Source organism: Syzygium oleosum, unplaced genomic scaffold (assembly GCF_021117445.2).
Source record: "Syzygium oleosum isolate NSW1041296 unplaced genomic scaffold, Sole_v2.1 Sole_v2.17, whole genome shotgun sequence".
NCBI classification, from domain to species: Eukaryota; Viridiplantae; Streptophyta; class Magnoliopsida; order Myrtales; family Myrtaceae; genus Syzygium; species Syzygium oleosum.
Genome location: NW_026607501.1, coordinates 6,300,446 through 6,409,029, shown reverse-complemented (window position 1 = coordinate 6,409,029; position 108,584 = coordinate 6,300,446). Strand labels below are relative to the sequence as shown.

Here is a 108,584-nt window from a genome sequence, read left to right as displayed (position 1 = left end):
TTCGAAGGGTGCTTTCCAAGAAAATCATGGATTGACTGATATAGAATTGAACTTAATAGATGAAATGGAGTTCTATGGCTGCTTCAATTGGACAGCTTTACTTTTTCACATCTCTCTCTCATTTTGCTGGTGTACACAGTGGGACTCATGCTGGATCTTACCGTTAAACCTCCAACAAATTTACAAACAAAAATGCCACTAGCTCTTGAAATGATTTTGACAGGGGGAAGTTCTTGATTGATGATGGCAGGGAGAAGTTACGAGATAAAGATGGCACAATCAGTGGTTACGAACAAGGACGCCACAATCAGTATTGTGGTTTGGTCCATCAAAATTGGAACCGCGGCTTTTTCAAGCTGAGTGTTTTTCTCCTCGTCGCAACTTGCAAGTATGGATATGAGAAAGATGCATAAATTTTCTTTTTGGGCCCGTGAGAAGATGCATGAATTGGTATAATATAGTTTTTGCATGGCATTTGCAGTGCCAATGACAACGAAGTAACAGTCCTGTTTTGTGAAAGAGTTATGCGAAAAATCCACATATGTGACCATATTTATTATAATGAAATTAATTTATTTGAGAAAGATTCACTTTGATGTGATTTTTTATTTATAAATTTGTTAATATGTCTCTTTTAGATCACTCTCAACATGAAAATATAAAAGTTACAATCATTATATTAATTCTTAAATTTTAAAAAAAATTATAATTAAAAACTTAAAATGGTCACACCAAAGGGCTTTCCAAATATATATTTACCAAACAATATTTTCCAAAGTTGCTTTCTAAAGGCACTTTTCAATCACAGTTTACCGAACGAAATGTCCTATCGGAAGTGGGCCTTGGGCCCACCACTCGACGGACCAGATTTCATCGCCACCCCACCCCAAATCTCTATCCCTAATTAATCCAACGGCAACTAGTGACCCGATCGGTCCGAATGCCGACAAAACACACTCGCCGTCTTGTCTAGCTGGATCGTGACACCTCAGCATCCTGCAGTGACTTGCCCAACTTGCGCGGGCCCCGTGGGAGTTTTTGCATAATACTTCTTAAAAAAGCCTTCTTCCCGGGGGTGGGGGGCTGCTGGCGTGGGGCTCCAATTCGCACCTACCAAAAGCCCAATCAATTTTCGTGCGATGTCCTCGTTCAATTCTGTCGCCCCCTCCCCCCCCCCCCCCCCCCTCGTCCTTCCGTTAATGTTAGGAAAATAACACGAACAATCTCTGAACTTTAGCTTAATATATAATTTAATCTCTAAATTTTTAATTTGTTCAATGTAGTCTCTGAACTTTAACCGAATGTGCAATGTAGTCCCTGAACTTTTAATTTGTTCAATGTCATTCTTGAACTTTTGGTACATGTTCAATTTAGTTCCTGAACTATAAGAAAATGTTCAATTTAGTCCTTGCATTAATTCAAATTCAGGGACTACATTGAACATGTACCCAAAGTCCAAGGATCATATTGAACAAATTAAAAGTTGAGGGATCACATTGAATATTGGGCTAAAGTTCAGGGACTACATTGAACAAATTAAAAGTTCAGGGACCAAATTGCACATTGGACCAAAGTTTGGGGACTGTTTATGTCATTATCCCTTTAATGCTTGATGATACTGCGTTGTATCTCTAAGGACCACACACGTGTCGACCCCGTCCACGTAGAAGCGGCGGGGCCCGCCAGTAGCTCCCGCATTGGTCCGGAGGTGCCGCGGGGTGCGTGGAATCCGGGAAGGGTGGAGAACATGGCAGGTCGCTTGGCGAAGGAGTTGGACGAAATTCGACGCTGGGTCACCGTCTGTGTAGGTCGATGTTTCTGAGGATGAGGGAGGGCGGCCAATGATCCGAACCGGGGGGGGAAAAGATATGAACTTAATGAGATGGTGAAGCACCGCTAATTTAGCGGAATTGATGCCCACTACACCGAGGAGTGATTAAGAGCCACCATTATTTCATCGTACATCATGATATCGATGGGGCTCTAATTGGCAGAACTAATCGCGTGTTCATCGACAGGCGAAAAAATAATCTTCGTTGCTGTTTCGGTACGTCTCGGAATGGCGATGTATGAGTGATTCGAGGATCGACAAGCAGATTTCGAAGAAAGGCACGCGGGCTTGTCGTACTTGGGAACAGTAACCGGTTCAATCTTTCTCATCGATTGACTTTCAAACATCGCCATCTCTCGTCAAATCGATCGTGTTAGTATAGAAGAGGCAATTTTTAGAAACAAAACGCGGCAATATTCTACTCCTTACTCTTTCCATATACATGAATTGGACGACGGAGATTGACAGTCCAACCTCACTATTCTTGGTATTGTGTCATTAGATGGAAACATAGACGAAAATGTTGTATTTGGCATGGCCATATTGCGGGCCTAACGGTGTAGAGCGGGTCGCGTCAACATCAATTTTTGCCCAATGAATAAATCCGACTTAATCACCAGGGATTGCTCCAGTGGCCACCCTTCCCACTTGGGAAATGGGAAGAGGGAGGTGGGGAGTTTGATTCTCTACCTTCTCGAGAGGTCTAGAGATAAGGATGCGTGAGTGAAGGAGCAAAGTTTCAATAACTGCGCACAACATATAGCACACACAGTGGCTTGTTAAATAGAAACAGGATAGAACGAGACAAAAATAAATAAATCAAACTTTATATTTATGATTGTCTCTCCCTTGCGCTCGTGAAGAACTAGAAGGGGGAATTTACCGAAAATCTCATATCAATTCAATCCTAAATATTTTAATTGTGACAATTCAGTTATAAATTTTTTTACTATTTGTCAATTTAGTCCTAAACAATTTAACGATTTGCCATATTAAACATTTTGTCAATTTAGTCTTTTCGACTAATTTTGGCCTTAAAACGCTGACATAGCAGTCTAGTTAATGCTAGCCGTCCTTTGTGGTTTGAGATTGGCAAATCATCAAAATGTATAAAATAAATTAGCAAACCGACAAAATGCTTATAACTAAATTGGCACAATTGAAAGGTTTAGAACTAAATTTGTCAAATTGAAAGATTTAGGACTCAATTAGAATAAGTGCAATAGATTTAAGATTTCTTTTTGGGAAAATTTCAAATAAGGGCATGAAGGGCCCTTATTTTTTTCAAATAAAGGTACAAAGTGGATCTTATTTCAAATAAGAGCCTGAGTTGCCAAATCGTCACAAATAAGGACCTTTGGCCAGCCGGCCAATATGTGACTATTTCGACCGTTGAAAAAGGGCTAAAAATTATAAGTATATATTTTTTATTTTTTTTACTTTCCTTCTTTTTTTCCTTTTCTTTTTCTTTTATTTTTTCTTTTTTCTTTTTTCTTTTTCCCTCTTCCCTCCCTCAGTCATTGTCGTGCCTCATAGGTGAGGGCCGCCCTTGCCGGCGTCGGGCGAGAGCATTCCTCACCTAGGCAGGTGAGAGCCACCCTCGCTTGATCTGGCGAGAGCGTTCCTCACCAAATCCAGCAAGGGCAAGGGTTGTGCCAGTGAGGCCAAGCGAGTGTAACCCCCACCCTTATAGCTCAAGCTAACCTCGCCTAAGTCCAGCGACCTCCGCCAACCATCGATAAGGCTCGGCGATGGTCGGCGAAGGGAAGAGGGAAAAAGAAAACGAAAACAAAAGGAAAACAAAAAAAGAAAGAAAGAAGAAAAAAATTAAAAAGGTAAAGGATGAAAATGGCATTAAGGTGAGACCCTTCTTTGAAACTGATATGGCCACTTTATGCTATTATTTGAAACAAGGTCCACTTTAGGCCTTGTTTGAAAAAATAATAGCATTTCAAGTCCTTATTTGAAGTAAGATCCATTTTATGCCCTTATTTGAGAAAATGATGGCACTTCAGGCTCTTATTTAGGATTTTTCATTTTTTTTTAATAATTTTTCGTTACTCGAAGCTCATAGTGTCATCAATCCCAGGAGAGGATAGGTGTTAAGACAAATGTGTCGTCGCCATTGATAGATGAATGTAGACGAGTGCTTCCATTTTCAAAGTCTCCCTTTTATTTTTATGTTATCTTATTATATTTTTATTTTTTTGTATTTTTGCTGGACAAAAAGTTGAATAAAGACACACCCAATGTTTCTAATGCAGCATTCAACTTTTTGCTTCTTCTTTTTTGGGTTCATTTGGCAGCATACAAAGGAGATGAACGAGTCATGCTTTGGTGTAACTTAGAATGTGAATTTCTCCGTACAAAGATACAATAATGTCGTGTTCATACACAAAGACGCGTTCGAGTTTGTCTTGACGTTTGATATGTTACAACGGTTTGTTCATATCGGATCTTTTATGATAGAATTTGATTGCAATTCAATTTGTGATGGCCCACAGTATGAAATGCACGTGCCATCTCTATGAATGATGACCGGTGGAGAGAATGGCTAACCATATTTCATCTCTTCGACAAATTTAGCAATGAGAATATCGATTTCATTACCGTCTATTTTGATATAATTTTTTATAAAGAAATCTCTATTCCTTATAGGTATTGGGGGTTTTTTAGTTTATCGGACTCATAAAGTAGGTAGAGTCTTAAGGTGCATATGAAAAGGGTGTTAGGTGAATGAAGTCTCGCTTTAGAGATATTGCGTAATGTGAAGCAACTAATACAATTCATTGACTTAAACTTTTGGGCGAACATCGGTCAAATTGGATATGCTGACAAGTCCATATTTGGAATTCCATTGATGACCTCCCCTTCGTAGGTATGTGATTTTTGCCTCGTCGACCCAACAATATAAGCACCGTCTGTCAGGGAAACAACGTAACCCTAAGATAATGAATTCTACTTTGATTACATGTCTACAGCTCCAATTCCGTGTGCAATGACACAAAACCATTTACATAAAGGCAAAGCAAAATGGAGAGGTAGTATGTGTCGAATATCTGAATTCGATCCTATCAACGATGCAAGAAAGTAATAGAAATTCGCACAACACAAGAATTTACATGGATCAGCAAGGGAGATGTTCCGCCTACCTACGTCCACGGGGAGAAGAGATCCATTTCACTAATAACGTAGAAAAGTGTACAGCCACTATTTCTCACCTCCTGCCTATTTTTTATAGACCCGTTTCGCCCTAAATATATATAGCGAAACCCTACGTGGCACAAATTACAAAATTGCCCACATAACCTAAAATATTTAGCTTTCCCATATAAATCCTTATATGACTTAACATAAAACGCCTCTGGCGGCCAGGGGGCGCTGCCCCCGCGACCCCCGCCAGGGCGGTCCCCCCGGACCCCCGCCCGCTCACCGGGGAGCGGGACCCCCGTGCTGTCCAGTCGTCAAGGGGCTTTTCGGAACCGCCTCATAATCTCTCGGATAACAGAATACAAAACATCAACCTCAACAGTATGTAACACTCATCCCTACGCTATCCGATCTAGAACACTACCTTTGGCTTCGCAGAATTCTGTAGAATTCGTGCCTTATACATCATGGAAAGCAATTGTCTATTACTTTCATAGACGAATTGGGAATTTCTTTTGAAATTTGGCCCCAAAAAAATTGCAGATAAATCATATGCATCTCAACATTCTGATCAGTAATAAAACCCATTATTTATACAAATTTTTCCCTTTTGCTCTACATAGTTTACATATTTATTTGCGCAGTTTGCACCGCAGAATTTAATATTTTTCCTGTCTACTCTTCGTTTATTTGTTTTTCTTATTGTTATGCATCATTTCTAATAAATTGTGAAAATGAAAGTTAGGTTCTCGATCTTATGTTGTGTCGTCACAATCATTAATTAATGGGCCCAAGCCCAATAATACGGTTTTAATCAGTGACCCATTCTCTCTCTCTCTCTCCCTCCTGTCACCGTGCAACACGTAATTTACATTACTAAAAAACCCTAACTTCTTAGAAAAGATCCGATAGATAGCAGCCCCCTAGTCTTATTCTTACGATGCCATAGGACAGTAGTAGTTCCAGAAGTTAGAGAGGCATCCCACTCACTCATAAAGCCACAACTCAATCGCTATCTCCTCCAAGAAGATGTGGGACTAATTGCGCATTATAACCTTCCTAAATTCAACTGTTCATGCCCCGCGTGTGAAGTGGCCATTGAAAAAGACAATGTGAATCTAAAGCCAATGTGTGTGCTTAATTTCATATTGTGGTTTTTGTTTTCAAGAGAGAAGGTGTGAAACCCTATAGTTCGTGCCGGGTTTTCTTTCCGGAAAAACCTTCTCCCTAACGGTTGCTCGCTATAGCCTTCAAGTCTCGCCTAATAATCGGCTAACCCGGGATTTCAAACGGAACCTAATTGATTTGATTCAGTGTGAATACGACTACCTTGTCCAAGTACATACACGTCACACGTGTGACGTGCATGCATGTATGCGATGTGCATGCACATATAGCGACCCGCAATGTATTCACGCATTTAATAACATATAAATCCGGAATGCAATATATTTACATGCACCGATTGAGTTCGAACGAATCACGAGTCATTTGGCACATCAGAGCTGTATAAATGGTGACAATTTGATCCGGTGATGTGGTCGGAGTCGCCTACATCCACTCGGCAAAAATTAGTGGAGAAGATATTCCCCAAATTAGTATGTAAATAGCTGGGAGGGGTTAAAATTTATGAATTGGTGATTATTTCGATTTGCATACAAAAGGGAGGATGCTACCTTATATGGCATGCTCTATGAAACTCTCGTCGTTTATTGAGAGAAAGTACAAGGAATAGATATTGTTCTCTAAAGTGGTTTTGTTAGTATAAAAGGAGACAGACTTAAGTAATTAGCTCGGTTTGCTTAATTAATATATGAATCGCTTTCATATCAAATGTATGTGATTAGTCAAAAGTCGAACTATTCGTTTGCTCATCGTCCGCTTTCTCTAGTCGCGACATACCGTATGACGCATAATCTTTCCCAGCAACTTAATAATAGAGGATTTAACGAAGTGAGTACAGCAAAAATTTTGCAAATAATATGCAGAAAAAATACATATTTTCTTCCTCAAATGTTGCAGTCAATCTATAATCTCGAGATTTGAAAAAATGGGATGAGTTGGTTTGTATAAATGTCTTGATGGCCATTGTGGTCCTTGGCTGGAGAGGGAAGATTAAAGCGTGATTGTGATCGCATAACAACCTACGATATTTGGAAAAAAAAAATTAAAAACTATTTGGAATAAATCCCAAAAAGAGAACCTGTAAATATCAAGAAAATAACAATCAGCATTCAATGTATCCAATAAATTTCATCAATTTATTAAAAAATATTTTCAATCATCTATTATCGTTCTGGTGATTTTTATTTATTTTCACTTCTTTTATCTCTCTGACTAAAAAAAATATTACTATCTCAAAGCATATTTTTACATCTTACCAAAATATTGTCATAGCTTCTACACACCATCTCTTGCTTTATTATAATATCAATTTTTTTTTCTTATAGAGATGTTAAAGTATGAGGCCGCTAATATTTTATTGTTGTGGCATGAATGTTTATGTAACGTATCAAATATAGTAATAAAACTAAGAATTACAAACAAATAATCACGATACGACCAAATTATAATTTACTATGTTAGTAAAAATAATTAACTTCAAACATCAATAAATGGAAAATGTACTAAACAACTGTTGGCAACGAAATTTTCAAAAGAAAATGAAATAATAAATTAATATTCTTATTCTAAAAATATAAATAAAGGAAATCCTGGATATGCATTATTGATTAAAAAAATATTGCGAACTTCAAAAATTAGTAAGATGACCATGTGTTAATTCTCTTTGTGCCACATTATCATTGATCATGAGATATCCATCAACTCTAGCCGAAAGTCCCTGAACTTGATTTAATGGAATGACAACATTGAACATTTTCATACAGTGTAGGGATTGAATTGAACGTTTATCAAAAGTCCAGGACCACATTAACAAATCAAAAGTTTAGGGATGACATTGCACATTGAGCTCAACTTCAGGGACCACATTGAACAAATTTAAAGTTGAGGGACCATATTTGGCCAAAATTCAGAAATCATTTGTGAAATTATCCCAATTACAAAATGATACTGAAAAAATCACCTCTAACTCCCTATAAATTCATATGAGCAAATGGAAGATAGAAGAAACAATTTCAAAAATCTACACGAATGAAAGCTATGAAGAGAGGGTAATTTACATTCTTACTTATGTTTTCATGTTTCTTGCTATTCATATCATTTTATGGGATTGAAATTTTGCATGTAGAGTCCATGATATTGCAATTTTACATCTCATATTTTCTTTTAATCAAAGGACAAATTTACATAATGAGGTTCGGATCCACTATAAATAAAACTTCCCAGAAACTTTAGCGGAGAAGTTGATTGATGTGAAAATTTATTTTATTGTAATTTTCTGCATATTGTTTCTCTTGCTAAAATTCACATGAACACAAATATTTAAAGAAGTATAACAAATATAGTCTTAGACCCATGGAATGCACGAGCTCTTGTCAGGTAGTTAGTCAATAAGTTTTACCTGGGACTAGAATTAAACTCGAACTCGAGCTCAAATTCTAAAAGTACACGGCAATTGAAGAATTAACAAGTTTATCTATATCTTTATATTTGTAAATATGATTAAAAAATAACAAAAAAATATAACAACTAGCCTTCCGAGCTGCTCCAATAAAGTATTTTCAAGTTCGAGTTCCATTGAATTAACTACTCTAACTCGAAGTAAACTCGAAAAGAATCAAACAAAGTTCAAGTTTTTTGCGAGTTAAACTTTAGTAGATCACGAGTAGCTCGACTTGCTTGTATTCGTACTGATATGCGAACTTCTAAAATTGTGCGTTTTTTCAACTATTGGTTCCGTAGATAATGAGGGTTTGTTTCCCCATCAATTCACAATAGGTTCTTCTTAACAAGTGCTCCAATTATATCTAACAAGGATTTAATACACTGATTGTACATAATACGAAAAAAAAAATGATGCTTTGGAAATTAAAAACTTTTTTTATTTGAATATTTGACCAATGCCCTTGAGACACTCGTTAATAAATATTTTTCACGGTGCACCATTTTGCTACTTGATTTGACCCATAAAGATGTTGATTGACTAATATGACACGAGTTTGTGACACGCCATTAATCCAATTTTTCAGATTTCAAACTGCATTAACGAGGCCCTGACCCTCGACAAGAGACATTGTCGTAAACAAAGGCTGCTTGGAGTCTTCACATTGGAAGCATCATTAAACAATGAAAAGGACTAATCTTTCCCAAAAGGATATGCATTTTGCACTTGTCAATTGTTGATAAAATCTGATCCCTTACGTCATATCTCACTTCCACTAGTCACTACACTATCCGCTTCGACAATTTACGGTCTTGCTTTTAATTTGAAGGTAAGTATTCGAAGCAACATATATTATTTTGAGTAATCATGACCAGCCGTTGGAACTTGAAATTCTTTTGTATCTTCTGCTCTCTCTCGCTGCCTCATTCTTTTGTCTTAAATGACCGGGCAATTTGCATGAACGTAGCCATTTCTTCAAACCTATTTTCGCATAAGTGGCAGTAAATTATGAACAATTCGTTAATCATCGAGGAGCGAGTAGCCCACAAAAATTTAATGGTTCTTAAAGCCTAGAAGTTAATTAGCACAATTTTCTTGTTTTGCCTCTTCATGGATGATGCATTTTCAAGACTCACTAATGACTTAGGGCTATTCCATCTGTTGAACTTTTAAGGCCAAACAGTAAAATTATTGCACCACAGATCATCACGAGAAAGTCCAACTTTCAATGCGAGCGCTTTACGATGTAGGAATAAACCCTCCACATCCCCATCGATAAAAGAAAAATTGAATCAAATTGTCGGTAAACAAATATGCTGGCCAAAACACATTAGATTTGCCCAAAAAAGTATACCCGAAGTACAGAATAGTTGCAGTGCCATTTATGTTGTGTTTGCTAGTCCTAGACTTACATATATATAGTAATTACTATGAATCTTGAACATTGTATGTATGTTGTGACACAGAAAAACGTCATTTTTCTTTTCAGCACCGTCACCAAAAACATATAAAAATAAACACCAGTGACCGGTAGTTGACAAAGTTCCTAATGTGAATTCATGAATAATTCGCTGAGGGTCACTGCTTACTTCATGAAATACACCCATTTAAAAGAACAAATGTAAACAATGGTTCTTGTTTTTTTGTTCTTTCTTTTCATTCTAGGTGCCGCCACAGTGCCCTCATTCAATGCCACACGGCTTTGTGAGGCGCACAGAGAAAAAGAGAGAGAGTCTAAGCATAGCTGACTTTTTGCAAGCAAGGGAGTAAATGCTCATTGCTGTCCGTTTTGACTCCTTTGGAGTGTAATGTGTGTGTATATGTTTGTCATCCTTTTTTACCTCTTTCTGGGTCAGCGTCTAAATATATATGTGTGATAGCAGACAAAGAGCGACCCTTAACTTGGACGCTTGTCTCTCTCTGCACAATTTTCTTATAGAGCAATATAAGGTCGTCGTTCTTGCTCTAGAGAGATATATCCAAGAAGAAGAAGAAGAAGAAGAAGAAGAGAAGATTTGTGACCATTCCACTAGAAAGAAAGAAAGAAAATGGGAAGACCACCATGCTGTGACAAGATTGGAGTGAAGAAAGGTCCGTGGACACCAGAAGAAGACATCATCCTGGTCTCTTACATTCAAGAACATGGACCTGGGAATTGGAGATCTGTTCCCACTAATACAGGTACTATACAGATTATATGCATTTTTCTTTTGCAAATTCCTTCTTCACCATCATCTCTCCCTCTCCCTCTCCCTCTCTCGCTCTCTCTGTGGTTGTCAGATTTCCATTTCACAGTAGCACTCCACTTTGTTTCTTTGGGGGTCTCATCTTGATATTGATGATGCTCTCCTTTGGTTGGTTTGCTCATTAAATTCTTTGTTATTAATGGGCGTGCACTTGTAGCTCTCTCACTTGTGTCTGCATTTTTATCAAGTTAATAACATGTAAAGGGTTAAGATTCATTCTCTCTCTCTCTCTCTCTCTCTCTCTCTCTCTCTCTCTCTCTCTAGACTTATTTTTTCTTTGTTTTGTTTGGTGGTGTTTCAAAAGGCTTGCTTAGATGCAGCAAGAGCTGCAGGCTCAGATGGACTAATTACCTCAGGCCTGGCATCAAGCGTGGCAACTTCACTGATCATGAGGAAAAGATGATCATCCATCTTCAGGCCCTTCTTGGTAACAGGTAAAGAAAAAACTAAATACCCTAATTCAAAATTTCTAATTAACCCTATCTAACTTTGCAAATCCCAAAAAGGGATTGATACACTTCCAAACTAATTACCATATCCCCATAATTTAATTTATTCATCTTCTTATGTGTGGAAGGAATAATAAATCATGGTTTTGTTCTTCTAAATCTGTCTTTTTTCAGGTGGGCAGCTATAGCTTCTTATCTTCCTCAGAGGACTGACAATGACATCAAGAACTACTGGAACACCCACTTGAAGAAGAAGCTCAAGAAGCTCCAAACAGGCCTGGATGGCCATGGCCATGAAGAGATCAGATCCAACTCACACTCCATCTCAAAGGGTCAGTGGGAGAGGAGGCTCCAGACAGACATCCACATGGCCAAACAAGCTCTCTGCGAGGCTTTGTCTCTGGACAAATCATCAGCAAGCCCTTTGGCTGACTCAAAACCATCTGATCATGATGGCCACAACATTGATTCTGGCAACAACAGTACTAGACCACTATACCAGGCAACAGTATCATCCTGCACTTATGCATCAAGTACAGAGAACATAGCAAGATTGCTTGAAGGGTGGATGAAAAACTCCACCAAATCAGCCCAAGCCACAAAATCAGCCCCAGGGACTTATCACAACGCTGCTCAAGATGATTCCTTCAACAACAGTTTCATTCCAACTAGTGGTTCAAGCTCAAGTGAAGGTGCAACGACGCCGGATCACCATCAGGGCCTCGAGTACTCGCTGTTCAGCTTCAATTCTTCAGTCTCTGACGCCTCTCAATCGGTGGCCTCGGTGCCAGATGAGAAACCGAACTTGACGGCGGACCAAGGGTGTGTCTTCCAAGACGAGAACAAGCCACTGTTGGACCAGATCCACCACCACCAAGTGCCTCTCGCATTGCTGGAGAAATGGCTCTTTGATGATGGAGCACTAGTAGCTCCTCAGGTCCAGGAGGATCAGCTCATTGGCATGTCATTAGATGAGGATGCTGCTTTGTTTTGAGTTCAAATTTAGGTCAAACGAAACAAAGAAAACTGTTAGATGTTTTATTTTCTTTCTTCTTACTTTGTTTCTTTTCTTTTTCAAGGATTTAGGAATTGGAGTTGTGTAGGACTTGATATATCTTCCTACAAGTCTGAGCCAAGAATTATAACTAACAAGCCTGGCCTTCTGGAAGATCACACAGAAGTGTAAATTAAGCAAATCTATGTATGGATATGCTATATGTACTCAAACTATTACAAATAAATCTTTGAGTCACCACTTTTGTAATTTTTATCGCACCTCCTTCGTTCTGCGTGATCTACGATGAAGATTAGGATGTTTCTAACACAAGCGTACAAATTAGGTGGTGATTGAATCCTTGATTAAAATTCATATCAAACTCGGATCTATCCATGGCGATGAGAATTTGGACTTACACTGTACATCTGGTTGCCTGCACGTGGATGATTAACGAGCGAATAAAACAAAGAAGACTTAAGATACTGCAGATATTATCTTAGCCAAAACCAAACTAAAGATAAAGCTAGTGAGATACACATGGCAGGTTTTGCAGCTGAATTAATCCAAAATTAGGGTTTGACCGGCAGCTGACTGAATCTAAAGTACATCTCATTTCAGGCAAGCGTCTAATTTTTTCATTTTTTTTACCGAATTCTTCTCCCTTTAGGTAGATGCAGGGGGTTCTTCAACTTATCTTTAATGCTAGATGACCCTAGAAAGGACTTCTGGTTCAAATGGAGTTAATTTTGCCAGTAAATAAAACTGTTGATGCTTTTTAGGTTGCTTTTGCCGAATTTAATGTTTAGTCAATATCTCTACATAGTTAGTTCTCCTCGTTATATGCACAATCAATATTTTGAAAATCGAATATTTCTTCATTTAGTATTTTTAACAAGTACACATTTTTTAACATGACTCTTATTATACAAATCTAGGGCTAGTTTTTTTGTTTCTTGGTCATATAATCTAGGGGTAGTTAAGAGTCTTAGATTTGTGTGGGATATCAGATTTTAACTTGAAAGAAATAATGGCTTTATTTTTTAATTAGGAGGAACTCTAGTTTGATAAATACGTGTATAAATAAGTATGCATGTTGCATTTCTTTATCATCACGAATGGTACACCAATCTCTCTCTCTCTCTCTCTCTCTCTCTCTCTCTCTCTCTCTCTCTCTCTCTCTCTCTCTCTCTCTCTCTCTCAAATCAAGCTGAATACAGTAGGAGACTTGATCCAAGTCTCAACTTGAAATCAAGTCTCAACTTGAAATGTGCCCAAGTTAGGGTTATTATCAGCTCATTGCCTTTAGTAATTAATCATCAAATTAGCCATGCACGTATGTACCTAAATACTATAAGTTTATTACGTTCTTGGAGTAATGATGCATAGCCCATAGATCACTACCCTCCACCTAAACCTAGCTTGTAGTTATAGCTACTGTTTGTTCTGTGGAATCTGTCTCTCTCTCTCTCTCTCTCTCTGTGCAATTGTATTTGCGGACGAAGAACAAGCAAGGCGGAGAATCAAACCCAGAATTTGCCTTGGGAATATGCATAATGGGGGTCATAAATGTGAACATGTGAGGGTTTTTGACTTTTTGCCTTCTTTTTCATTTTCAACGGACTCTCTTGACCTACCGTCACGTTTATTGTAGCCCAATCTGTGAAAAACAGCCATTCCACAGTAACTCCACCCATAAGTTTCTCATGAACAGTGTCATCAATTTGCAAGGCAAAAACCCAAAAGGAGAGAACAGAAGGCCAGACACAAAGTGTCCATGAACAATGGTATGCGAGTTGTGGCCACAGTCCACAAAGCAATTTTCATTGTAATTGCTCATCATGTGATAAATAATGTAATAATTTTGAATGTTAATCTCTGCATGTGTACTTTGTATTCTTAACATCGATCATTCAGAAAGTAAAAAAGAAAAAGAACAATAGCAGCGCACAGATGAGGTACAGCTCTTGCTTTAATTCACCCTTTTGAATTGTCAAAACCCCACAAAAGTATTTATTAAGCCGTGTTCTTTTTCCAAGTTTCACAGACTGGTAGAACTCAACATAGACTTTAATTTTACCAGCTTGCACAGAAGAAAGTCACAGTTCCACCATGAAAAACTGAAAAATGGGAAAGAAGCACAGAACTTTCCTACTAATTTCCATGAGTATTTAAGAGGAAAGGCCTTTCCTTCCCAATTGGTTATTAAGGGCATGTTTGGTAACTAGCAAACAGTATCTGATTCTATTCTTTTGTTCCCTGGAACAAAAAAAGAACAGAAATCTGTTTGGTAAATTTATTATTCATGAGCACAAATTTGTTCCCAGAATCAGTTTGGAAACAGAATCAAGAATAAAAAAAAGTTGATTCTTAATTCCGGAAACAAAAATTAGAAATGGAAAAGAAATTTTTTTTTCTTCTTCTCTTTTCCTGGCCTGTGGCTGGCGAGGGTGAGGGCTGGACCCTCGCGGCCTGGGCGACGGTTGCCCTCGTCAGACCTAGGCCGCGAGCCGCCCTCGCCCAGGCCGTGAGCCGCCCTCGCCCAGGCCGTGAGGGTCCAGCCCTTGCCCTCGCCGGCCATGGCCAAAGAAAGGAGAAGCAAAAAAAATATATATATATATATTAAAATATTATTAATAAAAAGAAATTTTGTGCAGTTACCAAAGACATTTCTGTTCTTTTTCTATTTTAGGAATAGAAATTTTAGGCAATTACCAAATACTTTCAAATGCTCAGAAATTATTTCCGGAAATGGAATAAAAAAAATCATTTTTGAGCAGAAATTATTTCTAGGAACAGAATGGTTACCAAACGCACTCTAATTTTGCATATGGAAAATCCATGTGGAAGTGATGGGTTTCTACTTTCAAGCTGGCTTGAGTGCAGATATGGGATCATGAGAGCCCATGTTCATAAGAGAAATGAACATTATAGCTGACCTAGTTCATGCAGACAAAGTATTTCATTCATCTGTCACATGGTGTCACCTGGTGTACATCAATCAATCAAATCGCCTACACCATATATGCACGCACACCGACTAATTTTGCGTTTTGAATTTCAAGAAACTCTCAATACAATCGAATTGCTTCTTCGCGTGTTACCGTCGCGCGATGTATCCGATACACAAAATAGTTAGCTCCCTGTTCATATTATGGCTCTTTGTCCTGTTAGTAATATTGTCCAGAAACCTAGTATTTTTTCTCTAGATGGACAACACAGATTTGGGACTTGAGACTCTTTCCGTATCATGCATATCTCTACTTTGCCTGGCCTGTTGGACAGTACCATGTGCATGTTGTGGAGAGGCCAACTTTGTTATCTCACAGCAAAAGGTTGTGTATCTCGAAGGAATCATGTGAAAGAGAGAGAGCGAGAGAGAGAGAGATCAAATGCTACTCACACAAGACAAAGAAGATAGTCCATGGTCCCCATGTTGCGCGCACAGTATTCTTGCCTAAATACAAGTAGGGTCTCTCCTGATGGGAACCCCCCAGTTGCTTTCTCCACCGCATAAAACCAATGAGGAAGAAAAACTTTATACGTGTATCGATGGATATACAACATAGAAAAGAGTATATCGCTTCTTCTTTTCTTTTACATTTTTCCTTCTAAGGATATTGTCGTGGAAGAGCAGATCATAGAGACAACCAAAGTGAGTTATTCATTGCAACACATGCATGTCCATCCCCTGTTCACGTGGATTTTTTTTACATGCGTCCAAGTCAAAGATGATGTCCCCGAACTCATGTATGCGTCATCCGTGACCCAAGCACGAACATTAGCTAGCTTTTGAGCTTACTTCCATTTCGAGAATTTACGTCTCGTTTTCGATCCGCATGGCCGATCGAAAACACCATGGCTATTGAGCATGTTGGCCAAACTTGTGAGGAGAGGCACGAGGCCTTCATGTACCTCCTCGCGTTCGGTTCTTGCTCGGCTTTAATACTGTATGGGAAAACCTGTTGCCTTGTTGTAATACCAAGTCGGTAACAGAGCAAGAGGGATCGCCACTCGACCTCGTAAAACACTTTCAATTTCAAACATTTCGTCACATTTAAGGTTTCTATCAATCACGCCGTCATAGAATAAATATGCACGGGATCCTTCCCTCTTAGGGCTGATTAGGTCGCAACGATTTATTCTCACGAATTTTCCCACTAGCAACATATGTAAGCGATTACTTGACTCATTAGGTCGCGATTCCATCGATTCTAATTTTTTTTTTTAACTAAACGTAATGTTTCGGAGACTTGAAGCTCCCAATGTCTATGCCTATGAACGATTATCGAGAAAAGTACAAGCTTTCATTCATCAATTCGGAGTCGGTGCTCGATGGATACAGTTGTGCCCTAAAGATTGAAAAGTCAAGATTGGTCACATGGGATGGGGTTTGACCGCGTCAAAACTTCGGGCAACAATGACGTGGACTGCCCACATGACGACCGGGGCCCGGCCAAAATTGACCCCGGAACGAAACAAAAATCCATCGAAATCGACAATAAATTAGGAAGATCTATGAGCTAATTATAAAGAAACACCAACTTTACCTTGAGTAACAATTCAGATCCGATTTTTTTATCTAAATAAAAAGCACCAAACTTTACTCTAATGCTAAATTTATCCCCCTTGATGTGAAATTTTCAAATTGTTCGAACCAAATTCGGGATTTAAGTGAAAGTTGGTGATTTTTTATGAGACAAAAAAAAGTTCGAAGTAGAATTATCACTCAAGGTAAAGTTGATGTTTTTGTGGGATCAGTACATAGTTCTTCCTAATTTAAAATTGGTATTTTTTTAAAATTAGGCCGAAAAACTATACACGCAAGTGCGAATAATGCGTCATCTATAAAAGATATATTGGCATGTGCAGCTCCGCCACGTGTACTTATACATGTCCAGATGTTTAATTCTTGGATGGGAATTAATTTCTTGAAAACTTCGACCGCTTAATCAACTAAATTTTGTGGGGCCATCGATCTATAATGGACCCTTCACGTCGGGCCCACTCAAAGCTATTGGGCTCTGACTGGTTGGTCTTCGTCTATTGGGCTCACTCGAGCCCATTAGGCCCACCCGCCATTCACGATAAGGCCCGGCCCATTGTGGTCTCGCCGATTCGCTTTTATCACATTGGGTTCCCCTTTCTGGGAAGTAAGCAGCATTGGCCGACACCTTTTTTCTCTTGGATCCTTCCTTCTAAGGATTCCTTTTGCCTCTTCTTCTGTTTTAATAACGTAGAACATTTCTTTGGCAAGTGCCATGGTCCAGAGAAATGAATCGATCTCGAGGATCTCGAGGTTTCTGAATGAAGGACCGTGACTGATTCATGAAGAATGGGAGGATCTCGGGGATTCCAAGTCTTAGGGTTTTCTTGTATATTCTAGAATACTCCTTAGAACGGGCAATATTATAAATGTACACTTGTGTAATAAATGCGGATAATTGGTAAATGGGGAGATGCGATCTCCATCATTAGATTAAGGAGAGATCTACTGTTGTGGTTAGACAAATGAATATCCTCCTCCTCATTTGTATCATCTCATAAGTAATATGTATATATGTTTGTTATCCGGCCCATTGTGATCTCACTTATTACATAGGGTTATTTTTTTTTTTAGGAAGTACCTTTTTCTTTTGGATCCTTCCTGTAACTTTTTACTATAAGGATTCCTTTCTTTTACTTTTTCTTTCTGTTTTAATAACGTCAAAATCGTTTCTTTGGTGTGCCTCTTCAATTAGCGTCAAGGATGTCACTTGGTAAAGATAGATTAAGATTTTCAAAGATAAAAGATTGCGTAAATTTGATATCCGGGGCTTTGATACAAGCCCCTGATCTTAGGCCAAATGATTTCTTAGCACCATTAAATCCACACGCGTCAAATAGGGGTTAAATCTAACGGAGTTAAGGGATTAAAACATAGAAACTAAAGGTTAATTAACCCTCTTTATAAGCAAATTCAACATGCGTAAACAATCTTCAAGACTTAATGTTCTTTTAATGATAGCGATAAGGTGCATTAGTTAAACCGAATGGCATGACTAACCACTATATAACCCGAACCGACATTATTTCGGGGCCTTCCATTCGCTGACCAAAAAAAGAACAAACGGGTATCCTTGCTTTAGTAATGCTAACTTGTCTCTCTCTTCCTCGATGCGGATAAATAGGTGAAACAATCGGGCGTCAAGACAGTTCGATGCTGAAACACATTAAACCCTAAACCCTCTCAGCTCTCGTATCAACCCATCAATCGATCCTCTCTCTCCCTTCCACCGTAATAGAATTGCACCCCAAAAAATCTTTAGGGCTTTCTCTGTTCTAGCCACGGTCCCTCCCACTTCTCATTTCGGGTCTCCATTCCTGTTCGTCATTGCCGACGGTTATCATCAGAGAGTCTCGCTCGGTAGCAACCACGACGACAAAGACGAGATCCTGAGCGTGATTCCTCTAGGCGACCATGAAAATCCGCACGTCCCCTCCGGACCTCGCGAAGAGCGGCGAAGCCCATCTCCCCATCACATTTCGTCGCTTCTCATTATATGACCTTGATTCCCGGGTGTCCTAATATCGTAAGCTTTCCACAAACAAACAAAAAAATATCTCATTTGATAAATTAACAATTTAACTCGAAAATTAAAATTCCCTGAAGAACATCTTGCGTTATGATCCATGAATCTTATAAGCTCCTCCACACGAAGCTAACTATACAGTTTTTTTTTTTTTTGTCGTAAAGCTAACCATAGAGTTGACCATGCATTCAATTTGGTGCATTGAATTTGGTGAATTGTTTCCATTAATTCAGGGAATTCCATGCCAAGCAATCGAGCCTTTTTACAAACGAGTCGTCCTCTTGAATTTTTTTTTTTTGCCGAAACTTTTTTTTTTTTGGCTTTTTTTTTTTTTGCCGAATTTTTTTTTTTTGGCTTTTTTCTTTTGCCGACTTTTTTTTTGGCTTTTTTTTAAGATCTAGTCCTCAAAAGAACTCAAGAAGAAAACTTCTCTCTATAAAAAAATTATGTCTCTTCCTCTTAGAAATCTATAAGCAACCTTATATAGGGTGCTAACCCTAATCCTAATCCTACTAGGATTAAAATTACAAAAATAACCTTAATTGCTAAAATTCGTCCAAAAATGGAAAAAGGCCTAAAAGTTCATCTAAACGACTCCAAATCGCTAAAAAACATCATCAATCACTACTAAAGTAGTGAGTATTGATCAGCGGCCCGTTTCCAAGCGTCCATCCAAATTTGAAACACATTAAACCCTAAACCCTCTCAGCTCTCATATCAACCCATCAATCAACCCTCTCTCTCCCTTCCACCGTAATAGAATTGCACCCCAAAAAATCTTTAGGGCTTTCTCTGTTTTAGCCACGGTCCCTCTCATTTCTCATTCGGGTCTCCATTCCGGTTCGTCACTGCCGACGGTTATCATCAGAGAGTCTCGCTCAGTAGCAACCACGACGACAAAGACGAGATCCTGAGCATGATTCCTCTAGGCGACCATGAAAATCCGCACGTCCCCTCCGGACCTCGCGAAGAGCGGCGAAGCCCATCTCCCCATCACATTTCTTCGCTTCTCATTCTATATGACCTTGATTCCCGGGTGTCCTAATATCGTAAGCTTTCCACAAACAAACAAAAAAATATCTCGGATAAATTAACAATTTAACTCGAAAATTAAAATTCCCTGAAGAACATCTTGCGTTATGATCCATGAATCTTATAAGCTCCTCCACATGAAGCAAACTATAGAGTTTTTTTTCTTTTTTGTCGTAAAGCTAACCATAGAGTTGACCATGCATTGAATTTGGTGCATTGAATTTGGTGAATTGTTTCCATTAATTCAGGGAATTCCATGCCAAGCAATCGAGCCTTTTTCTGGGTCTTTTTCGGCCGTAAGCAACGGGGTGTACCTTTTCGAATCATCCAAAAGAATTCTAATGGGGGCAATTTAAACAAATACAAAGAAAGACAGGTGCTTACCAGCAAAATCGATTCTTTTCTTGTACAAGTCTGCTCGAGCATGTGGCTTTGTCAACAAAAAAAATCATCCAAAAAGTCGTCATCCTATTGCATATTTGCCAATTCGATCATAAACCTTTCAATTTTGCCAATTGAATCATAAACATTTTCACATTTTGCCAATTGAGTCAATTCGGTCAATTTTAATCGGAAATCCCTAACATGAACACCGATAGTGCCATGTAGGATAGATAGCATAATTTTTTAGAATTTTTTATTTTTTTTTCTTTTCATTTTACTTTTTTCTTTCTTTCTTTTCATTTTTTTCTATCAAAAAAAGAAAGAAATTAAAAATAATTGAAAATTCTAAAAAAATATTAAAATATTATTAAAAATTGTCCACGTCTGTGCCGGCCGTGCCATGTAAGACGGTCGGCGTCCACGTCAGTGATTTCCGGCTAAAATTGGCCATATGGACTCAATTGGCAAAACGTGAAAAAAGGTTTATGACTCAATTAGCAAAAAATTTCGGTTTAGAACTGAATTGACAAAAATATGATAAATTGATGACTTTTTGGACAATTTTCGCCCGTCTCAACCCAATTTGCGTGAACCAACCACACATCCACAGACTTCTTGGTTGATTAGGTGAACCTCCCATCTTCTAAACCCCAACCGAAAGTGATGATGTCTTACCATGAAATCAACCAATCACAGCCAGCTAATATCCCTCAATCCCCACCAAACCATCGGAGAATTCCTGGCTGCATCAAGAATTACCAAACGGATGATCATGACATGCCAACAAATGGGTATAATCAAATAGTGCAGAAAGCAAAATAATTTCCTTGAGAATTCATCTGTATTTTATATGAAAAATCGCGGGTCGGGAACATTTGTCGTTATTACTATTAGTTTAAGTTTTTGGGAGCTGGGAAAGGTGCCAAAGCGGGGTTGCTTCCGAAGGAAATTCGTGAGGATTTAATGGGTAAACGTACCATTTTCGGACTAGATTAGCACCAAAAGTGTCTCTCTGTCTCTCTCTTCTCTTTCTCTCTCTACCTCTGTGGGTGCGCCGCACCGTTGCATCAGCATGAACTGACAAAGGAAACAGAGGAGCATAATTAAGTTAAATAATGACAATTAAGTGCTGCAAGAAAGTTGAACAAGGGCTTTAAATCATTCAGCTTTTGATCAGAATAGCCGCCCTTTTCTTTTTCTTTTTTCTTCACAGGACGTGCAGTTTGCTGTACCCTCCGTGAAGGATCAGCCGCACTGTTCAGGTACCTCAATTCCTTCGTTTGTTTTGCAAGAACCGATTGACCCAGTTCAGATAATCGCGGTCCTTGAGGACCCAGTTGATGAAGTTTTGATTTTTCGAGCTTCTGTTGAAGGTTTCATAGCATTTCTGTGTGCTTTTTTGTTCTTGGCAGATACGGAGATGATCGGATGATCGTGTTTTGTCTTTTATCTGGGATGAAGATTTCGCGTTAATGTTCTTGCAATCTCAAGGAAGAATCTTGGAGTGAGAACATAAGCGACGGAAGATTCTGGTATTTGATTGATTCTGCAGAACCAACTCTCTTTTTTTTATATGCCCACTTTGGAGAAGGAAATATATGGTTTTTCTGGTTGTTGTGGACGGTTTGGTTTGCTAGTGAAGATGTTGTGAATCCGGCTGCTGTCGGAATCTCTCTCAAAACCCTTGAGGGTTTTAGGGATTGAGAGTGGGCTTCTATGTTGTAATGGAATTGGGGACTTCCGGGTTACGAGGAAGTCTGGATGTTCTCTTCAATGAACGGGAGTTGAAACATTGAGCAGGTGGTCACAGGTGGAGGTGATCATGCATAAGTTCCTGAAAGAGAATTGACGTTTTCCAGAAATTTTTAGCTTGTTGATTAGTAGGAAAGTGTCTTTTGATAGTTCTTGATGCAGTCAGATCAAACTTGAGAAGCATCAACTTTTTTCCTTTCGAATTCAGCATGTCGGAGAAAAGCGTGCTCCCTTCGAGGTTCCTTTTCTACATAATAACCACTTCCATGATCCTGTTGACCCTCTCTTCTCTATTCCTCCTAGAATTCAGTAATACTTCTATCATATCTAGCAAAGTCTTGAAGCTGATTCTTGTTAATAATACATCAGTTAATTTGAAACCCGGTGCCGAATATGAACAGGCTGAGGTTTCTTCCCTGTCATCCGTGACTTCACAAATCGAGCATAAAGTTCCTCTAGAAGGACAAGGAGAGGGTTTTAGTTTTACGGACGGTGGAGAAAATTTTATCTCTCAAGAGAAGCAAAGAAAAGTGGCCTGCGATCCCGATCAGGTTCTGTTGAAAGTTTTTATGTATGACTTGCCTCCTGATTTTCATTTTGGATTGCTGGGATGGAAGGGAAACCCTGGTGAAACTTGGCCAAATGTCAAAAATCCAGCTCAAATCCCAACTTATCCTGGTGGCCTAAATTTGCAGCATAGTATAGAGTATTGGCTCACTCTTGATCTTCTATCCTCGGAAATCCCGGATATCAATAGACCATGTACTGCTATCAGAGTGAATAATTCAAGTCTAGCAGACATAGTCTTTGTGCCATTCTTCTCATCTCTCAGTTACAATCGCCATTCTAAGCTTCACGGAAAGGATAAAATTAGTGTCAACAGGATGTTACAGAGCAAATTAGTGCAGTATCTAACTGGCCGGTATGAGTGGAAGCAGATGGGGGGGAAGGATCATATCATTGTAGCCCACCATCCAAATAGCATGTTGGATGCGAGAAAGAAATTGGGTTCTGCAATGTTTGTGCTTGCCGATTTTGGTAGATATCCAGCAGAAATAGCTAACCTTGAGAAAGATATAATTGCTCCATACAAGCATGTTGTGAGAACCATATGGGGCGATGCATCTGCTCCATTCAGTAAGCGCCCTATACTGGTATATTTTCAAGGAGCAGTTTACCGAAAAGATGTAAGTGCCTTTTGGCTTTTTATTTAATTGATAATGTTCTATTTTACCAGTTGACAAGGATTTATTGCATAAGCAGTTTGTGGAGATCATGATAGAGCTTATATCATTTCTGTCCAAATCTTGAACCTTCTTCGATGCTTCATGACGGCCATATTATTTTGACATGAGGTTGCTTCTTTCAGCTTTCCTCGTAAAAGAGGCCATTTTCCACTAAAATCAGTCATCTTTTGGTTTATTTCCTGTCGCATCCACATATTTTCAGCTTTAAATTGCCTATTACCTATGTCTTCATGCTTTTCATTTTACAGGGAGGTGTGATTCGTCAAGAATTGTATTACCTTCTCAAAGATGAGAAGGGCGTGCATTTTGCATTTGGAAGTGTTCAAGGGAATGGGATACACAAGGCGGGCCAAGGAATGGCTTCATCGAAATTCTGCTTGAATATTGCTGGTGACACCCCTTCCTCGAATCGCCTTTTCGATGCCATTGTGAATCATTGTGTCCCCGTGATAATCAGCGATGAGATTGAATTACCATTTGAAGATTTTTTGGACTACTCAGAGTTCTGCTTATTTGTCCGTGCCGCTGATGCTGTAAAGAAAGGTTACTTGCTAAATCTTCTCCGTGGAATAAAAGAGGACAAATGGACCAAGATGTGGGAGAGACTGAAAGAAGTTGCACAACATTTTGAATTCCAATATCCGTCCCAACCCGGTGACGCGGTAGATATGATCTGGCAAGCAGTCTCCAGGAAGATATCTTCGGGGCGGATCAAACTTCACAGAGAGAATAGATACCGCAGATCTCAACTGTCTAAGGGTAACTGACTTTAGACCAGCCACTTGAGCTTACACCACGTAAGATTGTGAATTATATAGATGAGGGGAAATTCTCTTCTTTTTGTTCCATTTTGATGGCTTTAGCTTCCACAATAATGGTTTTCTTTGTACATCCATTGATATCAAAGAAGACCATTTTAGATGAGTACTTGTTTTCGGTAAATATTAGATGGGTGGTTATTGTCAGAAAATTTACAAAACACGGAAACTGATTGTCGTTGTGTTCCCATTATCAGCATCTAAACCAGATGCAACAGTTGCCGGGATGAAATCGTCTCTGAGTGAAATAGTTCAGAAGCATTGTCTATCATTTGATCATAAGCATCGTCCAACATTTCATCTCTAAACATGTAGGAAAGAACCTTATATGCAAATAACATAGCTACTTTTGCAGTTGTGTGTAACTCGTGTGCTGTATGAGTGGGTGCTGATCTAAAAGAGAACTGCCTCTCTTCACCTTGACAAAAGACTCCTAGAAGTTATATGAAAATATACAAAAGATGTGCCAAAATGCATGTAATCCTCCAAACAAAATGTTCGACGCCATAACGGGGCACCCTTTCCTTCCCAAGATAATACCTGGTGAGCTCTCTGCTTTGTTTAGGCCATAGCTTAAGAATGTCCATATCTGTTGTGAATGGGATCGGATCCTCCTCGAACTCCTCTTTTATTTGCTTGGCTAGGGTCGAATGCCATTGAAGGCGCAGGTGCCACACTTTGCAACTGTAGGTGCTCAGCAATGGAAAGATTCCTAGTGAAATTAGGCAGGTTGTCATGGAACGTTGATTGCTTTCTCTCCAATCTAGGACGAGGACCCATACGTCTCGTGGCCGAAGCATTATGTGCCAAAAGGGCTAAAACTCCAAAACAGATGAGAGCTACTGCCACCTTGGAACTTCCAAGTCCCATGAAGAAAACTGGGCAAAACAGAAGGAAGATGGGATTATTGTTCTACTCACTGATATGTGGTACTACTGGAGTTATGACTGTCGTTTCTTCTGTAGCTCATGACTGAAGAGTAGGCCTATGTCCCACTATTTATTGCATGTATTTTGGGGGTAATTGAAAGCGTAAAGCAGAGAGTGGGGTCCTGAGAGAAATAAAGACAATTCAAGATCTACCCCAATGATAAGCCTGCCAAGGAAGCCAATAAGGCTGTCTAGGAAGACTCTGACACGTTTGAACAAAAAGTGAAACTTGGAGACCTGCCTACATTCTTGGGGAAGCCAAGTATCTTCCCCTTGTGCCGAGCATCTTGCATTCCTTAGGATCATCACAACAAAATCACGCCCAGAAAAAGGGAGAAGGGTCTTTGGGACTCGAGGCAAAAACGCCACTACATGCGGGCTGATGCTGACATGGTTGTCGTCACGGCAACTATTCGCCCTTTGTCGATCTGTCCCTCGTGGCAAGGGCAAAAAACAATCACGAAACGCCGAATGTCGCACGTAATCTATTAACTTTGATGCACCCGATCCAGATCCCATCCTTCTTTCCCTTTCATTTCCACTTCATTCCGGCGATTATATACCAAATTGGCCTAATTGGTCCTTTGTAGTTATTATCCAAGCGGTTGCAGCATCTCTGCTCAGAGGGTAACTAAGCTATCGAGCACCAAAAGAAGAATAAAGCAAAATCTAATATAGGGATGAGGTCGTGTGGAACAGATTATTCCAGAGAAAAAGAAAAGCATAAAATGAAAAGTGAAAAACCAAGGCTTGCTTCCCCCCCCTAACTTTGAATCCCTGCCATCCACTCAACCAAAAAAGTTGCAAGTCTTGGTTTTCAGGTTCTTGATGAATTCGCTTTGCGCTTTTGCTTTGTCTCCAGCTCGGATTAGACAGAATGCCACCCGAAAAGGGCATATGACTAGTTATAGCTGAAATTGTTCCCGGGTGACGATGCTAAGTTCTTTCGAAATTGAACAAGACACGATACCATCAGACTCATAACAAAGAATCAAATCATCCGTTTCCACAGGAAAAGTACCAATATAACCAAAGAAAAAGGAAAAGATTAAGCATTAAGCAATGCTTGGCAAGTACTATTATCTCATACATAAGAGTTTCGCAGATACAACAACCGCTCAGGTGACTTTCAGGATTCATAAACAGTGAAAATAAACTGCCCCCAGCGAGGTTCGGAAAATATGTACAAAGAGAAAACTTGCATATGAGAGAAAATCTTGACGTGACCTCAAGAGTATTTTCAGGTGCAGAACGAATACTTCACACTTCAAATAGATAGATTATATGTTCCCTGTTTCTCACTGTTAGAACCACAAGTAAAAGTACACTCTCTTCCGTAACGCAGATGTCTGGAAATTTGGCTGCTTATGATTGGACTGGCTCCTGATGAGGAATCACTGAAGGCCCTGGTTCTATTGTGATCTGCAAACCACGACGTTGTCCTGCCTGTAGCATGAATGCAACTTCACTTGCTGCAAGTGCCGCAGCTTCCTGATTCAAAGAATCGAAAAACATTTAGATTAACATCTTTACCAGCAGATGCTTTCTTAATCACCTAGTCATGAACCAACAAGGGTTTGGCCACCACTGAGCCAACCCCCGGTCTCTAGTGTGGATATCAGACCGAGAGTTCAACAAGAAAAATGCACAAGACTTCTAGCTGAGACAGATAAGAATTTTTCCATGGAGGGAGAGAGAGAGGACTACAAGAACCAAAACCACGTTAGACAACCTTCGCCAGCCAGATAGTGCACTTCCAAAGTTATCTCCTAACTCGAATTAATCTAGCAAATGATGACTTGATAGAAATGAGGATGCCAAGTTAGCTAACATGCTTCCCTTCACTAGCTAATTCATAAATACTCAAGCATAAAATTAAGCTAGTAACAAAATTATAAGATTTCGACCCAAAAAAAAAAAAACAAATTTATCAGACGGATGAAATTTCCTTCCAGAAAATTAGAAAAACTCAAAAATGAAAGTGTCACTCCAGACCTGTCTTTGTCTTCGACGCTGTAAGATACTTATTGCCCAAGCCATAATGTAGCAAGGAAGAAGAAAGCCAGCAGCTCGAAGCAAGAACAGCTGGAAAGAAATATCCAGTAAACTAATGTCAGAACAGATAACTGATAAAACCTCTACTAGGAAATAAGAAAATAGAACACTCACAGAGAAAAATGCAGATGCATCATCTTCATCATCACCATTGGTGAGGTATAGGGCATGCCTTAAGAGTAAAAGAGCCATCAGCTGCCATCGAAAGGGAAAAGCTTGTTAAAAAAGGAAAAGGAAAAAAAACAGTGCAAAAAAACAAGCACAGTTTTTGAACATTAGTGTGCTGAAAGAACAATATTGTGGGAAGCAAAGACATAAGTTCCCCCCCCCCCAAAAAAAAAAACAGAGCTACAGGTAGGGGAAAAGCAAAATGCTGTCAGTTTTCAATATTGGTTGCTCATAAATGGATCTTGATTTTGTTTGGAATTACAAGCAGGTGAAGTGTGCATGCATAAACTGAAATTTGTCCCAGGTATAAGAAAGGCATTGCCTCCTCAAGGCCCTATGAAAGGAGACATGATTTTGTCACAATGTAATGCATCTCCAAATCACATGACAAACAAGGCCATTATGACTCACAATAAGAGCCGCAGAGCGGCAAAATGCAGCTCCGCTTGCATTGGTGTCAGCGTATTCATCATACTCTGCCTCCAGAAAATGGCGTTCAGCTGCCATTGCCAAAATACGAGGATCACGCAAATCCAGAGGAGCACCAGACAGCGTCCAACCCTCACTGTAAATCAAACATGAAACAGGAGACATCAATATGATCAAATCTGACCTGGAACAACCAAGCTTCTTCAAAAACTTCATAATAAAATAAACACAATGAATGAAGGTTTTATTATACCATCAAGTTCTCTGCAAAATGTCTAAGAAAATAAATTCTTGACTATGCAATAGTTGAGAGGATAGTTATTCCAAATATACGACTTTGGCTAGAAACATATGACTGAGTATGCAATCATTTCTTTATTGATCGTCACCGAAAGTATATCCTAAACAATAGGGCAAGATATCCCAATTGTAGCAACAAAAAAGCCAAAAAGAACAAAAAAGAAAAAAGAAAAAGAGCCTTAGACGTGGTTAGGAAAAATAGATCATTGAGAAGAACAAATTAGAAGCCAACCCATGTCAAATTTTATAACATCAATCCTACACAACAAAATGATCCACACAGTAGTTTTCAATCTCCATAAATCATTACCACAAGCTAATATGAAGCTAACTAGCTAATTGTACAGGCAGGTTAAAGTAAACTCTTACCTTATGTCAATTGTGGCATCATCAGAGTTCGGGGGAGCTGGTGGGGCTGTATAGCCAGGCTCATAAACCTAAACATCAACAATGAAGTTTCCCTAGCGTCAGTAAATATGAAAAACTCTGCCTCTCAGAAAGAGTCCTTCCAAATCTTTAAATAGTTTCCATCTACTCAAAAACGGTAATAATCATCCAAAATTTAGAAAGAAAAACGATAGGGGAATAAAAATTCTTTTTCTTCAAATTATCCTAGCACAATTCAGCATACAACCTAGCAGCCACTGGAAAGACTATAACTATGCTACAACATAATTAGACTTGAAGAGGAAGGGAACAAAAAGATTAATGCTATTTCAAGAAGCAAATTTACTGAGCATTGTCGATGTCATATTTGATCCCCTATACACATCGAGCAACCAACAAATTGTGCAGTCATAAATGAAGTTTCAGGTGCTGAGAGGGGCTTACCTGATGGCATATCTCACAAATTACATCTCCTTTCTCATTACACCACCGCTGAACACATTTCCTGTGAGCATACTACACACAAAAGAAAACAAAGCTGTTGGACTAGGATTTCAGTGTATCTGATCATACGCTAATGATGCTTAAGTAAACATTCAGGTTTCTATTTTATAGAGGCAAAAAGATGGGATATTCTCGTTATAATTTTCCAAGCCTACCAGACCAGATTCACCGAGGTCGGGCTTGCATAAGAACAAGTAAACATTTCTGCACCTTCTACCCCATTGGATTAACCGAGCAAAGCTAAAGCACACAGAGCAGCAACACCCACAGATACAACTCTCAGAACTGATGTAATCAAGCATGCATACCACTACCATGATTGGAAGCATAAAAGTAGCCAACTGGATATGTGACATGGCAACCGGTATATTTTGAAGAAACAATCTGGCTGCTTTAAAACCACAAATAACGATATATTATATCTTAAAAAAATGAAATAGGAGAAGTGACCCCGAAAGGCACAAACCTTCAAACTACCGCTGCAAGCACAAGGAGTCTCCAAATTCTTAATGCTATCCTCCTCCTGGCAAATGCGACATTCAACGGTCTGAATGAGAGGTTCTTCTTCTTCGCATGTGCTAATGACTTGTATATCCTCGACTTCAACAGCAGAGGTTGCCGGATCAGCAGTGTGAGAAGATGAACCCTCTCCAGCAGGCTTTGCAGAATCAGCCTTTTCGAGAGATTGCGATCTCTCAGGTGTCGTGAAGTGATCCACGCAGAGGACAAGATGATCACTCATTCCGATTTTGAAGAAATTTCCTGATACATCAAAAGATTTAACAGAAACTTGGATCAATTCCCAAGTAAAACACGCCCCCAAACCAAACAACAGTCAAAATCACAGCTTAAGTCGTCTTGAAGGCACATAAGCATGATTTGAGCTACCACGTCCCCAATGGAAGGAGAACCACTTAATTGTCCTAAATCAACAAACTAATCAATTTTGATGGTCGAAAAAATTCAATGACTGTGATTATCTCGAGATACTCCGGGTCCAGGCGCTTAAATTCTTCATCCTCTCTTACTATTCGGCACTCGCACCGTTAAAATAGAATCAGAAATATAAGCTGCCGAGTTACATCTCTAGACAGTGACAAACAAGTTTAGCCAATAACTCGACAAGAAATCAAAGGACACCCGAAAAGACATCACTTTTTACGACAAAACCCCTATCCTTCGCCCGACAAAATTCATCATCATCCCACGCAAATGCATCCCCTACACTGAACAACGATCCGGCCCTTTTCATTTCACAACCCAAAAAATGCCATCTTGACTTCCCTCCCGGCTCTCGTAAACGGGTCGGAGAAATCAAAACGACGGACTTCACAAATGCCGGACGGACCGCGCAACGAGCCCGATCCTCGGCCTCGACAATCCCGAGGAGCTCCAAGACTTCCCCCGCGTTGACCCCCTCAGAAACACAAAAAAAACAAAAAAAAAATCAACTCATCCGCCGCGACCCACCAACAATCCGGCACACAGGCGGAGCCACGACGCAAAACCCACCCGAATTGGCGCTTCGGAACGCTAATTCTCCCCAAAAAACACGCAATAAAGACCTCAAACACTCGACAGCCCCACCCACAGCACCAGATCAAACGCCGCGAGAACCAACCCACCGCCGAGGGGACGGATCGTACCTGAAACGGGCTCGGAGGCGCGGGTCTCGGGTCGGGTCCGAGCTCGGTCTGGGGGTGGAATTCGCGAGCTTCAACGAAGGGGAGGAAGAGGAGGAGGAAGAAGACGAAGGAGGCGATGCACAAGCAGCGAGCCTTTTGTACGCGCGACGACGACGGAGCGGCCGGTGGGTGCTGGTTGGGGGGACGTTAACTCCTCGGCACGTCCGGTTAAAAACATCGAAAGTCCGCTTCGTGGAAATTGACGTTGTCTGTTTCCGTCTTGACCCCGCGCGTGCGGGTGGGGTGGTGGACTAACGGCCGTCAAGAATCGTCGTCGTCACCGTGTCTCGTTTTGTGGTGGCATTTCGAATTTCCACCGGCGTTTCCTAATTTATCAACCCTTGTCTAGGGTTAATTCCACGAAAAATCCTGAACTGACATACTCGTGATAATTTTATCTTAAATTAATTTTTTGATCACGAAAAACCCCAAACTGGTACGCCTGTGATAAATTTATCCCAAACTAATTTTTCGACCTCCAAAAATCCCGAACTAGTACATTTGTGACAAATTTACCCTCCGTTAGTTTTTATTAAATTGAATTAATACCACAAAAAATCATAAACTGGTACGCATGTAACAAACGGAGGGTAAAACATAAAATTGATACATCTGTCAATTATTGAGTGTCATTTAACAAAGTAATTTAACAGTAAAACTTAACGAAAATAAATTGAGGGAAAATTTGTCACAGATATACCAATTTAAGATTTTTGATAATCAAAAATTAATTTTAAATAAAATTATCATAAATATATTAATTTATGATTTTTCGTGGTATAAATCTTTTTCTAAACTGCTCCTCCTCATGTCTTATCCTTTACCTAACAAATAGGCATGGGGTAGTTCGTGTACTTTTCTGAACCGAGTTTTAGGAGCGCAAATTTCCACTTTATCGCATTAACTTGGGTAGATGGAAGTTTAATATGTTCGGCATTGTTCGTTATGCATTAGTTGGGTACTTGCCTTTTCTGATGGATTCCCGCACGATAAAAAATTACTTAATAAATCTATCAAAATAAATCATAAATTCATTTTTTCAACTCGTATATAATAGGCTGATAGGCTGAGTTATTAAATGGATTAGTTATATTCAGTATATGGATTATAAATGAGTTTAAACATAATATGAGTATTAGATTGGTCATAAATGGATTTAAAAACTTATCTTGACCCAACCCGTTTTTATGACTCTCTCACCCTCGCTTGATTTTGCGCTCATCACTCTATACTCCTACCTCAGTTTAGGTACAAGTTTTTCTAGATTAGTTTAAAGATGAAAGTATTTTAGCAACATGATATGTGTTGGGTATGAGTCGGGTCCGATCGAGTATGGGTCACTAGATCTACATTGCATAAAAATTGATCAAAAGGGGTTATAAATGGATTTATTTAGGTCGAATCATTTTCGACCCATTCCAAACCCAACCGGACCCGACCCGTTTGATGGATTTATGACTTGGTACCCACGTTTGTGCGACGATCCACGAACCGTCGTCGTGAAAAGCTTTTGTATGTATGTGCAATTTTGACTTCTTGAAGATTTGTACGCGCGATGGATAAACATTAGATATATCGTGCTCTAGTCGAGACCCGGATAAGAGCCCTTGCGCTATTGATGTTTCTTTGTTTGCCAGCCACTATACTCTAGAAGGATTTCATTGACCATTTTTTGGGGGAAAATTAGGCAGGTTGCATACCATGTTTTTCGCCTCGGTGTTGGCATGACGGCTTCTTATTTTATTAAAATACCAAGTGGATATATTATATTTTGATTATTATAACGTAATAGCAATTGAGAAATATATTCTTCAAAGAATTTTCGCAACTCTTGGCATTAGCAAAGTTGAATTGACCCGTTGAAGGATTTCCAGCTCGAAATCTAGAAAGTGCCACAAACCGTGTGCAAACTGCTCTAGACCCACGCACCAGTAAAATGCCCGAGCTTAACCGATTCACGAAACTTACCGTGGGGGTGTTTCATAGACGTTCAGTTAACAAAATTCTCACACTCATACCCCATATAAAAAGGAAGATTTACCGTATTATTGATCTCGAGAGTTCTTCCAGCTGTATCCAATTACAATTATTCAACAAAAAATATAACTAAATATTTACAATTAAATCAAAAAGCCGGTGGCGACTTTTGATCAACACCGAAAATTGTGTTCCTAGATTAGGAAAAAATACTCGTTTCCACCAACCGAAAGCACCATCATTTAATCCCAGCTAAACTTTTATTTAGTGCATTTATTTTGCGAAAAAATAAACAAAATTTAAAGTTATTATTTTAAAAATAATCATTGTGAATCATCGGAATATATTTTTCAAGCGACGCAAATAATTATTTTAAATGAACCGTTTTTTTTTAAATGGTCGTTTTTTCCATAAAACGGAGCTATCACGGTGAACGAAGATTTGACCCGATCAAACCGAGGACCTTTTCCAAGAAGAAGCATCGGAGACCTTAATTTACGACCTCAGGTTCTTGTCGGTACTTTTCAATCTCATTTACCTTTGACCCGGTTGCTTCCATCACGTATATGCTTATCCAAAAAAGCATTCCCGTCTCGTGTACTTTGAGAAATTGTTGCCCCCGCGTTTTGCAGCTTGTAATTACAACTTCATCGGCCAAAAAATAGAAAGAGAGAAATAAATTATTTACTAGGCATATAGACCGGGGGTGAGCAATTGATCGGTTCAATCTAGGAATCGAACCGAATTGATCTTACCTGACCGGTACCTAATTGGTTCACATGGAGATTGGTTCGGTATCCGGTTCTTGGCTTTGAAACCGATCAGTTCTGATCGAGAAGGGATAGCACTGAACCCACCATATCGGCCGGTTCCAAATTGGTTCATATGAGGATTGGTTTGGTTATAGATTCTTGACTTTAAATCAGTTGGTTATATCCGACAAGGCCTGTTTCCGGGTGAACCTATTTTAAATCGATTTCAAGGCTGGTTTTCGGGTAAAACTGATTTTCAACGGGTTCAAAATCAAAACCTACAAGTCTTTTTTCACTGGGAACTTTTGCTAAAAAAGAAAAATGATGGGGCTGAGCATTCCACCATAAGCAAACCATTGACAGAGCAATTAAATAGAAAAAGAAATGGTAGGCCGGTTTTCGAGTTGACCTTACAACCGGTTGATTCGGTTCTAGACTGATTTCAAGATTGATCAATACGGTGCCCGATTCCAAAAGACAAGCATCAACTCTAATAGAGTAGATTTCATATTCTTAGTCTAGAACCTACTCATCCTGGAACCCCGTCACTCCAAATGTGGACAATCTACTTGCGTGATATTCAATCATGAAATTATAGATTAGAGAGAGTGAACGAGAGGTTAATACTTCACCCATGGGCCTAAAAAGAAACGAGCCCATGGCCTCATGGGCTTTCTCTCTACCCAACCCAATTTCACAAACAATAATTTTGTGATCCAAAATGATATAAATGAATAGGGGTGAGCAAGATGGACCGCCCAAATCGGGACCAGACATGACAGACCGGTTTGGTTTGGTTTTCGGGAATATCAGTCCAGTTCCCGGTTTCTAAAAGTGGAACCAGTTTCCGGGCGGTCCGGTTCCCAGTTGTAGGGTGGGAACCGGACTAGACCGGACTGATAAATATATATTTCTAATTTTTTCATATATATATTTATTTACTTTTTAAAATTTTTGAAAAAAAATAGAAAGTCTAATTTAATTTCCTCAATTCCCTCTTGCCTTTACCAATAAGTGATTGGTCCCATAGGAACCAAACTGGACCGGACCGGATCAGATCGATCCACGGTCCCAAGACTAGCCAGTCCGATCCCTGGTCCTAAAAACTGGGAACCAGTCCTCCCGGTCCGGTTCCCGGCTCTTGGGTTGGATTGGACCTGATCGAGAACCGCTTACCCCTATAAATGAAGGCACAAAAGAGAGAAATTGGATTCACGTGTTAATAATTTAACTTTGAAGGTCAAGATGAGAATGTGAAAATAATCATGTTTTAGGTACCATGATGACATTGTTAGACTTACTTCGGTGCTCGAAAGACTTTTATCGTGGTAATTTATGACTTTCAAATATGAAAGTTAAAAACTCAATAGGTAATGCATTGGCCATCTTTTTACTCATAATTTAATTTTTTTTAGTGAAAGAATTACATCTAATTTCAAGAAAATATCATTTTAAGTGATTTCGGATTTTAGTAATTACGTAGGTCTAAAGATTTGAGGTATATGTTAAAGTCGCTTGTAAAAATTACAGTCAACCTCCAAATAAGAATTAGATCCAAAAGTTGATATTTTTCACTTGAATTTATCTTTCTGGGGGAAGGGGGTGAGGTTTCAAAACTAGAGTTATTTTCTTTTTTTCATTTCTCATCACATCACAAAAATTGTACTTTTATTTAGTGCGAAATATTTAATTTTCTTTTTCGAAACGTATCAATATTGACATGTAAATTTACTTGATTCTTCACAATAATTTAAATTTCTAAATAATTTTGTTTTGGCCATGTCCGCTTCCGCTCCGAAGAGGAAGGCTTGGATGTCACAGAGCCAAAACAACAAATACTTAAAAACTTTAACGCGATAAATCTATGGCATTTTACATATTTTTGTCAAAAAATATCGGGACACACTCGAATCAAATAAAAAAATATATTATAGTTTCCATTAAAGTGAATAATCGATATTCTTTCGACCAAAAAAATAATAATAATCGATATTGTGAAAAATCTAATATTTCCATATCAATAGTGCTAAACATATTAACAAATTCATTACTTTTTTCGACCCAAAAAAAAAAATTCATTATTTTTATATTTTCTTTACCTTTTTCTGTTTTTAGGCCAACTTCTTTCCTTTAAAGTTCGCCTTCAATAATGAACCCATCGACCGCACACGAGAGGCGCAGAGCAAAAACCCTACGCGACCGTACCACACGATCGCCACGTCGGGGGTTTTCAGCGTCGCCATGGCAGAGGAGGTAGCGCCGGAGCTCGCGGCGGCGGACCCATCGGCCGCCGAGGACATGGACCTCGCGACCGAGGAGCCCGACCCGGAAGAGGGCGAGGCGGCGGCGCCCGACGGGGCCGAGGACGGCGGCGGCGGCGAGCCCAAGGCGAAGCGCCCGAGGGAAGCAGGGGAGGAGGGCGCGGAGGCCGCCGGCGGCGGCGGCGCCGCGAAGAAGCAGAAGGCGGAGGAGAAGTCCGTCGAGGAGGAGCGCCTGGAGAAGGGTTCGGGTCCGGCCAAGGTCGGGCCCAAGGAGTTCGGGTCGTCCGTGGAGATGTTCGACTACTTCTTCAAGTTCCTCCATTTCTGGCCCACCAACGTCAATGTCAATAAGGTATGACGAGAATGCGAATGTTAGCTTTTCTGCTCGTGTTGTTCTCCCCCGACATTCATGCACGAGCGCTGAGCAATTGGAGGTATAGTGAAGTTCAATTCATGTGTTGGATTGTTCTGGAGTGTAATTGTTTCGAGTGCCTCAATTTGTTTGTAATGGGTCGACGACGGCTTGATCGCGTAGAATTAGATTGGTCGAATTTGGAAGCTCTTGGTTTCTGAGATTTAATCCGGGTCTTGTGTTTTTTTCTTTCCCATAAGGGGTTGTGGTTTGCGTGCCCCCCGGGGGGGGGGAATTTTTTGGGGTGGGTGGGGTAGGTTGGTGGGGGCGTGGGCCCCCCTGTTTTTTTCCCTCGTCCGCGCCCGCGCGCTCTTTATTATAAAAAAAATAAAAATGAACGAACAAATTTCTCGCCTTTCGGCGATTTTGAATGTTGGATTCTCCGGCTGCGGAGAATGCGTACGAGTCCATGACAAGGAGAAGGAATTGGGTGTTCTTCTGAATGCATATCCTTACTACTGGCAAGATCAATTGGATCACCCACTGTTCTTTCTGAGAAAAAGAAGAAAAAGAAATCTGGAATTTTTGCCTGAGAAAAGATAAGTTGTTCCTTGTGCATTGGTTAGCTGAAAGTAGGCTGTGTATAGTCAGTGTTCTCCTCTCAGATGGAGATCTCACTCGAACTATGTGGAGTGGAATTTATTTGATGTTGTTACGTAGTGATTTTTGCTGTTTAGAAAATAAAATAGAACTACCCTGTTCAGCTGTGATGATGAATAAGGAGATACAGGTCTCCGTCTTTGGAATGAGGAAGTGGTCTATCGCGATATGCTGAGCACATCGCTTTCATAACTATTATTATAAGTTCGGTTTGCCGGGGAGATCTGTCTGTTACGCATTAGGAAGTCCTGGGCAGCTTGTTGCGCCGTTAATGATGCCCAATAGAAGCATTATCTTGCTCTTGCTAAGATTTATGTACAGATAAAATCTCTTACCTGCTTGTTAGGTGCATGTTATACATTTTTATAATGCTAGTTACAAGTGATCACCGCATTGACTGACTAGTTTGATTTTTGTGTCCAAGAGAGAGAATTTAATCATGTACTGGATGATCGTGCCATACTTGAATCATGTAGTGGATTCTGTCGAACTAACTGCATGTTACATCTCAATATTTGGAGCTTTTGGCTTTATGATAGCCCATGCTTCATGCTATTTTTTCGACCACAATGCAGTATGAGTACATGACGTTGCTGGAGTTGATTAAGAAGGGGCATTCGGAGCCAGAGAAAAAAATAGGTGTGGGAATCAAGGCATTTCAAGTCCGATTTCATCCTACATTCAAGAGTAAGTGCTTCTTCCTCATAAGGGAAGATGACTCCGTGGATGATTTCAGCTTCAGGAAGTGCGTAGACCACATAATCCCGTTGCCAGACGAAATGAAAGCTAAAGATGGTGTCAGCAGGGCGTTAGGTGGCAACAAAGGACATGGAGGGAGAGGAGGTGGTGGACGAGGTGGCCGCGGTCGTGGAAGGGGCAGGAAAGCAAAATATTGAGGTTTTTGACGATGTCGATGGTAAACTTTTGCTGATGTGGCTTGGAAAGAAAAATCAGCACTAGGGGCTTTTGTTGTACTCCCTTATCTTGCTTTGCTATTGCAAATGTGCACGCCGTGCTGCCGGCATATGCTTGTATCGAATAGTAATGCATCATTATCTTGTTTAGTGGCTCTTGTTGAAAGAGAGTGGCAATTTCTTTTCTAAGGTTTCAGATTCTTGCATAACTTTTTAGTGTACCACACTATGATCATTTGACGTAGTATGCAGTGCCGGTTCTAGCTCGATTGGATCAAGCATGATGTTAAAGGCAAAGATTGAGTGATGTTATTCAGTACAATCAACGGCTTCTGGGCTTCATTCTCATGAGGTGTCCTACTTGACTTTGATAGCAGAAAAGCAAAGGGTTAGCCTATGAACATTGACTAGTCCTAAGACCTGAAGATTTGCATTTCTCAGCTAAGCTGAATTCTAGTGTTTCTGATTGTTGTCAGCACCAAGTTAAGTAGATTTCCGGTTCAGGGTTCATTGCACCGACTCTTACATTTCAGTTCTAGAGAGGTTACTGAAAGCAAACTGCTGGGAACTCTGCGGTTTGGCAATTGCAAATGCGAGCGGATTCGGAAATGTATTTGCCTTATGATCTCTTGTTGTTCGATCGAATCTTCCTTGTGTATGTTCGCTTTCACGCCAACTTCATGTACATGAACTGCCAAGCGGTCTAGCGAGGTCGCTCATTTCATATCGATTCATCAGATTCGACGAGTCTCATGCACTTGGTCGTCCACTTAATATGTTTTCCTCGAACTATGTCAGGGTTTTCACCATTGGCATTGTGCCGCAGTTATCTGTGTAACCTACCCTCATCATCTTGTGGATCCTTTAAAGCTAATGAAAGTCCAGATTGAATCCTAATTAAGCTCACAATAATGGATGAAACTAGCGGTTACAGCCGCAATATATTTCCTTCATTCACTTGGAAAAACAGAAGTTAAAAGTGTTATATGGCAATAGAGTGGAAAATATTATCAGTTCATGGATGATATGCTCGACAGTTTGAATGCTACGCACATCTACTCTCTGTAATATTGATCACGTAGATTTACATAAAATTTCTGGGTCCAAGTTTAGAACTTGATTGAGGAGCGCAACACCTGACTTAAATAAACACGTACAGTCTTCATACGTGCATACGTAATAGATACGCGGAAATATACGGCTACTAAACTTTTGTGTGGAGCATCCTCATAGGGCATGGCAGCTGCTTTTGAGTTGCCTATATTAGCACATCCAAGCGTTGTTGTAACTGTTCCACGAGCCCCCAATGCAGTTAAACTCCTCATCATCGAAGTCATTAACTTATGCATTACTTACAGTATCCATTAACTATGGATTAACACCAAAAGATACAGTAGATATTGCTAAGCCGCATCACGACGTATCTTGTACGTATTTAGTACATGCATGGACTGCATCTCGCGCATCTTCCTTCACGAATATCGGAAGCTTTTGCCAAGCGTAGCATGTGAATCCAACCCTAATCGACAGATGGTAGCCCCCATGCAAGTGAATTCGTGTTGAGTTTGACAACCCCAGAATCCTCAGCATTCCCAAAGCCTACCGGATTTCTTGGAATCGAAGAACGAGTGCATAATTCCACAACCATCCATAATTATTAGGTTCGTCTCTCTCTTTCTCTCACATTCATCTTGTAACTCCCCAAAGATCGAGAGAAACACGCGTAAGCCAATAAATGAAATTGATGATGGTAGTTCATGCATGCGGGACCGGTTTTATCCGCGAGACGGCGCGCGATCGCCCATGATATTAATTGCAGTTCGTGTTCATTCATCTGTATTTATACACAACACGCCACTGGCCATCTCGATCGATTCCACTGAAAAGCTGGAGAATTTTCCAGTGTTGCACAAGAAGAGAACGACATTGGCGATGGCCAGTCATCACCACCACGCAGTGAGGGTCGAGCCATCGTGCTCTGTATACGACGTCATTGCAGATGATGAAGACCCTTTGTTTTTCTCGAATGATCACTCGCCTTCTCTTGGAATCTGGTATTACACCAGTTCTCTCTTTCTCGTTCCTTTTTGGGTCAAGTAGTAAGGCATATAAGGAGTCCTAACACGCTTCTCCTTTTCTTTTTCCTGTAAAAATGAAAATAAAGCAGTGGAAGAGGGTATGTTTCTTCGTTAGAGTGGCAATATTATATGTCGATTCACGAGTCTTTTCCGATGTTGGCGACGTCTTTACCAGATGATACTTGGTACTCCACTTTAGACATTGTTGAGCACAGTAATGCTTGCGTTGTCGAAGGTACATGTGGATTTTAACTCTCTCTAATACATTTCTTGGAATATGTATCATCGTCTTTGCTTCTGATTTCATTGATTGGCATTGCAGATAATGTCGTTCACTTCGGCGATGTGAATGGTTTATTAGAAGAATTTAAGGAAATGAACGGTTGCTATGAGACAGGAATAAAGGCCGTGTCGTCCGGTAATGATGGAGATGGAGAAGGCTTGCTCGATAATATGATCATGGGTAATGGATCGTCAGGATTAAGTGCAGAACGTGACGGCAAAGAATCAGAAACTAGAGCCAGTATCAAAATGTTGTCTCGCGAAGCCATCTCCGAGTACTTCTACATGCCGATCACACAAGCCGCCAAGGAGCTTAACATCGGGCTGACACTCTTGAAGAAGAGGTGTCGGGAAGTCGGGATTCGCCGGTGGCCCCACCGGAAGCTCACGAGCCTCCAAACCCTAATCAAGAACGTCCAGGTCCGTACCTCTGTCTATAGAGTTTTATAGTATACGTCGAATATGAACCTGCGACGCTGATTTCGTGAACCGATGCAGGAACTGGGGAGGGGAGAGGACCAAAGGAAGCTGCGCGAGGCGATAGAGTTGCTGGAGAGAGAGAGGAAGCTGATGGAGGAAGTGCCTGACCTGAAGCTGGAGGACAAGACCAAGAGGCTGAGGCAAGCGTGCTTCAAGGCCAACTACAAGAAGAGGAAGCTTGTTCCAAGGACATCGTCCTGATGTACGAGATTCGATGTGTGATCTGAGTGTCTGACCTAGGATAGCATGTTAGATTTGATCTGTTTCCCTTCTTCTTTTGCTTTCACTTGTTTATCTTGTTTGATTAGATAGAGTTGGATATGAAATGAGGACAATGATGATTTGCACATATTTGTCACCATATTTTGGCTCAAGAACACTACTTAGATCATGTCATTTCCTTAAGGGAAAGCTAATTTGATTCTGAAATTTAAAAGAGCGAGGCTTATCTTTCTTCAAGAAAAAAGGTTATCGAAATCATTGATTAGAAATCGATGATCTTTCGTGACGTGGATCTCATTTTTATCGATAAAGGACTTTGCCATGCGATGGAGGTCCTAAGTTCAGTTTCTTGCGTGTTTTCCAATTTGTAAGGCAGATGTATTTACCGGGTATTGGATACTATCACCACCGGCTCTTGAGTAAAACTAACAAGATTTAACTGTCCATATAAATTCAAAATGCATGCAGTCGATCCACCATATAATTTTTAATATTCATTAGTGCACAAGACATGTTGATCCAAATGTCCCTTTGGGCAAAAGACATATTGATCCAAATGTGCCTTGTGCCGAGCTCATTCTAATAAATCATGTCGACGAGATTTCAAGAGAATGACGAGACTCACATTGGACCCTACCTAAAATCCACGCCCATTTGATCACGCAAAAAATGAAACTAAAAACTACCTTTCGTTTTCATTTTATGTTCGCGACCTTTTCTTTTCAATTCGTTGAAAATATATTCGGCTCATGAAAATAAAATTTCAACATGAATGAAAAAGAAAAAAAGGGTGGAGGAGGTAGACCTTATTTTCTTTTTCGTTAAAACAAAAAAATAAAACTTTTTCTTTTCAATTTGTAATCATGGAAAAACAAGCAATTCATAAAAAAAAAGAAAATATCAAATAAAGATCACATAAAGTGAGGTCATTTTTTTAAAACAGGCCCAAAGGCTCTTCAAAGTGGGCAACCGTTTTAAATGATGATCGGTTGAGCTCCAAACATGACCGGCGAGAACTTTACTTTTCCTGACCGGTGGTTGGAATAGTGCATTTTTTTTTCAAAATAAAATCTAAATAAAAATGAAAAATGAAAAATAAAACTTAAAAAGCTAAAAAAAATAAAAAAACAAGAGGGAAGTTGTACTTTGGTCGACATGACTTTCATCTGCTTATTTGAGATTGAGGCAGGCCCCAGGTACCAACTTTGGTGGCTCTTTTGAGAAAGTTACCTTGCCTTTACGTGAAATTTGATAAATTTACCCCAAACCAATATTTTGACCACTAAAAACCTCAAACTGATACATTTGTGACAAATTTAACCTCCATTAATTTCCGTTAAATTGAATTAATACCGCAAAAAATCACAAACTAGTACACTTGTGACAAATGAAGGGTAAAACATACAACCGTACAATAGTTAACTCGTAACGTGTCATTTAACGGAAAGTAATTTGATAAGAAATTTAACTAAGTACCCTATTTTAAGCCTTTACTCGAAATTTCTCCTAAAAAACGATCATAGAAAAAAGTGACAAAAATTAACATATTTAGTCCGTAAGCACCCCCCCGAGTTCGCGCCGTTCTAGCAATTCGGTTTCGGTGCATGTTCTCGCAGGAGCCTGTTCTTGCGGAACTCCATCGTTCTTGTCCGAAAGATGGAACAAGAACGCCTTCTCCAGCATTCATCGGCTCCGATTCGAACCCAGGATCTGTCTCCGGTCTCGCCGGCGGGCGGCTAAGCCGGCCGGCGGCACGTGAACACCCACAGAGAGAACGAGGCTATGAAGCTGATCGCGCCCTCCGCCGTCTCGCGACGATCACTCCTCGCATCCCTCGATGCCCACCGCTCCGTCTCTCTTTCCTCTTCCCCTTCTTCTTCTTCTTCTTCGTCGTCGTCGTCGTCGTCTTCTTCTTCTTCATCACTAGCTTCAGTGTTGTCGACAGTCCTCAATGCTAGACACATGGGCCCGGCGAATCCCTTCTCGCGCTCTCGAGGCGCGAGCGAGGGATTGGTTTCTCTGATCAGGTCGTGCGCCCACGAGTCCCATTTGCGCCAAATCCACGCCCGCATCCTCCGCGCTCGCTCCCTCGAAGACCCCACCATTTCCCTCCGCTTCTTGTCCCGCGCCGCGTCCGCGCCGTTCGGTCGCGTCTCGTACGCCCGCCGCTTCTTCTCCCAGATCAAGAACCCGTCCCTGGCCGAGTTCAACGCCATGATCCGAGCTTACTCCGGGAGCGACTCGCCCGAGGAAGGGCTCTACTTGTACAGAGAGATGAGGCGGCTCGGCGCGAGGACTGATCCGTTGACCTCTTCTTTTTGTATCAAGTCGTGTGCGAAGATGGGGTCTCTGACGGGTGGCTTGCAGATTCACGGGAGGATTGTGAGAGACGGGCATCAGTCCGACAGCCTTTTGCTCACCGCTTTGATGGATTTTTACTCGATCTGCTGTAAGAGCGAGCAAGCCTGTGCGGTGTTTGATGAAATGCCCGAGAGGGACACTGTTGCTTGGAACGTGTTGATTTCATGTTACTTACGTAATCGTCGAACCCGCGATGTGTTAGCGGTGTTTGATGCTATGATGGGTGGAGAGTGCGGATGCCAACCGGATGATGTTACTTGCTTGCATGTCCTTCAGGCTTGCACTAGCTTGAATGCGCTGGAATTCGGTGGAAAGGTCCATGAGTATATTGAAGAAAGAGGCTATGGTGATGCTGTCAAGCTTTGTAACTCTCTCATTACAATGTATTCGAGGTGTGGATCCATGGATAAGGCTTTCATGGTTTTCAAGGGAATGCGAGTTAAGAATGTGGTGTCTTGGAGTGCTTTGATTTCTGGTTTGGCCATGAATGGGAAGGGAAGGGATGCAATTGAAGCGTATCTGGCAATGCTGGGAGCAAATGTTGTTCCTGATGATCAAACGTTCACTGGAGTTCTTTCAGCTTGCAGTCATAGTGGATTGGTTGATGAAGGAATGTTGTTCTTTGAGGGGATGAGCAAAGATTTCAAAAGGATGCCCAATGTTCACCACTATGGATGCATGGTTGATTTATTGGGTCGAGCTGGCTTGCTTGATCGGGCCTATGAACTAATAATGTCGATGTCGAGCAAGCCTGATTCAACGATATGGAGGACCTTACTCGGGGCTTGCAGGATTCATCGCCACGTCGCCCTTGGAGAACGTGTAGTGTGGCATTTAACTGAACTCAAGGCTCAAGAAGCTGGGGATTATGTTCTGTTACTGAACATTTATTCTTCTGTTGGTGACTGGGAAAAGGTGACAGAAGTGAGAAAGTTTATGAAAGAGAATGGGATCCAGACAACCCCCGGATGTACAACAATCACGTTGAACGGAATTGTGCATGAATTCACTGTGGATGATGTGTCGCACCGGCGGCAAAATGAAATTTATGCTATGTTAGATGAGATTGGGAGTCAGCTGAAGATTGCTGGTTATGTCCCTGAAATATCGTGTGAGCTGCATCATCTAAGCTCCGAAGAGAAGGGTTATAGGCTTTCTTATCACAGTGAGAAATTAGCTATTGCTTTCGGTGTCCTCGCAACTCCACCTGGCACAACTATTCGATTAGCTAACAATCTCAGGATCTGTGTGGATTGCCACAACTTTGCCAAGGTCCTTTCAAGTGTTTATGACCGGATGGTAATAATCAGGGATCGTTCTAGGCTTCATCACTTTCAAGGAGGACATTGCTCCTGCAATGACTACTGGTAGGGATGACCACTTGAGGTCAGAAGACGCAACAAATGTGCTCTAGGACAGGTACTCGAGAACATATTGACATTTGGCTAGATTTGGATCGTTGGCATGATGTACACAAAGTTGGCTAGAGCACCAGTGAGTTTATCTTGGGAGGAAGTTCGGGATTGGTAATAAGGACCATTGAATTATTGGATGAGTGGTCTTAGAGCCTGAGATGCCTGAGCAGCTCCCTCTACATAGTTTCTCCGTCTGCAATGCTGAACCCTAGCAACTATGCAGAAGGGATACATCGAAGCCGCCTGAAAATTCTTTTGAGATGCACTTTGAAGGGGGGAAATTTATGCAGACAGGATCTTACCTAACATCCGCAGCAAAAAAGAGCAATGACAAAATTTTGCCGAAATTTGTCTTTCCAAAATGCGGTGGTAGGAAGATCCAAGAACCGTTTTTGGAGCGATTAGTCTATGAGGATACAATCAGGACTATACTGGTTTCATCAACATGACCCTGAACAAAACAAATTGGTAGCGCAAGCACCTTGCGTAGGCAATTGAAAGGTTGTCGAACTATGTTGGGTGTCCTAAGATCTCAATAAGGTTGCATTGATAAGCTCGCATCTTATTTGAGCGACATCAGATTTGTTTAAATTGGTAGCAGCACCTGCAAGGGCACACGGCCTCATTACAAAATGGCTACATCTAAAGCAATCTTTCTATGCATAAGACTGTCAATTCATATGTTAGTGTGTATTTCAACGGAATTCTAATAAGAAGTGGGTCTCATTTACTCCGACTCTCCAACTATGTGTTTTCACTAGTTTTTGACTTTTTGAGATGCGTCCCCTACTCCATATTAGCCTAAACAACCATTTGAAGCTTGGATCGAAAGTTTGCTTGCTCTTTATCCAGCATACCACTCCAGTGCCATTTCGGAGTGCTTCAAGAAGGGATTCAGAGGGGGAAACTTACCGGGATAAGACCGCAATATCAATAAGAAACAATAAAACGAAATCTTCGTCATCACGGGTAATTAGGGTGCAATAACATCCCTCCAATCATCCAACGACATTTAACAAGATCTTGAAGAAAATAACCATACTAAGATAATCCAAAGAAACAGAAAGGGTACAACCAAAATAAAATGAACTCGAAAGAGCGGAAAACACGTAAGTTATCAAATTTTTGCATCTCAATGGGATCAATTCCTTGAAACGGGTGGTATCATTGGTCAGTTAAGAAAGTGCTACATGCTCATACTAGAAACGCTACACTAAAAGTACTTGAAACTTTCTTGTTCAAAATGATTAAGGGAAAGCCTCCTAACAAAATTGACAGCCATCATTTCTCAAGTCAACCTATATTAAGACTTAGAGCTTCATTTGCTTTTTGCTGATAGAACTTAGGCAGCAACTGCTTGCTTCTGCGCGAATGCAATACCCTTCTCAATGCTGGCCTTCAATTCAGGCTTCAGCGCGTCCAGGGCCTTCTGCTCATACTCGGTCAAACCTTGGAGGTCAGAAGGAATCAGTGCTTCAATCCCTTTCCTTCCAAGCTTAACCCTGGATGCGAAAAATGGAAGCTCAGTCAAATCTGACTGAACAAAAGAACACTCGTACACATCCCCATCTCCATCCAAGGCACGAAGAGACGACTCAACAAATCGAGCAGCCGCATATGCCATTGACAAAGTAGAGGATCCAGCACCTGTTGCCTCTACCACTTCTGTCCCTGCATTTTGGATCCTTACCGTTAGGTCTTCCACTTCTGCATCTGTGAAACTAACAGAAGGTCTCGTCTTTGAAAGCAGAGGCAGAATTGTAATTCCAGCATGTCCCCCTACAACTGGCACATCCACATCAATGAGCTTTAGGTTCTTTTTCTGAGCAACAAAGGTGTTTGCCCTCACAACATCCAGCGTGGTGATGCCAAAGAGCTTCTTTGGGTCATACACACCCTTCTGCTTCAGAACCTCGGCTGCAATTGGCACGGTGGAGTTAACAGGGTTGCTGATTATGTGGATGAAGGCATCAGGGCAATTATCTGCTACAGCCTCGACCAAGCTCTTAACTATATTTGCATTGATGTTGAAGAGGTCATCACGGGTCATACCCGGTTTCCTTGGAACTCCAGCAGGTATGACCACAACGTTCACACCCTTCAAGGAATTGGGTAACTCGGAAGCTCCTGTGAAGTCCAGAACTTGCGAGGGAGTATTACAGTGACTTAAATCAGCAGCAACTCCTTTGACATTGGCAATATCATAAAGATGAAGCGCTGAGACCAAAGGGGACATCTTGATAAGAAGTGATAATGGTTGCCCTATTCCTCCAGCTGCTCCAAGAATTGCCACTTTGAAAGACGCCTGTGGCTGCAGATGATACTGCAACCTCTGGCTTTGTTTCTGCGCTTTACATGCAACTGAGTTTTGAAGGGCCACACCACTTTCCTTGCCTAAGAAAGATGAGTCGGCTTCACAGCTCACTGAAGTGGTGGCCTTGAGGCCACTGAAACTCGCAAGAGATGCATGGAATGCGAGTCTGACACCAAAGGGCTTTGGTTGAGCAAGGGAACCACATTTGTGGCCAAAGGAAAGAGTTGATCCAATTGACAAGGTAGGTGCTGATGTCAATGCCATATCTAATAGCCACAAAAATAATTAGAAAATGATACATATGGAAGACGATGAGCAAGACAAAATCTTAACCACAGACTAGAAGTTAAACGCCAAAAAAAAGTTTCTTTTGCGTGAGTAACAGAAGCAATAATGTGAGAAATGGCTGTCATCACTGTAAGCCAAAACAAACCGAAACCCAGAAACTCCAGCAAGTGGAGAAACATAAAGCAGCGCAGTTGTAGTCATCCGATGAAAGCAAGATGGCAATATCCTTCATTAGCATGATCTTTACAGCGAGAGAAAGGGGATGTTCCGTAATAGATCCGAATCCAAATCTTTCATCTTTAAACGCATGAATGGGCACGTGATTTTCCCAAGAAAAAACAATAAAGTCACTAGAGCATAAGCTTGCTTATCTTGCAGTCTAATAGCAAACCTTTCACTCTACCAGGAAGATTCATCTTTCTTAGAACCGATTATACACTCTACAACCTATTCATTTCAAGAAGTAAATCAGCATTTCCAAAAAGCCAATAGGAAATCATACCCCAACGCAGAGAAACCCTCAAGATTTGCGGGAAAAAGAATTCTGCCCACATTGACATAAACGAGATTCTAACAGAAGATAACTAGCAATTTGACTGATCAGTTCCACCATCACAAATAGCACCCAGCACAAACACAAACACACACACGAAAAGGAAATGACGGGCCAGAGACGAATCTCGCAATCCAGAGGGAAACCAAGAACGAGTCTCGCACCACCGATGCAAGAGAGCCAGCGCGCCAAGAATCACAAACAAAGCTTACCCACAAACCAAGACCAGGAATTAAAGCAAGTGACCAAGAAATTCCAGTAAGCACGATAGCGAATTCAAGACCCCCCAGGCTTTTGCTCCGGGGTTTTGTTCTTGGTGACTGTCAATGACTCGGCCACGTGAGCTTCGAGCAAAACACACGCCTCTTTTCTCCACAAAATCTGGCGAAACCTTGAATGGCTATCTTATATACGTAGTGTCTGGGCCAAGAAGTGAGAAGAATATCCCTACCCTTTGCCTTTCTGTTGCGTACCGAATGCTCCTCACTGCTGTGCTAACAAGAACAATCTGCCGACTTTTACTGTGGCTCCAGCAAATCATGGCCGCTCGTTTTGTATGCCCTCTTTGCGGTGCGTGTCGTGTTGATGGTGCCTGATATTTTTGCCTTTTGCCGTTTCGTTCAGTTCATGTTATAGTGATGTTGTTCTACGCGATTTGATTTGAGAGGCTCAATAAAAATCAAAATTTCGCAAATGGCAACAAATTCGTAGCTGAAGTTTGACGCAAGAACCTGCTTTCCCTTTCTCCGAAAGAAAAAAAGATAGTTCTTATTTTTTCCTTTGTAAGAAAACGTCGAGTTTCTTGTTAATTTCTAAACGGATGTACGACGAAAAACTGTAATGGTTTTCGATGAAGGGTGTTCTTGGAGTCCATCTATCTTAGCGCAGACCGCCGGTAAATCATGATTGAATCGCACTTGGTGCAAAAATATTCAGACGACGCAATCCGGTCACTGTACAAGAAAAGGGGTTTGCAATGATAAGCGCAGGTTGAGCATGTCTTGTGGCTACAAAACATTATTAAGGTTGCAAATGTTTGAATGATAAAAGCATAGTTGAGTCAAAGGAATGAACTTCATCTGATGAAACCGCAGGAAATCCACTGATACTGATACGAACGATGTGTCACATTGCCAAAACACAGTCAATTTACTCGGCAAGACTAGTAGAGTAATCGTGCATTGGTGCCATTTTTACGGCTTTTTTTTTTACTTAAATGGCCACATCATTAATCATTTCTCTCATTATTCCCATTCTTAAACAGCTTCTTAGGTCGATGCTAATGGAACGTTGCCCTTAATTTGGCCCATTTCATGCAAGATTACAGCTTTGCACAAGCAAGTGACCACATCTGAGATTTCATCTCCTTATGGCACCGACCCAAGTATTTCTGCTGCATCACACTTGCTGAACGATACTTGACCACATCTGAGATTTCATCATGACTGCAACTTCCATGGCCCATGAAGACTATCATGGTGATTTGCCAAAAAGGGTTTTAGAGAAAGATTTTCTCAAAGAGTTTTGGTGGTTCAGAATTGCTAATATCATGATAACTTCGATGAAACAGAAAGCGCCAGCGAGCTGGAGATGTACAATATCCCTTGTGGACAGCATCAAATAGTCTGATAATGGTATATACTACAAAGAAATACTAACTTCAAAAGCGAAAGTGAATGTCCCTGAATCAGATATAGAGCCATCTTTGATTTGTTCTCATTGAAGCGGTGCGAAATGAACTATAAAAGAGGCGAAAAAGTCCGGATGACGTACCAAAAGCCCTCCACTTCTTCACATGCTTATAATTTCTGCATCTCTTTCCTTAGGGCATTGGCCCTCACCAAGCTGCCGATGGTGTTCACAGCCAGCTTCAAATCGTCCAATGGATTCCCGGGCACCACGGTCTTATACAAGTAGCTATCAAAAGTCATCTTCTGCACGTACTCGTCGGCGCACATCTCCACGAATGCTTCCCTCGCCGGGTTTGACCTATAAAACACCTTCTGCAACACATCCAAGACCTTGTAGGTTGGCCAGTACGTTTTGTCCCACTTCTCCAAGTACTTCCTCAAGTCACTCTCCTCCACCATTCTCTTCCCCTGTTCAGAGCCCTCGATGATGGCTTCCGCACACATTCTGCCACTCTTCGCCGCGAAATAGATGCCCTCGCCTGAGCATTTTGTCACGTACCCAGCAGCATCGCCCACTAGGGCCACTCTTCCGGACAACCTCTTTGGTCGGGGGTGCTCGGGAATAGGGTGTGCCTCCACTCGGATGATCTTTCCGCCCAAGATCTTGTCTTTGGCTCTGTTCCTTGTAGCTAGCTGGAATTTCTTGATATCCCCTTTGTGTGTCACAGTGCCGGTACCGACAGCCACGTGGTCGCATTTGGGGAAAACCCAGCCATAGAAGTCAGGTGAGACATCATCGCCGACATACATCTCGGCTAGGTTTTCATAGTACACCATCTTATCGTCAGGGATTTTGATTCTTTCCTGGTATTAAGCAGAGAAATTGAATATGCAGGAGTCAGTCATCACCACAATTTACGAGAAACTATACTTTGGTCTACAGAGAACTCGCAGCAAGTCCACAAACTATCCATAATGAAGAAACACACAGCCATTGAGCTGTTTTTAAGCAACAAGAACCCATCATCGTAGCTCCAGGATAAGTCATTCGAAGGTAAACACGCATTTTGGCGGAAAAATCAATTAGCTGAAGAAGAATATGCAATCTTTATCCATTTACGCAGTTCCACTCGAACATCGTAACCAGCAGAATAGTTTTCAAGCTCACTTATGGCAGGAAATTTAACCAGTTTCGTTCTCATTGTGCTTGAATATAAATTTCTGCTTCCCTTACAGATAAAATGACCAAGTCTAGTGAACTTCAATCAGCAAACTCCAACATATGAGAGAGACCTACACAAGTGCACATGCACCACAAAAACCTATAACAATTCGTTCTTCTAAAGTTCGCAGCATGTCTCAGCACAATAGAATAGACAATACCAAACAGCATTCTTAATCATCACCATGATCAACTAACGCACCATCCAAAAACAAAGCGCCTCAAAACAAGAATTCCGAATAGATCGAGCTCAAAGTTTCAAGCTTTGCATGAACCACCACCACCACCAAAACATACCTGAAAGGCAATGGCGTAGTCATAATCGCCGGCGCCGATGGACTTGGCCACCCTCGAATTGGCCCCATCAGCCCCTATCACGGCGTCCACCTCCAGAGTCCTCTTCTCCCCAACCCCACCTTTCGTGCCATCGTACTCCGTGAAATGCAGACGGTACGGCGCGTTCTTGTCCTGGGGCATGTCCATTTTCAAGAACAGCCCGTTGATCACCGTCGCGCCGTTCTCGGCCGCCCGCTCCCTCAGGTACGCGTCCAGGACCTCCCGCCTCACCATCCCGATGTACTCGTGCGGCTTCAGGGTCCGCCCGATGTCGACGGCGACGTTCGACGGCGAGATCATCTTCATCTTGGTGACCCTCCGGTCGATGATGTCAAGCGGGAGGTCGAACTCGCCCACCATGCAGAGCGGGATCGCGCCGCCGCAGGGCTTGCAGTTGTCGAGCTTCCGCTCGATGAGGAACGTCTCCACGCCGCCCCTGGCGAGGGTCTCCGCCGCTGATCCCCCGGCCGGGCCCCCGCCGATGACAGCGACGCGGAGGTTGCGGCCGGCGAGCTTGGGGCTGGCCCTGGCGGCGAGGACCCGGAATCTCCGAGCGGCGGGGCGGTGGGCCCCGGTGGCGGCGGCGGGGAAATGGGGCTTCTCCGCCGTGTTCTGGCGGAGCCCGGTGAAGGTCTTGAGGGAGATGGAAGCCATTTTCCGGCGGCGGCGGCGGTGGCGGAGAGAGGGTGGAAGTGAAGTGATTTTTCTAATTTTTTGGGAGTTTAAAGTTGGGATTTATATTTTTTTGGGGGAGGGTTTTTGTGAAAATTTTTGGTAGATATGGTTGGGGGATATGAGGGGGTGCTGGCCGTTGGATTGGGAGATGGACGGCGGAGATCTGCGATGTGGATAATGTTCGAGGATTTTGCACATGGGTCAGGGGACGCATGCATGGGTTTAAGTACTGAGCGCAAGCGGCTCACGTCGTGCCACGTAACGCGTCTTTTGACCATGCAGGCAATAGGAGGGGATCGCTCCTTTCCTTTCCGGCGGGCCTTTGGCATGATCTCTAGTTCGGGTCGAGTAGGGAATCTTTTGATCGTGAACGAATCGCCGGCGTGGCGGGCCGGCGACCTCGGGACCTTATTCGAGATTGATTTAGCCGCTTTAGTTTCTTATTTAAAATAAGGTATAATCTAGATATTTTTTTTTCTAAAAGGATGACCCCACTCCGTATCCTAAACTATTTGTCATTTAAAATAAGTATTGCAATGCGTCGTAAAGCTATTTTTTCGGTGTTACACGGACTCTGACATGAGAAAGTCGTAAAAGACAAGGTGATGCGAGAGACTGATGTACGTTAAACTTTTCTTCGATGCTTCATAGGGAAATTTACGAAGAAATAGAATTCTAGCAAGCTACTTACTTACGACGGATGTATGAAATCGAGTTGATTCGTATATTAATATGATAAGGTGTCAATGCGTTAGGAAAAAAATCGGGTCGGATTAAACATTACCATCTCACTTTATAAAGAGAATTACCAAAAAAGTCATAAATTTATTGTAATTGTGTCAATTCAGTCATGATTTTTTTCAGCCAATTGAGTTATAAACTTTTTGCATTTATATCAATTCAATCCATTTGGTCAATTTTGGCCGGCTGGCACTGACGTAGCCTATAACCGTCTTACGTCGCGTAGGTTGGCAGTATTTATGCCAATTCAATCCATTTGGCAAGCACTGACGAGAACATTTTTAATAATGTTTTAATATTTTCGAATATTTGAATAAATTATTTTTATTTTGTTTTTCCTTTTTTTTTTTCTTTCTTTTTTTTCTTATCCCCTTCCTTCTTCCTCTAGCTGGACCGGCTAGAGGCGAGCAACGGCGAGGTCGACCTCGCCGTCGCTGGATGAGGGTCCGACCTCCGTCCGTCATCCCATATGCTTGGAAGGAGTATTTCCGCAAGGCCTTAATCTGCCAGGCCGATAGCTTTGAATAAGCAATCGGAGCCTGTTTGCCATGGAATCAGCCTCTTGCAAAAGCGGAGGGGCTGTTTGCCGGGGCCTGTATAGAGTGATTACACGTTGGAACTTGATCTACGCAAACTCCAACGTTGACGGATCTTCTCTTGAAGAACAAGCAAGAGATGGCTTTTCGGGTCGATTGATTTTTGTTTCTCTTTGTTTGGTTCCTCGCCGTGGCTGGGCACGGTTGATCTCATCAGATCTGGTGAGGGCTTGCCTAGCGACGATGATGTCAACCTCGTCAGTGGTCGGTGATGTCAACCTCGCCTCTGGCCGGTCGGCGAGATTCGGCAATTGGTAGAGGAAGAAGGAATGGAAGCAGAAAAAAAAAAAAAGAAAGAGAGAGAATAAAAAAGGGAAAAAAATAAATTTTTTTAAAAAATATCAAAATATTATTAAAAATGTTCACGTTAGTGCCGACCGGCCAAAATTGGCTGGATCGACTAAATTGGGGAAAGTACAACAAATTTAGAATTAATTGGCAAAAAGAAAAATATTTATAATTAAATTGGCACAATTGCAATAAGTTTATGATTTTTTTGGTAATTTCTCGCACTTTATAAATTATTGGAGAGCTTGGAGACGTAGGCTTTTAATCAAGGGAAGCATTGAAATTCATTGCATAGCAAATTCTTGCGACTCAATTTTGTTCTTCAGCTTACTTTTTGGCAAACAGATTGACACAACATACCTCAATCGTCGCATATCAATCCCAATAGTTCAATTTAGTTGCTTAAAGTCAATTTACTTTTCAAATGCGAGCAGTCGAAAATCACTCGAATATACTTCATAATCGGCACATTTGGCGATTGATATAGAAACAGAACCGATTGCAAACCGCATCAAAGTCTAGTCATGCGAGCCGAATCTACCCATCCAAATTGGTATCAACCTTGGTACGAAATTTTCCCAAGGTTGGACACGGTTGCTCAACAGGATGAAACAATAACCTGCCCATATTCTGCAATCATGTCATGGTACTACATATATATCATGGTGATTGGTGGGTGAGCTCACCCCTTCAATCGTTTGAACTGGTGCTACCGCTACCCCCATTGCAAATGAAGAACCTCAAATCCTAGTCAAACAGATGTTTGCTTCCATTCATGGTCAATCAAATCATATGATAATCTTCTGGGTCCCTGAGGTTAAATCACAGTTGCAACCATAATGCTCAGGCAGTTGCAGTAGGTTTCAAACACCAACCTTTGGTTGATCAGACCATCTACTATGACTTTTCAAACTAATTGAAAATGAAACATTCCCTTCTCACAGATTCAAACTCCCCAGAGCCCCACCTTAACCCTTTTTAGTACTTCTAACTGTCTTTCCACACTTGTCTCTGCGCTGGTTTTAAATTGCTCCCTCCCTCCCTATTCTTTCAAGAACAGCACCGAAAATCTTCACTTTTAGTCGAGTTGGAGGACCGGGAAGTGAAAGTTTCTGATCATGAAGTTCGCGTTCGCGGTGACGTTGCTGGTCGTGACGGTTATGGGGATCGCCATAGGTGGATGCCACTGCAAGATTGTGCAGTTCATCTTCGGCGACTCCCTCTCGGACGTCGGCAACAATGACTACCTCTCGAAGGGACTTGCCAAGGCGAGCTTACCGTGGTACGGCATCGATTTTGGCAACGGAATGCCCAACGGGAGGTTCTGTAACGGCCGCACCGTCGCTGATATAATCGGTAATGCTTGAACTTACAATTCAGGAGACTCCTAGAAGTACATATTTTGCGCTTCTCCTCCTGAAATTTTGCAGGATCATGGTTACTGACGCAGGTGATAAGACGGGTCTTCCGAGGCCTCCCGCATTCCTCGATCCATCTTTAACCGACGACATGATAATGCAAAATGGAGTCAATTATGCCTCTGGAGGTGGAGGAATCTTGAATGAGACAGGGACATACTTCGTAAGTAGCCAAAACCGATACCTTCATTCCAATCTCTTTCTTGAAGATATTGCCTAAGTTCTCGTACTGAAATGCGGTTGCATTTTTCAAAGATTCAAAGGTTCTCTCTTTACAAGCAAATCGAGCTGTTCCAAGGAACCCAAGAGCTGATCAGAGAAAAGATAGGTGATGACCAAGCAGAGAATTTCTTTCAGCAATCTCTCTATGTGGTTGCTCTAGGAAGCAACGACTTCATCAACAATTACTTGATGCCCGTTTACAGCGACTCGTGGACATATGATGATGATGGTTTCGTCAAATATCTAACTAATACTCTCCGAGATCAACTCACGGTATAGCTAATTTTGTTGCTGATAACACGGAACTCTTTCTTTTTCTTGTAATTCTCCTTAAAGTTTTGACTTTCAGAAATATGTGCACAGATACTACATAGCTTAGGTGCGCGGCAATTGATGGTGTTTGGGCTAGGGCCAATGGGCTGCATTCCCCTCCAGAGGGTGCTAAGCACATCTGGTGGGTGTCAAGAGAGGACGAACAAACTAGCACTCAGTTTCAATCAAGCTACGAGCAAAATGATAGAGGATGCGTCAAGCAAGCTTCCAAATGCAAGTTTCAGATTCGGCGATGCTTATGATGTTGTCAATGACCTTATAAGCAACCCCGTCAAATACGGTACTCAATCAGCATGCACCAGTATCGAGTTTTGTAGAATCTGCATAAGATTTTAGTTCTTTATCTGCATGTTTTCATTCTATTTGATCTTCATGTTGTGCAGGGTTCAACAATTCTGATTCTCCCTGCTGCTCTTGGGGTAAAATTAGGCCTGCTCTTACATGTATTCCAGTGTCAAAATTGTGCAAAGACAGAAGCAAGTACGTATTTTGGGACGAGTACCATCCCACAGATAGTGCTAATGAGTTAATAGCCAATGAACTCATTAGAAAGATGGGATTTTCACGATCTAACCTGACGGATGCTCCATCTGCTCCACCTAATGCGGCTCCTTCCCCACAGGGATAATGCTTTGTCTGAAATCCTATCACTGCGATTGCTGAATATTGTGATGGAATGCGAATATGTGTATGAGCATAGGCTTCTTCATTAATTTAAGATAATTCTACAATTCGAGCTGTTCTTATAAGTTCATCAACTTTTTTTCTCTTCCTACACTTTTTGTCCATACTCAGATATTCGAGTGGGATCAAATGGTTGAAAACTGTTCTGCGACCACTGATGCAGTTTGGAATGGGAACATCGCTTACCAGATGGCATGTCCTCATTCAACTTACAGAAATGCAATATCTCTGCTTAACTACAAACATGTTTTTCGTCAATTAAGAAGGAGATTAATAAAGAAATCGAAACTTTTTCGGTTCCTTGACTTGGGCCTCTTCACTAAAAAGAGCCAGCAAGGTGTAGAGGGAAGTGGATAGATAAAAAAATGGAAATGGAGGGGTAGAAAATGGATGTCTACCGCTTTCACTTTGCAACCCACTTTCTCTACTTAATCGATGGAGCATGCAAAACAAAGTCCAGATGCAGGAACCTTTGTGCTGACAAGCAAAGTTGCAGATTAAATAAATCTAAATTGGATGCGATATAAGTTGGAGAAAGTTGATGGCTGAATACCTAACTTCAGATTTTTCCAATATTTTATCCTCTTCAGTGCATACTGTATTTTGAGTCTGGGGAGGAAAGATAGCTGGAAAGGAGTTGAAGCAGTACAAGGGCATTCGTCCATATAGTTGAAAAAGTATATGCTTTTAGGTTAACTTACATCTGTGTCCGCTCACCAAGCAAGAGCTGTGATTGACCGAATTCGGGGATGTTCCAACGAGAAAATACTCATGATACTAGCTCTGCTTCAGCAGTATATTTGGATGCTATGATTTTCTGCTCCTTTAGGCTAATTCCTCTCCACGAGCAAGGTCACCGATAATTGAACAGACCGTGAATGAACTTAATTCCATGCGACGTACTTGTCTCATGACTTCATATGCACGCACAAAGGGTGAAGCACAAAGGGCGAAGCAGATGATTAGAAACTAAGATTAAAGCCTAAGTTGCAATAACCTAAGAATAACCAACAATAGCCCAGGAAGTTCTGTGTGCTCACAGTAACAACGTGCAGACAGTAAGTGAAAAGCTTAGTTCAGGGATTCAATCTGTCTTTCAGCAACAATAACCAGTCAATTTTAATTGCAAAGCATCAGTCATCGCTCATGTCTCCAATCAACCAGAACGAAAAGCTAAGAAGATGGATCAGAAAATCGCATTGGCAATCTGAAATAAATCTGTCTAGGCTTCTATAGAAACATGCTGATCAAAGCTCTTAGCTGACATCAATCACATTCTCATACTTAACAATTACTGAAGACTAGCTTCATACCCCTCATTTCAATATCACGAGAATTACCTCATAAACTTGGTTTCTAATTCTATTCTGTAGTCTAAATCACCTCTCGCTCACCCGTAGTACAAAAGAATTCTCTAATACCGGTACAGGATCAAAATTAAGGAACCTGATGCTTCTCCACAGCAACATGACATTTAAGATCTACGCTCAATGTAGGGACTAATATGCTCGCTCCTAATACAGAGGAGAACTAACAGTCAGTACAAACTCTCCCAGACTGTGCCTTAGGAGTGTGCCGGTTGTTAGCCCCCGACCCTGGATAATCGTTGAGCTCCACAATCATCCTTCTGCTAACCAGTTTACCTTCCAGATTTCTTCCTTCTTTGATCTGACCATCAAAAATGAATTGGGTCAGTAAAGCAAAGATCTTTTGTGGGCATAATGATCTTAAGTTGTAGTACCAATGAATAAGAGCAAAACATCTATCCAACTCCATATATTACCACATGCGCTTTTACTGGGATTGGGTAATGAACTTTAGGCCTATGCATTAGGCTCCCTGGCCCTGCAAATGCCGAGAAAAAGGTTTGGTCATCAGATGAACAACAAGACAGAGTAGGAGGTTAAGACGGAGGTAGGAAACTATAATGGAAAAATCGAAACATTACTTGTAATCGGGACGGCAACGTTTGAAGACACCAGCAGAGAAAATGTCAGTAATGCAACAAGCATGTGGAAGGAATTGGAAGGAGCCAATGCCCGAATTTCTCTAGGCATGACAGCTTCTATGGATGTTCTTTAGTGATACGGGATGTACTGCATTATATACTTTCTTGTCCTTTATCTTTTGTCCGAGTGTTTTGTAATTCAAGGGGTAAAGGGAAATGTGTCTGCTTTTCAAAAAGTTGATAGCAACACAGATTTTGTGGAGACTGCATGCGTCAAAAAATCTTGCAGAATCTCACTTTTGCGCCTCAACTCTACAACATGAACCGCAGATATGAACACCCATAACGATGGTGACAACTAATGAGGTATTCTTTTGATGTCTAGGGTTTGTCAAGTGGTGATAAACATGATAAAACCCCATTTATAAAAGTCCGGATGGTGGGAAAAGGTAAAAACACACTAGTGAAAGTGGATGATGACCCAAGAACAATGATGCTAATGCGCAACAGCAGAGTAAGTGTTGCTGCACTAATCTTAAAGTCAATGGTATGGTGGGGATTGTAATTAGGGTTTCTTGTATCCTATTAATTAATTCAAAGGGTGTGTTGACCAGGACTTAGGGGGCAAAACACTGTGGAAGAGTGGAGTCAAAATGGCTACAAAAGGGCGGTCCTTTTGCCATGGAAGTGCCATAAAGTGTGAAAGTTGATGGGAAGCATGCAGCATTCATGTCATGACTAACAATATAGATATAAGTACTAGAGTGGGAACTACTGAATTACAAACGAACTTTTATAAATATACTAAATTTTCGGTGAAAAGAGTATCTTATTCGAGTGTCGTTAATCTCGTGGCATGTGTAAAAATTGGTTGTTGCAATTAACTTAATACATAAATGACAGTTTTGTTGACATTGTGCCGTCTTTATGAGTTTTGAAAGCATACATGCCTAAGCATCCCAAATGATTTGATAACTCGCACCCTCTTTAAATCCACAAAATTAGTTATATTTACACCATAGAGGAAAAAAAAACTTAAGAATGTCCATAATGTACCTCTACTCTATTCTCCTATCTTAAATAGTGGGATACTTTTTCCATTGGAAAAATAAACATGCATGTTTGTGTCTGTCAACTCCTAGGGCTGATGCAGCCGGTGGGGCTCGGGAGATTTTGCAATATTAGAATAAGATGTCACTTATTCAGATCTTATCAACTGTATACAAACTGCTCCATCTTAAAGTCAAGTGCATATGTTAAAGGTCTAAACTTTAATGGTACATGGCGCTTGTAGGATGTTTTAAAAGCCTCCAAGCAATCGGACTCCGTGCTTGTGTTTTTGGATTATCAAAAAGGGAAAATTCTTGGGGTCCAAGAGAAACACAAAGTGGCTGCATGAGAACACAACTTTTTCTTTAAGTCGAAAAGGAAAAAACTCATTTTGCATGCCTTCTTGATTCATGATGATGTGCTGCAATAATTTCACATTCCACATATTATGTTCAAACTTTGTAAGTGTGGAAAAGAAAAATCACGAGGACCGCATGTAATTATCACTTCGATGGTAAGGCCAAAAGTCCAATGAGGCTTGTGTGTAAAAACATGTGTTTACATTAGAAAGGTTTCGTTGACGAATGCTCTCAAAGCACTCGCTAAATACACATATACATAAAAATTTGCAATTCGGTGCATTTTCTTTATAACGATAGTGCATTGAAAATTAATTTTTTTCCTATTACGTATGAGTAATCCTTGCTCACAGGATAGTAAGCTTCCATTTGTTTAGCGAAAATTGAATAATTTAGAAATTATTTTCCTAAAAATGATCGTTTATATCGTTTGAAATAATCAGTCGATAAAATTTTTTTAATTATCGATAATAATTTATGTCTAAATATTTTCGTGAACGATGAAAAAAATTTTGTTTAGTCATTTTTATGAGTAAAATAAGCGATAAATTTTAAGAAAACGTTTTTTAAAATTATTTATTTTTCGTTAAATAAACGTAACTTTGAAAAAACGAAACTCTTTTTGGAGAAAGATGGGCACTGCATGCTTTGCTCCAAAAGTGAATGAGAACACCATGATTAAAGCCATGAAGAAAAGTCATAATGCTCAACTCAGGCCACTCCACTTATCATATATACATGTAAGTCAGCCATGGAGCCCTACAAGCACATGTTGCACTTTGACCTAAACGCATAATTTGCGCAACCTTTTTTAAGTAGAATTATTTTATTAGATTCATCGTCGGTGTAAAAAATAATTCATATGCTCACAATTAGATGGTTTCTATAAGGAAAAATTCAACTACGAGACTGATTTCAAACACACATGCGTCACTCATCCAGCGGTAAATGTGTAAATAATTTTTTACTTTGGTGATGGATCTAATAACTATCTTTATTAAGCGTTCCCCTCCCTTTCTCTCTCATCGCTCCCTCCCTTCCTATCTTTCGTTTGATTCTTCATGTACTTTTCTTGACAGGACAATTATTCAAAAAATTCTAAGCCTATTGTACAACGGTAAATTCAGTCTTAAACCTTTCAATTGTGTCAATTTTGAAAATTTGCTAATTCATTCTTAAACCTATTATTTGGATAATTGGCTAGAAGGATTATATTGATAAATTGTCAAAAGATTTAGGACTATATTAATAAATCGTCAAAAGTTTTAGGACTAGATTGGTATAATTGGAAGGTTTAGGATTGAATTGACCTCCGTACAATTGATTTAGGAATTTTTGGATAATTTTTGGACAATTTTCTCTTTTCTAACCATAGCATGATTTAGCAAGTTATCCAATTTGTTATCAGTGTCAAAGGTAGCGACACACAATATGGAAATTCTTTCTTCTCATAGTGCAGGTACATTAATCTCTTTTTCTAGCCAAGACTTTTAGGGGAGGGGATACTAAGGTAGAGGTGGCAATACGGGTCAAAAACCCATTTATTAGCTCATTTTTAGTGGGCCCAGGTTGAATATGGGTCACTTGAAATTTTGAAATAGGTCAAAATGAGTTTGCAACATTAAAGTCCAAGTTTATATGGGTCAAATATGGGTTGGATATGGGTTTGCAACAAACCCATTTAAGTTAGTAACTTGTAGCCTTGTAGGCTAAATAGCTTAAGTGACATTTATTTATTTTTTATTTTTTAAAAAAATCGAATTTTTATTTTTTATTTTATTTTCATTTTTTTCTTTTTCTTTTTATTTTCTGTTTCCCTCTTCTCCGGCCGGTCGCCGGCCATGGCGACCGGCCATAGGCAAGCTTCAAGCTCGCCCGAGCTCGCCGATCTGGCCGAGCTAGCTAGAGGTCGACAAGCTTGAGCGAGCTCGGCCAGATCAGCGAGCTTCGAGCTTGTCAAATGAGCTCACCTGCGTTCGGTCGTCGGCCGAAGAAAAAGGAAGAAGAAAAATAAAAAAAAAATAAAAAATATTTAAAATTTTCATTTTTAAAAAATAAAAAGAAAATAAAGATATATAAAAATATAAAAATTTTTAAACTATAAAAACTGTAGCATTTTAGCAATATAAATATTATAAGAAACAATTTTTTTTTAAAATTGGATTTTAAAGACTTTTAGAATACGGTCGGGTTGGGTATGGGTTGGGTTTGGGTCATTAGATTTACATTACATGAATATGGGTCAAAACGGATTAAATGGGTCAACATAGGTGAGACCATTTTTGACCTGACCCAAACCCGACTCGATCCACCCGTTTGATACCCCTATACTAAGTGAATGGTGTTCGATGGGCTTGGGAACCGATGGTTGCGAATTCGGTTGATGTATCGAGGAATATATATTAAAGTGAGGATTATGGCGATTGGTTGCCGTGCTAATGCCCTTCAAATATCCGACTAATTATGGTTTCACTTTTGGATTCTGAAGAATAAGCGGAACAAACTCGTATTCAAGCAATCGCTTATCTTTCAACATGTAATAAAGAAAAAATAAAATTGTACAATTTTCTGTAACAATTTCTACTTAATTTTACAACTAGATATAATATTTGATATTATACATTTAAACGCGTAGAAAGATTTCTCCTTTATTTTCCTATTTATTTATTGTTTGGCCAACTATTTTCCTAATTATTTACTTGTTAATTTCTTTTACCTTTTTTTTTCAGCCACTATTACTACACAACGAGGGACAAAGAAGAGAAGAAACCCACTTCATGAGCTCGACATATCTGCCCACAGGAGGCCTAGAAGTTCTTTTGGGCCACAAATCTAGTCCTCGAGCCCATAATTAGAAGGCCCAATTCTTAATTAGATAATCACAATTATCCCTTTTTCTCACATCGTGTGATTACCAAGATCATGATTTAGAGAAAAAAATTTCATTTTCAAAAATTTAAAAAGGATAATGATACAAATAATCCTTAAACTTTGACGAAGTATGATCCCTAAACTTTTTTTTTTTTAATGTGATTTCCAGACTTTTCATACATGTTCAAATTAATCTTTAGATTATATGAAAATGTCCAGTATCATCCTTTCATTAATTCAGATTCAAGGACATCATTGAGCATTTTCATAAAGTTCAGGAAATAGATTAAACATGTATCAGAAATTCAGAGACCGCATTGAACAAATTGAAAATGCAGAAACGATATTGCACATTGAGCTAAAGCTCAGGGACTTCATTGGACAAATCAAAAGTTCATGGACTATATTGCACGTGGTGCCAAAGTATTCGGGGACCATTCATGTCACTTTCTCAATTTAAAGTACCCCGATCGATCCATATCCCCCGACAACGACCGTTCGATCAAATCGAAGACTCACGGCCGTCCACGGGGCCGGCCCAAACGCCGCGGAAAGCGGCCTTCGGGGTGCACGACAAGCCTAATCCAATCGCGGGGTCGCGATCCGATTTCTTAATTACCCAACACGAGACGCACTTAAGGTAAAGTGATTAGATTAAACTAAAGCCCCCCCCGGGGGCAGGAAAAAAAAAAAAATCGGTTTGACTTTTTTTTTTCCGCACCGAAAGACCGAAAAGGAGGAGGAAGACCCGAAGTGCACGCTCGGGGGCGCGTAACCCCTCGCTTTCTTATCGTCCACGTGGCGCACGCCCTGCCCCAAGCGAAAAAAAGGCCAGGACGACCGAGCGGGACACGTGTCGGAGCGCGGGAGGGGGAGGGGGTGGCCGGGGTCAAGGCGGTAAATTCCTCCGCGCCGGCCCGGGGGCGAGCTCGCACGTGCCGCGCGTTCGGGACACGTGTCGGCCGGTCGGGGGGGCCTCGGGGGGTGGGTGGGTGCAGATTTTTTTCTCCTGGCTGTTCCCCCGGGGGCTTTTCCAGCTTTAGGGGGGGGCTTTTATAGGGTGGGGCCCCCACGCTGGAAGTAAAGAGACGTGCGTGCGGGGGTGCTGACGTGGGGATAAGCCGTGCTTATCCGAAGAGAGAGGGTAAAAGTATGCGTAGGCTTCTGTTTGTTTTCGTGCGGAATGCGACATCGAGGGAGTCGTTTTTTTAAAGAAAATAATGATTTTTTGTTTTTGGTATTTGACTAAAGCCTGAAAAAAATTGTATTGGGACATATTCCGTCGTTTTGATAAGGGAAGATGTTATATGGTTTTTTTTAAATAGGCATAAGCTATTTGAGTGCCAATAACTAGCGTATGGATGGGTAAGGAATCGAGCACCAAAACTAGGATCTCGGGCTTGGATCCCCGACTCCTGGGCACGAGCACGGGCACCTATCCCAGGTCCACAAGCTCGGGTCGAGACCCCAGCGTCCATCGAGGCGGGGCCTCGAACCCTAGTGCTCAGTACCAAGTACCCCAGCGCCCCGACCCGAGTCCGAGTCCATCGAGGCAGGGTTGGGACTCGTAGATTCGGGCACAGGCACTAGGGTCTCGGGGCTGGCCTTGATGGATATGGGCCCAGTCTTGATGGACCCAAGCTCGGCAGCAATGGTCCCACGCACGGGGGTCTCAGGCTTGGCCTCGATGGACCTGGGCCTGGGCGCTGGGGAATCGAGCACGGGCACCAGGGTCTCGGGCCTAGCATCGATGGGCCTTGAAATGGTCACGCGGTGCCGGGGACTCGAGCATGGACACTAGGGTACTAGGCCCAGCCTTGACGTACCCAGGTCCAACCTCGATGGACTCGGGCTAGGAACTCAAGTACAGGCACTGGGATAGTGGGCCCAACCTCAATGGACCCAGGCATGGGCACTAGGAACCTGGGTTCGGCTTCGAGGACCTAGGCACTAATGCCGGTGTCTTGGGCCCAACTTCGATGAGCTAAGGTGCAAGCGCCGTGGACCCCGGCCCAGGCATGAGGGGTCCTGGCCCAGGCATGAGGAATCCTGCCCAGCCTTGGTGTACTCGGGCTTGACCTAAATGGACTTGGGCCTGGCCTCGATGGACCCTGCCATGGTGTCAAGGCCTCGGGCCTAGCCTCGGTAGTCTTAGTCCCGAGTGTTGGAGACTCGAGTACCGTCACTAGGTCCCAAGTCCGGCCTTGATGGACTTGGACACGGGCGTTGGGGACCACCCAGTCCTAGGCGTGGGGACTCGGGCACAGGCATCTAGGTCGTGAACCCCGCCTTAATGGACCCTTGCTCAAGCACCCCGTCTTGGATGCTGGGGCCTCGGGAATGAGTTTTAGGGTTCCCGTACCCAAGCACAGAGTTTTTGGTCCAAACACCGATATCTAACATATTTTGGAAAGATGATTTCCGATTTTTTTAAAGAATAAATTATTTTCATGAATTTAATATTAATTGTCCATTTTCCGGGAAAACATTTTCTATTGACTCATTTCCCTAGGTGATCCAGATGCCGGAAAATGCTTTTTCATAAATATTTTCCAAAAAAATGATTGTTTATTTATCTTGAAATAATTAGTTATTTTCATTATGGATAATAATTTATGTCTAAATATTTTCGTGGATGATAAAAATATTTTCACTCATTAATTTCTGTAAGTAATACGAGCGGTTATTTTTAAATTATTTATTTTTTGTGAAATAAATATATTATTTATACTTTAATTCTATTGTGGGGATTTTCTTTAATTTGAAAAAAAGGAGAAGTTCCTGTTGCGCGAGGAGGCTACAGAAATCCAGCGAAAGGCTGCGCAATTATTTATGCGCCACGTCATATTATTATAGCTTTCTTTGCCTCATCGGGCTCGCCACTTCTCATTTGTTTTTGAATTGACCTCTTAACGAGCCAAAAAAAAAAATCAAATTATAATACCAATCATTAAACTTATAATATAAATAAGCTGATATGACATGTGAAGTGGCCAACGGCGACGTTTTAGAGCAACCGATCAGTCGAGAAAGAAAGCTGGAGTGGTCAATTGGAATATGCACGACATCATATTAGTTCAAGTGTTAGAATTCACTACACAATCACAAAGAAAATAGAGAGTAAAAGCGAGAAAGAAAATTTGAAATGCAAGATTTTATCATGGTTCATCCTTAAACCATGGGTACTTCCACTATAATTAGCACATCGCACATCTCTGCTACATTTATTAATTACAAAAGAAATAAAATATATATAAATAATAATTTGATTCAAAATAGGAAAATTTTTTCTAGGGATCCCGTGATGTCTTGTTGCTGGGGAGTATGAATCACACCCCAACGTTAAGAAGAATGAAAATTTGACTATTTTTTTTGGAAAAACGACATATCATCCGTTTTCTATCGACCGTCGGCAGTATCTTTTTGGATTTTCCTCAGCCATGTATTACATCAAGTTCGGCTGGGTTACATCATAAAAATAGTAGGAAAAATAGAAGAAGAGACTTCTTCTATTTTTCCTTACTAAATTTAACTAATGACATAGGACTTTTTAGCTGACAAATGACTATAAAGTTTTTTTTTACAACTGACGTGCGGATTCATAAGAGACTTTCACCGCTAGCCACATCGATCTGGATGGACGAAAAAGTTAATGGTGAGTGCCCTTGTCAGCTGGTGAAATTCGTGAAATTCGTGGTGGTTTGAAATGTCGGTTTATTTTGTCCTCCAAGTAATGGCTCGTGGGTTTTTCTTTTTGGAGATTTTGGCAGTTTTGCACCATGTTATGCCATGCAAAATTTGCTTTAGTCCGCGCCAATCATCCTGAATCAGAAGATATTGCGTGGCTTGACTTCGTTTGTTTCGCGAAAAATGAATGATTTGTAAAATATTTTCCAAAAAGCGATCGCTTGAAATAATTAATCAATGAATTTTTTTTCATTGTTGACAATAATTTATATCTAAACATTTTTCATGAACAATGAAAATATCTTCCATTTAATTATTTTTATAAGCAACACAAACGATCATTTTTAAGAAAATATTTTTCAAGCCATTCATTTTCCTCAATCTTCTGGTTACACTATCCATGGATTATTGAGTGTTGATAAATCAAAATGTTGACGGACAAATTCAATTTTGGAAAAGAGTTAATATTACGAAAAATCACAAATTGGTGCATTTGTGATAAATTTACCCTAAATAGGTACGCATAACAAATTTACCCATAAACTAATTTTTTAATCACCAAAAACTCCAAATTGATAATTTTGTGACAAATTTACCCTTCGTTAGTTTCTGTCAAATTGAATTATTACTATGAAAAATCACAAACTAGTAAACCTGTAAAGTCAACTGCCACGTGTCATTCAACTCGGTAATTTAATGGTAAAACTTAACAGAAATTAACAGATGGTAAATTTATCACAGGTGTACCAGTTTGGAGTTTTTGGTGGACAAAAAATTAGTTTTGGGTAAATTTATCACAAATGTACAAGTTTGGAGTTTTTCGTGGAATTAACTCTTTGGAAAACATTATCAAAATTTTTACCAAGTTGACATTATCAAAGTTTTTACTTAATAACATTACTCTAACTAACATCGAGTGGCGAATTAACAATGCCAAAAGCTTAAACAAACAAATCTAATGCTTGAGAAACAAAGGCAACATAAATATTTATGTGTTTGAACGATATCTATATATATATATATATATATATATATATATATAAACATGACCTTACACCAAAACAACAACAACAATACTAAATGAATCTATAAAAAAAATGAGTTTTATATTATATGTATAAGATATTCCGACAAAAAGAAAATAAGGAGTGCAAATTTCCTATTGAATTTTCAAAATAGATCAAATTTGCATGAATTTGTCGTCTACCTAGAATAAGATTCCCTTTGTATATGAATCGGTAAAATTATATATAACTGGTGTCGTACTTATGTCGACCATTCGTACCATCTTAAGTCACTACAAAGATGTTTCAATGTGAGCACGTAAGGTTTTCCATTAGAAACAAGTGAAAACGCATCGATCCGTGTCGGTTTCGAATCAAGTCACACCATATCGAGTTCGAGTCTCTCTCTGTAAAACGAGGAAATGTTGAGTGCATCACCATTGTTCTATTTCACCAACCTTTTTGTACCTTGGCTAAGTCCGAGCCCGATTGGGCGATGTCGGGTCGGGTCGGGTCGGGTCGGGTCTGGACACACAAAAAAGGTGGGTGCACCATCTTTTCGGTGCAACCTCTCACAAGAATCAAAAGCCGTGGGCCTAAGGAAACGAAAATCTCAAGGCCACGAGAACTTGTGGCTGAGAATCCAGCCCCGCCGCTGACGTGGCACCCACCTCCGGCTCTCTCTTTCTCTCTCTCTGAAAAACAGGGGAGTTTCACATGACTTTTAAAGACTGACGCTTTAACAATCTTGCTCTTCCATGCCAACCCAAGAACTCAACACCTGCCTGCTAACAGGACACGGACGAGCACCCGAGAGAAGAGTGAGTGCACTGAGGGAAGAGAAGCGAAGGAGAATGCTGGAGATGACGAGCGACCCCGCCATCAAGCTCTTCGGCAAGAAGATCCCCCTGTCGTCCAGCGGGGAGTCGCCGGAGGCCTCCGGCGACGGCCTGGCGTCTTCGGGCGTGAATTCGTGTGAAGACGACGAAGGTTCAGAGAAGGTACGCTTTGTGGGGTACGAGGTGTCTGAGCAGTTTGAGGACTGCCCATTTATACAGAGCACCGAAAAGATTTGACGGGTCTCTCTGTCTCTCTCGGTCTCTGCTTTTCTGTACTTGCGTGTGATGCTCTGTCTCTGGATAATCCTGTGGAACTTTTTGGAATCCTGGGAATTCTTTTGCTATCTTTGGCTTCCTTTTCGATGGTGGTCTGTGGATTGGCTTTTGATTTGATCCCTGAAGTTGAAGGGCATAGACAAGTTAGTGTGGAGACAAAGGAAACTACCGGTTTTGGGTTTGTTTTTTCCATCACCGAGCAACAAGATCACTAAAGCAGGTAGTCTTCACGAGGCGAATTCTTTCACTTGTTTAAGAATCTTGTCTCCACTTAAAACGGCATAGAACAGAGACGGCTACGACCCTGCCATCTTCATCCAGAAAAGAAGGGGAAATAAAAACGTAAATCTGACAAAACAATTGAAATTTTTAAAGGATGAATCGGAAGAAGGAAAAGATCTGTTTCTTTTCCTATTTCTTTTATGTGTTTTTGACCAAAACATGGGATGAATAGTCTGTCTGTATTGGTCAAGAATGATGTTTTTGGTTTTCGCCTTAGTTATAATTTATTGAAATCTTCACTTCTTCCCTGTTTAAAATATGGTATAGAGAGGCCTCTTAGCCGTATACTGTCTGCTATGATCCATGATGAGCATAATTTATACTATACAGATAGAGAAATTCTGCATACACTCTTAAATTCAAATCCTAGACATCACATGTGAGCTGATATTGATTTTTATTACCAGCTGCATAGGTCCAAGACCGCGCGTTCTGGATCTGTCACTATTTTAATTCACTGAATCTTTGTCTTTTTCCTTAATCATGTCAAATTTCTCGGAGAACTCATCTATGTCTCCCTGGTCCTGGCGACAGGATCAATGTTAAGAGACACATTCCAGAACTTTCCAAGACTCTAGCTTTAGCTATAATGGCAAATAAACAATGGAAAGAGGGATGGCTTTATTTTAGTCAAGAAACGATGGCAAAAGCATTCCTAGATGCTGTTCTCATTCTTTCCTGTTGCCCTTGCTTGTTCTGTTGCTGGTCATCATTTTCTTTTTAGAATTTTCCTAGCGAGACTTTCACATCCATTGCTTACTACTAATTTACCTCCACTTTGTCGTGTCATCAGTGTCATTCCATTGAAAAAGTTGCCATGGAAGTGCAAGAAGATGATGACCAAGTTTCACCAGAAACTGTGAACCCCAAAACACCCTCCATTGAGGAAGAATATGCTCAATCGAAGGCCTCTGGCACTGATCAAGAACAGGGCGATTCGCTGAACTCGCAGGAGAAGCCCCTGAAGAAGCCGGACAAGATCCTTCCTTGCCCGCGATGCAACAGCATGGACACCAAGTTCTGCTACTACAACAACTACAACGTCAATCAGCCCCGGCACTTCTGCAAGTCCTGCCAAAGATACTGGACTGCGGGCGGTACTATGAGGAATGTTCCCGTGGGAGCTGGGCGCCGCAAGAGCAAGAGCTCAGCTTCGCATTATCGCCACATCACTATCTCTGAGGCTCTTCAGGCAGTTCGAATTGATGCTCCGAACGGGACTCACCTCCCAAATGGGAAGATCAATGGTACTGTTCTCACCTTTGGCTTAGATCCATCTGCCGGTGATTCCATGGCTGCTGTGTTGAATCTCGACAATAAGAAAGGATCGGCTATGAATGGAGTGCGGAATGGGTTTCATGACTTCGGAAGGAATGGGGTTTCGGTCCCGCAAAGGAGTGGAGAGAAGAATGACGATTGCTCGAGCCGATCTTCTGTCCCAATCTCGAACTTGACGGATGAAGGAAATGGGAATCCCTATCTGGAAGGATCCAGTGCCAATGGATTCCATCCTCAGTTTCCATGCTTTTCGGGTGTTCCTCAGCCGTATCCATGGAATCCCACGTTTCTTCCACCGCCTTTATGTCCTTCAGGATTCGCTGTGCCGATTTACCCTGCAGCGCTTTGGAACTGTGGCCTCCACAATGGTTGGAATTTCCCTCTGTTGTCGCCTCCAAGCCAAAAGGCATTGAATTCAGGACTAGATTCGCCAACTCTTGGGAAGCATGCAAGAGAAGTCGAGATGCTTAAAATGGACGAATCTGTGGAAGAAGAGCCCAGGAAACGGCAGAACGGATGTGTCTTGGTCCCAAAGACTTTACGTATAGATGACCCAAGCGAGGCCGCGAAAAGTACTATATGGGCTACTCTGGGGATTAAGAAGGACTGGCTAGGTAAGGACGGGTTGTTTAAGGGCTTCCAATCAAAGGGTGAGGAGAAAAATCACATATCAGAAACCGTCTCTGTTTTGTGCGCTAACCCTGCAGCCTTGTCGAGATCTATCAAGTTCCACGAGAGCTCTTGAGTTTGGCTCATGATGACTACAGGTAGAAATAACGGCAGAAAAACATTTGGAACTGGGATGTCATCTTTCTGTGGTGATTGCAGTGACTTGCATTGTTTAGAACAGAGAGAGGCAAGTCATTGATTGGCTGAGACGAGCATAGGAAAGCGATAGACCCTGACTCACCAGAGTTTGCAGCGAACTAGTGCTAGTGTTAACCCGTTGGGAATGTTTCCTTTTCTTGTGTGCTAATAATGTTGAATGCACGCGCTTGTACATAACTCCTGTAAAATATTTGAACGAAATGGAGGGAGCTTTTTCTGAATTTTGTACCAGTTCTTCATGTCTCTTGAGAGATGTTTCTTAAGTTCATCCTGAATCAAAGCAGTGATGCTTAAACCTCTTCGATTTCTTCGAATGTTCCTTGTAATCATCAAAGTGTTCTTGAAATAATGTTCAGAGCATATATGATTGAATCGCTCATGGATGACAACCGAAGCAGGGCACAGCTTTGGAGGAAGAAATATAACCATACGGACTTGTACAGCAGAAAAATCCCACTTTTTCTAGATTCTGAGACAGATGAGCATCAAGTAAAAGCGACATTTTTTCTTTCCATGCAATCCAAAGCATTAATTGCACAATTTGGCAATGAAAGGTCAGTACTTCACTGTTTCTTTGGTCTATTTTTTTCAGAGGGGTATTAAGAAACAGCTATTAGCAACGCATGGTTTCCACAATGCTTACGGAGATCGCCATCGATGGATACGAAAACGGATAACTTCATCCGGTCAGCATGAGAACTGCCCACCAACATTTCCCTTTTTTTTTTTCAGAATCTAACTACACAAGCGAAGACAGATCAGTGAGAGACCTTGATAAGTCAGACACGGAACATTTGAGATATTTTGTCTCTGCAAAGCATATATCAGCCACAACCTGCTCATCACATCAGCTGTTATTTGCCCTTTTGACCAAGACAATTCGATGGATTTCTTTCTCCAATGTCGGTGCTTCTCTGTTCCATCTCTGTCGTTTCTCTTCACAGGGAAGCAAGCGCACAGCGTATCGATTTTGTGGGCCTAATTGCAGTTTTCATAGGAGACTGATCTGAGCAATTAAACCGGAGAAAAGTTTGGCATGTGAACCAACTTGAAGTAGTTTATTGAACATACTTAGTGAACAGGGGATGTAGTCTAGCCTGCAATTCAATTCTGATTCACTGAACAATGCCTTGAACTGAGTCAACCTTCATATGCTGAAGATGGAGAGGTAAACACATCCATGCAAGTTTCTAGCTCTGGCTTCACTGGCAATCATTGACTCTTGAATCCACAATAAGTCCACACATTAATGGCTTACTATGAATTTGGGTGTGGGGGGGTGGACATCAACCTGGAAAGATGGCCATGTCTTGGAGTTATCACTGGTGGGAAAAGTTAGTTCTTGAGCCATTGGGTCTCAGAGTCAACTTCCACCATAACATGTCTCCAAAGTGACTTTGGAGATGTCAAAGATAATGTTTTTATTCATATTGAACTTTCGCTTCACGCATGGAAAGTTATTATGAAGTCAACGAGCTCTCATTTTAATATTAAGGTCGTCCAGGAAATTTTATTATTATCATCTTCCAGATTAAAGTGCATCATTAGGTAAGAAATGCACATGCATTAAAGTAGGTGAAAGTAGGAAAGAAGCACCAAAAAGAGGAATGGCACTCGAATCCTTTCGAGAAAGAGGGGTAGTATTGTGAAAGATACACGATGAGTGAAGCTTATTTTAGATCAACATTCCTATTTCCAATTTATCTCGATCTATTTGCTGAATTATTCCATTGATTTGTGCGCTTGTTATTATTGTTGTTGTTATATGAAAATGTTGGTTTGAACTCTTCAAGGAGTTGGCTAAGTGATTAAATGTTTGATTTGGATTAAGTAAATCTAACTGAGATTAACATTATTGGTTGCGACTATTATCCTGTGGATGGAGTCTTATCCGATGCACGTGATCGGTGTAGTTTGCGTGTATCTATGAAATTTCATCAAATGGAAAGTACCGAATACTTTATATATTGATCTAAATTAAAAGTAAATATAATTAAAAAAAATTAAAGCAATGAAATATGAAATAAAGAATATTAAGATAATGAAAAAGATTGATACATATGAAGTTTGGTTTTCTCAAGCCATGGACTTTGTACTCAAAAGAGGAGCGTTCGAATGTAACATTCTGTCAATTCAAAAGCCCATAAGAACAAGCGGTGGCACATTGTAGGCTGAAAAGCCCGCAAGAAATATGACAGGAGTATGCTACATTTCACACATCTTTAATAAAAGGCTTAATACTCTAAAAAAAACCTTTAGCTTTAGCTTTTTGTTCCGCACCGCCATCACGCAAATACGTAGCGAATGCCTCGACATACTATACATAAAGCAAGCTTTCAAATTTGGTATCCACTCCGAATATACCATTACATTCCCGACCATTTGATTGTCCCCTCGGGCCCAAAAGCGGCGGCGACTTCACCTCGACCGGCCGGCCGACCACTGGCAAGGTCCGTCCCCACTTCTTCCACCACCTTTTCCTCCAAAGACGGCAGTGTTTGGTCAGCGCAGGAGGAATCACGACGAGCAATTCCGGCATTTCAATCGTCACAAGGCTTTGGCTTTTCATGCATGGGGTCACGACGAAGAAATGCCGCCATTTCGATCTTTATAAATAAGAGCAAGCAATGCCGGCACTGCATCGGTGAATCACAATTTCATAACACCAGTGTTGCGGGTGGAAAAGTAAAATTCAGATCATCGCGCCTTTCTGTCTTACTTCCTCAGACCCACAGGACAAGCCCAGGAAGAACTTCAAAGAAGAGGCCTTCCGTTTCGGCTGACGTCCTTGTTCGTTTTGAAAGAGGGAAGCATTTCGGGCATTTCGTCGGAGGATCACAAATCCACAAGGCGATTCGAGTAGCTCATCGGCCATTCTGAGAGAGAAAAAGATGAGTTCCCCGCTGCCAATTCCCGACGATGTGTATCCCGTGAAGCGGAAGTCCACGTCGTTGGCATTCCATTACTCCTCCCCGCTCGACAATGCCTTAACCTGGAACGAGTTGGGGACTATGCCATACCGCCTAGTCTGTGAAGAAGAGACGTTGATGGACTACTCGTACAAGGTGGACACGCTGCCGGAGGAGGAGGAGGTGAGGGTGGAGATCAGGTGGGGATGGGCCTTGCGAGTGATTGGCCGGAGGGATGCTCTTACGGCCAAGGTGAGGTTGCCGAGGAATCATAAGGCGAGGGTGAGCGGGGCCACGGCTTTGTTAGAAATTAAACCAAATTTGTTAGTACTCGTTTCTTTTTTGAGTCTGTTTGTATTTCCATATTTTGATAGATATTGTGAGATATTGTTTCTAGTTATATTTTAGGAAAGTTTCCTAAGTCAATTAGATTTCCTAATTAGAATAGGTTTCCTAAAAAGAGGTTTCCTATTTCGAATCAAACTATGGTCTATATATAGTCTATTTCTCTTGTAATCGAGACATGCAATAGAAAGACGCGAATTGCGATTGTTTTACTTTCAAAAATTCCTTTCATCAAATCAATATTGTTGCCGCGCCTCTGACGCTCAACAAATTGGTATCAGAGCTTACGGTTCGTGATCATGGCCTCAACGAACAATCAGCTTCCTCTTCAATACCCTCGTCTTACCAAAGAAAATTATGGTAACTGGGCTGTTAGAATGAAAGCTCTACTCGGTGCCTACGGTGTGTGGGAATTTGTTAACACTGGCTATGATGAGCCAGAGGATGAAGCCACGTTGAACCAGAATCAGAGGAATGCCTTGGAGAAGGCTCGAACGAAAGATCAATATGCTCTGTCGATCATCTATCAAGCGTTAGATGATTCCATGTTCGAAAAAGTTTCGAACGCCACTACCGCTAAAGAGGCATGGGAGATTCTTCAAAACACACATCAAGGAGTTCAGAAAGTTCAGAAGATTCGCCTTCAAACCTTGAGAGGCGAATTCGAGGTAATTCGTATGAAAGAATCTGAATCGATTGCTGATTATTTCACGAGAATTTTAGCAATTGTTAATCAGATGAAAAGAAACGGAGAAGAAGTTTCCGATGTTCGTGTTGTTGAGAAAATACTTCGGTCCTTAGACAAGAAGTATGATTATATTGCGGTTGCAATCGAAGAATGCAAAGACTTGGATGCCATGACGGTCGATGAACTTATGGGTTCATTACAAGCCCATGAAGAAAGGTTTAGAAAAAAAAAGATTGAACCGGTGGAGGAAGTTCTCCAAACGCAGTTGACCATACGAGATGAAAAGGAGCAAAGAAGAGATCCCGTACAAAATCGCGGGACAAATCAAGATCGTGATCGAGGTCGTGGCCGAGGTCACTTTCGAGGAAGAGGTCGCGGACGAAGCAGAGGAGATCCTGCTCGAAGTGATGGAGGATACCAGTACCAAAGAGGTGTTCGTGGAAGAGAAAAGAACTCGACAAGCCAATGGTATGATAAATCTAAAATCCGATGTTATCATTGCAATAAACTTGGCCATTATGCTTCTAACTGCTGGAATAAAGAAAGCTCTATATGGGCTTAAACAAGCACCGAGAGCATGAAATTCCAGAATTGATGCATATTTCAAGGCGAATGGATTCTCTCAATGTCCATACGAGCATGCACTCTATTTGAAGCAAGAAAAATGTGATATTCTACTCGCCTGTTTATATGTTGATGATCTTGTTTTTACAGGAAATAATTCGGCGATGATTGATGCTTTTAAGGCATCGATGGTGAAAGAATTTGAGATGACTGATAATGGTCTCATGAATTATTTCCTTGGTATCAAAGTGAAGCAAAGTGCCGATGGGATTTTTATTTCCCAAAAAGGATATGCAGAAAATATCCTTGAAAAATTCAACATGAAGAACTGTATGCCGGTCTATACACCAATGGAGTGTGGAACCAAGCTTTCGAAGTTTGATGATGGTGCCGATGTTGATTCGACATATTATAGAAGCTTGATTGGAAGTTTGAGATACTTGACATGCACGAGACCGGATATTATGTATAGTGTTGGAATTGTTAGTCGATACATGGAGAAGCCGAAATCATCTCATCTTAAAGCTGCAAAGAGAATACTTCGGTACATCAAAGGTACTATTTCTCATGGTTTACACTATTATTGCTCTGAATCTTTCAAACTTAGAGCTTATTCGGAAAGTGATTATGGTGGAGATATCGACGATCGAAAAAGCACCACGGGATTTGTATTTTTCTTGTGCGACACTGCTTTCACGTGGTCATCAAAGAAGCAATCAAGTGTTACTCTGTCGACATGTGAAGCTGAATATGTAGCTGCATCTTCATGCGTTTGTCATGCAATATGGTTGAGAAGACTACTCAAAGGTATTCTTATGGAGCAGAAGAAAGCAACAGAGATTTTTGTTGATAATGTTTCTGCTATTGCTTTGGCGAAAAATCCAATTTTTCATAAACGAAGTAAACATATCGATGTTCGATATCACTTCATCCGAGAACAGGTTAAAGAGAATGAAGTTGAAGTATTGCATGTGAAGACCGGAGATCAAGTAGCACATATTTTTACTAAACCTCTCAAGATCGATGCTTTTCGAAAGTTCAAGAGTCTGCTTGGAATGATCGATGGAAGAGAATTTGGTTTAGGGGGGAGTGTTAGAAATTAAACCAAATTTGTTAGTACTCGTTTCTTTTTTGAGTCTGTTTGTATTTCCATATTTTGATAGATATTGTGAGATATTGTTTCTAGTTATATTTTAGGAAAGTTTCCTAAGTCAATTAGATTTCCTAATTAGAATAGGTTTCCTAGAAAGAGGTTTCCTATTTCGAATCAAACTATGGTCTATATATAGTCTATTTCTCTTGTAATCGAGACATGCAATAGAAAGACGCGAATTGCGATTGTTTCACCTTCAAAAATTCCTTTCATCAAATCAATATTATTACTGCGCCTCTGACGCTCAACAGGCTTTCAGCGAACCGTGACGGCATGACCACCATCAGAGTACCCAAGCGGGACCCGCCTCGAAAGTGGTACGAGGACATTGGATTCAGGTTCAAGACCATTTGCATTAAGATTTCCAAAAATTATTGAAGAATAGATCCTCCTCGCCGATGCCACCTATGGCCGCCGAGTTTGGCGTTGCCCTGATGGGAAGGGAGGTGTTACAAGGAACGTTGGGGATGGAGGTGGGGGCAAAGAGAATATCCAACTTTTTGTACATTCTGAAGATTGATGAGTATCAATGAGAAGCAGCATTTCTTCTTTCTTTCCATTCCAAAACACTAATGGCCCCATTTTGGGCAATGAAAACTCAGTACTTCACCGTTTCTTTGGTACACAGTTCAGAGTAAGATTCAGAAACAGCTACTAGCAAGGAATGGTTTCCACAATGCTTACGGAAATCGCCATTCACTGATAAGAAAACGCATAACATCAATTCCCAGTAAGCATGAAAACAGCCCGCCAACATTTCCCTTTTTTTTCAGAATCTAGTTACCCAAACAAAGACAGATCAGTGAGAGACCTTGATAAGCCAGACACAGAACATTGAGATATTTTGTCTCTGCAAAGCAAATATCAGCCACAACCTGTTCATCACATCAGCTGCTATGGGCCCTTTTTAGCTACACGATTCCGTGGAGTTCTTTCTGCAATCGCGGTGCTTCTCTTTTCCATCTTTGTCGTTTCTCTTCCCGGGGAAGCAAGCATGCAGTTTGTTGATATCATCGGCCTAATTGCAGTTTTTAGAGAGACTGAATTGAACAATCAAACCGAAGAAAAGTTTGGCACGTGAACCAACTTGAAGTAGTTCATTGAACAATCTTAGTGAACATGTGATGTCGTCTATCCTGCCATTCAATTCTGATTCAGCTGAATAATGCCTTGAAGGGAGTGAACCCTCATATGCTGAAGGTAAACACATCTATGCAAGTTTCTAGCTCTGGCTTCACTGGCAATCATTGACTCTTGAATCTACAATCAGTACGGATTCACCGTTATAGCCTCACATCTATAATTATTAATAACCTTATAATTGAAACGATGACTTTTTTTTTTTTTGATATGTAGTGTCTGTTCATTCTATACAGCATTGGTTGCTCAGCCCAAAAGGAATCACGACGAACCTTTGGCATTTCATCCATGGATCGCAACGAAGTGATTCCGGCATATGCCAATTATAAGAAGAGCAAGCAGTGTCGGCATTGCATCGATGAATCACAATTCCATCTTCTAAGTGTTGCGGAGAAAAGAAAGTTCAAATCAGCAAGCGTTTTGCATTGATGGATGACAATTCCATCTTCAAGGGTGACGGAAAAAAGAAAGTTCAAATCACTAGTCATTCCCTTACTGCAACATTTGGATTCCGTTATGTCGACCCTTGCAAAGGCCAGCGCGGGTGGGGCACCACGTCGTACGACCAGGTCTCCGAGGAAGAGACGGCGGTGGCTTTCGTGTACAAGATGGACAAGCTGTGGCTGACGGCGGACGAGGTGAGAGTGGAGATCCGGCGGGGCCATACCTTGTGGGTGATTGGCCAAGGAGACGAGACCGTCAAGGTGAAGTTGCGGAGGAACAACAAGATGAGGGTGAGTGAGGCCACGACTTCTATGAGCGCCGATGGTGTGCTCACCGTCGTGATTCCTAAGAGGCACCGGCCGCTAGGGGTGTCAATGGGTTGGGTCAGGTCGGGTTTTCATAATACCCGATCCTACCCAATATATTGAACATGTGTGATTGGCCCGACCCGAGACAAGAGCCGAACACGATATAGCCACACAATCAGGCCGGGCCGGGTCGGATCGGGTCGGGTCGGGTCTCAAACAAAATATTAGAAGTCATAGAATCACATCAATTCCTCATGACTCAAGTCTCCTTATAGATGTTTGGACGCATCTTGCAACTTCAATGACAAGGATTAATTTGCATCCAGTGAACCAAGACATTAGTACAAGATGCATCTTGCAACTTCCGCATTTAGCTTATGTTTCCACAAGAGCATTATCGACAAATGGGTCAAAATTCAAACCGCGCTTTGTAATCTAGCTATGGAACTGTTGACCATGTTGGAGACTTGCTAGATTCAGTGAAACAGGTGGAAATCCAAGCGTACCAAATTCCTTGCCAAATTCAGTGAATAGAAATTTTCCATAACAAAGGCAGGCGATAAAGACCCATGAAGAAAAAAAGTATTAAATGTGGAAGGAGACAAATCGTTCCGTGAGAGAGAGAGCGTATCGCGAATTAATACTTAGGGTTTCAAGTCAGTTTTGGTAAAGTAATGTGTTTCGGTTCAGTTCGAGTTATGACCCGAACCGAACCGAAACATATCACAATACTCATTTTATTACTGTGTACCCGAACATAATAAAACCCAAACCGAAAATACCTTAAAATTTTGGGCCGATTCGGGTCGGTTCGTGTTTCGATTTGGGTATAGTGTTTGGTCTTGACACCCCTACCGGCCTCGGAAGTGGTACGAGCTCAAGGTCTTGACATTTATTAGGTTCAAAACGGTCCACGTGGCGGTTTCTGGTTAAGTTGGCCTTAACAAAGTGTCTTGATATTGCAAGTGCTCCAACTATTCCGCTCATTATGCCGTATGGTAGCCGAACTTCTCTTTTTCTCAATTGAGTACCGCCTCAACTCTTTTTAACAATATTAAGTTTATATAAACTGATCTATAGAATTTATTAATTACAAGTGATTTATTCGACTGTAAGAGGTTTTCACAAGTGAGCCACACTCACTAACTAATATTAGGTAGAAACATCCACTTGCAAAATTTTTAGTGTTAATACGACGAAAGACTCCAAACTAGTATACGAATGACAAATTTACCCCAAATTAATTTTTTGATAACGAAAAACCCCGAATTGGTGTACTTGTGATAATTTTACCCTTTGTTAGTTTCCGTTAAATTTTACTGTCAAATTTCTAAGTTGGATGATACGTCAACTACCAGTTGACGAGTGTACCAGTTTGGGGTTTTACCCTCCGTTTGTCACAGGTGTATCATTTTGTGATTTTTTGTGATATTAATCCAATTTAATGGAGGGTAAATTTGTCATAAATGTATCAGTTTGGGATTTTTGAAGGTCAAAAAATTAATTTGGGGTAAATTTATCATAGATGTACCAGTTTGAGGTATTTCGTGGTATCAATTGTTTTTTTGGTCTAGACGCTCGACTATACCTTATCTAGAAGCAAGTTGGGGACGATGTCATACCACCTAGTCTCCAAGGAAGAGACGGCGATGGACTACATGCGCAAGGTAGATAAGTTGTGGCCGGAGGAGGACGCAAGGGCAGAGGTCAGGTGAGAATGGGCCTTGTGAATGACCGGCCGAGGTGAGGTTTTCAAGGAATGTAAGGCGAGGGTGAGCGGGGCCTCGGCTTCGGTGAACCACAACGGCGTGATCACTGTTAGAGTTCCCAAGTGAACCCGCCTCAGATTAGAAGTGTCACCAGGACATTAGATTTAGGTTCAAGACTATTAACATTAAGATTTCGAAAAATAATTGAAAAATAGATCTTGCCTCCCGACGCCACCTACTGCCGTGCCGCCGAGTTTGGGGATGCATAGATGGGAAGAGAGGTGTTACAACTGTTACAAGGGAGGATGGGGGTGGTATATCAATTTTAGTCTTAACCAAAAAAACATATCAATGTTAGTCGGATTGAAATGTTCGAATATATACAGAAGGAACTATAAGTTGCAATGTCTTTTTCGTCGCCCCTCTCGAACTTCTCGCCACCTAGCGCGTGTTGGACACCACGTCGACTATTAGGTCACCGAGTAGGAGACAGCGGTGGCTTTTGTGTTCAAGATGGACAGGCCGAGGCCGAGGCCGGACAAGGTGAGGGTGGGTGATCGGCCGAGGAGACAAGACCGTGAAGGTGGAGGTGCGAGGAACCACTAGATGCAGGTGAGCGAGGCCATGGCTTCTATGAGCGCCGTCGGTGTGCTCACCATCGTGATTCCCAAGAGGCATTGGCCTCATAAGTGGTATGCCTACAAGGACTTGGCTTGATTAAATTCAAAACTATCCGCGGCACAGAGCTCGCACATGAAACTTTAAAATTTTACTTTAGCTAAACCGTTACTTCGTATGGATTTTCGTCAAATCTCACGGCTCCACAATGCCCTTATCTACCATTTTCATAAAATTTCACAACTTAACAACTCTTAAATCGGACACCACAGTTCAAATTTCACAAAAATTCTAATTGGCACCATAACTTAGAAAATTACTTCGATTGAATGAACAAAGCATTTGAATCCTTATTGGGCATTGTGAAAGAGTGTTAATATGGCTTGACGAGGTCATGATGACATGTACGCTCAAAAGCCCTATTTTCCTTTCCCTTTCATTTTTTCCCCTTTATTTCTTCCTTTCCTTTCTATTTGCGCGTGCTCTCCCTCTTCAATAGCTGAATGGCTACTTTTCTTCCTTCCTCGTAACCAAGGGTCTCCTATGGATCATGAGTGTTCGGTTTCTAGTAATCTCACCACTGAAGAGGAGTTGAAACTTCCACAGGAGCCTCCACGGCCTGTTCGTTTAATATATAATGACGGCGGGCTCCATGAATATATTCCTTATTTTAATATACCGGTACATATACGCCTTATGTTTTCAATTTTCTCTACATCTTTGTCTTTCCTGAAGAGAGAATACTCTTTTACGACTTAGAGATCTCGAGGTAAGAACGTACTTAAATCCCGCTTTTCCTCCTTTTGTCATCTTTTCTTTTCTTTTCTTTTGCGCTCCTCTCTCAATGGAGCAAAGCCAAAACGAAAAGGTCAATAATACGCAATACGTGGTCGAGAATATCCGACAATCAATGTCATCTATGGAGTGATGATTTGCAAATGGTGACTTGAATGGATCAACTCATTTGACTAAGATGCCCGCACTGACTATTCAAACTAAGTCTGCTCATCAGGTCATTGTCAATGAGGTCGCTCACATTCAATCAAATCCTTTCATTAATTTCGTTCAATTTGACAAACGGTAAATACTAATGAATTTTAGAACTTGTTTCACCAACTTAATAAATTTTATGATTTGATTGCACTTTTTAAACATTTTAACACATAATTACACTTTCTTAATAAGTTTTAGGACTTCCAATGCCCACATATAAAAAATATGACTTAGACTTAAAAAAATGCAAATTGGTCCAATCAAGTCTTTTGTGAATTGCACTTTTTGAAAGTTTTATGACTCAATTACACTTTCATGATAAATTTTAGGATTTAATTACATTTTTTGAAAATTTTAAGACTCAATTGCACTTTCATGATGAGTATTTAGGACTTTCAATGCAATTATCCCAACACTAAAGTAAACTAGTCAAAGTAAATTTCATCCAAGAGTCACGATGAAAGCAATGCCGGCGTTTCCATCTATATAAGAAGAGGGGGCATTGCATCGGTGAATCATAGCTTCACAACACCGGTGTTACGGGAAGAAAAGAGAGAATTCAAGTCATCATCGAGTCCTCGGCTCCTCCCTCAGGCAAACGGGGCATGATCTGGAAAAAAATCGTTACGACCCGGAAAAAAATCGACAAAGCCCAGAACAAAGTCAAGGGCGCGGCCTTCTTTTTCGTCGCCCCTCTCCTCGCCATCGAGAGGCCCATGTTGGGAAACACGGCGTTCGATCAGGTCACCGAGGAGGAGACGGTGGTGGCGTTCGTGTACAAGATGGACAAGCCGTGGCTGCAGGCGAACGAGTTGAGGGTGGACATCCGGTGGGGCAATGCCTTGTGGGTGATCGGCGAGGGAGACAAGACCATCAAGGTGAAGCTGCAGAAGAACCATAAGATGAGGTTGAGCCAGGCCACGGCTTCTATGAGCGCCGACGGGGTGCTCACCGTCGTGATTCCCAAGAGGTTCCGGCCTCGGAAGTGGTACGAGTATAAGGACTTGGCATTTAATAAGTTCAAAACAGTCCGCGTTGAGATTTCTTGGTCTTAAAGAAGTGTCATAACACTGCAAGTGCTCGAACTGTCGATGTGATGAACCCTTGTTCTTAGCCCCCCAGCTTGTTGATCAACATGGTTAATAATTTGATCTTTTGTTTCTTTTACCACATTGCTTGAGTGTAGATCCATCTGAGCAGTGTGTTCAACTTGTTTAGCACTTTTAGTGCTGAAACTAGCATTCAAGGCCTCAAATCTTTGTTCTATATCCTGGCAATTTGGCATGACATTCTATTCTCCAACTATGGTCGTCAAAAGACGGGTTACGCGGATATTTGCAAGGCGATGATTGTTGGGAACTCAACGGTTTCAATTAGTGATTAAAGTCCAATCGAGAATGATGGATAACCAATTAAATTAGTAAATAAGAGTTCGAATATAAAGTGGGTAGATTCTAATATGCCCTGAAATCTCTCGGATTTTGCAACAATCGAATTACTAAATAATGCGCAAACTACAAATTGAAAACCACAAAGAAATTGTATGAAACTTATAGAATACGAGTGGAATGCTTTTATAAACAAAAATGAATATTAGATTCAAGAAACCTAATCTAACTAGATAATCTATTCCAATCGATCTATTATGAATGATTTTCCCGTCATCATAATCAAAATTCGATGTGTTGTTGTAACTTTTGGGATGCCTTCTTTTATTTTTTGGTCGTAGCGATGTCTTCTTCATTGCCTATGATTGTTCTCTTTTTTTACTCTTTCTGAAATGGGCCACTTTGTTATGCATTCCACCCTCGATCGATGGATCCTTTTGGACTCGATCTTTAACTTTTGTGCGTACTTCGAGTTGATCGATCGACACCACATGTCATATACATCACTTAACTTTGCCCATCGGAAATTCATGATGGATGAACTTATCAGGCATTTTATCGATGGGTCTTGTGGGTCAACTGCATTATCGTCGTGAACTTCATGATTGGTAAGCTTGTCAAGCATTCCAAGCAATCCGACGATGAGGAAGCTTATCAGGATAAGGAAGTTTATCAAGACGGCCTTCAACTTTGTCGCCCCTCTCAGATTCGAGGCGGCCCGGCGCATGTGGGGTACGACCACTTATGACCAAGTCTCCGAGGAGGAGACGGAGTCGACCTACGTGTACAAGATGGACCAGCCGCGGCTGACCCAGGAGGAGGTGGCAGTGGAGATCCGGTGGGGCCGGGCCTTGTGGGTGCTCGGCCAGGGGGACGAGGCGGTTAAAGTGAAGTTACGAAGGAGTGACAGGGTGAAGGTGAGCGCCGTGACGGCCTCTATGAGCCACGATGGCGTGCTCACCGACGTGGTTACCAAGTGGGACCAGCCTCGGAAGTGGTACAAGTACAAGGACTTGGGACTTATTAGGTTCAAGACGGTCCGCGTTCCGATTTCCAATTAAATTCATTCCAACAAAATCAGTTTCACCCGATCATTAAATCAACGATGCTGTAATAAAAATCACCACTTGATAATTGGCCTGGCCTCCATTTTCGCTAGCGATTTTATCTTGCTTTTTTAGTTTCATTCACTGTTTCAAGTTTTTGAAAAAAATTTCACTTCATATTAGATATATCGCATTTTCAGGAACAGCTGATCAAACAAATCCAACTCCATCCGAGGAGGGTTCAGAGACATGTCCGACGAACAAGGACGAGCAAGATCACTTTCTTTTTCCACAAATCTTTGGTCGACGTTGTCTCTTTCTGAACCCTCTGTCAAGAAAACAACCAATCTTCACGTCAAGAAACCATGCAAAGTTCCTTGAAATTTCATGGACGACGACCCAAACTGTAAGTAAGGACCCCACCATGCATCAAAGAAGCAGAGAAATCTCCACCCACTTCCTGCCGCTAGCCATTTTCTATGCACGCCACCGTGGAGTTTCTTCGCCATTTCCACGAAGAACAAGTCTCGGCTCGTCATCTTTCTTCATCTCCTTTGACCAAAACAAAACTTTCTTCATCTTCTCTACTATATATTGTCGCGACCCTCCTGACGTGGGGGTCAAGAAAAGACGGGTTTAGAGATAATGGTCAAAGGCAGGACCGTGACGTCCGAAATTTTGTATGATCGATTGTAATATATATAAGGTATAAAGTTAAGAATTATTTATTTTGGAGTCCCGGATGGCATGTAGGTCGTTAATTTTGTGAGTTGCGGAGGGTGAGATGGACGATATTTGATATGCTCGGAGTTGCATATTTGATGATTTTTAAGTTTTAAATCTACTAAGTTGTGATTTTCTTGGCGTTTAGTAATATTCACGGAATGTTTTGGTGAGTTCACAATATTTTTCTAACTTATATGTATTTCGAACGTACACTAGTTTCCTTATTACATACTGATTACTTAACAAAATATCTACTTTGAAAACCCTATGATTAAGCCGTTGATCATTCTCTAGCTTGTACGCATCTCTCTTCATTTTCCCACCAAGTATTTTAGATCAACATTCCTATTTCCAACCTATCTTGACCTATGTCCTGAAGACTCCATTGATTTGTGATTTTTATTAATATTATTGCTATTATTGTTTAAAAATGAAGGCGTGAACTCTCCAAGTAGTTGGCTAAGTGATTAAATATTTGATTTGGATGAAGTGAATCTACTGCAAATCGCAGAGTTTCCCACTCAGATTAACCTTATGGGTTACGACTGCCACCCTATGGAAAGAACCTTATCCGATGCACGTGGTCAGAGTTGTTTGCATGCGTGTATCTATGAAATTTAATCAAATTGAAAGTTCCGAATACTTTATATTGATCTAAAGCAAAAGGAAATGTATTAGAAATTATAAAGAAAAAATAAATCAATAAAATATGAAATAAAGAATAATACAATAGCTTAATATGAAATAATAGATACATATGAAAGGTAAAAAAAAAGAAGGTTCAAATCATCATTGTTTGGGTCGAGCGCGAGGCCTTCTAATCTCCTCTCGAAACTCTGCGCATTGGGATGGGGACTATCATGTGTGCCTTGATCCATCTCTAGATCATAGTCATGCTTCTTGCCAGAGAAACCAGTTCTCCAGAATTCTGATGCACACAGACTTTGTTTTGTGGCTTTTGTTTTGTTTGGAGTTCCTCGGTGATTTATCTTGCAGGCAAGCTTTTTAGTTCTATATCGCAAGAAGTGACATTATTGGTAAGGTTCAGTACTAATTTTTAAGCACTTTCTAATCGGTCAGTGCTGTAGATACGAGTGACTAAGGAAAGTATTTTGGACTTTGCAATCGTGATGATGAAGCAAGTTGTGCATTGGATTTCTGACTCTGGTGATAGTATTTGCACGGCAAGGTCTTCGTGACGTGTACGCGCAAATCTCTTTCTTTCCCTTTCTTTCTTCCTTTCCTTTCTATTTGCGCGTGCTCTCCCCCTTTTCAATAAGCTTAATGGCCACTTTTGGCCCACAATGACTTGTCAAACTGAGCCCGGTCATCGGGTCAGAGTCAATGAGGTCGTCCACATTCAGCCGACGTCCTCATTCATTTTAAAAGAGGGGAAGGATTCCGGGCATTTCGCTAGAGAATGACAGATCGACCGGGCAATCGAGCAGCTCATCAGCCATTTCGAGAGGGGGAACACAAAAAGCGTTCCCCCGTTGCCACTTCCAAGTGAGAGCTCAGGTGTGGAGTTTTAGTTGACCTACTCACAAATAGGGGTGCGCCATAGAAGAGAGGTTGAGCCGCAAGCGATGGTCGGAGACGAGGGAAAGAAGGTGAATAGGGACCGACGAGGGGAGTTTATAATAACTTTGCACGCTGACTCTTTTTTTTTAACAATGTCAAGTTTATAAATACTGCTCTACAGAATTTATTTATTAGAAGTGATTTATCAAACTATAAGTGATTTTTACAAGCGAGCCATATTTATCAATCACTATCAGTTAGAAAAAAATCATGACTTGTAGAGTTTCATGAATAAATTTGATATTTAGAAACATCCGTGAGATGAATCTCCGAAGCTTACATCTACGTCGGAGGTTGATGAACCCTACTTAAAAGGGAAAATTTCATTTTGGTACCCAAAGTGGAGCCTTTTTCTCAATTTGGTACCCAAAGTGGACATAGTCCCAAATTGGTACCCAAAGTGCCCATTCAGTCTCAATTTGGTACCTGAGTTCGCCGGCCGGTCAAATGCTCACCGGCCGGCAAGAAATTTACTGTTCCGGCTACCGGAACAGTATTTTTTTTACTTTTTTATTTTTTTTTCCTTTTTCTTTTTCTGTTTTTTTTCTTTTCCTTTTCCTTTTTTTTTTTTTTCCTTCTTCCCTCCGCCGGCCATAGCCATGGCCGGCGGAGGTCGTCAGCGTCCGGGCGAGGGCCGCCTCGCCCGGGCCGGGCGAGGGTCGCCTCGCTTGCGTCGGCGAGGGCCACCCTCGCCCGGGTCGGCCCTCGCCCGACGCAGCGAGGGCGACCTTCGCCACCCTGGCGAGGGCCGCCTCGCCCGACGCCGACTAGGGCAACCCTCGCCCTCGCCGGATCCGGTGTCGGGCGAGGGCGGCCCCTCGCCCGGGTGGGCGAGGGTCGACCTTCACTAGATCCGGCGAGGGCGAGGGTTGCCCTCGCCGGATCTGGCGAGGGTCACCCTCGCCGGCGTCGGGCGAGGGCGGCCCTCGCCTGGGCTGGCGAGGGTCGCCCTCGCCTGCGTCGGGCGAGGGCCGACCCAAGCGAGGGCGACCCTCGCCAGCCCAGGCGAGGCGGCCCTCGCCAGATCCTGAGAGGGTCGGCCCTCGCCCGCCCAGGCGAGGGCGGCCCTCGCCCGATGCCGGCGAGGGCCAACGCCGGCGACCTCCGCAGGCCATGGCTGTGGCCGGCGGAGGGAAGAAGGAAAAAAAAAAAGAAAAGGAAAAGGAAAAGAAAAAAAAAAGAAAAAGGAAAAGGAAAAAAAAAAAGTAAAAAAAATACTGTTCCGGTAGCCGGAACAGTAAATTTCTTGCCGGCCGGTGAGCATTTGACCGGCCGGCGAACTCAGGTAACAAATTGAGACTGAATGGGCACTTTGGGTACCAATTTGAGACTATGTTCACTTTGGGTACCAAATTGAGAAAAAGGCCCCACTTTGGGTACCAAAATGAAATTTTCCCCTACTTAAAACCAATAAAAATTTGACTTGACCTTTTGCTTTTTGTGAGTATACACACGCACACTTACTTATACACGCGCGCACAAAGAAGCGGCAAAAGATCCTCTACTCGTAGGATCCTTTCATCGGTATCTCAATCAATTCTAAGTCACAAAAGTATGATATCTTCATATGGGGATATGGCCAAGAGGGAGCTCGAGTTCGAGCCCATCAACATATCTAGTTGACTGACCTTCGCTCTAAAGTTTAAGTCCACGAGTTCTGAGTAAAAAATAATATATTAACTACTCCGCACTTCACTAATTCTCCGATGTAAAACTTTTCTAAGACAACTCACATATGCATCTCAACAATCTCCCCCCTACGTGTGATTTCTATGTTAGGTCCGATCCCTTTAGTTCAGGTTTCCTTCTACATCAACATATCTCAGCTTGAATCCCCACTTTGTTGTGTGTGAGATTCGCAACAACAACAATACCCACCTTCATTCCTGACCAAACTAGGAAAGCTGTCATCAGAATTGCGTAATTGTACCATAGTGGGCACCTTCATCACTAGTCTCTTCCATCGGACCGAGTCATGAAGGTTGCCCGGAAACCACGTTGGTCATGAGATTTCTTCTTTGAGCTATTACTAAATACTGAAATAGACCGGGGGCCCACAAATCTATCATTCCGATGCCATTTGTTGAGAGCGCACAACAGGAACTTGATATCTTAACTTGAGGAGATCGCTAAGAAAGCTTAAGTATGAGCACGTCAACATATTTAATTGATCCCACCTTCACTTGAAAGCTTAACCAATAAGTTATGTGATAGCTAAATTATATTAACTACTTCGCACCACATCAACTCTCTAGTGTGAGATTTTTTTAACACAATTCACACGTTCATCTCAACAATCAATTTATCAAGTCAGAGTTAATGAGGTGGTTCACATTCAGCTGATGTCCTCATTCATTTTAAAAGAGGAAGCATTTCGGGCATTTCATCGGAAAGTCACAAATCCACGAGGCGATCAAGTATCAATTAAAAGCAACATTTCTTCTTAATTTCCTTCCGTTCCAAAACACTAATGGCCCCATTTTGGGCAATGAAAACTCAGTACTCCACCGTTTCTTTGGTCCACAGTTCAGAGTGAGATTGAGAAACAGCTGTTAGCAAGGACTGGCTTCCACAATGCTTACGGAAATCGCCAGCCGCTGATAAGAAAACGCGTAACATCAATCTCCGGTAAGCACGAAAACAGCCCGCCAACATTTCCCTTTCTTTTCAGAATCTTGTTGCACAAACAAAGACAGATCTGTGGGAGACCTTGATAAGCCAGACACAGAACATTGAGATATTTTGTCTCTGCAAAGCAAATATCAGCCACAACCTGTTCATCACATCAGCTGCTATGGGCTCTCTTTACCTACACAATTCCATGGATTTCTTTCAGCAGTCGTGGTGCTTCTCTTTTCCATCTTTGTCGTTTCTCTTGGCAGGGAGACAAGCGCGCAGTTTGTCGATATCATCGGCCTAATTGCAGTTTTTAGAGAGACTGAACCGAACAATCAAACCAAAGAAAAGTTTGGCCATATGAACCAACTTGAAGTAGTTTATCGAACAATCTCAGTGAACGCGTGATGTAGTCTAGCCCGCCATTCAATTCTGATTCAGCTGAATAATGCCTTGAAGGGAGTCAACCTTCATATGCTGAAGGTAAACACATCTATGCAAGTTTCTAGCTCTGGCTTCACTGGCAATCATTGACTCTTGAATCTACAATTAGTCCTCAAATTAATGGCTCATCATAAATTTGGGTGGGGGTGTAGACATCAACCTGGAAAGATGGCCATTTCTTGGAGTTACTATTGGTGAGAAAAGTTAGTACTTGAGCCACTGGGTGTCAGAGTCGACTTCCACTGTAACATGTCTCCTAAGTGACTTTTTCAGAGTGAAATTGGAGATGTCAAAGATAATGTTTTTATTCATATTGAACTTTCACTTCATGCATGTAAAGCTGCAATGAAGTCAACGAGCTCTCATTTTAATATTAAGGTTGTTTAAGTAATCTAAATACTTTTGTCTTCTAAAATAAAATTTATCATTAGGTGAGAAGTGCACATTCACTAAAGGTAGATGCAAGGACGAAAGAAGCACCAAAATGGGGGGTAACACTCGAATCCTTTTGAAAAAGAAGGGTAGTATTGGGAAAGATATAGTTTGAGTGAAACTTTTTAAGATCATCATTCATATTTCCAATTTATCTTGATCTATGTGCTGAATTATTCCATTTACTTGTGTTTTAAGACATTATTTAAGAACGTCAGTTTGAACTCTCCAAGCAGTTGATTTGGTAATTAAGTGTCAATCCACTTCGAATCCCAGCGTCTCGCACTCAGATGAATCTTATGGGTTGCGACTGCCTGGATCGAGCCTTATCCGATATATATAGTCAGAGTGGTTTGCGCGCATCTTTGGAATTTAATCAAATCCGATAGCTTTGAATACTTTGTATTGATCTAAAGTAAAAGAAAATATAATAACGGGCAACAGTAAAATGAAAGAATAGAAATAATTAGGCAATAAAATATGAAATATAAAATAGTACAATGGTTTAATATGAAAGAAATTGATTTATGAAAAGGTTTGGTTTCCCCAAGTCACGAACTCTAGTAGTAAAAGAAGGGACTGTTTGAATGTAATGTTGTGTCTATTTAAAGCCCATAATGATAAGTGGTGGCACATAAGCTCACAAGAAGATGAAAGAATAGTGCTCAACAAGAATATGCTACATTTTTCTATAAATCAGTGCCATAAAATTAATTTTTTTTTTGTATTCTTAACGAAGCGATTCAGATGGATTTGATTTACATGATTCGAAGATAATATAATATTCATGAATCATTTTTCAGAAGAAGAAACACTCCGTACTCGTCTATATTCATGAATCATCCCTTATAGAAAAGGTCAATCAATTTCGGTAATTCATCGAGGAATTATAAGTACGAGAGAAAGGTTCAGAACATTATACAAGCTCTCTTTAGTGTTTATTTTGTTCTTACGATCTATCTATTCATAATTTAAGGAAAAAAATACTCATTTGTCTCACTTTTTATTTTTCGAAATTATCCTTGCATCAAAAGTTAACTACCTCCTACTTTCTCTTCATCGAGTAATTTACTCAATTCACACATCCTTAATAACTCGATTTTATAGAAATTTTATTCCTTTCTCTTTATACGTAACCTAGATGCGATCACGCTACACACATAAAGCAAGCTTTCAAATTTTAGTGTCCACTCCGGATTCACCGTTATAGCCTCGCATCTATAATTATTAATAACTTTATAATTGAAACAATAACTTTTTTTTTGATATGTAGTGTCTGTTCATTCTATACAGCATTGGTTGCTCAGCCCAAAAGGAATCACGACGAACCATTGGCATTTCATCCATGGATTGCAACGAAGTGATTCCGGCATATGCCAATCATAAGAAGAGCAAGCAGTGTCGGCATTGCATCGATGCATCTCAATTCCATCTTCAAAGTGTTAGGGAGAAAAGAAAGTTCAAATCGTCAAGTGTTTTGCATCGATGAATGGCAATTCCATCTTCAAGTGTAACGGATAAAAGAAGGTTCAAATCACAAGATGTCTCTCTTCCAAACTTGGATTCCATTATGTTGAGCCTCGCGAAGGCCGGCGCGTGTGGGGCATCATGGCATTCAACCAGGTCACCGAGGAGGAGACGGTGGCGGCGTTCCTGTACAAGATGGACAGGCCGTGGCTGAATGCGGACGAGTTGAGGGTGGAGATTTGGCAGGGCAATGCCATGTGGGTGATCGGCCAGGGAGACGAGACCATCAAGGTGGAGTTGCGGAGGAACCATAAGATGAGGGTGAGCGAGGCCACCGCTTCCACGAGCGCCGACGGCGTGCTCACCGTTGTGATTCCCAAGAGGTATGGGCCTCGGAAGTGGTACGAGTTTAAGGCCTTGGCATTTAATAAGTTCAAAACGTTCCACATTGGAATTTCTTGGTCTTGACGAAGTGTCACATCACCGCAACTGCTCGAACTATCGATGTGCTCAACCCTTTGATATTGGCCTGCCAGCTTTTTGATTAACATGGTTGATAAATCTTTTGTTTCTTTTACCACATTGCTTGAGTGCAAATTCATCTGAGCAGTGTATTCGACTTATTTAGCACGTTTACTTCGGACACTAGCTTTCAAGGCCTCAAATCGTTTGTTCATATCCTGACAATTTGGCAAGACCTTCTATTCTCCAACTATGGCTGTCAAAAGATGTGTCGCGTGGATATTTGCAAGGTGGTGGTTGTTAGGAACTTGATGGTTTCAATCAGTGATTAAAGTCCAATCGAGAATGATTGATGGCCACTTAAATTAGGGAATACGACTTCGAATGAAAAGTGGGTGGATTCTAAAATGCCTTGACATCTCTAGGATTTTGCAAATTTTCAAATTACTAAATAATGCACAAACAACATGTTGAAAACCACAAGGAAAAAAGAAAGTTCAAATCACAAGTCATCTCCCTCCCAGACTTGGATTCTGTCATGTCGAGCCTCACAAAGGCCGGTGTGTGTGGGGCACCACGTCGTACGACCAGGTCTCCGAGGAAGAGACGGTGGCGGCTTTCGTGTACAAGATGGACAAGCCATGGTTGAGGGCGGACGAGGTGAGAGTGGAGATCCGACGAGGCCATACCTTGTGTGTGATCGGCCAAGGAGACGAGATTGTCAAGGTGAAGTTGCGGAGGAACAACAAGATGAGGGTGAGCGAGGCCACGGCTTCTATGAGCGCCGATGGTGTGCTCACCGTCGTGATTCCTAAGAGGCAGCGGCCTCGGAAGTGGTACGAGCTCAAGGTCTTGAAACTTATTAGGTCAAAACGGTCCACGTGGCGGTTTTTGGTTAAGTTGGCCTTAACGAAGTGTCTTCATATTGCAAGTGCTCAAACCATTCCGCTCGTTATGCTGTATGGTACCCGAACTTCTCTTTTTCTCAATTGAGTACTGCCTCAACTCTTTTTAACAATATTAATTTTACATAAACTGATCTATAGAATTTATAAATTACAAGTGATTTATTCGACTGTAAGAGGTTTTCACAAGTGAGCCGTACTCGCTAACTAATATTAGGTAGAAACATCCACTTGCAAAATTTCTAGGGTTAATACGACGAAAGACTCCAAACCGATATACTAATGACAAATTTACCAAAAATTAATTTTTTGATTACAAAAAACCCCTGAATTGGTACACCTGCGATAATTTCACTCTCTATTAGTTTCTGTTAAATTTTACTGTCAAATTTTTGAGTTGGATGATATGTCAATTACCAGTTGACGAGTGTATCAGTTTGGAGTTTTACCTTCCGTCTGTCATAGGTGTACCATTTTGTGATTTTTCGTGATATTAATCCAATTTAACGAAGGGTAGATTTGTCACAAATGTACCAGTTTAGAGTTTTTGCTGGTCAAAAAATTAGTTTAGGGTAAATTTGTCACATGTGTACCAGTTTAGGGTTTTTGATGGTCAAAAAATTAATTTAGGATAAATTTGTCATATGTGTACCAGTTTGAAGTTTTTCATGATATCAACCATTTTTTTGGTCGAAATGCTCGACTATACCTTATCTAAAAGCAACTTGGGGACGATGCCATACTGCCTAGTCTCCAAGGATGAGACGGCGATGGACTAAATGTACAAGGTAGATAAGTTGTGGCCGGAGGAGGAGGCAAGGGCAGAGGTCAGGTGAGAATGGACCTTGTGAATGACCAGCCAAGGCGAGGTTTTCGAGGAAAGTAAGACTAGGGTGAGTGAGGCCTCGGCTTCGGTGAACCGCAACGGCCTGACCACCGTTAGAGTTCTCAAGCGAACCCACCTCGGATCAGAATGTAAGAATAATGTGGCCCACATGATATTATGAATTAATGGTTTAATAACTATTTAAGTGCTAAAACATATTTTCTATGAAAATAGATGAAAATGTGTAATTCTATTGAGAAGTTAAAATTCCTCCGAAGAGGTGCGACTCTTATGAAGTGGGATATGCTTTGATGAAAGGCACCACTTGAAGGGGTATATATAAATAGAGTCTGGTCCTCTCTCCACCCACGATAACATACGAAAAGAACGTTGTATTTTTTATCCTCAATCGATAAGATACGTTAAGCGAAAAGTGAGTTAAGGGAGAGAAATCAGATTTCTTTGTTTCTTCCGTTTTCTCCACCAATTATCTTCGAGGGAAACACTATAGATAAAGGTATGTCTTCATCCCTCTTATTGTGAAAATCATGAAGATCTAAGATCCTAGTTCATAAATTTTCCGCATAAAAGAATTACGTTATAACTTACGGTTGGTATCAGAGCAAGGTTTAGGATCTCATGATTTTCCGATTATGATTTCTGGGTTTGGATTCGCCAAACGATTTTGGTCCTTTTGTTATTTGCCAAAGTTGTTGAGAAATGATTTCTTGTTCCGATTTATTTCGCCGAATCTTGGATCTGTGTGGTTGTGGCGGAGTGGTCTCCAAAACCCACTCATTAATTTGATCGGAGATTGGTTGTTCGAGGAGACTCGAATGGTAGAATGCCCGAAAAAAAAAAAGAAGGCGAATGGACGCGATCAAGAAGGCGCGTGGAGCCACGCGCGCGCTGCGATTGCAGGTGCGTGGATCTACGCGCCAAGCGCGTGACGCTAGTGAAGAGAGGTGCGTGTCACACACACGCCCGCGCTGCGGATGCAGTGCACGCGCCCACGGGGCAGACACGGGCGCGTGCCGTACACGCGCCTTCTATCTCCCTCCGCTAATTACGGTTCTGCCCTTCTCCGCATGATTTTACGGTTTTTCCCTTGACCGTTTTATTTACTGTTTTGCCATTGATCGGATTATTTACCATTTTGCCACTGGCTGCGGAATTTATGGTTCCGCCCCTATCGATTCTGATTTTACAGTTTTGCCCTTACGCATTAATTTACGATTTTACCCTCAGCATGCAATTTGGTAAATGTTTGTGAATGAAACAATTATAGTGTTTTACAATTTAAAGAATTCAATTATGAGTGCTTTGTTAGTCACCAAAGTGGCCGAACCATAATGTCTTGAATTTTTAAAATTGTATAATGTTTCTTTCAATTACTCATGATTAATTGATGCTATGGTTGGAATTGATATATTACATATCCTTATTGGTGTCATGGGTATATTGAAGTTCATTTATTATAAGGACTTAGGGATTGACCCAAAGGTTAATCAATTTCTTATAATTCATGAACATAATAGTTGGTAATTAATATGTCTTGTTAAATTTGTTTGTATATCCAAAGATATCAAATAAATTTTAATGGGGTGTATTTATAATTACCAAATAAAATTTATTAGCATCATTGTGATTTATTGTATGTTTGTATATTATAGGATCACCCAAAAGAGAACTATGATATACATGTAATGTTTAATTTGAATATGATAATGTGATATTCTCAAAGCATTAATGTATGAGTATATTCTTGTATATTTGCAGTACCTGTACCTGTTTCTCTTCATTCGCATGCTTCGTGTTCCTTTATTCAATGAAATGCATTTCCCTGATTGGAGTAACAAGTCCAATTTCACCTAGGTGTCTTGGATCTTGATTTAGCACTTCAAATTGAGAAACCGGCTGCTATTACTGATGAGAGCAGCGATAATGAAAAGTCTTTCCATAAAGCTTGGGAAAGATCGAACAGATTAAGCTTAATGTTTATGCGAATGACAGTTGTAAACTACTTAAAGACAACTCTTTCCAAAACTGACAATGCTAAGGAATTTATGAAATTTGTGGAAGAGCGTTCTCAAACTGCTGATAAGTCACTAGCTGGTACATTGATGAGTACTTTGACCACCATGAAATATGATGGTTCACGTGCCATGCATGAACATGTACTAGAGATGACAAACTTAGCGGCAAAATTAAGGACTTTGGGAATGAACGTGGATGAGTACTTTTTAGTACAGTTCATACTTAATTCCTTGCCTCATGAACAATATGGGCCATTTCAAATGAATTACAACACTATAAAGGACAAGTGGAATGTAAATGAATTGGCCAGTATGCTTGTTCAAGAGGAAACAAGGATAAAGAATCAAAAGGCTCATTCTGTTCATCTCTTAAGTGATCAAGAAGCTGAGAAGAATTCCAAGAGGAAAGGTGGAAGGAGCAAGAAGAAAGGTTTACACAACCTGAATGACTCTTCTAAGACTTCTCAAATCCATAAGAAGGAACACAATCTTATTAAGTGTCACTTTTGCAATAAAATTGGACATTTGAAGAAAGATTGTCTGAAGCGTAAAGCTTGGTTCGAAAAGAAAGGTAAGCCTTGTGTTTTAGTATGTTTTGAATCAAACTTTACTGAAGTTCCTCATAATACTTGGTGGATTGATTCTGGTGCCACCACTCATGTTTCAAATACGATGCAGGGATTTCTTTCGATCCAAACCATAAAGCCAAATGAAAATTATGTGCTCACGGGGAATAGAAACAAAGCTCCAGTTGAAGGCATTGGCACTTATCGTTTGATCTTAGATACTGGGCATTATTTGGATTTGTTTCGAACCCTTTATGTACCTACATTTTCCCGCAATTTAGTTTCTTTGCCAAAACTTGATGTAGCGGGATTCTCTTTTAAGTTTGGTTGTGGATCTTTCAGTTTGTATAAGAATAATAATCTTATTGGAACTGGAAGTTTATGTGATGGTCTCTACAAGTTTAAACTTGATAATGCTTTTGCTGAGACCTTGATGACCTTGCATCATAATGTTGGCACTAAACGCAGTTTAGTGGATGAGAATTCTGCTTACTTGTGGCATAAACGTTTGGGTCATATATCCAAAGAAAGAATGCAAAGATTAGTGAAGAATGAAATTCTTCCAAATTTGAATTTTACTGATCTTGGAGTGTGTATTGATTGTATTAAGGGTAAACAAACAAAACACACTAAGAAAGGTGCCATAAGAAGCACAGAGTTTCTTGAAATTATACACACCGATATATGTGGTCCTTTTGATGTTCCATCTTTTGGTAAAGAAAGTTATTTTATCACATTTATTGATGATTTTTCACATTATGGTTATATTTATTTATTGCATGATAAATCTCAATCAGTTAATGCACTTGAGGTGTATATTAAAGAGATTGAAAGACAATTAGATAAAAAGGTGAAAAAAGTATGGTCGGATAGAGGTGGTGAATATTATGGAAAGTATGATGAATCGGGACAATGTCCGGGTTCATTTGCTAAATTCCTTGAAAGACATGGTATTTGTGCTCAATACACAATGCCAGGTACACCACAACAAAATGGTGTAGCAGAAAGGCGTAATCGTACCTTAATGGAAATGGTTAGGAGTATGATGAGTTATTAATCTCTACCCTTATCATTGTGGATGTATGCCTTAAAGACTTCTATGTATTTATTAAATAGGGTTCCTAGTAAGGCAGTTCCAAAGACTCCCTTTGAACTGTGGACGGGAAGGAAACCCAGTTTACGACACCTGCATGTTTGGGGTTGTCCAGTAAAAGTAAGAATTTACAATCCACATGAAAAGAAATTGGATTTAAGAACAACCAGTGGTTACTTCATTGATTATGCAGAGAAATCCAAAGGGTATAGGTTTTACTGTCCTAATCATAGTACAAGAATTATTGAATCTGGAAATGCTAGGTTCATTGAAAATGTTGACATTAGTGGGAGTGAAAGAATGCGTGATGTTTGCATTCAAGAAGTTAGGGTGGAAGTTCCTCTACCCAAAACTTCTAAAGTTGTTGTTCCTGATATTGTAGTTCAACCCAACAATAATCAAGAACAACAAATTAATGATAAACACTTCATAATGAAAATGTCAATATTGAACCTACAGTAGTTGAGCCACAAGAAATAGCATTAAGAAGATCTCAGAGAGAAAAGAGGTCGGCTATTTCTAATGACTACGTGGTTTATCTACAAGAGTAAAAAATTGACTTAGGAATTGGTAATGATCCAGGTTCATTTTCACAAGCCATGGAATGTGATGATTCTACTAAATGGTTCAATGCCATGGAAGAAGAGTTAAAATCTATGGATCAAAATAAAGTTTGAAATCTCGTTGAATTGCCTAAAAGATGCAAAAAGGTCGGGTGTAAATGGGTCTTTAAGACCAAGCGCGACTCAAAAGGTAATATCGAACGATATAAAGGTAGACTTGTTGCTAAAGGTTTTACTCAGAAATAAGGCATTGACTATAAGGAGACATTTTCACCAGTCTCCAAGAAAGACTCACTTAGAATCATTATGGCTTTGGTGGCTCATTACGTTTTAGAGTTGCACTAAATGGATGTTAAAACTGCCTTTCTTAATGGGAATTTAGAGGAAGAATTTATATGGACCAACCCGAAGGCTTTTCAGTTAAAGGAAAGGAACACATGGTGTGTAAGTTAAAGAAATCAATATATGGACTTAAACAAGCTTCCCGACAATGGTATCTTAAGTTTAATGATACCATAACTTCTTTTGGATTTAAGGAAAACACTGTTGATCGATGTATATACATGAAAGTCAGTGGGAGCAAGTTTATTTTTCTAGTTCTATATGTTGATGACCTTTTGCTTGCTACTAATGATCTTGGTTTATTACATGAAACCAATAAATTTCTCTCTAAAAATTTTGAAATGAAAGATATGGGAGAGGCAACGTATGTGATAGGAATAGAAATATTCCGTGATAGATCACAATGATTGTTGGGGTTGTCTCAGAAAGCCTATATTGATAAAATTTTAGAGAGATTCAATATGGATATATGTTCAGCAGGAGTAGTTCCAATTCAGAAAGGTGACAAATTTAGTCTTATGCAATGTCCGAAAAGTGAATTGGAACAAGAACGAATGAAAAGTATTCCTTATGCATCTGTTGTCGGAAGCTTAATGTATGCTCAAACTTGCACCGGACCAGACATTAGTTTTGCTGTCGGAATGCTGGGCAGGTATCAAAGTAACCCAGGATTAGATTATTGGAAAGCTGTAAAGAAAGTTCTCAGATACTTGCAAGGAACGAAGAATCACATGCTCACTTATAAAAGATCTGATCATCTTGAGGTGATTGGATATTTAGATTCAGACTTTGCCGGATGTACCGATACAAGAAAATCAACTTTTGGTTACTTGTGTCTTTTGGCTGGAGGCGCAATTTCATGGAAAAGTGCAAAGCAGTCAGTTATTGCTACATCTACTATGGAGGCTGAGTTTGTGGCATGCTTTGAGGCCACTATTCATGGGATATGGCTGCGGAACTTTATTTCGGGGCTTGTGATTGTCGACAGTATTGCCAGACTGCTCAAAATTTATTGTGATAACTCTGCAGCAGTTTTCTTCTCTAAGAACGACAAATATTCTAAGGGTGCTAGTTAAATACTTGTCTGTTAAAGAAGATGTTCAAAAAAAGAAAGTGTCAATTGAGCACATTCCAACCTTATGATTGCAGATCCCTTAACAAAAGGACTGCCGCCCAAAATATTTAAAGAACATGTTGAAAGGATGGGTATTATTGGATGTCATTAATGATTGTATTATGAGTGCATTAAGTTTATTGATTTGACACTGTGAGCTCAATTATGTGTTTCTGATATCTCATGTTTTCTATTTGGTATACACGATGGAAATAGATGAATGTGTAACAGGACAGTCTCTAACAGAGACATTATAGTTGGACCATTACTATACTTCTCATTTATGGATCATATTAAGTAGAGAGCTATAGTTGTAGTACATGGAAGGGACTATGTCGATTAATGGCGTACAACCGCTCTGACTCGCATTAGTTTCTTTATTTAACTGTGATCATTATGTGATAGGCAATTTAAGAAAGGTTTTAGCATAATGTTATTGTGCACATTATGGTCATTATTAAACCATGAAAGGAAGGTCATATGGGCCAAGCGGGAGAATGTAAGAATAATGTGGCCCACATGATATTATGAATTAATGGTTTAATAACTATTTAAGTGCTAAAACATATTTTCTATGAAAATAGATGAAAATGTGTAATTCTATTGAGAAGTTAAAATTCCTCCGAAGAGGTGCGACTCTTACGAAGTGGGATATGCTTTGATGGAAGGCACCACTTGAAGGGATATATATAAATAGAGTCTGGTCCTCTCTCCACCCACGATAACATACGAAAAGAACGTTATATTTTTTATCCTCCATCGATAAGATACGTTAAGCGAAAAGTGGGTTAAGGGAGAGAAATTAGATTTCTTCGTTTCTTCCGTTTTCTCCAACAATTATCTTCAAGGGAAACGCTATGGATAAAAGTATGTCTTCATCCCTCTTATTGTGAAAATCATGAAGATCCTAGTTCATAAATTTTCCGCATAAAAGAATTACGTTATAACTTACACAGAAGTGTCACGAGGACGTTGGATTTAGGTTCAAGACTATCCGCATTAAGATTTCGAAAAATTATTGAAAAATAGATCTTGCCTCGGGACACCACCTGTTGCCGTGCCGCCGAGTTCGGCGATGCATAGATGGGAAGAGAGGTGTTACAACTGTTACAAGGGACGATGGGGGTGGTATATCAATTTTAGTCTTAACCAAAAAAAAGAAAATTATCAATGTTAGCCGGATCGAAATGTTGGAATACTTATACAGAAGGAACTATAAGTTGCAATGAAGTCAACGAGCTCTCAATTTAATATTAAGGTCTTCCAAGAAATTCAAAGACGCGGGCCTTCTTTTTCGTCGCCCCTCTCGAACTTCTCGCCACCCAGCGCATGTTGGGCACCTCGTCGACGATCAGGCCACCGAGGAAAAGACGGCGGTGGCTTTCGTGTTCAAGATGGACAGGCCGTGGCTGAGGCCGGACAAGGTGAGTGTAGAGATCCTGGGGGGTGGGGGATGCAGGTGAGCGAGGCCATAGCTTCTATGAGCACCGACGGTGTGCTCACCATCGTGATTCCCAAGAGGCATCGGCCTCGGAAGTGGTACCCGTACAAGGACTTGGCATTGATTAAATTCAAAACTATCCGCAGAGCAGAGCAGAGCTCGCACATGAAACTTTAAAATTTTGCTTTGACTAAACCGTGATTTCGTATGGATTTTCGTCACATCCCATGGCTCCATAATGCCCTTATCTACCATTTTCATAAAATTTCACAACTTAACAACTCTTAAATTGGATGCCGCAGTTCAAATTTCACATGACTTCTAATTTGAACCATAACTTGAAAAATTACTCCGATTGAATGAACAAAGCACTTGAATCCTTATTGGGCATTGCGAAATGGTGTTAATATGGCTTGACGAGGTCATGATGACATGTACGCGTAAAAATCCTCTTTTCCTTTCCCTTTCATTTTTTCCCCTTTGTTTCTTCCTTTCCTTTCTATTTATGCTTGCTCTCCCTCTTCAATAGTTGAACGGCTACTTTTCTTCCTTCCTCGCAACCATGGGTCTCCTGTGGATTCTGAGTGTTCGATTACGAGTAATTTCACCATTGAAGAGGAGTCGAAGCTTTCACAGGAGCTTTCGCGGTCTGTTCGTTTGATATACAGTGACGGCGAGCTCCATAAATACATTTCTTATTTTAATATACCGGTAGACATGCGCCTTGCGTCCTCAATTTTATCTACATCTTTATCTTTCCTGAAGAGAGAGAATACTCTTTCACGTCTTAGAAATCTCGAGGTAAGAACGTACTTAAATCCCGCATTTCCTCCTTTTGTCGTGTAGTCAAAATTCTTTTCTTTTCTTTTCTTTTGCACTCCTCTCTGCATGGAGCAAGCCAGAACGAAAAGGTCAATATTACGCAATACGCGGTCGAGAATATCCGACAAGCAAAGTCATCTATGAAGTGATGATTTGCAAATGGTGACTTGAATGGATCAACTCATCTGACTAAGATGCCCGCATTGACTAGTTCAAAGTGAGTCTGCTCATCGAGTCAGTGTCAATGAGGTTGCTCACATTCAATCAAATCCTTTTATTAATTCCGTTCAACTTGACAAACGATAATACTAACAAATTTTAGAACTTGTTTCACCAACTTAATAAGTTTTATGATTTGATTGCACTTTTTAAATATTTTAGGACTTAATTACACTTTCTTGACAAGTTTTAGGACTTTCAATGCTCCACTAATAAAAAATATGACTTAGACTTAAAAAAAATGCAAATTTGTCTAATCAAGTCTTTTGTGAATTGCACTTTTTAAAAGTTTTATGACTCAATTGCACTTTCACGACAAATTTTAGGATTTAATTACACTTTTTGAAAGTTTTAGGACTCAATTGCACTTTCATGACGAGTATTTAGGACTTTCAATGCAATTATCTCAACACTAAAATAAACCAGTCAAAGTAAATTTCATCCAAGGGTCACGATGAAAGCAATGCCGGCATTTCCATCTATATAAGAAGAGGGGGCATTGCATCGGTGAATCACAGCTTCACAACACCGGTGTTACGGGAAGAAAAGAGAATTCAAGTCATCATGGAGTCCTCGGCTCCTCCCTCAGGCAAACGGGGCATGATCTGGAAAAAAATCGTTACGACCCGGAAAAAAATCGACAAAGCCCAGAACAAAGTCAAGGGCGCGGCCTTCTTTTTCGTCGCCCCTCTCCTCGCCACTGAGAGGCCCGTGTTGGGAAACACGGCGTTCGATCAGGTCACCGAGGAGGAGACGGTGGCGGCGTTCGTGTACAAGATGGACAAGCCGTGGCTGCAGGCGAACGAGTTGAGGGTGGAGATCCGGTGGGGCAATGCCTTGTGGGTGATCGGCGAGGGAGACAAGACCATCAAGGTGAAGCTGCAGAAGAACCATAAGATGAGGTTGAGCCAGGCCACGGCTTCTATGAGCGCCGACGGCGTGCTCACCATCGTGATTCCCAAGAGGTTGCGGCCTCGGAAGTGGTACGAGTATAAGGACTTGGCATTTAATAAGTTCAAAACAGTCTGTGTTAGGATTTCTTGGCCTTAAAGAAGTGTCATAACACTGCAAGTGCTCGAACTGTCGATGTGATGAACCCTTGTTCTTAGCCTCCCAGCTTGTTGTTGATCAACATGGTTAATAATTTGATCTTCTGTTTCTTTTAACACATTGCTTGAGTGCAGATTCATCTGAGCAGTGTGTTCAACTTGTTTAGCACTTTTAGTGGTGAAACTAGCATTCAAGGCCTCAAATCTTTGTTCTATATCCTGGCAATTTGGCATGACATTCTATTCTCCAACTATGGTAGTCAAAAGATGGGTTACGCGGATATTTGCAAGGCCATGATTGTTGGGAACTCAATGGTTTCAATTAGTGATAAAGTCCAATCGAGAATGATGGATACCAATTAAATTAGTAAATAAGAGTTCGAATATAAAGTGGGTGGATTCTAATATGCCCTGAAATCTCTCGAATTTTGCAAAAATCGAATTACTAAATAGTGCACAAACTACAAATTGAAAACCACAAAGAAATTGTATGAAACTTATAGAATACAAGTGGAATGCTTTTATAAACATAAATGAATATTAGATTCAAGAAACCTAATCTAACTAGATAATCTATTCCAATCGATCTATCATGAACGATTTTCCCGTCTTCATAATCAAAATTCGATGTGTTGCTGTAACTTTTGGATGTCTTCTTTTTTTTGGTCGTAGTGATGTCTTCTTCATTGCCTATGATTGTTCTCTTTTTTTACTCTTCCTGAAATGGACCATTTTGTTATGCATTCTACTCTCGATCGATGGATCCTTTTGGACTCGATCTTTAACTTGTGTGCATGCTTTGAGTTGATCGATCGTCACCACATGCCATATACATCACTTAACTTTCCCCATCGGAAATTCATGATGGATGAACTTATCAAGCATTTCATCGATGGGTCTCGTGGGTCCACTGTATTATCATGAACTTCATGATTGGTGAGCGTGTCAGCCATTCCAAGCAATATGAGGATAAGGAAGTCTATCAAGATGGCCTTCTACTTCGTCGCCCCTCCTAGATTCCAGGTGGCCAGGCTCTGTGGGGTACAACCACGTACGACCAGGTCACCGAGGAGGAGATGGAGTCGGCCCAAGTGTACAGGATGGACAAGCCGTGGCTGACCCAGGAGGAGGTGGCGGTGGAGATCCGGTGGGGGCGGGTCCTATGGGTGGTCGGCCAGGGGGACGAGACGGTTAAAGTGAAGTTACCAAGGAGCAACGGGGTGAAAGTGCGCGCCGCGACAGCCTCCATGAGCGATGACGGCATGCACTCTGTCGTGGTTCCCAGGCATGACCAGCCTCGGAAGTGGTACAAGTACAAGGATTTGGGACTTATTAGGTTCAAGATGGTCCACGTTCCGATTTGCAGTTAAATTCATTCCAACAAAATCAGTTTCACACGATCATTAAATTAAAGATGCCGTAATAAAAATCACCACTTGATAATTGGCCTGGCCTCCATTTTCGCTAGCGATTTTATCTTGCTTTTTTAGTTTCATTCACTGTTTCAAATTTTTGAAAAAAATTTCACTTCATATTAGATATATCGCATTTTCAGGAACAGCTGATCAAACAAATCCAATTCCATCCGAGGATGGTTCAGAGTCATGTCCGATGAATTTAGGACGAGCGTGATCGCTTTCTTTTTCCACAAATCTTTGGTCAGCGTTTGAGTCTCTTCTACCCCCTGTCAAGAAAACAATCAATCTTCACGTCAAGAAACCATGCAAAGTTCCTGGAAATTCCATGGACGACGACCCAAACTGTAAGCAACGACCCCGCCATGGATCGACGAAGCAGAGAAATCTCCCTTCTCCACCCACTTCGCACCGCTAACCATTTTCTATGCACGCCACCGTAGAGTTTCTTCGCCATTTGCACGAAGAACAAGTCTTGGCTCGTCGTCATCTTTCTTCTTCTTCTTTGACCAAAACAAATCTTTCTTCATCTTCTCTACTATATATTGCCGTGACCCTCCCGACGTGGGGGTCAGGAAAAGACGGGTTTAGAGATAATGGCCGAAGATGGATGATATTTCGCAACCATAATTGCCGGAATTCAATGCGTCAGAATTAAATTGACAAATGTCGACGTGCAAGTTGATAGTGTAGAATGATGATCATTAATTCACTGCCATATTAGTTGTAGAAGGGAGCTGATATGCTTGCAACCATAATCGCTCGGAATTCAATGCGTCAGAATTAAATTGACAAATGTCGACGTGCAAGTTGATAGTGTAGAATGATGGTCATTAATTCACTACCATATTAGTTGTAGAATGGGGCTAATATGCTTGGAATTACATATTTGATGATTTTTAATTTTTAAATTGTTGTGATTCCGTGTTTAGTAATTTTCACGGAACGTTTCGGAAGTACATATTTTTCTAATTTATCTGTACTTCGAAAGGACACTACTTTCCTTTTTTACATTCTGATTACTTAATAAAATATCTACTTTGAAAACTCTATAGTTGAGCCGTTGGTCTCTAACTTTGTACACATCTCTCTTCATTTTTCGATCAAGTATTTTAGATCAACATTCCTATTTCCAACTTATCTTGACCTATGTGCTGAGGACTCCATTGATTTGTGATTTTTATTAATATTATTTCTATTATTGTTTAAAAATGAAGGCGTGAACTCTCCAAGAAGTTGGCTAAGTGATTAAATATTTGATTTGGATGAAGTGAATCTACTACAAATCGCAGCGTTTTCCACTCGGATTAACCTTATGGGTTACGACTGCCACCCTGTGGATAGAGTCTTATCCGATGCATGTGGTCAGAGTTGTTTGCTTGCGTGTATCTATGAAATTTAATCAAATTGAAAGTTCTGAATACTTTATATTGATCTAAAGCAAAAGGAAATGTATTAGAAATCATAAAGAAAAAATAAAGCAACAAAATATGAAATAAAGAATAATCCAATAGCTTAATATGAAATAATAGATACATATGAAAGGTAAAAAAAAAAGAAGGTTCAAATCACAACCGTTTGGGTCGAGCGCCAGGCCTTCTAAGCTCCTCTCGACACTCTGCTGCGCATTGGGATAGGGACTATCAGGTGTGCCTTGATCCATCTCTAGATCGTAGTCATGCTTCTCGCCAGAGAAACCAGTTCTCCAGAATCCTGATGCACACAGACTTTGTTTTGTGGCTTTTGTTTTGTTTGGAGCTCCTCGGTGATTATCTTGCAGGCAAGCTTTTTAGTTCTATATATATTTCAATAAGTGACATTATTGATAAGATTCAGTGCTAATTCTTAAGCACTTTCTAATCCGTCAGTGCTTGTAGATACGAGCGACTAAGGAAACACTACAAAAAAATTAAGTTTTAGCGACGAATTTTGCCACGAAAAATTTGATAAAATTCGTCGCTAAACGAATTTGCGATGAAAAAAAATTCGTCACTAATAAGGCGTCGCAAAATTTAGCGACGAAAAATTTCAATTTTCGTCGCCAACTATTCGTGGTAATATTCGTCTCTAATTTGCCACGAAATTATTCGTCGCAAAATTCGTGGCAAAATTCGTTGCTAATTTGCCATGAATTCTATTCGTGGCAAAATTCGTCGCTAATTTGCGACGAACATTTTTTTTTGGGTCGGTAATTTGCAACGAACTTATTCGTGGCAAAATTTATCGCTAATTTAGCGAAGAAAAATTTTGACTTTTGCGACGAACCTTGTTCCGAAACGAATTTACGACGAATTTTTATTAATTCTTTAGCAACCAACTCTGCGTCGAATATTGTTTAGAGACGAAATTAGCAACGAAATTTTATTTTTGCAACGAACTTTTATAATTTGTGATCGTATGATAAAATCATTTCTTTTATTTTTCGATTTTAAATCTAATTAACAGCAAAATTAATTTCTAGAATTTATATTTAACATTGATTAAGCACTTAATAACATCAAAATATTATAATAATATGAAAATGAATACATTCATCAACATTTTCCACAAGAATGGCTCTTTGCGCCTAGTTTATCCAACATTAGAAATCTCTACATAGCTCTGGTCTGCTCTAATTCATCACTATGAACTTGCCCAAAATTGGAAAGTACAGAAAGAAAGAGAAGTCAAAGGAGCATGCCAGGATGAGATCGAAAAGTCGAATGGACAATCCTCACAGAAACCTCGGTGGCATCAAGATCGCGTCACTCATTCCATGTCACCACCCATCCCCTCAAAGGTCCCATACTCGTAATCCTCGTCAAGATTCACTTCATATTACATTTTCAGGAACAGCTGATCAAACAAATCCCACTCCATCCGAGGAGGGTTCGGAGACATGTCCGATGAATAAGGACGAGCTGGATCACTTTCTTTTTCCACAAATCTTTGGTCAACGTCCGAGTCTCTTTCTGACCCCTCCTCTGTCAAGAAAACAATCAATCATCACGGTCAGGAAACCATGCAAAGTTCCTGGAAATTCCATGGACGACGACCCAGACTGTAAGCAACCACCCCGCAATGCATCGAAGAAGCAGAGAAATCTCCCTTCTCCACCCACTTCCCGCCGCTAACCATTTTCTATGCACGCCCACCGTGGAGTTTCTTTGCCATTTACACGAAGAACAAGTCTTGGCTCCGCGTCAATATAATCAAATTGAAAGTTTCGAATGCTTTATATTGATCTAAAGCAAAAGGAAATGTATTAGAAATCATAAAGAAAAAATAAAGCAACAAAATATGAAATAAAGAATAATCCAATAGCTTAATATGAAATAATAGATACATATGAAAGGTAAAAAAAGAAGAAGGTTCAAATCATCATTGTTTGGGTCGAGCGCCAGGCCTTCTAATCTCCTCTCGACACTCTGCTGCGCATTGGGATAGGGACTATCAGGTGTGCCTTGATTCATCTCTAGATCGTAGTCATGCTTCTCGCCAGAGAAACCAGTTCTCCAGAATCCTGATGCACACAGACTTTGTTTTGTGGCTTTTGTTTTGTTTGGAGCTCCTCGGTGATTATCTTGCAGGCAAGCTTTTTAGTTCTATATATATTTCAATAAGTGACATTATTGATAAGATTCAGTGCTAATTCTTAAGCACTTTCTAATCGGTCAGTGCTTGTAGATACGAGCGACTAAGGAAAGTATTTTGGACTTTGCAATCGTGATGATGAAGCAAGTTGTGTAGTGGATTTCTGACTCTGGTGGTAGTATTTGCACGACAAGGTCTTCGTGACACGTGCGCGCAAATCTCTTTCTTTCCCTTTCTTTCTTCCTTTCCTTTTTATTTGCGCGTACTCTCCCCCTATTCAATAGCTTAATGGCCACTTTTGGCCCACAATGACTTGTCAAACTGAGCCTGGTCATCGGGTCAGAGTCAATGAGGTCGTCCACATTCAGCCGACGTCCTCGTTCATTTTAAAAGAGGGGAAGGATTCCGGGCATTTCGCCGGAGAATGACAGATCGACCGGGCAATCGAGCAGCTCATCAGCCATTTCGAGAGGGGAAACACAAAAAGCGTTCCCCCCGTTGCCACTTCCAAGTGAGAGCTCAGGTGTGGAGTTTTAGTTGACCTACTCACAAACAGAGGCGCGCCATAGAAGAGAGGTTGAGCCGCAAGCGATGGTCGGAGACGAGGGAAAGAAGGTGAACAGGGACCGACGAGGGGAGTTTATAATAACTTTGCACGCTGACTCTTTTTTTTTTAACAATGTCAAGTTTATAAATACTGCTCTACATAATTTATTTATTAGAAGTGATTTATCAAACTATAAGTGATTTTTACAAGCGAGCCATATTTATCGGCAAAAGGACACTATAAGTGCCATAAGTTGTGTACGGAGATCACTTTGGTGCCATAACTTTTTTTCGGATCACTTTGGTGCCAACTTTTTTGAAAAACGATCACTTTAGTGCCAATGCTGATATGGCCGTCGGAAATCTGACGTGGCTCTTTTTTTTATTAATTTCTGATGCTGACATGGCTTGCCGGAAATCTGATATGGCTCATCGGAAATCCGACGTGGCTCTTTTTTTTGGCCGGAATTTTGGCCGGAGTCACTAAAGTGATCTCTTTTCCTCCGACTTGGCACCAAAGTGATCCGAAAAAAAGTTATGGCACCAAAGTGATCTCCGTACACAACTTATGACACTTATAGTGTCCTTTTGCCCATATTTATCAATCACTATCAGTTAGAAAAAAATGAAGACTTGTAGAGTTTCATGAATAAATTTGATATTTAGAAACATCCGTGAGATGAATCTCCGAAGCCTACATCTGCGTCGGAGGTTGATGAAACCCTACTTAAAACCAATAAAAATTTGACTTGACCTTTTGCTTTTTGTGAGTATACACACACACTCTTACTTATACACGCGCGCACAAAGAAGCGGCAAAAGATCCCCTACTCGTAGGATCCTTTCGTTGGTATCTCAATCAATTCTAAGCCACAAAAGTTTGATATCTTCGTATGGGGATATGGCCAAGAGGGAGCTCGAGTCCGAGCCCGTCAACATATCTAGTTGACCGACCTTCGCTCTAAAGTTTAAGTCAACGAGTTACGAGTCAAATGTAATATATTAACTACTTCGCACTTCATTAATTCTCCGATGTAAACCTTTTCTAAGACAACTCATACATGCAT

General features: G+C 40.8%; 13 protein-coding genes across 15 annotated transcripts; 9 read left to right on the top strand and 4 right to left on the bottom strand.

Annotated features, from left to right (window-relative positions):
- Positions 1–10,422: 10,422 nt before the first annotated feature.
- LOC115691081 (myb-related protein 306) lies at positions 10,423–12,505 on the top strand. The gene is made up of 3 exons (XM_030617649.2): positions 10,423–10,727; positions 11,097–11,226; positions 11,416–12,505. The coding sequence occupies exons 1-3, from the start codon at positions 10,595–10,597 to the stop codon at positions 12,233–12,235; spliced, it is 1,083 nt and encodes a 360-aa protein (XP_030473509.1). The 5' UTR covers positions 10,423–10,594; the 3' UTR covers positions 12,236–12,505.
- Positions 12,506–21,287: 8,782 nt separating this feature from the next.
- Positions 21,288–24,146, top strand: LOC115691092 (probable arabinosyltransferase ARAD1). 2 transcript variants are annotated; one of them, XM_030617664.2, is made up of 3 exons: positions 21,288–21,485; positions 21,636–23,162; positions 23,471–24,146. In XM_030617664.2, exons 2-3 carry the CDS (start codon positions 22,185–22,187, stop codon positions 23,987–23,989), a joined length of 1,497 nt encoding a protein of 498 aa, XP_030473524.2. In that variant the 5' UTR covers positions 21,288–21,485; positions 21,636–22,184; the 3' UTR covers positions 23,990–24,146. The 2 variants fall into 2 exon arrangements, with proteins under 2 accessions (XP_030473524.2, XP_056175178.1); XM_056319203.1 differs by lacking the exon at positions 21,288–21,485 and having other exon boundaries at positions 21,499–23,162.
- Positions 24,147–25,995: 1,849 nt separating this feature from the next.
- On the bottom strand, positions 25,996–30,605 carry LOC115691093 (uncharacterized). Its single transcript, XM_030617665.2, has 8 exons — positions 30,459–30,605; positions 29,279–29,574; positions 28,753–28,824; positions 28,291–28,358; positions 27,604–27,757; positions 27,139–27,219; positions 26,965–27,054; positions 25,996–26,460 (listed from the first exon to the last, which is right to left on the bottom strand). Exons 2-8 carry the CDS (start codon positions 29,552–29,554, stop codon positions 26,335–26,337), a joined length of 867 nt encoding a protein of 288 aa, XP_030473525.1. The 5' UTR covers positions 29,555–29,574; positions 30,459–30,605; the 3' UTR covers positions 25,996–26,334.
- Positions 30,606–35,373: 4,768 nt separating this feature from the next.
- LOC115691121 (protein EMBRYO DEFECTIVE 514) lies at positions 35,374–37,602 on the top strand. The gene is made up of 2 exons (XM_056319453.1): positions 35,374–35,839; positions 37,075–37,602. Exons 1-2 carry the CDS (start codon positions 35,468–35,470, stop codon positions 37,393–37,395), a joined length of 693 nt encoding a protein of 230 aa, XP_056175428.1. The 5' UTR covers positions 35,374–35,467; the 3' UTR covers positions 37,396–37,602.
- A 2,249-nt stretch (positions 37,603–39,851) lies between these two features.
- LOC115691120 (pentatricopeptide repeat-containing protein At3g47530) lies at positions 39,852–44,987 on the top strand. The gene is made up of 3 exons (XM_030617701.2): positions 39,852–40,193; positions 40,272–40,431; positions 42,328–44,987. Exons 1-3 carry the CDS (start codon positions 39,867–39,869, stop codon positions 44,205–44,207), a joined length of 2,367 nt encoding a protein of 788 aa, XP_030473561.2. The 5' UTR covers positions 39,852–39,866; the 3' UTR covers positions 44,208–44,987.
- Positions 44,988–45,462: 475 nt separating this feature from the next.
- On the bottom strand, positions 45,463–48,001 carry LOC115691110 (malate dehydrogenase, chloroplastic-like). Its single transcript, XM_030617690.2, has 2 exons — positions 47,619–48,001; positions 45,463–46,831 (listed from the first exon to the last, which is right to left on the bottom strand). Exon 2 carries the CDS (start codon positions 46,827–46,829, stop codon positions 45,594–45,596), a length of 1,236 nt encoding a protein of 411 aa, XP_030473550.2. The 5' UTR covers positions 46,830–46,831; positions 47,619–48,001; the 3' UTR covers positions 45,463–45,593.
- A 927-nt stretch (positions 48,002–48,928) lies between these two features.
- On the bottom strand, positions 48,929–51,315 carry LOC115691103 (geranylgeranyl diphosphate reductase, chloroplastic). Its single transcript, XM_030617677.2, has 2 exons — positions 50,557–51,315; positions 48,929–49,901 (listed from the first exon to the last, which is right to left on the bottom strand). Exons 1-2 carry the CDS (start codon positions 51,247–51,249, stop codon positions 49,206–49,208), a joined length of 1,389 nt encoding a protein of 462 aa, XP_030473537.1. The 5' UTR covers positions 51,250–51,315; the 3' UTR covers positions 48,929–49,205.
- A 2,575-nt stretch (positions 51,316–53,890) lies between these two features.
- On the top strand, positions 53,891–55,599 carry LOC115691124 (GDSL esterase/lipase At1g74460-like). Its single transcript, XM_030617704.2, has 5 exons — positions 53,891–54,251; positions 54,346–54,476; positions 54,569–54,808; positions 54,899–55,148; positions 55,252–55,599. Exons 1-5 carry the CDS (start codon positions 54,014–54,016, stop codon positions 55,494–55,496), a joined length of 1,104 nt encoding a protein of 367 aa, XP_030473564.1. The 5' UTR covers positions 53,891–54,013; the 3' UTR covers positions 55,497–55,599.
- A 1,161-nt stretch (positions 55,600–56,760) lies between these two features.
- On the bottom strand, positions 56,761–57,880 carry LOC115691130 (uncharacterized). Its single transcript, XM_030617714.2, has 3 exons — positions 57,501–57,880; positions 57,336–57,397; positions 56,761–57,220 (listed from the first exon to the last, which is right to left on the bottom strand). Exons 1-3 carry the CDS (start codon positions 57,607–57,609, stop codon positions 57,083–57,085), a joined length of 309 nt encoding a protein of 102 aa, XP_030473574.1. The 5' UTR covers positions 57,610–57,880; the 3' UTR covers positions 56,761–57,082.
- A 9,307-nt stretch (positions 57,881–67,187) lies between these two features.
- LOC115691108 (cyclic dof factor 3) lies at positions 67,188–70,195 on the top strand. Of its 2 annotated transcripts, none has more exons than XM_030617685.2 (2): positions 67,188–67,472; positions 68,662–70,195. In XM_030617685.2, exons 1-2 carry the CDS (start codon positions 67,230–67,232, stop codon positions 69,889–69,891), a joined length of 1,473 nt encoding a protein of 490 aa, XP_030473545.1. In that variant the 5' UTR covers positions 67,188–67,229; the 3' UTR covers positions 69,892–70,195. The 2 variants fall into 2 exon arrangements, with proteins under 2 accessions (XP_030473545.1, XP_056175299.1); XM_056319324.1 differs by lacking the exon at positions 67,188–67,472 and adding an exon at positions 67,561–67,806.
- An 11,255-nt stretch (positions 70,196–81,450) lies between these two features.
- On the top strand, positions 81,451–82,073 carry LOC130140222 (uncharacterized). Its single transcript, XM_056319065.1, has one exon. The coding sequence runs from the start codon at positions 81,451–81,453 to the stop codon at positions 81,898–81,900; it is 450 nt and encodes a 149-aa protein (XP_056175040.1). The 3' UTR covers positions 81,901–82,073.
- An 801-nt stretch (positions 82,074–82,874) lies between these two features.
- On the top strand, positions 82,875–91,013 carry LOC115665593 (uncharacterized). Its single transcript, XM_056319064.1, has 2 exons — positions 82,875–83,270; positions 90,606–91,013. Exons 1-2 carry the CDS (start codon positions 82,875–82,877, stop codon positions 91,011–91,013), a joined length of 804 nt encoding a protein of 267 aa, XP_056175039.1.
- A 10,406-nt stretch (positions 91,014–101,419) lies between these two features.
- Positions 101,420–102,100, top strand: LOC115691134 (uncharacterized). Its single transcript, XM_030617716.2, has one exon. The coding sequence runs from the start codon at positions 101,499–101,501 to the stop codon at positions 101,982–101,984; it is 486 nt and encodes a 161-aa protein (XP_030473576.2). The 5' UTR covers positions 101,420–101,498; the 3' UTR covers positions 101,985–102,100.
- Positions 102,101–108,584: the final 6,484 nt, after the last annotated feature.

What these genes read in the sequence shown, in the direction of transcription:
- LOC115691081 (XM_030617649.2), top strand. Translation starts at nt 10,595, where the DNA reads ATGGGAAGACCACCATGCTGTGACAAGATTGGAGTGAAGAAAGGTCCG. An exon ending in ATCTGTTCCCACTAATACAG is followed by an intron (nt 10,728 to 11,096) that starts GTACTATACAGA and finishes GTGTTTCAAAAG; the next exon opens with GCTTGCTTAGATGCAGCAAG. An exon ending in CAGGCCCTTCTTGGTAACAG is followed by an intron (nt 11,227 to 11,415) that starts GTAAAGAAAAAA and finishes GTCTTTTTTCAG; the next exon opens with GTGGGCAGCTATAGCTTCTT.
- LOC115691092 (XM_030617664.2), top strand. Translation starts at nt 22,185, where the DNA reads ATGTCGGAGAAAAGCGTGCTCCCTTCGAGGTTCCTTTTCTACATAATA. An exon ending in GAGCAGTTTACCGAAAAGAT is followed by an intron (nt 23,163 to 23,470) that starts GTAAGTGCCTTT and finishes TTCATTTTACAG; the next exon opens with GGAGGTGTGATTCGTCAAGA.
- LOC115691093 (XM_030617665.2), bottom strand. Translation starts at nt 29,554, where the DNA reads ATGAGTGATCATCTTGTCCTCTGCGTGGATCACTTCACGACACCTGAG. An exon ending in CTTGCAGCGGTAGTTTGAAG is followed by an intron (nt 28,825 to 29,278) that starts GTTTGTGCCTTT and finishes TTTTGTGTGTAG; the next exon opens with TATGCTCACAGGAAATGTGT. An exon ending in GATGCCACAATTGACATAAG is followed by an intron (nt 27,758 to 28,290) that starts GTAAGAGTTTAC and finishes TTTGATTTACAG; the next exon opens with TGAGGGTTGGACGCTGTCTG.
- LOC115691121 (XM_056319453.1), top strand. Translation starts at nt 35,468, where the DNA reads ATGGCAGAGGAGGTAGCGCCGGAGCTCGCGGCGGCGGACCCATCGGCC. An exon ending in CCAACGTCAATGTCAATAAG is followed by an intron (nt 35,840 to 37,074) that starts GTATGACGAGAA and finishes ACCACAATGCAG; the next exon opens with TATGAGTACATGACGTTGCT.
- LOC115691120 (XM_030617701.2), top strand. Translation starts at nt 39,867, where the DNA reads ATGAACGGTTGCTATGAGACAGGAATAAAGGCCGTGTCGTCCGGTAAT. An exon ending in CCCTAATCAAGAACGTCCAG is followed by an intron (nt 40,194 to 40,271) that starts GTCCGTACCTCT and finishes GAACCGATGCAG; the next exon opens with GAACTGGGGAGGGGAGAGGA. An exon ending in CAACTACAAGAAGAGGAAGC is followed by an intron (nt 40,432 to 42,327) that starts TTGTTCCAAGGA and finishes CCCACCGCTCCG; the next exon opens with TCTCTCTTTCCTCTTCCCCT.
- LOC115691110 (XM_030617690.2), bottom strand. Translation starts at nt 46,829, where the DNA reads ATGGCATTGACATCAGCACCTACCTTGTCAATTGGATCAACTCTTTCC.
- LOC115691103 (XM_030617677.2), bottom strand. Translation starts at nt 51,249, where the DNA reads ATGGCTTCCATCTCCCTCAAGACCTTCACCGGGCTCCGCCAGAACACG. An exon ending in ACTACGCCATTGCCTTTCAG is followed by an intron (nt 49,902 to 50,556) that starts GTATGTTTTGGT and finishes GCTTAATACCAG; the next exon opens with GAAAGAATCAAAATCCCTGA.
- LOC115691124 (XM_030617704.2), top strand. Translation starts at nt 54,014, where the DNA reads ATGAAGTTCGCGTTCGCGGTGACGTTGCTGGTCGTGACGGTTATGGGG. An exon ending in ATGAGACAGGGACATACTTC is followed by an intron (nt 54,477 to 54,568) that starts GTAAGTAGCCAA and finishes CATTTTTCAAAG; the next exon opens with ATTCAAAGGTTCTCTCTTTA. An exon ending in AAGCAACCCCGTCAAATACG is followed by an intron (nt 55,149 to 55,251) that starts GTACTCAATCAG and finishes CATGTTGTGCAG; the next exon opens with GGTTCAACAATTCTGATTCT.
- LOC115691130 (XM_030617714.2), bottom strand. Translation starts at nt 57,609, where the DNA reads ATGCCTAGAGAAATTCGGGCATTGGCTCCTTCCAATTCCTTCCACATG. An exon ending in CGTTGCCGTCCCGATTACAA is followed by an intron (nt 57,398 to 57,500) that starts GTAATGTTTCGA and finishes CGGCATTTGCAG; the next exon opens with GGCCAGGGAGCCTAATGCAT. An exon ending in TCCCAGTAAAAGCGCATGTG is followed by an intron (nt 57,221 to 57,335) that starts GTAATATATGGA and finishes TTTGATGGTCAG; the next exon opens with ATCAAAGAAGGAAGAAATCT.
- LOC115691108 (XM_030617685.2), top strand. Translation starts at nt 67,230, where the DNA reads ATGCCAACCCAAGAACTCAACACCTGCCTGCTAACAGGACACGGACGA. An exon ending in ACGACGAAGGTTCAGAGAAG is followed by an intron (nt 67,473 to 68,661) that starts GTACGCTTTGTG and finishes TCGTGTCATCAG; the next exon opens with TGTCATTCCATTGAAAAAGT.
- LOC130140222 (XM_056319065.1), top strand. Translation starts at nt 81,451, where the DNA reads ATGATCTGGAAAAAAATCGTTACGACCCGGAAAAAAATCGACAAAGCC.
- LOC115665593 (XM_056319064.1), top strand. Translation starts at nt 82,875, where the DNA reads ATGAGGAAGCTTATCAGGATAAGGAAGTTTATCAAGACGGCCTTCAAC. An exon ending in GACTTATTAGGTTCAAGACG is followed by an intron (nt 83,271 to 90,605) that starts GTCCGCGTTCCG and finishes GGATAAAAGAAG; the next exon opens with GTTCAAATCACAAGATGTCT.
- LOC115691134 (XM_030617716.2), top strand. Translation starts at nt 101,499, where the DNA reads ATGGAGTCCTCGGCTCCTCCCTCAGGCAAACGGGGCATGATCTGGAAA.